This window comes from Erinaceus europaeus, chromosome 7 (genome assembly GCF_950295315.1).
Source record: "Erinaceus europaeus chromosome 7, mEriEur2.1, whole genome shotgun sequence".
NCBI classification, from domain to species: domain Eukaryota; kingdom Metazoa; phylum Chordata; class Mammalia; order Eulipotyphla; family Erinaceidae; genus Erinaceus; species Erinaceus europaeus.
Window position 1 is genome coordinate 46,495,386 of NC_080168.1, and position 144,179 is coordinate 46,639,564.

The 144,179-nt window shown below is 41.3% G+C and overlaps 4 protein-coding genes across 7 annotated transcripts in view; 1 reads left to right on the top strand and 3 right to left on the bottom strand.

Annotated features, from left to right (window-relative positions):
* The window catches only part of RTCB (RNA 2',3'-cyclic phosphate and 5'-OH ligase), a 21,252-nt gene extending 16,026 nt beyond the window's left edge, over positions 1 to 5,226 (bottom strand). The window contains exons 1-2 of the mRNA XM_060194350.1: positions 5,057 to 5,226; positions 1,102 to 1,180 (exon numbers count right to left, since the gene is read on the bottom strand). Coding sequence (XP_060050333.1) covers positions 1,102 to 1,180; positions 5,057 to 5,149 — 172 coding nt within the window. The 5' untranslated portion in view covers positions 5,150 to 5,226. The remainder of the gene's footprint in view (positions 1 to 1,101; positions 1,181 to 5,056) is intronic.
* A 3,886-nt stretch (positions 5,227 to 9,112) lies between these two features.
* On the bottom strand, positions 9,113 to 93,546 carry BPIFC (BPI fold containing family C). Of its 3 annotated transcripts, XM_060194364.1 has the most exons (19): positions 93,283 to 93,546; positions 70,236 to 70,455; positions 67,470 to 67,781; positions 66,909 to 67,003; positions 54,221 to 54,344; positions 53,390 to 53,510; positions 44,957 to 45,085; positions 42,647 to 42,802; positions 42,450 to 42,513; positions 38,044 to 38,104; positions 35,388 to 35,479; positions 33,400 to 33,576; positions 31,183 to 31,236; positions 28,005 to 28,175; positions 26,795 to 26,862; positions 14,113 to 14,155; positions 12,815 to 12,878; positions 11,746 to 11,822; positions 9,113 to 9,700 (listed from the first exon to the last, which is right to left on the bottom strand). In XM_060194364.1, exons 5-19 carry the CDS (start codon positions 54,342 to 54,344, stop codon positions 9,587 to 9,589), a joined length of 1,515 nt encoding a protein of 504 aa, XP_060050347.1. In that variant the 5' UTR covers positions 66,909 to 67,003; positions 67,470 to 67,781; positions 70,236 to 70,455; positions 93,283 to 93,546; the 3' UTR covers positions 9,113 to 9,586. The 3 variants fall into 3 exon arrangements, with proteins under 3 accessions (XP_060050347.1, XP_060050349.1, XP_060050348.1); XM_060194366.1 differs by lacking the exons at positions 67,470 to 67,781; positions 70,236 to 70,455; positions 93,283 to 93,546 and having other exon boundaries at positions 66,821 to 66,913; XM_060194365.1 differs by lacking the exons at positions 66,909 to 67,003; positions 67,470 to 67,781; positions 70,236 to 70,455; positions 93,283 to 93,546 and adding an exon at positions 66,788 to 66,899.
* A 79-nt stretch (positions 93,547 to 93,625) lies between these two features.
* FBXO7 (F-box protein 7) lies at positions 93,626 to 119,696 on the top strand. Of its 2 annotated transcripts, none has more exons than XM_016185063.2 (9): positions 93,626 to 93,958; positions 95,745 to 96,039; positions 102,586 to 102,813; positions 105,399 to 105,540; positions 109,199 to 109,282; positions 111,353 to 111,457; positions 114,570 to 114,746; positions 117,583 to 117,620; positions 119,040 to 119,696. In XM_016185063.2, the coding sequence occupies exons 1-9, from the start codon at positions 93,837 to 93,839 to the stop codon at positions 119,403 to 119,405; spliced, it is 1,557 nt and encodes a 518-aa protein (XP_016040549.1). In that variant the 5' UTR covers positions 93,626 to 93,836; the 3' UTR covers positions 119,406 to 119,696. The 2 variants fall into 2 exon arrangements, with proteins under 2 accessions (XP_016040549.1, XP_060050345.1); XM_060194362.1 differs by lacking the exon at positions 93,626 to 93,958 and adding an exon at positions 93,975 to 94,151 and having other exon boundaries at positions 95,897 to 96,039.
* An 8,057-nt stretch (positions 119,697 to 127,753) lies between these two features.
* SYN3 (synapsin III) overlaps positions 127,754 to 144,179 on the bottom strand; it is a 505,196-nt gene continuing 488,770 nt past the window's right edge. Inside the window, exons 8-12 of the mRNA XM_060194367.1 lie at positions 143,472 to 143,574; positions 137,871 to 138,005; positions 136,494 to 136,566; positions 131,931 to 132,222; positions 127,754 to 128,925 (exon numbers count right to left, since the gene is read on the bottom strand). Of these exons, the coding sequence (XP_060050350.1) occupies positions 128,793 to 128,925; positions 131,931 to 132,222; positions 136,494 to 136,566; positions 137,871 to 138,005; positions 143,472 to 143,574 (736 nt within the window). The 3' untranslated portion in view covers positions 127,754 to 128,792. The remainder of the gene's footprint in view (positions 128,926 to 131,930; positions 132,223 to 136,493; positions 136,567 to 137,870; positions 138,006 to 143,471; positions 143,575 to 144,179) is intronic.

Consider the following 144,179-nt stretch of genomic DNA (forward strand, 5'->3'; position numbering starts at 1 on the left):
ACCAAATCACCCCAGCTAAATATGGTTTCTATAAGATCAGGTGACTAACAATGTGACCAAAAATAAGTAACAGACTTTTGGTCTAATTTCAAGTAAACACACTCATATACACACAGAACTTTTGAGTCTCAGGTACAAAAATGTTGCATAACCATTATGTTATTTCACCCATCCTTGAATTTTTGCTTTTTTCAATTACTATGGGGTTCTGAGTGGTGGCTCACCCAGAAGAATACATGCTACCTCGTGTAATGATCTAAGTTTAAGACCCTGGTGCACGGGGTGGCTACACAGGGTAGAACATGGAACATGCTACAAGTATCTTTCATTTATCAAAAAAAAAAAAGGAAAGAAAGAAAAAAAGGGGCTGAGTGGACCACCCAATTGAGCACAAACGTTACCATATCCAAGGACTTAAGTTTGAGCTCTCCACTTCCTACCTTCAGGGAGAAACTTCATGAGTGGTAAAACAGAATGGCAGGTGTCTTTTTTTTTTTTTTTCCTCCCCTCTCTACCTCCTCCTTCCCTCTCCCTACTTAATTTCTTTCTGTTCTATCAAATAAAATAGAAAGAAAAAAATAGGGGGAGAATGGCCATAGGAAGTGGTGGATTTGTGGATTCATAGTACTGGCACTAAGCCTTAGTGATAGCCCTAAGCACCAAGTAATAAAACAAAATAAATAGAAAAAGGAAAGAGAAAAAAGATGGTTGGAGAGCGGGAGATGGCTCACCCGTAGAGCACACACTTTGCCATGCATGAGACCCTGAGTTTAAGGAGAAGAGTTTGAGCCCGTAGCCACATGGGAGCACCATATGGCACAAACTATGAGCAGTGAAGCAGTTCTGTAATGTCTCTCCCCTTTCTGTCTCTTTCTCCCTATATTTGGTCTTTCAACCTATATCTGGAAAAGAAAAAAGAAAAAGGAAATGCAAAGTATAAAAATGTATCTAACAAGGGAAGTTAAATCACTGCAGACATGAAGTCCCATAGAAGCCCTGACAGCCAATAATAAACATATATAAAATCATGAGTTACCATCTTTTTATGCCACAGAGAAGATACTAATTGTACCATCACATATAAAATCCTAATATACTTACCACCACCTCGACAGGCATTTCTTAACTCCTCAAACATTAATTTTTCCAGAGCATCATTCACATAGAAAACTCCTTCAACCTAGTAACAAAGAAAAGGAAAAACTGTCTAAGCACATGTACAAGTACTGGATAGAATATTAAGTATAATATTCATTTTGTTTCTTTAGAAGTCCTCTCAGTCTACCTTAAACAAGCAGAAAAGTTCCTATCCTGAACTACAATGTGTTTCAATCTTTAAATATATCTTTAAAATACAGTCTTTGGGAGCCGGGTGGTAGTACAGCGGGTTAAGTGCAGGTGGTGTAAAGCCTAAGGATCCTGGTTTGAGCCTCTGGATCCCCACCTGCAGGGGAGTTGTTTCACAGGCGGTGAAGCAGGTCTACAGGTGTCTATCTTTCTCTCCCCCTCCTCTCTCTATTTTTGTCTTATCCAACAACATCAACTACGATAAACAACAGAGCAACAAAAAGGGAAAAAGGAAATAAATATTTTTAAAAGATAGTCTTCAATGTTCATTAGTTTTCTGTTTATTTTACTACTCTCAAAACTACATGTAAAAGTTTGGAGGTAAAATGTTTTCATTTTTGTGCATGATGAAGTATTCCAACTATGTTCTCACTGACACCAAAGGTCTTGGTACTCTTTATGTATCTTTTTTTTTTTAATATTTATTTTCTTTTTTGTTGCCCTTTTTTAAAATCATTGTTGTGGTTATTATTATTGTGGTTATTGATGTAGTTGTTGCTGGATAGGACAGAGAGAAATGGAGAGAGGAGGGGAAGACAGAGAGGGGGAGAGAAAGATAGATACCTGCAGATAGACCTCTTCACTGCTTGTGAAGCAACCCCCCTGCAGGTGGGGATCCAGGGGCTCGAACTGGGATCCTTGCACTTTGTGCCATGTGCACTTAACCCGCTGTGCTACTGCCTGACCCCTGGGACTCTTATATTTCTAAATATCATTGAGTTGGGAGTGGGAGATAGCTCACATGGCAAAGTGTCCACTTTACCATGCCTGAGAACTTTGGTTTGATCTGCCATCATCTCATGAGAGCACTAAGCACAGCATAGGAAGAACCTTCATGAATAATGGATTGTGGTGTCTCTCCTTTATCTAAAGGTGTGCAGGGAGTAATGGAATCACCCAGATGTAAGGTCCTACAAGCAAAAAAGGAAAACAAACAAACAGACAAACAAAAAACCCAGAGCAGGCCACTGAGATATCTTACCTGAGAAGGTAACTGCTTTGTTGTATATGCAACTTGGGTTAGAACTCCTTTCCTAGAGAGAGGCAGACTGGGAGTATGGACCGACCAGTCAATGCCCATGTTCATTGGGGAAGCAATTACAGAAGCCAGACTTTCCACCTTCTGCAACCCACAAGGACCCTGGGTTCATACTCCCAGAGGGATAGAGAGTGGGAAAGCTATCAGGGAAGGGGATGGGATATAGAGATCTGATGGTGGGAACCGTGTGGAGTTGTACCCCTCCTATCCTACGGTTTTGTCAGTGTTTCCCTTAAAAAAAAAAACACTCCTTTCCCCCAATGTCTTGGGGGAAACCAGAGTTGTGTAGTCTCCCTATCAAAAAGTCAGGCCAGAGTGCCTAAGTCCCAGCAATCACAAGACCAGACCAAATCAAACACAGTCAAAATTCAAATTCTAAAGATAAAATTGCATTCACCCAACCATTGTATACTTCTTTCTGTGCTGACAACAACAGCATACTACACCTTACTGTACACTGTGCAGATTTAAAAATCTTAGGTAGTAAGTTTTCTCAGTAGGTAGCTATATAGCTGTGTATTTGTCCTATACCCTATAACCTTAAAAGGATAAAAAAGATTGACAATAATGGCACACAAAACACAAAAGAAAGAGGAGAGAGGCACCTGCAGCCCTGCTTCACCACTCACAAAGCTTTCCCCCTGCAGGTGGGGACCAGGAGCTTGAATCTGGGTCCTTGTGCATTGTTAACATGTGTGCTGCCACCCGGACCCAGGAGAATAATGTTTTTAAGAAACTAAGGGAAATTTAGTGAATCTAATGCTTTCTCCACTGCACCACCTCCCAGGATGCTGATACTGTGTTGTTTTTTAAAAATATTTACTTATTTCCTTTTGTTGCCTTTGTTGTTTTATTATTGTTGTTATTGTTGGATATGGTGGAGAGGGGGAGAGAAAGATAGATACCGGTAGACCTGCTTCACTGCCTGTGAAGTAACTCCCCCGCAGGTGGGGAGCCGGGGGCTTGAACCCGGATTCTTACACCAGTCCTGGCACTTTGCACCACCTGCGCTTAACATGCTGCACTACCACCCGACTCCCAATAAGTTTATTTTATTTTTAAATATTTATTTATTCCCTTTTGTTGGCCTTGTTTTTTTTTTTATTGTTGTAGTTATTATTGTTACTGTTGATGTTGTTGTTAAGACAAGGCAGAGAGAAATGGAGAGAGGAGGGGAAGACAGAGAGGGGGAGAGAAAGACACCTGCAGACCTGCTTCACTGCTTGTGAAGCGATTCTCCTGCAGGTGGGGAGCCGGAGGCTCGAACCCGGATTCTTAACGCTGGTCCTTGCGCTTTGTGCCACGTGCGCTTATCCCGCTGCCCAACCCCCCCCCAATTTTTTTTTTTTTTTTTTAAAAAGACAATCAAAAACACCATATGCGACATAGTCCTTCTAAGGGAATGGTAAGATCTGGGAGAGGGAGCTCACTCAGGGTCTTATACACCAGATGTCTGGGTTCAAGGGCCCCGGCCACCATGGGGAGAGGCGCAGTGCTGCTATAGTGTCCTCACTCTTTCTCTCCCTAAAACAAAGGAAGGGAAAATTGCCCTGGGAGACTATTCAGCAGCGGCACTGCACGTGGGTGAGTGAAGACTTTTGGGTTCATTTCCTTGTGCTGCAAGAAAAAAAAAGAATGAAAAAGAGAATTGTAACACCTACCAGCCTATCAGATATTCTGGTTTAGTTTTGGGTGCAGCTACAGCTGCAAAGTCTTATCTAAAAGCCAGTCCTTTGTAGTAACAGTCTGTGTGACACCTGACTCCCACATCTCCCTTGGGAAGCAAGAGTCGAAATCTTACACTGGTTCTTAGAAAAATATTGGGGGCCAAGCGGGTTAAGCGCACACGTTACAATGCACAAGGGCCTCGGTTCAAGCCCCTAGTCCCCACCTGCAGGGGGAAAGCTTCACAAGTGCTTAAGTAGAGATGCAGGTGTCTCTCTGTCTCTTCCTTTCTATCTCCCCCACCCCTCTCAATTTCTCTGTCTTTATCCAGTAATAAAGAAAAGAAAATCATTGGACTTCATGCTGCTTCAGCTGTGTTTGTATCCTCTTAACTTAGTCTCCATTTCTCCCTAAGGCCCACTATACTGCACTATACTGCCAAAACACAGGATGGGGGGGTGCGGGGGGCTCAACGTCTGTGCCCAAACCTCACAAATACCCCGTGTCTCTACCGAGCGGGAGACAGACTGAGGCGATGATGCCCCGGGGCCCCCAAACCTCTCAGCCCTCAGAGGACCGACGAGACGGCTGGTCCCAGCTCAGCTTGAGGTCAGGGTGTCCCCCACAGGCGTGCGCGCCCCGCTCCCTTTTCCCGAGCGCCTTCCTTCCAGCCCCCGCGCGATCCCGGAGCCGTCGCCGTCCCGCCCCGTCACGGGGCGTCTTCTCCCCGCCACACATCCCCGCTCCGTGATAAGAGGAGGAAACGCCTTGCAAACACTCATTTCGAGCCGATTCGGCTTAGCTCGGGCTCGTGGCTTCAGCGGCTGCCGGGGAAAGGGGAGCGCAGAGGCCCGGCAGCCGGGGAGACCGAGGCCGGGGTGGGGGGAGCGCGGCTGAGGTGACCGGCTGGGAGCGCAGGCGGGCGGGCGGCTGGGGGGGTGGGGTGGCCAGGCGGGAGGCGGCGGTTCCGGCGCTGGAGCAAGCAGGCCCGGCCCTGCGCCTCACCTGCATGTTAGGCACGAAGCCCTTCTTGATTCGCCAGCAGTTTTTATTGATCTTATCCAAGTACTGCAGCTCATCATTGTAGTTGCGACTCATGATGGCGAGAACGTTCCACTCCGCTTTCTAGAGCCGCCGCCTCGCTGTCCCGCTGCTCCGGACACCGACTTCCGGGGCCAGTGCACATGCGCCGTTGATTATTCCACGGCTGAGTGGGCGACGGCGAGCTCAGAGGCTCAAGAAACCTCCGCAGCGATCGTTCCTCTCTCGTTAGGTTAGACTGCCCTCTAGTATTTTCGGATCTTTAGTGCGACTTGTATGCTTCTAGGCTCCAGCCGAGCTAAATGCAACTGTACTAGGATCTAATATCCTTCTTTCTGGAAGTGCTTTTCAGCACTGAATCTAGACCAGGTCCAGCTGCTCGCACGAATATAAAATGCTTGGATTTTACATTCTTAGCAGGAAGCTGGAGAAAAGAGATCTGCAGCTAAGAAAAGGGAACATGTTTAAACGTACCACAGTTGAAAAGGCATGTTTTAGGATGAGCATGTAGATACAAATTTAATAACTTTTCTGTCAGAAAAGAACAGCCTAAGGAGTGAATTATTCTAAACACACTGGGGGCATCTATTGTGGCCAGATAGGCGCAAATTTTGCCTCCTGGTTTCCGATCCAGCTTGCTTAGTAACTACTCTATGATCATGTTATTTATTTATTTATTTATTTTTAAAATACTGCTTATTTCAAATGAGATAAAATTTCACATGAGAGGAGAGAGTGAAGGAGACCAGAGTGTTATTCTGGTACAAGCCATGAACAGATCTAACCAGGAGCCTCATGCAAGTTCTTCTAGCGTTTGCCCTTCTTCCGTAGCCAGTCAACAGTGTCAGGTTGAGCCTGATGTAAAGTTTCAAGACCTCCTTTGAATCTGGAGAGGTGGCAGTCATTGACTATGTGGGTCATAGTCTGTCTGTAGCCGCAGGGGCAGTTCGGGTCGTCTCTGGCTCCCCAGCGGTGGAACATAGCGGCGCACCGGCCATGGCCTGTTCAATAGCGATTGAGGAGGGCCCAATCATAACGTGCTAGGTCAAAGCCAGGTTGACGCTTGCAGGGGTCTGTGATGAGGTGTTTGTTCTTTACCTCAGCTGACTGCCAACTCTGTTTCCAAGAGTCTGGAACAGAGAAGTTCAGTGTAGGTGTAGGAGACCAGATTGGATGATGAGACATCAAGCATTGGACAGGGTGGGCGAAGATATCCGAGTATATTGGCAGGTCCGGTCAAACGTAGATGTGGGAAATGAACTTAAGATGATGCCGCATCCCGACGAATATCTGGCGGGGCGATGTTGCTAAGAACTGGCAGCCATGGAACCGGGGTGGAACGGATGGTTCCAGAAATTATCCTCATGGAGGAATATAACTTGGAATCGACCAAGTGGACATGGGGGCTACGGAACCATACTGGGGCACAGTACTCTGCAGTGGAATAGCATAATGCCAGAGATGATGATGATAGTGTGGAAGCGCTCGCGCCCCATGAGGAGCTGGCCAGTCTTGCAATGATGTTATTCCTCGCGCCCACCTTTGCTGCAGTTTTTATGAGATGTTCGTGAAATGACAGAGTGCGATCGAGAGTAACGCCAAGATAGACTGGCTGGGCTTCATGCCGGATTCTCGTATCGCCAAGCTGCACATTAAGTTCACACGAGGCCGAGGCATGGTGTAGATGGAAAACAGATGATACCGTTTTTGCAGTGCTAGGGATTAGTCGCCATTTTTTACAGTAATCAGATATCAGAGACATGTCTTTCGTGAGTGTTTCCTCGAGGATGTCAGATTTTGATGCCTGAGTTGCACAGCAGATGTCATCGGCGTAGATGAACTTCCTTGAAGAAGTTTCTGGGAGGTCATTGATGTAAATATTAAATAGCGTAGGAGCCAGAACAGAGCCCTGGGGGAGGCCACTTGAGACAAGTCTCCATCTGCTAGACTTGTCACCCAGATGCACCCGGAATCTTCTGTTTTGGAGAAGAAACGATATAGTGTTGGCCACCCATGGAGGCAGGCATCTTGAGATCTTGACTAGGAGACCACGATGCCAGACCATGTCATAGGTTGCTGTGAGATCAACGAAGACAGCACCCGTCTTTAAATTCTTCTGGAATCCATTTTCAATGTAAGTTGAGAGGGCCAGGACTTGTTCGCAGGTAGATCTTTCTGGGCGGAAACCAGCTTGGGCAGGTGATAGGAATTTCTCTGTAAGAGGAGAAATTCGTGACAGAAGCAGCCTCTCAAGGAGTTTGTAACACACGGAAAGGAGAGAAATTGGTCTATAGCTGGCGGCCAGTGTTGGGTCTTTCTTTGGTTTCAAAACTGCTATTATCTTGGCACGACGCCAAATTTTGGACATAGATTCGGATTCCAAGATGTGGGACAGGAATGTAGTGAACCACTTCTTTGCCACGGGTTACACTGGATCGACCTTCTCGTGGTGCATCCCGTGAGTACCCATTCATTGGGGAAACTGACGATCCTTCCTAGCCGACTGAATCCACATGGATCCCAGTCACTTTCAAAGCCAGCAACAAGCAGCTCCTGACAGCTTTCAAGCTGTTGGTCCTGCTCTTCGAGTCCTCCAACTTAATGTTGAGGGGCTGTCCTTTGCCAAATGCGTTCTCATGCAAGTCAAATCCTGTCTCAATCAGGAGAGCTATTGATATTTCCCTGGCCTCTGTGCATGCTTTTAAATGTGGTATCTCCTGTTCATAGCAATAAAAGAGCTCAACCTGACTTCAGTTTGTAGTCTTACCTTGGGTAAAGAACAGCAACTTTGGAGTCAGAAAGACATGGATTCAATTTCTATCTCCATTGTTTACCAGCCTTGTGTGAGTAATCTCTTAACCTTTGTTTCCTCATCAATAAAGTGGCTCAATAAGCCTTTCTTTAGAGAGTCATTTAGAGGATTAAATGAAGTGACACTCGTGATGTAACCAGCACAATTCTTGGCACATAATAATCAGTCCAGTAAATGACTTGTTCCCATTCTCCCACTATATTGAAAGTGTCATAAAATGTATTTTGTGAGGGAGTTGGGCTGTAGCGCAGCGGGTTAAGCGCAGGTGGCGCAAAGCACAAGGACCGGCATAAGGATCCCGGTTCGAGCCCTGGCTCCCCACCTGCAGGGGAGTTGCTTCACAGGTGGTGAAGCAGGTCTGCAGGTGTCTATCTTTCTCTCCTCCTCTCTGTCTTCCCCTCCTCTCTCCATTTCTCTCTGTCCTATCCAACAACGACAACAACAATAATAACTACAACAATAAAAAACAACAAGGGCAACAAAAGGGAATAAATAAATAAAATAAATATTTAAAAAATAAAAAAAAAATATTAAAAAAAATGTATTTTGTGCGGAGGTTGGCGGTAGCGCAGCAGGTTAAGCGCACGTGGCCACTCAAAGCACACCAGCTGCCTTACCGACCGACTCCCCCTTTTTCCTTTTCTCTACCCCAATTTCACTCCACTGATTAGGTTCTCCAAAATATTAATATGAAGTATCTAGTTATTTCATTAAATTGAGAGGGGAAACATCCTTAAACTTAAAAAGAAAATGATACAATTTCTAGGATTTCCTATGATTACTGTTTCTCACTGGAATTAGCTAAAAGGCAAAGTATTCCTTTCTAAAATCAAAGCTTCAAAGCTGCAAGCCCCAGATTTTGTCAACATAAAAAAAAAAAAACTACATTCTCGGAGCCAGGTGGTAGTCCACCTGGTTAAGTGCTCACACTACAGTGCATCAGGACCCAGGTTCAAGCCCCTGTTCCTCACCTGCAGGGGGGAAGCTTCATGAGTGATGAAGCAGGGCTGCAGGTGTCTCTCTGTCTCTCCCTCTCTTTCCCCCTCCCCTCTCAATTTCTCTGCCTCTACCCAATAATAAGTAAATAAACATATTTAAAAAAAGACTACATTCTCTTCCTACTTCCCTGTTTCTTGTGTGCACGCATGTAAGTGCATATTCATTTTATAATCTGGGTCAGGAAAATTTTGCAAATAAATAGACAAGGATGGCACTAATAGAAAACAGTTTTAATTAAATACATGGGACATTAATAGTAAATATAAAACATAAAATTTCATACCAGGGACCCTACAAAGTTGAGAGGGCTGAAGGCATCTCCATAGATAACTGATGCACACCTGTACTTAAAAGAGATTCTCACACACTTCATCAGAAAGGCATGCCTTTCTCTTGGTCACAGAAACTTATAAACACAGAGACCCACGGCATACATTCAAACGCGAACACACTTTCAAATATCTACCCCCACTCCCTGAATAGGCTCCTCCCCCAACTTAACTCTTTAACCCAGCTCTCCTCTATATATCCCTGAGGGTTTAAGAAACAAAACTTTCAGTGGATATGATTCATGAGGGATTTAAAATTCCAGTGTACTTTTTGTTCCCCTTTGGACCTGCATTAGCTGTAGGACTATGGGTCATTTACTTCTAGAAGTGAATTCCAGATGTATCATCATGGGACTAGTTTTTCCTCCACAGGTCATTGATCAGATTCAGATTATCCCAACCATAGAAACTTGACTGCTGCTTTGAGGATGATTCATACTTCAGGTCCGTGGAAATCAACAGGAAGTCCTGAAAAGGATACAGTAAACAGAAGTCAAACTGGACACCAAAAGTTTTAGGAGGTCTGGGTTCACGTCAGGGTTGAGGAAGAGATGGTTTCATTATCAAGTTCTATGATGTCACACTTTCCCATCTCTCTGACTATTCTTGTGTACTTCTGATCTTGTAATGGGTCATTTGGAATACTGTAGCCCCCCCCCTTTTTTAAAAGATTTTATTTATTTATTAATGAGAAAGATAGGAGGAGAGAGAAAGAACCAGACATCACTCTGGCACATGTGCTGCCTGGGATTGAACTCAGGACTTCATGCTTGAGAGTCCAAAGCTTTATCACTGTGCCACCTCCCGGACCATGCCCCTTTCTTTTTTATTGTTGTTGTAGTTGTTGTTGATGATGTCGTCGTTGTTGGATAGGATAGAGAGAAATGGAGAGAGGAGGAGAAAACAGAGAGGGGGAGAGAAAGACACCTGCAGACATGCTTCACTACCTGTGAAGTGATGCCCCTGCAGGTGGGAACTGGGGGCTCAAACCGGGGTCCTTAAGCCGGTCACTGCGCTTTGAGCCAAGTGTGCTTAACCCGCTGTGCTACCGCCCGACCCCAGGAATACTGTCATCTAATATAACATAAGCAATTACAGAAGGGGAAGTTGGGAGGGAAGAGAGAAAACAAGATAGTGTATATGACTGGGGATTAGATTTTTATTTCCACCTCTCCAAACAAAATTCCACACAAAGAAAGAAGAAAAAGTGTTCTGAGGTTTGCTAATAATGATTAACAAGGAAACAGATCCCAATCTCCAGAGAAGGGTCATTAGTTTGTAGCTGAGAACCTGCTTAAAATTCAGTCATGGCTAACGATAAAGTCAAGAAATCTGCTTAATCAAAGTGAAGCTTTCCTTTCCCTCCTGAATCTCCTCCTCTTCATTCCTTAGTCCTCTAAAACACCTTGCCTTTGTCCCTCCATTCTTACTTTAGTGAGCTCTAAATAAATCTTGCCCCCACCTCCACCCCAAGTACTGGGTTTAAATTGACTCCTGTAAGGGCATATAGTTCATACAAAGTTCACTGACTGAGAGAATCAAAAAGGACCAATCTGGTTCCAATCATGACCATTTCCATCTTTATAATTCTTCCCATCTCAGTATTATTTTTTGCATCTATAAAATGGGATTAACATCTCCAGCTTTACAGATTGTCTGGTGGAATGAATAAAATAAACCTGTTGCATTGCATCTTCTTGTACTGTGAAATAATAAAAATTGATAGCAAAAGGAAATAGAACTTGGTTTGGCTTTTTTTTCTCTCTCTCTTTTTTTTAATATTTATTTTATTTATTCCCTTTTGTTGCCCTTGTTGTAGTTATTATTGTTGTTGTCGTTGTTGGATAGGACAGAGAGAAATGGAGAGAGGAGGGGAAGACAGAGAGGAGGAGAGAAAGATAGACACCTTTCAGACCTGCTTCACCGCCTGTGAAGCGACTCCCCTGCAGGTGGGGAGTCGGGTTCCAACCGGGATCCTTATGCCGGTCCTTGTGCTTTGCGCCACCTGCGCTTAACCCGCTGCGCTACAGCCCGACTCCCTTTCTCTCTCTTTTTTAAATATTTATTTTCCCTTTTGTTGCCCTTGTTTTTCATTGTTGTTATTGATGTCGTCGTTGTTGGACAGGAAAGAGAGAAATGGAGAGAGGGGGCGAAGACAGAGAGGGGGAGAGAAAGATAGACACCTGCAGACATGCTTCACCGCCTGTGAAGCGACTCCCCTGCAGGTGGGGATCAAGGGGCTCGAACTGGGATCCTTCCGTGGTCCTTGCACTTTGCGGCCACGTGTGCTTAACCGGCTGCGCTACCGCCTGACTCCCTTGGTTTGGCTTTTTAAACTCAAATTTAAATAAATGTTTCCCATTATCATTTGAATCCTTTAGGAGCTCAACATTTTGTTTACAGAATTTCTTGGATTCAGAAAAAAAAAAGTAAAGCAAAGTAAAAATCAGCAAGGAAAATAGGGAAACATATTCTATAATGAAGAGCAGTGAAGAGAATGTCCACATTCTTACCTTTAGAACTTCAATCTCTGAGTTGATGAATGAGATATTGTATGGGTTGGGCAGAGGAAGTCCTTGCTGTAATTTTGCTAAATACACAAGAGGAAAAATATTTGGGAAGAGTCATACTATTTTTTTTTTAAGAGAGTGAACAAGCAACCTTTAAATAATTTATCTTTGATTCATCTTGGTTCTCTGTTTTCATTAATATATGCTATGGAATTTTCCTGGTAGGATAGTTAATTTGTCTATGATTATGGAAATGCACCTGGGAGTCCGGTGGTAGCGCAGCGGGTTTAGTACACCTGGCGCAAAGTGCAAGGACTGGTTAGGATCCAGCTTCAAGTCCCCGGCTCCCCACCTGCAGGGGAGTCGCTTCACAGGCGGTGAAGCAGGTCTGCAGGCATCTCTCTCTCTTCCTCCCTATTTCTCCCTTCTCTCTCAATTTCTCTCTGTCTCTATCCAATAACAAATAAATAAAAAAGATAAAAAATAAAAATAATAAATATAAAAAAGAAATGCACCTGCAATTACGTGCTTTTGAATGGCAGAAAATTGGTGGTAACTTGTCCACTTCATATGTTGAAAATATCTTACTTAGTGGGTTGTTAAAGAATTTTTGATATTTAATTTTTAAATAAATATTTTACTGAGATAAAATCAAAATTTTGCAGATTGTGAACAATTACAACACAGGGAGGTCTGGATTATCATTCAATAAAGCTGTGTCTGTTCAGTTGTTGGAACATGCATAAGAACCACAGAGATGCTCTGGAGAGAATAATCTCTGTGGATAATCTCTGTGGAGACTCCTTAATGCCTAAGGCATATGATTTTATTCTCTTCAACTCAACTAGAATTAGTCATTCTCACTGCAAATAGAGTAGCTCACATGGTAAAGACTTGCAGTCACTCATTTCACAGGCATATAATTGATGGGACAAAGTTTGAAAATTTTTGTGCTAGTGGCTTGATAATATAGTAACAATCTAAAAGGACAAACCTCAGAGTGGAAAGTCCCAAACAATCCCTAACATTTAGCCAGTATCAAGAGTCACAGTGTTTTCCAAGAATTCCTTACCATTTGCCAGCGGGAGGACACCAAAATGGAGAATAGAGGACAGGACATTCTCAAATCTTAAGATCTAAAATGAAAGAAACCAAATCAATTGCACAAATCAGGGTATTTTAATTTTAAAAGTACCAGGTTTAGTTGGACATATAATTTCCCAGACCTAATCAGGATAGAGAGCAGTAACTAGATTTTCCCCACAAAGCTAATCTAGCTTGTCAGACACTGAAAGCAGCTTTTTTTTTTTTTTTTGCAAACTATTAGTTTCTCAACTTTTGTTTCTCCTTGAAGATGGTTATTTCTGCTCTCTTCTATGCTGGATCATGGTGACAACAAATACTGAGAGACTACATGTTGGAAGTAAAATGGTAGCTTAGATATTTGCCAAGTAAGACAATCTAGAATAATGCATAGATTTCCCACAGTAATATCTTAATTAGTTGGGAATACAGCCATAACAATTGCCTTACATTATATTAAGCTTGGTACTTAATGACAGAGACCACTGGCCTACAGTACAAGTAGTAAACCAACTGGGATGCCCATTCATGGTTTGGTTGGTTTTCCTAAAATGTGAGGGAAAGTGGTTTCCAAGTCCCATGGTGGGATGTCTGCATTCAGTCAGGAAGTCACCAGACTATGCCCCTCAAAGGCATCTACATATGAATCTTGAGCTAATTTGAGGGGTTGGACAGAAAGTTTTTTTTTTTTTTTTTTTTTGGAGGGGGGATAAAAAGTCTCTAAAGTTTGAACAAAATCACTAGTAATTTGTATGTGACTAATTCCTTAGGGAGTATAGATCTTAAATTTAATTCTAGAGGATTATTTTATTAAGAAAATTAAATGTCCTGAAAATACCCATTTTCAACATTTTAACAGTCTTCTGACTTCTTTTAAAAGTCTTACTGTACATAATAAAGTGAATTGGAAAGTTTTTCTTTTGTTAACTAGGAGGCATGGGAGATAGTAGCTACATAAATGATTTAATGTTAGAACTCACACTCATGTGGTCTGGGAGGTAGTAAAGTGGATAAAGCATTAGACTCTCAAGCATGAGGTCCCGAGTTCAATCCCCAGCAGCACATGTGCCAGAGTGATGTCTGGTTCTTTCTCTCTCTCCTCCTATCTTTCTTATTAATAAATAAGCAAAAAATTAGACAAAAAAACATACAAACAAAAAAAGAACTCACACTCAATGGGAAACCAAGCTCTCAGAGACCAAAATCCACTGTCTAGCAATCGACTATTATATAGGGGAATTCTCATTATCCCCTGGATAGGAAGGTCCGAAAATTCTGATTTCCTACCTCAATATTGTTATGATTGGATTCTGGCAAAGAGAGATGGAACCTGAAAAAAAAAAAGGTTAGTGCAAGGTAGATTTAAAAACAATTCAGTAGAAGAGCACAAGAAAGGAAGGGATATTTGAACTTAATAACCCCCTACTTAAAACAGACCCACAAACTTGTAAGGGCATCATGTTCTACTGCCTCTTTACCATTATCTTTGCTGCTAAAGAAGAATAGAAGGCTTGGATATGTAAGTAGGCCAGGCTCCCCAAGTACATAGGTTGTACAGGACTTACTGTTGACAACTTGGAATGTAGCTCCGTTTAAAGAAATAACCTTCAAGTCTTTTTGCTCTGAACTCAACCATATAAATTTCTGGAACCACAGTTATTAATAACTGTAACAATAGTGATGATGGGGGTGATAGTGATGGACTTTTTTTTTTTGAAGAATTTATTTACTCATGAGAGAGATAGGAGGAGAGAAAGAAAGAACCAGGAATCACTCAAGTATTATGCTGCCAGGGATTGAACTCAGGACCTTATGCTTGAGAATTCAATGCTTTCTCCACTGGGCCACCTCTCAGACCACGACTTTTTTTTTTTTCCTTTTTGCCTCCAAGGTTATTGCTAGGGCTCGGTGCCTGCACTACGAATCCACTGCTCCTGGAGGCCATTTCCCCCCCCACCCCCCCAGTTTTGTTGCCCTTCTTGTTGTTATTGTTGTCATTGCTGCTGTTGTTGTTGGATAGGACAGAGATAAATCAAGAGAGGAGTGGAAGACTGGGGGAGGGGGGAAGACACCTGCAGACCTGCTTCACCGCCCCTGGAAAGACGCCCCTATAGAACCGGAATCCTTACACCAGTCCTTGTGCTTTGCATCATGTGCTCTTAACGGACTGCGATAACGCCCGGCCCCAGTGACAGCCTGCTATGAAACACTTTCTAGGAGTTTTACAAACATTTAAAAAACTAATTTTCATGATGAGTCTGTGATAGATGCTTTCTGTTTCTTCCCTACTTTTCTGGCCATACTTATTTGGTTGACTAACGGTCACACCTCATTAACTTCAGAGAAACAGATGGAGCCAAGAGCAAAGTCCAAGTCCTGGTTCTGAAAAACATGCAAGCTCAACTATGACCACTAGGTGGTGACTGAGCTTACAGTTCTTCAACCACACATCCTCTGTCAGAACCCTAACAAATTGAAGCTCTGTGAACAGGAACTTTTAAAACTATATATCTATTTTCAATATTTATTTCCCCTTATGTTGCCCTTGTTTGTTTTTTATTGTTGTTGTAGTTATTGTTGTTGTTATTCATGTCGTTGTTGTTGGATAGGACAGAGAGAAATGGAGAGAGGAGGCGAAGATGGAGGTGAGAGAAAGACACCTGCAGACCTGCTTCACCGCCTGTGAAGCGACTCCCCTGCAGATGGGGAGCCAAGGGCTCCAACCGAGATCTGCTGGTCCTTGCACTTTGCGGCACGTGCGCTTAACCCGCTGCGCTACCGCCCGACTCCTTTTTTTTTTTTTTAATTAATTACAGAACCATAGAATTGTTGGGGATAAAGGAAGCTCAAATAGTTCTAAGACATATTATCAGTATTGTATTTTCCTTTCTTTCTTCCTTTTTTTTTTCTCTTTTTTTTTCTCAAAGGCATTGCAGGAGCTTTATGCCTGCATGATTCCACAGAATCTGGTAGACTTAAAAATTTTTTATTAGTGATTTAATAATGATTAACATTATATAAGATAACAGGGGTATAAAAATAGCTTTGGGGCCAGGTGGTGGCGCACCTGGTTGAGCGCACATGTTACAATGCATAAGGACCTGGGTTCAAGGCCCTGGTCTCCACCTACAGGGGGAAAGATTTGTGAGTGGTGAAGCAGGGCTGCCGGTGTCTCTGTCTCTCTCCTTCTCTGTCTCCCCCTTCCCTCTCAATTTCTGGCTGTCTCGATCCAATAAATAAATAAATAAATAAATGAAATAAAAAATCTTCAAAAAAAGTGATATAACTAACAAAACTTAAAAAAAAAAACCCCACCAGAGTTCCATGTTTCATCCTTTCTATTGAAAGCTTCCTTACTTGTTATCCATCTGGGAGTATGGACCAAAATTGTTTATGGGGTGCAGAAAGTGGAGGATCTGGCACCTGTAATTGCTTCTCTGGCGGACAGTTATCCTTTTAATCTCAGATAAAGAGAAACAGAAAGGGACAGGGACATACACACACATACACACACACACCCACACACACACCCCATAACATGGCTCCACCTCTGGTGAAGCTTCCCTATACTGACATTCTTATCTGGTACTAGAGGTTCAAACTTGGGTCCTCATATTTAGTAAGGTATGTGTGTGCTTTACTGTGTGAGCTATCTTCTGGCCCCAGTATAATCTAATTTTAAAGTTATGAAGGAAAGTTATTGTCCTGATGGAAAACTAGAGACAAAGTACACATTCTGAAGTATGGCAAAAGGCCTTCCGCCACCTGGGTCAACACCGCAGTGTGACATAATAAGGTCAAGTAGACCAAGCATAGGTACTCTCCCTACACTGTGGTTATGGTAGACTTTGAAAATTCATCCCACACTCAATTCTTGATAATCATTGTTAATCTCATTGCTTTCTGCTTGTAAATTACATGAGGGTAGTTATCTTTGTTTTTATTTTTTAAAAGAATTTATTTTCGTATTCATGAGAAAGATAGGAGAGAGAGAAAGAACCAGACATCACACTGGTTTATGTGCTGCTGGGGATTGAGAGTCCAATTCTTTATTCACTGTGCCACCTCCTGGACCAGTTATCTTTATATTTCCAGGTTTGAGTACAAAATAAGGCACATTCAGGAATTTAGCATTCATTCATCCAGCATCTATGTATATGTATTTTTAGATAGAGACAGAGACAGAGGAAGAGAGAGAGAGAGATCACAGCATTAAGTTTCCTTCAGTGAAGTGGGGCTGGGCTCAAACCTGGATTAAGCACATGGCAAAGCAGCATACCATCCAACTGAGCTATTTTTTTGACCTCTTGCAACAGATTTTATTGAATATTTCATATATGTTAGCCGTGGGGCAGGTGCTGAAGCTATGACTATGAATGAAACACAATCATGCCCTCTACAACCCAGCTGCAAAACACATTCATAAAAGATTAAATGACACACTGAGATTGATGCACTGAGGGAATGAAATAAATGCAGTGAGGAAAATGAAAAGGAAATCTGGGTCTGGCAAAATATCTCACTTGAATTGTACACTGTTTAAGGCTGGCCCACACTGCACTTAAGAAAAATTTAGTGCTATAGTGCATATCTCTCTCTCTCTCCTTTTACCTCTCCCTCTCCATCTCTCTATTTGAAAAAGTCAGCTCAAAGGGGTTAAGCCCCAGAGATAACAACAACACTAACAAAATCTGATTTAACTGGTTGGTTCGAACATATGAAAGATAATCAGGATTAAAAATGCAAAATGGGAGACCTCCCCCCCAACTATTCACCTACATTATTTCAGCCTTTAGGTTCATGATTGGTGAACAATTTGTTTGGCTTTATATGTTAATTCTTTTTTCAGTTACCAGGTTCCAGATGCTACCATGATGCCAACCAGACTTCCCTGGACAAACAACCCTACCAATGTGTCCTGGAGCCCTGATTCCCCAGAGCCCCGCCCCACTAGGGAAAGAGAGAGGCAGGCTGGGATTATGGATCGACCTGTCAACACCCATGTTCAGTGGGGAAGCAATTATAGAAGCCAGACCTTCCACCTTCTGCTTCCCACAATGACCTTGGGTCCATACTCCCAGAGGGTTAAAGAATAGGAAAGTTATCAGGGGAGGGGAGGAGATATGGAGTTCTGGTGGTGGGAATTGTGTGGAGTTGTACTCCTCTTATCCTGTGGTTTTGTCAGTGTTTCCTTTTTATAAATAAAAAAAAAACTAAAATAAAAAATGCAAAATGGGGCACCAGAAGATAGTTCACCCAATAAAGTGCACAATTTACCCTTTTTAAAGACTCAGATTCTATATACCTAAGACTTCCTAGTTCTTTCCAACATGAAGACCCCAAACCTTATCTGCTATATGAATGTTTTAACTTCACTGCCTCTGATAATATGTAATCTGGGAATTCCCCTAAGAGTTCTGCCAGAAGGGAAGAGGTTGTTTGGGTTTTTGCCTCTGATGGAGGCCAGAACACTATAGCATTTCTATGCCCTGGCTTCCACAATAGCTCAGAAAGGGGTGGAGATGGAGGTCAGCCAAGCCTGAGTTCTGGTGACCTGTGCAAAGAACTGTTCCAACAGAAACTGAAACCTCCCCCTTACCACACCTGCTGCCCTAGACCTGCTTTACTTTTTAGTTTTCTTTCTGGATGGCTCACATTGGAAAATGTTTTGTTTTGATTGTAGTCAGTTATCTCTATATTCTTTGACACTGTCGTATGGATGAGATTGTTGGTGTGTGTGTGTGTGTGTATGTTTTGCTGGTAGTGGGGTGGAGTGCAGTTTCAGAGTATACAACCATTGACAATGTTATTTTATTTTCCAAAGTTGTAAGTGGTTTGATAATAATGTACATGTGATTGCCTTGAACTTTGCATGTGATTAAGAAAAGAAGGCTAGGGTTAAGTTATCTAGTTGAGCACCCAAAAAAAGGGAAAGTGTTGTTTATAAACTTCATCGGCTGAATAGAGCTGTGTTTGTAACATTTCCATTGTAAACAGAGCAGTATGAAGTGGGAGTTTTTATGTTGAGGGTTTATTTCAGAGTTTTTCTTTTATTTATTTATTTATTTATTTATTTTTGCTTCCAGGGTTATCTCTGGGGCTCGGTGCCTGCTTCACCATTAATCCATTGTTCCTGGAGGCCATTTCCCCCATTTTGTTGCCCTTCTTGTTTTCATTGCTGTTGGCTAGGACAGAAAGAAATAAAGAGAGGAGGGGAAGACAGAGAGAGGGAAAAAAAGATAGACACCTGCAGACCTGCTTCACTATTTGTGAAGTGACCCCTCTGCAGGTGGGGAGCCAGAAGCTCGAACTGGGATCCTTATGCTGGTCTTTGTGCTTTGCGGCATGTGTGCTTAATCCTCTTGGCTACTGCCTGGCCCCTTACTTTAGAGCTTTTAAGACCACCCTGATTTGTCATGACTTTAGAACTGATTTCTCCCTTTTATTGGTTATATTTTTGATCCTTGAGTAGGGAAAGAGAATGAAATATGACTCTGAGTTCTAGTATCTCTTGAACACTGATTACGAGCTAGGTATTTTTTGTTTGTTTGCTTTTTAATTATTGCTGCTAGTGTTATTGTTGCTGCTTGGTGCCAGCACTAAGAATCAACCATTCCTGGTGGTCAATTTTTCCTCTTTCCTCTTTCTTTCTGTTTTTTTATTTTCTTTATTTCTTGGGTAGAGACAGCCAGAACTTGAGAGGGAAGGGAGAAATAGAGAAGGAGAGAGAAAGCAACACAGTTTCACCACTCACAAAATTTGCCCCCTGCAGCTGGGACCAAGGGCTCAAACCCAGGTCCTTGGTAACACATGTGCTCAACCAGGTGCCCCACAACCCTGTTTCGACATTGTATTTTCTCACACATTATCTCATTCACCCATACAGCAGCTCTGGGGAAGCATGTCTGTTTTGCTGCTGAGGAAACTGATACTAAGGGAGTTTAATTAACTTGTTCCAGATGCCACAGCTAGTAAATGAGTGTAGCCAAATTCACACTCAGAATGCCTGACTCTAGTGTCTGAGTTTTTTTTTTTTAAACTATGTCTGCTTTTAACTAGATATACTCTCGAAACTTTACATCAGGCTCAACCTGACGCTGTTGACTGGCTACGGAAGAAGGGCAAACGCTAGAAGAAGATGAAGAACTAGATATACTCAATTAAATAAAATTTAATTCTTTCACATCTAGATTTTGCATTTAAAAAACCCTTTCTGGGGAGTTGGCTCAGCGGTGGCACAAAGCCCAAGGACCGATGTAAGGATCCTGGTTCAAGCCCCTGGCTCCCCACTTGCAGGGGAATCACTTCACAAGTGGTGAAGCTGGTTTGCAGGTATCTGTCTGTCTCTCCCCCTCTCTATCTTCTCCTCCTCTCTCCATTTCTCTCTGTCCTATCCAATAACAACAACATCAACAACAATAACTACAGCAATAAAATGACAAGGGCAACAAAAGGGAATAAATAAATAAATATTTAAAAAAATTAAAAACCCTTTTATTCACTTTTGAGAAAAGGGCTGTGTGTTTTTCCTATTTCACAACACAATGCAGTGTCTTCTCTTTCTCTATCAGTAGTTAAGGTCAGGAAAGGGCATGTAGGGGGATGCAGTATAATGGTTATGCAAACAGACTCTCAAGCTCGAGTCTCCAAAGTCTCAGGTTAAATCTGCCATACCACCACAAGCCAGGTCTGAGTGCTGCTCTGATGAAATAAAAAAAATATTAAAAATAAGAGGGCATATTGCCTGTTTCAATATAGTATACTCTATGCTATGCTCTTCTTCTAAGAAGAGCTTTAATTTTCTTAGGTCTCAGCCTTCCTCCTCCTCCTCCTCCTTCTTCTTCCTTCTTCTTCTCCTCCTCCTCCTCCTCCCCCCCCCTCCTCCTCCTTCTTTTTTGTCTTTTGCCTCCAGGGTTATTGCTGGGGCCCAGTGCCTGTACTACAAATCCACTGTTCCTGGAGGCTATTTTTTCCCTTTTGTTGCCCTCATTGTTGTTAATCATTGTTATCACTGTCATTGTTGTTTGGTAGGACAGAGAGAAATAGAAAGAGGAGGGGAATACAGAGGGGGAGAGAAAGACACCTGCAGACCTGCTTCACCAGCCCTGAAGCGACCCCCTTGCAGGTGGGAAGCCGGGAGCTCGAACCGGGATCCTTTTGTGGGTCCTTGCACTTTGTGTCACGTGCGCTTAACCCGCTGCGCTACAGCCCGACTTCTGTAATGTATTAATAGTAAGTAAATGACTTTGAAAACAGAGTCACTTCCAAGGTTGTAGTCTGGCTTCATCATTCAACAGCTGTGACTTGAGTAAGTTATTTGACCTCTATAAACCAAAAAATGAAAATAATCATACCCTCTGCAGGACTAGTCTTCAATCTATAGGCACTTACTGAGCACTGTGCCAGGTTCTGGAAATATATAGATGGATGGCTTAAATTAAATAATACAAGTGCAGTGCTTGATACAGGACCAGTGGACAGGAAAAGCTCAATAATAAAGAGCAGTCGTAAATGGTAGAACAAAAGACTATTTCTCTAGTAGCTATCACTGGGCAGGGTATGGGAAGAAGTGCTGTCTTCAGAAAGGGGATTCTTGAAATAATAAAAAATTAGGAAAGTGCTGACACTTGGACAGACATATTTTATTACTTTTATTTTTTTAATGTTGATATAGGGTCTTGTGGACATATGATATGGCTGAACTGCATCTTGACGCAATTTTATTCTATATTTTGAGAGAGAGACAGAGAAGGATAGAGGTCAAAGCACAACTCCATCATCCCTAGATTTCCCTTTATGTTATCCATAGGCTCTTATGTTGTGCCAGGGATCAAACACAGGGTTTTGAACTCAAAGTAAGGCATGAACTCTACCTAACCTACTGAGTCACCACCAGATTAAAAATAATAATCATGGTTAGCGTTTCTTAAACACTTAACACATCTTTTACACATATGTATTCCTCATAACAATCCTTTGAAATAGTTTTAATTATAGCCTTTTTTTTTTTTTTTTGAAGAGGGAATGGAAGCCCGGGGAGGTTAAAAATAACTTGCCTAGGGAGTTGGGCAGTAGTGCAGCAGGTTAAGTGCAGGTGGCACAAAGCACAAGGACCTGTGTAAGGATCCTGGTTCAAGCCCCGGCTCCCCACTTGCAGGGGAGTCACTTCACAGGCGGTGAAGCAGTTTCTGCAGATGTCGTCTGTCCTTCTCTCCCTCTCTCTGTCTTCCCCTCCTCTCTTCATTTCTCTCTGTCCTATCCAACAATGACGACATCAATAACAATAATAACTACAACAACAATAAAAACAAGGGCAACAAAAAGGAAATAAACATTAAAAAATCTTTTAAAAAATCATTATCAAAAAATAACTTGCCTAAAACTAATGAAGTCATAGGCCCCTTGGAATATACCTAAAATAGAGCTACTAGCTATTTCCAAAATGGAGACCCCAAATCTTCATCTGCAATATTCCAGCCTTTAGGTTCATGATTAATCAGCAATTTGTATGACTTTATATGTTAACTGTTTTTCAGCCACCAGGTTCCAGATGCTACCATGATGCCAACTAGACTTCCCTAGACAGATGATCCCACTAATGTGTCCTGGAGTTCTGCTTCCCTAGAGCCCCACCCCACTAGGGAAAGAGAAAGTCAGGCTGGGAGTATGGATCTACCTGTCAACGCCCATGGTCAGTGGGGAAGCAAGTACAGAAGCTAGATTTTCCACTCTGCCCCCTATAATGACCCTGGGTCCACAGTCCCAAGTGGTTAAAGAATAGGAAAGTTATCAGGGGAGGGGATAGGATACAGAGCTCTAGTGGTAGAAATTGTACCCCTCTTTTGAAAAAATTTTAATATTTATTTATTTTCCCTTTTATTACCTTTGTTGTTTTTTACTGTTGTAGTTATTGTTGTTATTGATGTCATTGTTGTTAGGACAGAGAAAGAAATGGAAAAAGGAGGGGAAGATAGAGAGGGGGAAAGAAAGATAGACACCTACAGACATACTTTACCGCCTGTGAAGGGACTCCCCTGTAGGTGGGGAGCCGGGGGCTCAAACCGGGATCCTTATGCCGTCTCCTTGCGCTTCATGCCACATGCGCTACACCCAACTCCCAACTGTACTCCTCTTATCCTATGATCTTATCAGTGTTTCTGTTTTATAAATAAATTAAAAAAAAATAACAAAGGGCCAGGAAGTAGCGCAGCAGGTTAAGCACATGTGGAGCAAAGTGCAAGGACCAGAGTGAGGACCCTGGTTAGAGCTCCCGGCTCCCCACCTGCAGGGGAGTCACTTCACGGGCGGTGAAGCAGGTCTGCAGGTGTCTCTCTTTCTCTCCTCTTCTATGTCTTTTCCTCCTCTCTCGATTTCTCTCTGTCCTATCCAACAGCAACGACAACAATAATATTAACAACAATAACGATAGACAACAAGGGCAACAAAAGGGAGAACATGGCCTCCAGGAGCAGTAGATTCGAGTGTAGGCACCGAGCCCCAGCAATGACCCTGGAGGCAAAAAAAAAAAAAGCAACTTGCCTGAGACTCTGTGAAGGGAGTGCTGTGATCTCATTGCCTCTCTTAAGTCAACAAACTAGAGCCACTCTCTGATTCTGCATTTCTTACCTATTCAATCAGCCCTGGGCAGCTCCAGAAGGAATCACATTAAGGCAGTAACAGGAGGTAGTGCACCTGGTTAAGTGCACATCGTACTATGTGCAAGTACCCGGGTTCTAGCCCCACACCCTGCCTGCAGGATGGATGCTTCAAAAGGTCTACAGGTCTATCTTTCTCTCTTCCTCTATTTCCCCCTTCTCTCTCAATTACTGTTTGTCCTATCCAATAAAATGGAAAAAATGGCTGCCAGGAACAGTGGATTTGTAGTGCCAGTAATGAAGCCTGGTAAAAACCCTAGAGGCAGATAAAAAAAAAAAAAGAGCAGGGGATGATTAAAAAGTTCAAGGGACTTTCTGGGAAGCTGTACATAGGAGACTTGATGTATTCCATTCCTTCCCCCCGCCTGACCTCCTCCCCCAGCACACTACACTTTCCCTTGCTATGAATCTCTGACATCACCTAAGAACAAACCAGCTCATCCTGAAAAGCAATGCTTGTAGATCCCAGAAGTGGAGTTGCTGACTGAGATGGCCTGCGTGGGAGGCAGGGATCTTGCTCTTGCTGCCAAAGTCTGATGCCCTCGTTCCAGGCCAGCCTCTTTCTTTTGCAAGGCCTCTGGGATTGGTCCCTCTAGGCCTGAGTGATGCCAATCCATCTGGCCTTGCCCCCAGTCCACTCATCTGTGAAGTTTGCCATAGGTCCCCACTATAAGACTCATCACACAAGATCTGTGAGAAGAACAAGGTCTCTTGCTCAGGGGCCTCAGGCCTGGCTTAATGTGTTGCTGTCTCCATCTATAAATCCCTTATCATTTTCAAAGTATATCCCCATATTTTAATTTTTTTACTGGTCTCCACAAATTATGTAGTAGTTTCTCCTCAGTTTTCTACAAAAACCTTAAGATGTAGAAAGATTCCACAGCAGGTGACTAAAAAGGAATAAGCAGGGGAGTATGGAAGTGACTCCAGGAAGGCAGCAATCCCAGTACAGCAGGCTTAAGTTCAGTTCAAAGTATGCTATGGGCGACAGGGCAAGCTACAAAGGGGATTCATACATTTCTCTGGACTTTACTTGGTTGTATTCCATTTTTTCTGTTACACCCATTAATAAACACAATACTCACTAAATGTGCTGTTTCTTATCAGGAGGAACACTGGAGATGAGGGTCAGCCTGATTTAAGCACAGAGGTGAAACTGCTTTCTTAGCTTTTAAGGTTTTTCCTACCTTCCTGCCACAAGGTCTGCAGTTTCAGCCTTATTAATCCCTCCTTTGCATCCTACCAGGAAGCAGACTCCTGCTGATACAACTGGCACCCCTGTCCTACTTCTTTGTCACTCCAGACTGGCCAGTCTCTAGTCTCTACGTCTCTACTTTCCTATTATCCCTTTCCTCTCAGTTTTTTTTTTTTTTTTAACCAGAGTAGTGCTCAATTCTGACTTAAGGTGGTGCTGGGGATTGAACCTGGGGTCTTTGGTGCCTCAGGCATTAAAGTCTTTTTGCATAACCCTTAAACTTGTCTCCCTCAACCCTCCTCTCAGTCTTTTTTTGTTTGTTTTGTTTCCAGGGTTGGTGCTTGGTGCCAGCACAAATCCACTGCTGCTGGTAGCCTTTTTTTTTTTTTTTTTTTTTTTCCATTTTCACTGGATAGGACAGAGAGAAATTGAGAGGGGATGGGGAGACCTCCATCTGATTGAAGACTGGGGGGGGGGGGGATCCACTGGTGGCACGCTTGGTTAAGTGCACATAGTACTAAGCACAAAGACCTGAACAAGAATCCATTCAAGTCCCCTGTTCCCCACCTGCAGGGGGGTTGCCTCATAAGCAGTGAAGCAGGTCTGTAGGTATCTCTCTGTCTCTCTATCTCCCCAACCCCTCTCAATTCCTTCATCTCACAGTTTGATGTTCTTGCCTTAAAAGTATGCTTTTTGAATTTGCTGAAGATGAATTTTAGGTCTTTTTAACTTTTCTTTTTCTTTTAAATTTATTTTCCCACTTTTGTTGTCCTAGTTGTATATCGTCATCGTTGTTGTTATTATTGTTGTTGTTGGATAGGACAGAGAAATCGAGAGAGGAGGGGGAGAGAAAGATAGACACCTGAAGACCTGTGAAGTGAACCCCCTGCAGGTGGGGAGTCAGGGGCTCAAACCTGATGCTGGTCTGTGCACTTTCCACCATGTGCACTTAACCTGCTGCACCACCATCTGGATCCCAATGAATTTTAGTTTATATTACTATGCCACTGGGATGTGCAATTATATTAAGGTAATTTACAATTATTTTTGTTGCTCATTATACCTAAGTGCTATCTGATGAGAAGAAGAAAGAAAAGTTATATTTTTTAGTTGAGTTTACACTTAGAAATGCTCTGGTCTGTTATAGAAATGCTCAAGTAATTCACGTTATATCTAGTGGTAATCTCTCTCTCTCTCTGTATTTCCATCAGAATTATCACTGGAGCCTGTTGCCTGCCCAACAAATCCATGACTACTGGCAGCCATTATCCCCATTTTTTGATAGAGACAGAGAGAAACTGAGAGGGGAGGGGGAACTAGAGAGGGTGACTGAGAGACACTTTCAGTCCTTCTTAACTGCTCATGAATCTTTTCCCCTGATAGTGGGGACCAGCAGCTTGAACCAGTGTCCTTATGCATTATGATGTGTGCACTTAACCAGGTGCACCACTGCCTGGCCTCCTATGACATATTTTTCTTTTTAAAACCTTTTTGTAAATATTTATTTATTTATTCCCTTTTGTTGCCCTCGTTTAATTGTTGTAGTCATTATTGCTGTTGTTGTTGGGTAGGACAGAGAGAAATGGAGAGAGGAGGGGAAGACAGAGAGGGGGAGAGAAAGACAGACACCTGAAGACCTGCTTCACCGCCTATGAAGCGACTCCCCTGCAGGTGGGGAGCTGGGGGCTTGAACCGGGATCCTTACTCTGGTCCTTGTGCTTTGCGCTACGTGCACTTAACCCACTGTGCTACTGCCCAACTCCCCTTTTAAAACAATTTTAATTTTATTTGATAGGACAGAGAGAAATTGAGAGGGAATAGGGAGAGGGGGAGAGAGAGAGAGAGACATAGAGATACACCTGTAGCATTTTTCACTGTTCGTGAATCTTTCCCCTGCAGGTGGGGAGCAAGGACTTGAACCCAGGTCCTTGTGCATGATAATGTGTGCACTTAACCAGGTGCACCACTGCCCAGTCCCTTTTTCCTTATTTTTCTACCCAACAAACCAGTATCTTCTGGTCTCACTTTATCTGTTCTGTTAAGTTTTATTTGGTCTTTATGGCCTGTTGACTTAGTAACTAGCTACTAAAATTCCAACAGTCAGATCAACTGATCTTACCTGTTTAGAGACAAGGAGCAGATCAATCTTTGTCCCAAAATAACCAGGCCAACACTGGTACTGGCAACCTGCAGACAACAAAAGCATTCATTACAAAGATCATTTACTATAGTGGAAACATCAAAAACTCTGTTTTCCCTCCCATTCTGAGAAATACTGGAATGATATGGCTGTGAACATATAACTATATGAACTTCATCTCAGGATCTCTTTTAAATTCTTTTTTTCTATTTTATCCTAATCTATTTTCACTATGTATCATGTATGTGACATTTTGATTAAGTTCATAGAATCAGTCCCTTTATGTTGGGTTGCATTTATTCTTCATCTGCTCAGGTACACTTGAATTCTGCCTTCACTGACTTACTTCAATGACAAAGAATCTCAATGAAAGCTTTCAATATAACTGAAGCAGCAGGAAGGGCACACTGAATTCAAGTTGGGAAGGTGGAGTTATTTTTACTATATAAGGGGGCTATGAATTCTGGTCTACTATACCTCCTGTGGCCCCAGCCTCACTCCTAATTATTCACTCTCATAAAGCCCCAGCCCTATAAACATTCAAGGTCTACTGTAGGCTGCCTTCTTGGGTTTTGTTTTGTTTTTGCCTCTAGAATTATTGCTGGGGTTTGGTGCCTGCACTATGAATCTACTGCTCCTGTGGCCATTAAAAAAATTTTTTTTAATATTATTTATTCACTTTCCCCTTTTGTTGCCCTTATTGTTGTTTTTTATTGTTGTTGTAGTTATTATTGTTGTTATTGATGTCTCGTTGTTAGATAGGACAGAGAGAAATGGAGAGAGGAGGGGAAGACGGAGGGGGAGAGAAAGATAGACCTGTTTCACCCATGTGAAGCGACTCCCCTTCAAGTGGGGAGAGGGGGGCTTGAACCAGGATTCTTACGCAGGTCCTTGCGCTTTGCACCACATGTGCTTAAGCCGCTGTGCTACTGCCCGACCCCCCATTTTTTTTTTGCTAGGACAATGAGAAATTGAGGGATGTGGGAAAGATAGGGAGAGACACAGAGAGACACCTGCAGATCTGCCTCACTGCTCATGAAGTGACCCCTCTGAGGGTACGGAGCTGGGGAATTGATCTGGGATCCCTGCACAAGTCCTGGTGCTGCGTACTATGCACTTAACCCGGTGCACCAACTCCCCCCCCCCCCCCCCCGCCCTCTTGGCTGCCCTCTTGTTCCTGTAGACTTACAAAATCCATGGAAACGATGGTTTCAACTGTCGAGTTCTCGGACTTGGTGAGGATCATGATGGAGGCAGGGATGTCAAGGGTGAAGTTACCCGGTAGTAAATTGATCCTTGGTGGTTCTGTTGCCATGATCTGTACCATGATGGGCTGAGACAAGATGTAGACCTCTGCAATCTGCCACATTCAGGGAAAGAAACAGATACTGGGTTTTGGGAGTTGATAAAGGGAAATCACAAGTTTTGAGGTGGCCTGTGGTGATCAAACCTTACATCATGAGGTGAGAATAGGGAAACTTTAGGGGTCGGGTGTTAGTGTACTTGGGTGAGTGCACACATTACAATGTGGAAGGACCTAGGTTCAAGCCTTTGCTTCCCACTTTCAGAGGGAAGCTTCACAAGCAGTGAACTAAGTCTACAAGTATCTCTACTTCTCTCTCCAACTCTTCCCTTCAATATCTCTCTGTCCTATAAATATACATACATACATAAATGAATACATAAAGGAGAAAAAAATGGCCCCCGGGAGCAATGGATTTGTTGTGGAGGTATTGAGCCCCAGTGATAAACCTGGTGACAATGAAAAATATAAAGGAATAGGTAGACTTTACTATTAACACAAAGAATATTAACACTGATATTTATTAAGCATGTACAATGTGCCTAGCACCAATATTTGTATTATCTCATTAATTTTCACAAAGCCCTGTGAAGAGGCTAGAGAGGTGACTTGGCAGTGGAATGTCCACCTCACACACATGAGCATCTGGATTTGATCCCCAGCACCATGGAAGCGATAGGGACAACTCCATGTATGGAGTGCTGCGATATGCTGTCTCTCTCCTCAATCTCTCCCCATCTCACTCTCTCTCAGTCTAAAGATAGGTGTTGTTCTAGGGAGACAGCTCATGGTAATATGAAAACATGAAACCCTGGATTCCATCTCTGTTACCAAATTAAAATGTCTTTTTTGCGGGGCTGGCTTCGCAGGTGGGAGACAGAGATGACCAGGGACTCATGGCTGAGCTGAGAACGCAGTTCAATCTTTATTCATGAGTGGGGATGCAGTCCAAAAAACTAATCTAATCTAATCACAACCCAATTCCATCTTCTATCTCTCCTCCAGTGGAAGAGTCTGGAACAAAGGAAATATGTACCATGGGGGCGGGGAGAAGGAAGAAGCGGGAACCAGCGATGACTAAACCAAATGTCTCAGAGGCAGGGGGGGAAGACCAAATCAATATCCCGGAGGCAGGGGGGTGCCCGGCCAACAGTGGACGTGCAAACAGAACACATAGCAAGCAACACAAGCGAACCCAATGTGATGATAAAATCAGAAGGCTTCACAAGCAGAATCCAGAAGCATACCAACATTAAAAAAAATTTTTTTTTTTTGCCTCCAGGGTTATCACTAGGGCTTGGTGCCAGCACTATGAATCCACTGCTTCTGGCAGCCATTTTTCACATTTTATTAGATAGGACCAAGAGAAATTGAGAGAGGAGGAAGAGATGGAGGGGGAGAGAGAAAGACAGACACCTATAGACTTGCTTCGCCACTTGTAATGCATTCCCCCCCCTTGCAAGTGGGGAGCTGGGTGTTCAAACCCTTGCGCAGGTCCTTGCACTTAGTACTATGTGTGCTTAACTGGGTGCACTACCACCCGTTCCCTCCAAATTAAATTTAAATTAGTCTCTGTGAAGCAGTTCCACCAGAATCCCTATTTCATGACAGTGAGCCTTAGAACAAATAATTTTCTTTTTAAAAAATTATTTATTTTGAATAGAGACCGAGAAGTTGACATGGAAGGGGTAGAATAGACACTTGCAGCACTCCTTCACCTGCCATGAACTCTCCCCCTGCGAGTGGGGACCAGAGCATGAACTGGGGTCCTTATACACTGTAATGTGTGTGCTCAACCAAGTGTGCCACCACCCAGTCCCCAAACCAAATAATTTTCCAAGTCTCCAAGTGACTACGCTGTCAAACTAAGATTCAGGTTTGTGTCTGTCTGACTCAGGATTCCTCTTCTAAAACCAGGATACTACATGAGCACCTCTCTGCCCCGAAGGGTAAACCTGAGCCTTTTAGTTCAATATGTCCAGGGATTAGGCGCTATGAAGGCATGATGAGAGTCAATTTACTAGTCACAAAAGTAAGTACTATTTCTTCATTTAAGCTAACTATTTCAAGTGTGGTGGAGGGCTTGGGAGACAGTATAATGGTTATGCAAAGAACCTTCATGCCTGAGACTCTGAACTCCCAAGTTCAATCACCAGCACCACCATAAGCCAGAGTTGAGAAGTGCTCTGGTAAGAACAATAACAACGGGGAGTCGGTGGTAGCCAGCGGGTTTTAAGCACACGTGGCGCAAAGCGCAAGGACCGGTGTAAAGATCCCCAGCTCCCCACCCACAGGGGAGTCTCTTCACAGGCGGTGAAGCAGGTCTGCAGGTGTCTGTCTTTCTCTCCCCCCTCTGTCTTCCCCTTCTCCCTCCATTTCTCTCTGTCCTATCCAACAACGACAACAATAAAACAACAAGGGCAACAAAAGGGAATAAATAAATAAATAAAATATTTATAAAAAAAAGAACAATAACAACAAACCTCAAGTGTGGTAGAACTTTATGAAAAGAGCAGATGATTTATCTTTTTAAATTTTTGCTGGGACTTTATGGTACTGTTCAATGCTGTTCAATTTCCTCGAATTATGTCATTGGGAATTCAATAGGAATTCTACTGATCTTATAGATTGCAGACTGCTGCTGAGAAGTGACAAGGATCAGAGACTTCAAGATCTAATGAGGTAGGGAGTTGGAAGAACTGGGCTTTTTTTTTTTTTTTTTTTTTCCATATAGGAAGAGATTGGAGAGAGAAATGGAAAGATAGCACAAGACTGAAACTTCCTTCAATTTAGTGGTGGCAAAACTCAAACCTGGGTCATACATATGGCAAAGAAGAGTAATTTTGCTCATCTTCCCACTGATTATTTATCTTGTAAAGCTACAATGTCTTTCATTGTAACTTATTCAGTAAATACTTGTGGATATTTTACTAAAAGAAAGGAAAAATGTCTCAGAATGTAAAGATGAATTAAAGTTTGGATCAAAAACAACCTACAAGCCTTTCAGTTATACTATGAAGGAGTCTACACTCCATCCCCTCCCCAGCTTCCTCCCAGTACTCACCTGGGAGAGCACATTGCCAAGTCCTTGAGAGTTATGAACCAAGTGATTAGAGATCTGGAAAATCAAGAGCATCACAATTCCATTATGATTTTTTTTAAATTTTTTAAAAATTTTAATTAATTAATTAATTAATTCCCTTTTGTTGCCCTTGTTTATTGTTGTTGTTGTTGATGTCATCGTTGTTGGATAGGACAGAGAGAAATGGAGAGAGGAGGGGAAGACAGAGAGGGGGAGAGAAAGACAGACACCTGCAGACCTGCTTCACTACCTGTGAAGCGACTCCCCTGCAGGTGGGGAGCCGGGGGCTCGAACCGGGATCCTTCTGACAGTCCTTATGCTTTGTGCCACCTGCGCTTAACCCGCTGCGCTACCACCCGACTCCCTCCATTATGATTTTTAAAGATTTATTTCATATGGTAGATAGAGAGTCAGGGCACCAATGTGGTACATAAAATGCTAGAGACTGATTGAAGAGCCTCAAGTGTAGGAGTCCTGGACTCTACCAATTGAGCTGTTTCTTTTTTTTTTTTTAGGGAAGGTGTAGCAGTCCCCCACCTTTTTTTTTTTTTTTTTTGCCTCCAGAGTTATCGCCTGCACTACAAATCCACTGCTCCTGGAGGCTATTTTTCCCATTTTGTTGCCCTTGCTGTTGCCCTTGTTGTTGTTGTTACAGCTATTGTTGTTGTTGGATAGGACAGAGAGAAATTGAAAGAGGAGGGGAAGACAGAGAGGAGGAGAGAAAGATAGACACCTGCAGACCTGTTTCACTGCCTGTGAAGCGACCCCCCTGCGGGTGGGGTGCTGGGGGCTCAAACCAGGATCCTTACACTGGTCCTTGTGCTTTGTACCATGTGTGCTTAACCTGCTTTGCTACCGCCCAGACCTCCTCCTTTTTTATGAGTAATGAATCTGTTGTAACAAGAATGTTTAGCATTTAAAGAGACCTATTATTTTTTACATTTATTTATTTATTTTCCCTTTCATTGCCCTTGGTTTGTATTGTTGTTATAGTTATTATTGTTGTTGTTATTGATGTCGTTGTTGTTGGATAGGACAGAGAGAAATGGAGAGTGGAGGGGAAGACAGAAAGGGGAAGAGAAAGATAGACACCTGCAGACCTGCTTCATCACTTGTGAAGCAACTCCCCTGCAAGTAGGGAGCCAGGGGCTTGAACCAGGATCCTTATGCTGGTCCTTGCGCTTTGGCCACGTGTGCTCAACCCGCTATGCTACTGCCCGACTCCCAGAGATCTATTATTTTTTAGCTATATCACAAGAAACCTGAGTCCTAAACAAGTAAAAAAACTTGCCCTAGGTCACACTACAAGTTGCATTATTTTGAGTTAGTGCCTTTGAGCCTTGAGGATACTCAGTAGATCATATATATAATTCAAATATAAATAATTCAAATATAAATAATAAATATAAAAAAATCAGTGAGACAAAAGATGCTTAAGTAATTTATCTTCGCAGGCATGTGGCTTTCAATTCTGAAGCTAGAAGTGTCTAAGTGCTGTGTGATAGTCGGTGCTGTTGTACTTAGCACATAAGACTTAGAACTACTTGCATATTTAAGACTCATAATGAAAAAGCTTATAAAGGAGTGCTCAATAAAAGTAGGTTGACTGGTTAAGGGGAGTGCTTTCATTACAAAAGGGACATGGCAAGGAGAACCAACGAGTATGTTTACTTTTTCTGGCCACTCTAGTTAGATGGGTTATGAGTACCAATAGGAGAAATCTTTATGATGGCAGTAATAACAAAGTAATAATGACCAACATTCATAGATTGCTGTGTGCTACACATTGGTCTGAATGCTTTACATTTATTTAAGCTTCTTTAATGTCCACATCAACCCTATGAATCTGAAATAGTTATTATATCCACTTTTCAAGTTATGAAATTCTTGCCCAGAAAAGTTAGATAAAAATTTCCCAAAATCACAGGTATTACATGGTAGAGGGGGATAACTTGACATATATATATATATATATTTAAATAAACCTAAAATAGTGACTGGTATCTTATGAAACTGAAATTAGCAGAACTAGAAGCCCAGTAAATCCTCAACTAGTAACAATTCTTTCATTCATCATCCTGTTAAAAGTGGTAATCTACAAAGACCCAGAAATAGAAACCACAAGTTTTCCCTGTCACCAGGGAAAACTTCTAAGATTAAAATTGATGTAGATTGTCATAATCCCTCACCTTTCCTCACCTCTTGTGTGGAGAGAGTGACATTGAAAGCTCCAGCTGTAAAATGAGCAAAGGAGGCAGATTTAAGGAAATACTCGGAGATCCCAATGTAGAGCATAGTGTCATTGCGCTCTGGGAGCACAAAAGGAACTGGCGAGAAAGGAGGGTCAGATAGATTTTCCAGCGGGTAGAATACGCCCTGTAGGAAAACAGAGAAAGACAAATGTATCAGGTGCAGTCTCGAATGGGCAGAGCTAAAGACGGCAGATCCACTCAAGTCAGAATAAGGAAAATTCTGAAAACACAGTAGGGATTAAAAAGGGGGGGGGTGCGAGCGGTAGCACAGCGGCTTAAACGCACGTGGTGCTAAGCACAAGGACCATTTTAAGGATCCGAGTTCCAGCCCCCGGCTTCCCACCTGCAGCGGGGTCACTTCACAAGTGGTGAAGCAGGGCTGCAGGTGTCTATCTTTCTCTCCCTCTCTCCGTCTTCCCTCCTCTCTCCATTTCTCTGTCCTATCCAGCAACAACAACAATGATAAATAACAAAGTCAACATAAAAAGGGGGGAAATGGCCACCAGGAGCAGTGGATTCGTAGTGCAGGCACAGAGCCTCAGTGATAACCCTGGAGGCAAAAAACAAACAAACAAAAACCACCTCTGACTCTTTTAATAATAACCATATTTTAAAGCTTTGATAACATCTTGAATTTATCTGGGTGTATCTGACAACCATGATGAAGTTTTTTAGTCTCTTTCTAAGAGAGGAAGTCAGGCAATCTAGCATCAGGGAACAGGCCTGAATAGTTCTTGAGGTGCCACGTAGAGATGCTAAACCCTTGCTGACATTTAAAATCTGTGTCTGCTGCATCTTTCTATGAGTATGCTTATGGGTCTTTCACAGGAAAATTCAGAAAGGCCCAGGACTTTAAATATTTAAAGTATTCGCCAATTTTGCCTTCATCATGTAAGGTATTATTACAAAATTACGTTAACATTTAATGAATCTGAGTGACTCTGAGCACCTAAAATATAAGCCAGTATACATTTAAAATGTGAAACTATATTAACTTTGAAACAACCTGAACTTAAATAAAATCAACCACTTTTCCAAAATCTGTAAATGCTATTTTCATTACTCAGATAGGTTCGTAAAACCTCAGTTAAATGGACTAAATTGAGAGTTAGGGATAGAAGTGTCAACATGTACAATCTACTGATATGTGTAAGTTAAAAAAATATGTAGATAACTTTACTGCCTTCTTTTCTCAGACTTGCTTCCAAAGGGAAGGCCATCATGATAAATTTCTTGAATAAGACTGACAATTCAAAAAAAATTATTTAGCTATTAAGAAAATGTTCAAGGGATCAGAAGGATCAGGTGGTGGCACATTTGGTAGAGAACACGTGTTTCTTTGCAGAAGAATAAAAACAACAACAACAACAACACTGCCAGAAGCTGATGTTCAGTGTAATTTCTTTGCTTGTCTGGTTACAGAAAGTGGTGCTCAGTTGAAGAATATGTTGAACTGTTTACCACCTGGTGTGGACATATAAGTGACAGGGCAACAATAAAGCAGCACTCTACAGAAAGAATATGAAAAAAAAACACAAAAACCCAGGTACAAGCCCCAAGTCCCCATCTATGTGGGAAAACTTCATGTGTAGTGGAGCAGTGCCACAGTTATCTCTGTTTCTCTCTAACTTTCTCTCCACCTCTCCTCCATGCCCTGTCCTATTTTTCTCTCATCTGTAATAAAAAGAAAAAATGATAAAAAGAAGAAAAACATGGACACTGGAACTGGTAAAATTGTTGTGCAGGCACTGAACTGCAGTAATAACCTTGGTATCAAATAAAAAAAAGTTTGAGTTTCTTGAAAGAGAATAAACATGAGGGAAAAAGAAAACTGAGTTACTTGAGGGACATATTTTTCCTCCTGTATATTGTATTTGTCCCCAGAATATTGATAGTTAATGGTTATGATAAGGACTTAAATGATGATAAAATTACCTTCAAATTCAGGTCAGCATAATTCTCAGTAATTTCTGGTGAACTGACGAGGGAAAAATCTAGCACAGTATAGTTGTCAATCTTGGTTAAAACTAAATAACAAAGAAAAAGGGAAACATATTGATTAGAGGGTACAGACTAACACATGATCAATGTATATCTAGAACAATATAATTTTTAATTCTATCACTTAAAATAAAAATTACTCTATATATTCCAAAAAATACATGCTCACTGTTCTCAACCAATGAAAAGCAGATAAATCAAAATAAAGTAAAATTCCTTCTTAATCACATTTTCCTGGGGAAAACATAAGTAAAACGTTGGTGTATACTCTTTCACATGTGTATACACACACAAACACACATATAGTGAGTAGAAAAAAATCTCTAAAAATAAAATTAGACACCTTATCTAATGAAAGTCACTTATCAACATTAAACTATGTATATTAGATTGATGTAATGGGAGACTTTCAAGTTCTGTGTTATATATAGCTTCCTGTGTACTTAAACCTCATTTTATTTTTGCAATGAACTGGAAATGTAATTAGAAATAATTTTTAAATATTTTAAAAATATTTATTTATTCCCTTTTGTTGCCCTTCTTTTATTGTTGTAGTTATTATTGATGCCATTGCTATTGGATAGGACAGGGAGAAATGGAGAGAGGAGGGGAAGACAGAGAGGAGGAGAGAAAGACACCTGCAGACCTGCTTCACCGCCTGTGAAGCGAGTCCCCTGCAGGTGGGGTAGAAATATTTTTTTTAAATTTATTTTTATTTTTTTTTCATTAATTTAAAAAAGGAGACATTAACAAAACCATAGGATACTAGGGGTACAACTCCACACAATTCCCACCATCAGATCTCTGTATCCCATCCCCTCCCCTGATAGCTTTCCTATTCTTTGTCCCTCTAGGAGTATGGACCCAAGGTCACTGTGGGATACAGAAGGTGGAAGGTCTGACTTCTGTAATTGCTTCCCCTAGAAATAACTTTTAAGAGAAGTTTGAGGACACACACACAGGGTATATACTTAGTTATGTAAACCAAAGGAATTCTCAAGCACAGTGCTACTAACTCAAGTCATTTATCTTATATTACTATTTCCAGGGAAAATTAGAATATCAGAGTACTAGAGGACAGTAGGTGGGATTTTCAGAAAGAATGGAATTCAGTACCTTAGACGGGTTATACTTGTAGGGGTATAGAACTGACCGGGAAGAGTTGCTTCCTGACTATGTATGCTGTGATATCAAGACTTCCTCCTTGTTCGAGAGAAAAGTCCCTGACTGCAGAACTGAACTCACCACAGGGGAAGTGAACAGGGGGCTGAAGGAATCAGGGGTTCTAATATAGGGTAAGGGAAATGTTGGATTTTGGTGGTGGAAGTCAGGTAACAAAATTAATATATACTTTTTAATGGGAAAGATATGAAGAGAGAGAGAAAGAACCAGGCATCACTCTGATTTATGTGCTGCCTGAGATTGAACTCGGGATGTCATGGTTAAGAATCCGATGCTTTATTCACTGTGCCACCTCCTGGACCACATATGTATAATTTTTATAGACTTTTTGTGTGGAATTGTGGCCTTGTGCATGTACTTCTTTTGCTCTGAGCTACTTTCTTTTGATTTTTTTTCTTTTTTACCTGGCCATTATTCAGCTTTTGCTTATGGTGGTGTGGAGGACTGAACTTGGTTTCAGGCATGAAAGTCTTTCTTCCATAACCACTATGGTATCTTCCCCTTCCAGCATATTTTGAAGGAGTATGAAAAAGTTTTATATAACCAACATAACTTTAATAAAAATAAATAAATAAAAATACTTTCAACATCACAACCTCAAGGAATCCTATCCCCTGGGCTATGCTATAAAGCAATATTTAACTGGTAAAAATAAGCAAATAAATATCAGTTGAATCAATGGGAAGTTCTTTTAGGCAGAGAGGACAGCATGAGCAAAAGCAAGGAATATGAGTGTATTTGAAACATTTCTGTTTCAGGAGCAAAAAAGGTGCAAGAAGAAGAGGAGCCAGAGTATGATATGCATTACTGTGTGTGCTAAGATCTCTGCACTTGAACTGGAAGGCAGTGAGAAGTAACCAAAGGGTTTGAAACGAGTAGGGATAACATGGTCAAGGTTAGCACAAGGCAATCCAGATTTGGTGCCAAAAACTGAGATTAAAGTTCTTTTTCTTACTTCTTCTTCTTCTTCTTCTTCTTTTTTTTTTTTTTTAAAAAAACAACAACAATATTTATTTATTATTGGATAGAGACAGAGAGGAATTGAGAGGGGAATGGAAGATAGAGAGGAAAAGAGACAGAGAGACATCTGCAGCCCTGGTTTGCCACTCTTAAAGCTTCACTGCATGTGTGCACTTAGCCAGGTGCACCACTGTCTGGTCCCTAGGGATTAAAGTTCTTGAGAGCTTAACTCTCTGACCCACATATAGTCCCCAGAACCACTCCTTCTACAGAGAAGGTAGTCAGCTACATAAAACAGTGTGTACACAAGCCATGTCCTCCCAACTAACTCCCTGAAGTTCTGGTTGGCAAAGCAGAAAGCAAACTGTATGTTCTTAAAAAGCCTGAAGAGTACCAGAGTGTGAAGGTAGAGAAAAAACCTTCCAGAAGAGACAGTTCTAGGACTTACCTTCTATCATGCTGAGATTGGTATTCAGTGCTTCCACCTCACTTGTGATGATGGGACAGAGCTGGACATAAAAGGAATTTTAAAAATGCGGGTTAGCAATTAGTTAGAAAGAACACAAAAATCACTTAATCAACAAGATACATGCACAGTCATGTTAACTGCAGTGCTATCTATATAAAACTCAAGTGCTCAGTGGAAGATGAATAGATTAAGACATATGGGCCAGTGGTGCACTGGACAGAGTGTGCACATTACCATGCACAAAGGCCCTGGTTCAAGCTCCAGTTCCCATCTGCAGGGGTGAAGCTTCATGTGCAGTGAAGCAGTGCTACAGGTGTTTCTGTTTCACTCTCCAATTCTACTTCTCCCTTCCCTCTTAACTTCTCTGTTGCTATAATAGAAAAATAAATGCATAAATAAGTAAAACTAGAAAGTAGCTGCTATACATATACACAATGGAACACCACTCAGCTAAAAGATGAAATCTTGCCCTTTGGTAGAAAATACATGAAATTGGATGGGACTGTGTTAGGAGAAATAACTCAAAGGAAAAAAGACAAACACAACCTGGTCTTTATAGTCATAATATATGGACTACAAAGAAACAATGCAAAGGAACACAGAGTCAAATAAGGCAAGTTCTTAGACTTTGACTGCAGAACTGCAGATCAACATGAGGAGCACTGTAAGGGAGAGGTCCAATAGGCTTTGGTAGAGGGAGATATTAGGAATTTGGGCAGGGTGGTGGTGGCACACCTGTTTGAGCATACATGTTACAATGTACTAGGACCAGGTTCAAGCCCCAGGTTCCCCACCTGCAGGAGTAGGGGGCTGCTTCACCTGTGAAGCAGTGCTGCAAGTGTTTCTTTCTCTCTCTCCTTCTCTACTAACACTTCCCTCTCAACTTTTCTCTGTCTCTACCCAATAAATAAATCAATACAATTTTTAAAAAGTTGAAAAAAGGGGGTCAGGCAGTAGCGCAGTGGGTTAAGCGCACATGGCCCAAAGGCTAGCTTCACTAGTGGTGAAGTAGAGCTGCAGGTGTCTCTCTGTCTCTCTATCTCTCCCTCCCTTCTCAATTTCTGTCTCTATTCAGTAATAAATAAATAAATTATATATATATATATATATATGTATTTTAAAAGTTAATTCTGTTATCCTATTATACTAGAAACACCTATTTATGGGCCCAAGACCTACAAACAAAGGCCTTCTGGTTAGAAGATGTTCTGTTTTGGTCCTCAACACTTTACTTTAAAGTAGTTAAAGCCTTTGAGACTCAAGTCACATAAATATGGGTGGCAGTCACTCACTAACTGCTGGGGAGACCTCACAGCAACTGGACTATACCCAGTGAGGCCCATAAAGATCTTGCTTGCTTCCCCCCACCCCCTGTGTCATGACAGGACATGCACCCAGTCCACATGAGGAATGAGGAACCTGCTGTGTTTTTTCTTACTGTAGGCACACTGCCATCTCCCATCTGTTTTACCACCAGTGCCAGGCTCAGCAGGGAGTGGTAAGAATTGGGACCTTTCTTTTCCCACTGGGCTGGTTTAAGAGTCCTTTGGATCCGAAATCTGGGTCAACTAGCCCTTTTGGAATTAGAACATCAGTCTTGAACCTGTGTTAAGCACATGTCTAGGAAGGAAGAAGAGTACCAATCTCCATAGGCCTACTATATGTGCTGAGTGTGCAGTATGGCAGTTACTAGCAGAGACTTGGGAGACTGGAATCCCTTGACCATTCACTTTGTCCTTGGTTACCTCATCTGCATCATGGGGAGGATAATGTTACCTCCTTCAATGGGTTGTTGTGAATACAAATTGGAATTGATGTGAAATTGCCCAGCATGTAACGAGCACTCAGTAAATACTAGCTATTGCTGTTTCAATACCATTTCATCTTCTCTAAAACCTGAGATGTCAGCACTACCATCCTTTGTTTGTATATGGGAAAACCAAAGCAGCGGTAGGTGCATTCTCATGTAAAATACAGAGGGACAGGGGGCTGGGTGGTAGTGCAGCAGATTAAGTACACATGGTTTCAAGCCCAAGGACCGGCATAAGGATCTCAGTTCTAGCCCCCGGCTCTCCACCTGCTGGGAGGTCGCCTCACAAGCAGTGAAGCAGGTCTGCAGGTGTCTGTCTGTCTCTCCCCCTCTCTGCCTCCTCTCCTCTCTCCATTTCTCTCTGTCTTGTCTAACAACACCACCACCAATGGCAACAATAACAATAACTACAACAACAAGGGCAACAAAATGGAAAAAAATGGCCTCCAGGAGCAGTGGATTTTTGGTGCAGGCACCGAGCCCCAGCGATAACCCTGGAGGCAAAAATATAGAGGGACTAAGTCAAGCAAAGCACATATGACCTATAAATCTATATATAAACCCCAGGCATACTTAACAATTGTGTTCCTGTAAAATGTCAAGAAACCATGCCTTAAATAGAGGAGGCCCCTGATGGTGACAATTACTGTCTAGTTACTCTTTAATACAAATATTCACTGGAACTCAGCACCTGTATGCTGGAGATCTAGAAGCTCCAGAGCACATAACCAGTTGAGCAACTTCCTAGGACAGGCTGCTTAATGTTTCTGAATGTTGATTTCTTCACTCAGAATTCATCAGGTTTCTACTGCTTGCCACCACTGACTGAAAATGAGAGGAATGGAGCCAGATACTATTCTCACTGTTTTTTAAAAATGAATTAATCTGAGAGTCAGGCAGTGGCACAGCGGGTTAAGCGCAGGTGGCGCAAAGCGCAAGGACCAGCATAAGGATCCCGGTTTGAGCCCCTGGCTCCCCACCTGCAGGGAAGTTGCTTCACAGGCAGTGAAGCAGGTCTGCAGGTGTCTATCTTTCTCTCCCTCTCTGTCTTCCCCTCCTCTCTCCATTTCTTTCTGTCCTATCCAACAACAATATCAATAACCACAACAATGTTAAACAATAAGGGCAACAAAAAAAGGAAAATAAATAAATAAATAAAAATTTTAAAAAATGAATTAATCTCTTTTTTCAGTCTTAATCCAAGTTCTTGTCTCCCCATCAAAAAATATGGTTAAAGCATTCAGAAAGACAGGGTCAGTACTGGAAAAAAAAAGGGGGCACACAGCAATTTTTTTTTCTGTAAACACAGATATTTTGGAATTGAGATATTTGTAGGTTTAAAAGTCATTGTAGCATTTGCTGTTTCTGTTGGCTAGCAATATTCTTTCTTCTTCCCCACCCCTTACCTATTCAAATCCTCTCTATATATTAAGATCCACTTCAATTTCTACAGCATCTAAAAATATCTTTTGATCATTGATGTTGTTTAGTAGCAAAGCACATGCTTTGCATGTATGAGGCTCTTGTGTTTGATCCCTGACACCAAAAAAAAAGTAAATAAAATGAAATAAAAAATATCTCCCAAGGGCCAGGTGGTGGCACCTGGTTGAGCACACATGGACCCAGGTTCAAGTCCCTGGTCCCCACTTGCTGGGAGAAAGCTTTGCAAGTGGTGAAGCAGGGCTTCAAGTCCATATCCATCTATCTATCTATCTATCTATCTATCTATCTATCTATCTATCTATCTATCCTATCTCCCCTGTCCTTTCAATTTCTGGCTGTCTCTATCAAATAAATAAAGATAACAAAAATAAAAAATAAAATCTCCCAGGATACTTTTAGACCAAATATATGTACTTTTACCATATCTTTGAACTTCTTCATTTTAGTTGAATGATTATCTAACTATACACTAAATTTAAATGATAATTTGGTTTTCCTAAAAAGGCTGTTATTTTTTCATATTCCCAGCAGATCCTAGCCTAGTGATGATCCTAGCAAGTAATAGGTGCATAATGAACAATTCTTGGCTGGAAAAACATTCTTGCTGATTATTTAACCATACTTGGGGGAGGAAATGCTGTTTTGTTCATCTCATAATCCCTAGCACCCATTACAAATTTATTAAGTTGCAGAGGGCAATGTATGTGAAAGTACCTTAGACAATACCCAACACAGAATAGGTACTCAATAAAACTTTATTGAGGGGGAGTCAAGTGGTAGCACTGTGGGTTAAGCACACGTGGCACAAAGCGCAAGGACCGGCATAAGGATCCCGGTTCGAGCCCCCAGCTCCCCACCTGCAGGGGAGTCGCTTCACAGGTGGTGAAGTAGGTCTGCAGGTGTCTATCTTTCTCTTCCTCTCTGTCTTCCCCTCCTCTCTCCATTTCTCTCTGTCCTATCCAACTACAATAATAACTACAACAATAATAACTACAACAATAAAACAACTAGGGCAACAAAAGGGAATAAATAAATATTTTTAAAAACATTTATTGAGTAGGAAGTAATTACAGTATGGTAGGACTAATACTGATGGCATTTTACTTTGGCTGTGTAATGGCTACAGACTTACCTTTTCATTTAAGTTCTTTAAAATGGGTTTCTCCATGGGCTCGGCAAAAGAGTTATACAGGACACTAGGCAAAAAACAAAAACAGTATCAAGGGCTTACACTGGGACCATAATCTTGTTGTAATAAACCTCCTGTAGGGTCTACCCTGAGAACCCAGCCCCAGACTAGCCCCACCCACCATGGTGCTCCTGGCTCACCTGAGTTCTCCAGAAAACGAGACATGGGCATGGCTCACTTGGGCATAGCAGTCTTGGAGCTTCAGAATTGGGTGACCAAAGTCATTTTGGGCCAGGATAATAATCCCAGTGAAGTAGACCCCAGAGAGAAACAGATTGGCTCCTCCTGTGTCTTGGCTGTTGAGAGAAAAAGTACAAGGTTACCCAAGCTTGGGTGTGGTAGAGATGTATCTCTTCTCTGATTACTCACAGAATTTGAGCTATCAGAGGACAGAATTTTGTCACCTTTACCTCCAGATTTCTGCCACTTACAACAAGTAGGAAGGAGTGAGCACTGAAGGAATATTTACTGAACAAATAATGAATATGGAAATGGCTACAGTTTTAGAAAACTTCCGGTTATTTCTTCTCACACCTGGTTATTTCTGGACCTGTGGCAGCTGAATTTGTATTGAGAAGCATTCATATGTGATGCTTGTTTGGAGAACAGAGAAGTAAAGTTGGCCACACCTTATTTAGGAGGGGCATGATATGGAAATGACACTTGGGTGTGGAATATCTTGAAGGAGTCGATTGTGTATTATTCATCTCTGTCTCCAGGACTAAGCTTGTGGTCTGACACAGAACAAGCACTCAAAATCTGGGTGATTAGTCAACAAGGAAATGAATAAAAACATGAAGTTGGTACTTGGGGTGGGGGATATCTTTTCTCTGAAGTTTACAAGACTGAATGAATGTGTTATTCTGGGGTACCAATCCAAGCAGACCTAAACATTATGCCAAGGACAGTGACTTACACAAAATAGGTGCCTCTAAGTATCCTTTGAACTTGCCCCCTTTTCTTTTCTTTTTACCTCCATAGTAATCACTGGAGCTTAGTGCTGGCACTACAAATCCACTGCTCCTGGTGGCCATTTTTTTTTCCATTTTATTGGGTATGACAGAGAGAAATTGAGAGAGGAGGGGGAGATAGAGTGAGAGAGAGAAAGACAGACTCCTGCAGACCTACTTCGTGATGATGAAGCGACCCCTCTGCAGGTGGGAAGCCGTGGGCTCCAACCCAGATCCTTGCGCAGGTCCTTGGGCTTCGTCCTATATACGTTTAACCAGGCACACCACTGCTCCTCCCTCACCCCTTTTGTATATGAGGTACAAAGGCCTTTAGGTAGGGTGAGAATTCGGCTCAAGTTGACTATCATCCTCCAACCTTCTGTGAAGCAGGAAGGCCCCATTTCTAGCCAGTTACCCCTGTATATGTAGAGGTGTTTTGAATGATGAGTTCAAGAACACAGGGTGAGGGAGGAGGTTGGGCGGTAGCATGGCAGGTTAAACGCACATGGCACAAAGCCCAAGGACAGGCATAAGGATCCTGGTTTAAGCCCCGGCTCCCCACCTTCAGGGGTCGCTTGGCAAGTGGTGAAGTAGGTCTGCAGGTGTCTTTGTCTTCCCCTCCTCTCTCCATTTCTCTCTGTCCTATCCAATAACAACGACATCAATAAGAAAAACAATAATAACCACAACAACAATAAGACAAGGGAAACAGGGGGTCAGGCAGTGGCGCAGTGGGTTAAGTGCACGTGGCGCAAAGCGCAGGGACTGGGGTAAGGATCCCGGTTCGAGCCCCCGGCCCCCCACCTGCAGGGGAGTCGCTTCACGGGCAGTGAAACAGGTCTGCAGGTGTCTATCTTTCTCTCCCCTCTCTCTGTCTTCCCCTCCTCTCTCCATTTCTCTCTGTCCTATCCAACAACAAAGCAACATCAACAATGGCAATAATAACCACAAGGAGACTGCAACAACTAGGGCAACAAAAAGGGGGGGAAAAATGGCCTCCAGGAGCGGTGGATTCATGGTGCAGGCACCGAGCCCAGCAATAATCCTGGAGGAAGAAAAAAAAAAAAAAAAAAACAAGGGAGACAAAAGAAAAAAAAAAAGCCTCCAGGAGTAGTGGATTCTGCAGGCACTGAGCCCCAGCAATAACCCTGGAGGCAAAAAAAAAAAAAAAAAAAGAACACATGGTGGATAGGGTGTCTAAAATATTGAGCAATATCCATCCCTCTAACAATCAGGGATTTCTAGCTCTTATTAGACCTTAGATGACATTATGATCAGTTGCTCTGTCTATGAAGGAAGAATACTTTTCAGCCCTCACCTTGCTGTTCCCACCCCTTCTAAAGATATCTGTAACTGGAAGAAAATGTTTTGGAGAAAGATTGTAAATAGCAGGAAGAAAGAAACTCAGCATCAGAAACAAAAGCCACAGGTGAATTGATAGACATTTTGATTTTTCTTCCTCCTCCAGAATAGCAGCAGGTTTCCCAGTGGAATACTCACAAAAGGGGAGACTTGATGCCCCAGTCTGTGCTGATGTTGGTAGTGCCGTGGTTGGTCAGTGCCTTGATTCCCACCCCAGGCACAAAGGTTAATGAAGTATTTGGAAATGAAAAGGAATTGATTTTTATGCTGTAAAACAAGAAACAGAGGATTTAGTGCAAAAATCCTAGCACATCTCTAAGTAAGACAAATCAGAAACACAGCTGCAGAACTCCCTACAGTGACTGACTGACAGGCAATGGTGAATTCCCACAGAGGAAACAAACAGGTCTGAATGCTATTCTCGGCACTGCCTTTTAAACTTTCTCAAACTCTTGCCAGGCAGTCCCTTGTGTCTAGTCTAGTCCCTTCAAAGGGAGAAATGAGAAAATTTAGAAACAAGTGTGCAATTAATTTGCTTTAGTTTCTTTCTTTCTTTCTTTCTCTCTTTCTTTTTTGACAAAATGAGGTACAACATAATCTGAGTTTTTTTTTTTCTTCCAGCTGACTCAGTGTTTCTTTTCTTTTTTTTAAAGTTCTTTTTAAAATTTTTATCTTTTTGGTATTATCTATTTACTTATTGGATAGGGAAAGCCAGAAATTGAGAGGGAAGGGGGTAGTAGAGAGGGAGAGAGACAGAGAGACACTTGCAGCACTGCTTCACCATTCAAGGTTTTCCTCTTGCAGGTAGGCGACAGGGGGCTTGAACCTGGGTCTTGTGCATTGTAACATGTATGTTCAACCAGATGTGCCACCAATTGGCCCCTCAGTGTTTCTCATGAGGTAGGAATATTTATATTTTGAAGAGGACAGCTATTTTTGTAGAGGATTATACTCATTGTAGGACACTTGTCATATAAACCAACTAGTAGTGACACCTCTCATCACTAGGACAATGAGTTAGTCTTCTTGTTTCCAAATGCCCGTGTGGACAGTATTTGGCAACTGAGAAACTTGTAGCCTATTAACTTCCCCTTGGGTCCTTTGATCTGTTAATGTGGCAACTAGTTGCAGGTAATTTATGTAGGTATATAGCCACATGTACCCGGATAAATTATTATTATGAACATTGATTGAGAATTATAATCTGCCAGGCACGATCTACATGCATCAATTCATTTTAACACTCATGATAATCCTATGAGTGCTGTTTTTGCAATTTGCAATTCAGAGATGAGAAGATAAGAAACTTAGCTGGAGTCAAATATAAGATAAGTGGAAGGACTAGACCAAGAACTCCCTTAATTTGTCTTCAGATTATCCTTTTAACCAGTAGGCATTGGTACTGGTTACTTCATGTATTGTGTAGAGAGCTCTGAACTTGGAGCTCAGTTTTGTGCTACTCGTACAACTTTGAGTATTGCACTTAAACTTTTTCACTTACTCAGAGGAAGTGTTCCTCACAGGTAATTTTTTTTTTAAGAATTTTTTTTGATAGGCAGGCATCTAGGTTGTTTCCAGTATTTCTGAGTTATAAAGAATATCACCTTCTTACTAATGTTTATCTCCAGAAAAGATGCTGAGAAGTAGAACTGTTGGATAAAAGAACATGTATGGAAAAAAAATTCTTGTAAATCACCTTCTAAAGTAGCATTATTTAGGGCCAGGAAGATAGTGTTGACATAGTCTACTAGACTTTTATGTCTGAGGCCCCAGAGATCTTAGGTTCAATCTCCAGCAACACCATATGACTGACACAACTTGGGCCTCTTTTATGAAAAATTTATAAATCTTAAAAATCAACATACATATTTGTCCAATAGATATGTAACATGGGCCACATGTATGATTAAGCATTTTTTAGTAGCCATATTGAAAACAAGGAAACAGAGTAATTTTATGAATATTTTTTATGTAACTTGATATTATAAAACTATCACTTCAACATATAATTGCTATAACATTTTCTTTTTTTTTTTGATATAACATTTTCAAAGAGATGTTTTGCATATTTTCTGGCAAGCAAGTCTCTAAAATACAAAATGCATTTTATGTTTATTATACACCCTAATATGGACATTGAGTTTTTATCAGAAATATTTGACCTGTATTTAGACTTAATAAAAGTTGCAGCTGATGTAAACCTATCTACTCAAATTGCTTCACACATACCTCATTTGCTTTCAATAACTAAATTACTGGTTCTTAAAAATAAAAATAAAATAAAAAATTGAGTCCCTAGACGCATTACAAGTGAGTCACTAGACGCATTACAAGTGCTCAACTGTGACAAGAGGTTAGTGGCTACAGTTTGGAAAATACTGGCCCACAGTTACTGTACCAGTCTATCTAGTCTAAGAGTAAAGTCTAAGAATACCTGTTTTTCCTTATCTTTATCTACATTTGATGTTATAGGTTCAATCCTGGATTTTCTTGCTATGGTATGATAAATATTGTAATTAAATAATTAATTTTGTGATCAATTAATTTATTTTTCTGTTTCTCTCTCTCTTTTTGCCATCAGGCTTACTGCTACACAGTGCCTACTCAATTCCACCATTCCTGGTGGCCCTTTTTTTCTTTTTGCTAGAAGGTGAGAGACAGAGAGCCAAGGTAACACACCACAGAACCACTCTACAAGCAATGGAGCTACCCCCTGCATCTGCTGGCATATATATATATATATATATATATATATATATATATATATATATATATATATTTACTATCCATTGTCATTATTTGACATGGTATATCTATGTTGTTGATAACAGTATCTCCTATGACCAGACAAAGGCTTAGTACAATAGTAGGTACTCAATAAATTATTGTTGAATGACTGACTCTATTATACAAAAGTAGCTGGCAAGAACTTTACATAGATCCCCATCCTTATCCTCTTATATATATAAAAAAAACTACTGACTTTACAGAATGCTATCTTTAAAAGTTGGAAATTTATTATCCTAAAGGTAGGAACAGCAGAGAATTATCATTGGTTTCATAAGGTATTGCCACAAATTATGAATCATAGGTAATTTTCCATAAAAGCTTGATTCTTCGCTAATCTTTAAGACTGAGCTCAAGGTTCAGCAAAATAGCTCACTTGGATAGTGTGCTCCTTTGACATATGTGTGACCCAAGTTTGTGCCCAGCCCCCACAACACTGAAGGAAGTATCAGAGCTACAGTCTCATTTATTCTGTCTGCCTATATATTAAACAAAAAAAGATTGAGCTCAAGATGGTCAGAGACATTCTCTCCCCATACTTGCTCTGAAGTTCCTATACACAACTATGGGTATTTTCAGAGGCTGTATATATATTTTTAATTTTTTCAAAAATATTTATTTTTCCTTTTTGTTGCCCTTGTTTTTTTATTGTTGTAGTTATTATTGTTGTTATTGATATTGTTGTTGTTAGATAGGACAGAGAGAAATGGAGAGATGAGGGGAAGACAGAGAGGGGGAAAGAAAGACACCTACAGACCTGTTTTACTGCTTGTGAAGTGACTCCCCTGTAGGTGGGAATCTGGGGGCTTGAACCGGGATCCTTACGCTGGTCTATGCTACTGCCTGACTCCCGAGGCTATATTTTTCTTTTTTTAAAGATTAATTAATTTATTAATGAGTAAGAAAGGGAAAGAGAATCAAGGTTATCCTTCTGGTACATACCATAGATGGGGCTTGAATTAGGAATCTCAAGCTTGAAAGTTCAATGTTTTATCTATTATGCTACTTCTTGGACCACTTCAGTGGTTGATATAACATTTCCTTTCCTAAATGTCTCAGAATTTGTTCAGGATGACAGAATTGTCTGGTTGAAAAACTAATTTATCAATTTTTCTTGCTAATAAGTGTGGCCACATGGCTACATTGTATCCATTATTGTGTCTGTACACATTAAAGAGGAGACTAACTCAGTCTATAATAGTTTAAGCACTTACCAAGTACCTTGCCACTTCCTCCTCAAAGGGTCAGAAACACTGATTTAATGTCTGAATTGTAGTGGTGAGAGTAGTGCAGGAAGCCCTCAAGGGCAGAAGTCAGTGCTAAGGATGATACAGCAGAAAATATAAGAATTCTAGGTCCTCAGGACAAGAGCTAGAGCTCCTGATTTTCATACCTAGTGTTCCTGCCACCCCACTTGGGTTTGGTGTAGGGAAGTGGAGGGTAGGTATGCTGAAATAGATGGAGCAGGGGTGGGGAGGACAGTAAAAACTCATTGAATAAAGATGCTTTAATAATTACATAGTGCTTTCCTACCATCTCTCTCTTGAGGTAGTTAAAATTTATATTTTGCATGTGGGGCATCTAATGGATAGAATCAGGAGTTATACCCAAATCTTCAGGTTCTTTGTTATGGTTCCATTATAGTCTGGGAAAGAGGAATAGGATGAGAGTAACAAAGTGGCTACTAGTGTTCATGGATATCCCTGGGGAGGCAGGTGTGAAGTCTGAGAAGTCAGGAAAAGGACTACCTGTCTAGAGCCAGGCTGGGCACTTGACAAACACTCTCCTTCAATCAGCACATCAATGTAGTAGCCTTTCCACTTTACAGATAAGGAACTGAGTGAGACTCACAGAGAGTAAGGGGCCATCCTATTGATTAGTAACTGAAGTTGGACTTAAGACCTCATGTGTCCAACTGGAGACCCTCAGCAGGTCTCCACTGCGGTTTTGGCGTTCAAAGTCTGCAAGATGAACAGGTCATGGGAGAGACATGGAGTGCATGAAAGGAAAAGGGACTGGGAAGTCTGACAGGTGTGAAAAATGATCCTGGAAGGGACCTGCACATCTTCCTCACTTTTCTCTACTCTGTGTGCAAGTATTGTCACACATACATGAGCCAAACTCCCTCTTCTCCTCACAAATTTTTGGGGGCTCCGCTGTGCTGCCAGTGGGTTCTGTTCTCAGAACTGCGCTGTTCTGCTCCTTTGTCTTCTCTGGCTACACCTCACAGAGATTTCTGTCTCCCAAGCCACCCCCACTTCCAAAGACCACCAAAGTACTAAGCAAGAAACAGCTGGATTTCCTTGTTTCATGTGAGAACTTGTCCCATCTTTTCCTAATTCCCTCCTATCACCCTCCAGTCTTCCAATTTTGTTTCCAAAATAATTGTGAGGTTTTTCCCCAAACTGAGGGACCCTGGTGAACTACCCATGGGGAAATGCCCTACCCACCCTCTTACCTTTTCTAGTCAGCTATCATGTTTCCATTGACAAAAGGATTGCCACTGGTCATCTTACCACTTGTCTGGATTCTGAATTCAGTTCTACTGCTCAGAAGGTTCACACTAAGTCTCTCTGCCCTGAGTTGACAGCACAAGGGAAGAAGGAAGTGGAACTATTCTGAACAACTGTCACTGCTAATGTTTCCCTTGTTTAAACATCTTTTGTAGCTAATCAATCTCCCCAGCGTGGTGCCTGGGACATTTCTCAGAAACCACTCCATCAGGTGAGCTACTGGATGACCCTCCTTGCCCTATAGGGGAATCCTGGGAGTCAACACATCTGCTCCAGAGGCTCAGGGCTTTCACATGCTCAGTGGAGCCAGCTGTTCCCCAGCCAGCTGTCAAATCACTACTTCCCTCTCAAATAGTCCATTATGCAGTCCCCCCCCCCCCACAATGGTCAGATAATATAACCCATATTTATGCCCAGCAGCTAAAAGCCCAACATTTGGGAGAATGTGCATGATTGGAGATTCTTCATTCTATTTTGGCAAAGTGTCTATTCCCCTGAAAATATCTCCAAATATAAGTTAGGTAGATAGAAGCAATACATAAATGAATGAGCAAAAGCAGCAGGGAGTAGAATGGTTATGATGAGGGTTAGGAGACTGAGAGAACTGTGTTGGTGCACTACTTTTGCACTTAAAAGAGAATTGTGTGGAGTTGTACCCCTATCTTACGATTTTGTTAATGTCTCCTTTCTTAAATAAATAAATAAATAAATAAAGCTGTGATACATTGGGCCGGTGTTTTTTTTGTTTGTTTTTGTTTTAATAAATGTCTTTAGTAAAAAAAAGAATGCTAGTTCCTGATAAAATTAGTTTCTCTTTTTAAAATTTTTTTATATTTATTTATTTATTCCCTTTTGTTGTCCTTGTTGTTTTATTGTTGTAGTTATTATTGATGTCGGTGTTGTTGGACACGACAGAGAGAAGTAGAGAGAGGAAGGGAAGACAGAGGGGGAGAGAAAGATAGCCACCTGCAGACCTGCTTCACCGCCTGTGAGGGGATTCCCTTGCAGGTGGGGAGCTGGGGCTCGAACCGGGATCCTTACGCCGGTCCTTGCACTTTGCGCCACGTACGCTTAACCCGATGCGCTACCACCCAACTCCCTCTCTTTTTTAAATTATATATTTATTTATTTATTATTGTATAGAGACAAAGAGAAATTGAGAGGGGAAGGGGAGATAAAGAGGGAAAGAGACAGAGAGACACCTGCAGCCCTGCTTCACCACTCGTGAAGGTTTCCCCCTGCAGGTGGGGACCAGGGGCTTGAACCTGGGTCCTTGTGCACTGTAATGTGTGGGCTTAACCAGATGTGCCACCACCTGGCCCCTGAAATTATAGGGAGACCCATAGAACTCCTCCATTGTCTCATTTGAATTCTTATTTGTGAGACAAAATGAACTCCTATAACATCTAAGTCATTGTAAATTTCTGTTATATTCAACTGAGCATAATTTTTGATTCATATAATCTCAGAAGTCTGGGCTGGGTAAAACAAGGCTCTGAGTCAATGTGGCAATTCCATTGTGCTTACAATGACATCTTTGTGCTGTCAGTCAGGATGTCAACTAACACTTGTACAGCAGTTTCAGTTTCACAATCATCTTTACATTTGTTTCATCATCTCACTTTTACTATTCACTGATTTTGACATTTGAATCTATGACTGTCCTGTGGTAGAAATGATTATAACTGCTCCTAGAAATCATAGGAAGAGAACATTTTTAAATTTGTATTTATTTATTTGATAGAGACAGAGAGAAATTGAGCAGGGAGGGGGAGGTTGAGAGGGAAAGAGACAGAGAGCCACCTGTCGACTTGCATTACCATTCACAAAGTTTTCCACTGCAGGTGGAAACCAGAGGCTTGAACCTTGTTTAGTCCTTGCACACTGTAATGTGTGCGTTCAACCAGGTGCACCACCACCTGGCCCCTGAGAAATTTGTCGATTGGAAACCTATTTTCAAATGCATTTAGAGTCTAAAGGAAAGTTCTTCAGGAGTAGGTGGAATTAATGTGCTTGAGATTGGTAGAACAAACTTGTTATTCAGAGAATGGGGGAAGCTGAGATAGCATGAAGGCAGGTCATGTGACCTGTGACCCATTCATGTGAACTCTAATGTTGGATAGTATGCCAGCTCCCCCTGGCTTCTGCTTAACCATATGCCTATATAGGGATAGATTTAATCCCATTCAAAGTTTTGGTCTATTTACATAAATCACTTTTACATTTACATAAAGCACTCCAGAGCATTGGTGGTTCAGTGATAGGATTCTCGCCTGCTCTGCCCCCTTGTCACACTCTGATTTTCACCAGTCACTTTTCTCTCCACCCTCTCAATGTCACATCCTGTTTCCACCCTACTTGGCAAGTATATATAAAGACAGCATTGTGAGTTTTAGGGTCCTTGAGTTTAGCTTAGCTCATCTTAGATTGTGCTGCATCCTACATGAATAAAGAGATACTGCCTACAGCTCAACCATGAGTCCCTGGTCGTCTGTTACCTGCCGGTGAAGCCAGCCCGGCGAAAACAACATAGCCCGGTGAAAACAACACTCTAAGTCTTAACTGAAACAAGACAAATCTTGATGAAAAGGAGTTTGATGAAAAGGAGTTTGCTTTTGAGATTACAATTCAATTTGCATCTAAGTTTATGGGAACAGAGGTGACAATGGAATGAACTAGGATGTCATTTAGAATCAAAGGGGTCATGTGGCCACAGCTGATATCTGCACTGAATTATTGGATTGCTGGAAATGTTGTGATGTATTTTTTCTATGAAAAATGCATTATGCCTTTTCTGTTAATCCAATAAAATTCTAATTACAGGAGTATGAAATTACAGGATAATGAAATTCTTAACACATAAGCCAAGTGCTCACAACCAGAAATAGAGAAATAACTTACACATTGATGAACTGAACTAAATTTCACACTGTCAGTCCCATGTCCAGCTTTCTTGGGTCATTTATTTGAGAAATTTCTCATCAAATAGCAGTGGAGGCATTCTTGGCTAAATGCAGTACTTAGTCTGACTGTTAGTTAAGGAGGAATGGGAGAGCTCTATCACCTACATTCAATTAATCAGGCAAATTTTTACAGGAGAAAAATAGACTCATAGATTTTGACTTTATGTTTTTTCTCTACACATTCAGCCTCCGTCCTAGTTTATCCCATAGAAAACCTCTGCAGGTCCAGAACAACACATGACATGTCCATAAGTTTTGAGATTTTAAATTAAGTTTAATGTTAAAAATGTTCTTCTCTTTTTACTTACTTTGAAAAATTATAATTCACATAGTCAATCTTCAGAAATTCAAGAGATTCAGAACCCTTTAAATCTGGGATATTCTTTTTCTTGACCATTTGCTCAATCATCTCCATTCCAGCTTGAACACCTGTAAAGAAACAAAAGAAAATAAATATTGATAGCAACAAATGTACAACAATGTAATATCATTAGCCACACGTGAAATTTATTGAGTAAGGTGTGTTTTTAGATACTTAGAGAAGAACTCTACAATATGGGTATCATTGTCCCTGCTTTCTCAGAGAGGCTGAGTGATTTGTCCAAGGTCCCAGGGCTAGTAACATGAGAGACTGTCTCTCAGGGCTAAATCATTTTCTCCCAGGACAGTGGTTTGGAAAAGCACCAAACATCATCACTACAGAATGACTTCAGATTTATTCTTTTGAATGTTTTTTTCTCTGTTTGTTTATTTTGGTTTTTGCCTCCAGAATTATTGCTGGGGATATGAATCCATTGCTCTTGGAGGCCATTTTTTTTCCAGTTGTTGTTGCTGCTAGTGTTGTTATTGTTGTTGTTGTTGGCTAGAACAGAGAGAAATTGGGAGAGTAGGGAAGACAGGGGTAGAAACATACCAGCAGACCTCCTTCACCACTTGCAAACAGACACTTTGTTTGGCTGAGCCTCCAGTCAAGGTGATTAGGCAACACATTCTACCCAATCATTTTCACAGCTTCTGTGTAAGAGACTGGATCATTTCACAGTAGAGCTTGTCTAGCTCATGAGACTGCTCTATGCCATCCTTGCTTTAAGTCATAGAATCCACCAGCTGTAGTCTAAGGGCTGAAGCATCTAACTCACCATAATCCAGAGCCCGCTGAGTTGCTCTTGCCTTGATTCCAGGGTAAATGGTCTGAGAGGTTGAGGTGTAGAAATTCCACAGGAGGATACATCCCCAGATCACTTGGACTGTCTTTGCATGCATCTGTAATCAACCAATATTTATGACTCTGTTAAGAATCTTCACTTCTGGAGGGGGATAGATAGCATAATGGCCATGCAAAGAGACAAGAAGAAAACCAGAGCATCACTGGCACATGTGATGCCAAGAATCAAATAGCTGGGGCCTCATGCTTGGGAGCTATCCATTGTGCTACTTCCAAACTGCCAGGTTAAGACTCTTGACATGGTAGGCCTGGAGATAGTTCATCTGGACTTGAGGTTCCATTACCGTGTTTCAAGACCCAGATCCAAGCCCTTGAAACACAGAAGTACCATGGGCAGCAGGAGAAGCTCTACAGATGGTGGAGTGATTGCACTGTTTCTCCCTTTCTCTCTACATATATGTGAAATAATAAAAAGAATGAAATAAGAAGTCTGGGAGAGGTAGAAATATGCTTATGTGAGGCCTCTGGCACCACAGAAAGGACCAAAAGCTCTTGACAAGGCAATCGTCATAATTTTTTTTTTTTTTTTTTGCCTTCAGGGTTATTGCCGGGGCTTGGTGCCTGCACCATGAATCCACTGCTCCTGGAGACCATTTTTTCCCCCTTTAGTTGCCCTTGTTGATCAATCATGGTCATTTATGAACTTCTTCCCAGGCCCTAACCCCAATTTCCTGTCCAGGCTTCATTGAGCTAGTTTTCTCCCAATTGAGTTTTCTCAACTTAACCTCCCAATGTAAGCACACAATGATTTATACTATATTGTCTCCCTCTCTTCCCTCTTGTCTCCTTCTGCTGTGGAGTCATATACTCACATTCTGTCTAGTAAAGCAGCTGTCCTCCACAACCAGCCCCAATGACTCTTCTGTGACAGCTTTCCTCACTTAGCCATTTCCCTCACCTTCTTCTCTGTGCTTTCACCACAATTCTGTAACATTTAAGCTTTAGCACATGATGAGCTTACAGGAAGCTTAGCTGTGCTCACTGCTATCCCTCTACTGTGACACCAATAGGTAGCATTTCCTGTGGCTGCTTCCATTTGCCTCCTGATTGGTTGGTCTCTCCAGGTCTCTTCACCCCTTCTGGCTATTTTCCACACAATCAGAGTGGACACTTTAAAATGAAAGTTAGATCATGTCATTCCTTAAAACCCTGCTCATTAGAGCCCAGCCCTGCTCCACATCTCTACTTCCTCATAGATGTCCCTCCCTAACACTCATGCCTTGTTCACAGGCAAAACCGGCCTCCCTTGAACACTGAGTAGACTGTCGTTGCACTTGCTCCTTACGCTTGGTACAAACATGCCAAGTATTTTACTTTTTTTCAGTATCACAAATGTTAACTCAGTGAAGCCTTTCATAATCCTTTTACATAAAACAAAAAAGATCCCTCCCGCCCTGGTAACCCCAATATTTCTTTTTTAAAAAATTATTTATTTATATATTCCCTTTTGTTGCCCTTGTTTTATTGTTGTAATTATTGTTGTTGTTATTGATGTCATTGTTGTTGGATAGGACAGAGAGAAATGGAGAGAGGAGGGGAAGGCAGAGAGGGGGAGAGAAAGACAGACACCTGCAGACCTGCCTCACCGCCTGTGATGCAACTCCCCTGCAGGTAGGGAGCCAGGGGCTCAAACTGGAATCCTTACACAGGTGTTTGTGCTTTATGCCACCTATGCTTAACCCGCTGTGCTACTGCCCGACTCCCACCCTAATATTTCTTACACCACTCTTTTTTTTCTCTCACTCTAAAATTCTTATCTCTCATCCAGCATTTGTTATCTATTATCTGTCTTTCCCACTAGAAATATGCAGGTTTCATGGCAAAGAGCTTCACCACTTCATCACCTTGAACTGTGACCAGCAATAGTGACTGAGGAGAATAAATCAGTGCTGTTTCTTCAAGACATGTATATCTCCTATGTTCTCTCAACATGCAGGTAATCCTTAATCTTCTTATATAGTACCTTGTATTGTTTTAATTAATAGTAACAATAATAATAATTATTATTATTTTTACTGCCACAAGGGTTGTCGCTGGTGGTTGGTGCCTGTACAAGGATGAACCCACTGGTCTTGATAGCCACATATGCTTTTTTTCTTTAAATTTTTCTTTTATTTGATATATAGGACAGGGAAGAATTAAAGTTGAAGATAGGGGTAGAGAATGAGAGACACCTGTAGCACTGATTCATCACTTTACCATGAAGCTTCCCTCTTGCAGGTGGGGACCAGGGGCTTAAGTCCAGATTCCTGGACATGATATTGTGTGTGCTCAACTAGGCACACCACTGCCCAGCACCCATGCTACCTTGTATTGTAACTATTTTTGTCTACTCTCCTTCCACAGGGATTCTGTCTTACTTCTCTAGCTCCCAAGTCTAGTAAAAGGCCTGGAACATAGTAAATATATAATAAAAATATTTTATTGTTTTCTATTTCCACCAGAACTTCACTGGGGCTTTATGTCTGCATGATTTAATCACTCCTGGTGGACAATTATTATTATTATTATTATTTTCAGTTAAAGGGTGAGAGAGAGAAAAAGAAACGGTACAGCAGTTTCACTGCTCATGAAGTTTACCCCTTGCATGGCACTCCCATGTGGTTGTTGGGGGCTCAAACCTGGGTCCTCTTACATGGTAAAGTGTTCACTCTACCAGGTGAGTCATCCCCTGGTCTCACAACAACAACAACAACAACAAATCTTCATAAACATCTTTAAGCATGGAAATCACACTCTTTCTTACTGTCCCATCACAAGAGTCTGGCATTTAGTAAATGTTCAGTGTATACCTGTTGAATCAGTGAGCTCAGTGAATTCATGTCAGCCCACTTCCTTAATAAATGCAGCATAGCCTACTTCCTTGATAAATGCAGCACAGGTATCCACAGCAACAGCGATGTGGCTTTTTTTTTTTTTTTCATGACAACCCAGTGAGTAATACATTCACTGGCCTTGTTTCTAGTTCTGGGAGTTGATAATCTGGGTGTGATATTGATGCTACACTCACACATGCCAGCAGCCCACAGGTTAACACACACAGACGGGGAAGCATTTGTGGGGGTGGTAAGGAAGAGGAAGCTGTGGGATCCATGCATTTAAAGAGAGGGAGGGACCCAGCCAAGAGGGACAGAGAAGGATATGTAGAAGGGCTAGGATTCAGGAGCACACTGGAGAAAGGAAAAAAAATTGTTAATAAGTATATGGGGGGGGTAGTCAGGCGCTAGCACAGCGGGTTAAGCACACACTGTGCAAAGTGCAAGGATCCAGCATAAGCATTCCAGTTCGAGCAGGTCTGCAAGTGTCTGTCTTTCTCTCCCCGTCTCCTCTCTTCTTTGGATTTCTCTCTGTCCTATCCAACAACAACAGCATTAATAGCAACAATAATAATGACAACAAGGGTAACAATAAGGACAACAAAATGGGAAAAAATGGCCTCCAGGAGCAGTAGATACAAAGTGCAGGCACCAAGCCCTAGCAATCCTGGAGGCAGAAAAAAAAAAGTATATGGGGGGAGGTAGCACAGTGGGTTAAATTCACATAGTGCAAAGTGCAAGGACCAGTATAAGGATCCTGGTTGGAATCTCCGGCTCTCCAGCAGCAGGGGGGTCGTTTCACAGGCGGTGAAGCAGGTCTGCAGGTGTCTATTCGTTCTCTCCCCCTCTCTGTCTTCCCCTCGTCTCTCAATTTCTCTGTCCTGCCCAATAACAAAAACAATAATAACAATAAGGGCAACAAAAATGGGAAAAATGACCTCCAGGAGCAGTGGATTTGTAGTGTAGGCACCGAGCCCCAGCGATAACCCTGGATGAAAAAAAGAAAAAGAATAAGTATATGGGGTGCTTTGTCTGGATAAGCAAGAGGTGTTTGGTAAAGGGGTTTTATGGGCTTACTGGTGAGACCACAGAGGCAGGAATGGGATGATGTAGACACAGGGTTGTTTCAGAGAGTTTAGTTAAAAGGAATAGAGCCATCTGGCCAGGATGGGGTGTCAGCAGGGCTGATGCCAGCCTATCTTGAACTTATGTGTGAAAATGGAAATATGGTACCCTTTGTGGCTTCATGCCTGTATGAGTCAATCACTCCTGGTGGACCTTTTTTTTTTTTTAATTGCCATCAGGGATATTGCTGGGACTACTGCAAGCACTATGAATCCACAGCTCCCAGTGGCCATTTTTTTCCTCTCCCCCTTTTTTTCCCCCTTTTCTGTTTTATTTGACAGGTCAGAAAGAAACTTAGAGGGAAGGAGAGACGCAGAAAGAGAGAGAGGGGCCAGGCAGTGGTGCACCCAGTTAAGCACACATAGTACTAAGTGCAAGGACCAACACATAGGCATGGGATTCCAGCCCCCACTCTCCACCTGCATGGGGGATGCTTCATAAGTGGTAAAGTAGGTCTGCAGGTGTCTCTCTCTCTCTCCCTCCTCTGTTAACTTCTCTCTGTCCTATACAATAAAATGGGGAAAATGGCCATGAGGAGCCATAGATTTGTAGTACCAGCACGGAGCCCCAGTGATAACCCTAGTGGCAAAAAAAAAAAAAAAAAAAGATAAAACACCTGCAGACCTACTCCACCACTCATGAAGCGTCTCCCTTGCAGGTAGGGAGCAGGGGCTTAAACCTGGGTCCTTGCGCATAGTGATATATGTGTATAACCAAGTGCACCACTGCCTGGCCCTCCTTTTTTTTTCTTTCAGAAAAAGAGTGAGAGAGAGGCAGACTGGGAGTATGGACCGACCAGTCAACGCCCATGTTCAGCGGGGAAGCAATTACAGAAGCCAGACCTTCTACCTTCTGCAACCCTCAATGACCCTGGGTCCATGCTCCCAGAGGGATAGAGAATGGGAAAGCTACTGGGGAGGGGGTGGGATATGGAGATTGGGCGGTGGGAATTGTGTGGAGTTGTACCCCTCCTACCCTATGGTTTTGTTAATTAATCCTTTCTTAAATAAAAAAAAAATTAAAAAAAAAAAAGAAAAAGAGTGAAAGAAGGTGGGAGGGAAGCCAGGAGAGACACTACAACACTGCTTCACTGCTCATGACATTTCTCCTTTGCATGGTGCTCCCATGTGGTGGTGGAGGCTCAAACCTATGTCCTCACATATGGCAAAGTGTTTTCTTTTCAACTCTTTTTACCATACAGTTTCCTGGCATATAGGAGCTTTCTAGCCTAGAGAAGGGTCCGTGGAGAGCGTTCTAGACAAATCCAGGCCAGACTATCAATTAGAGAAAGAGCTGCTCTACTCATCTCTAAAAGGTGGCATTTCTAGTACACAAGCTACCAACTCATATGATGGGCTGGTCCTTACCCATTAGTGAGTGAACATGTGGGTTCTTAAAAAACTGATATTCTTGGGATCTGGGTGGTAGAGCACCTGGTTGAACACACATGTTACAATGAGTAAGGCCTGGGCTCAAGCCCCTGATCCCCATCTCCAGGAAGAAAACTTTCTAAGTGGTGGTTAAACAGTGTTGCAGATGTCTCTTTTTCTGTTCCTCTCTATCTCCCCTCCCCTTTCTATTTCTCTCTGCCCTAACTAATAAAAAAAAAGCAAGGGGAAAAAAATTACCACTGGGAGTCATATCCCCAGTGATAATCCTGGTGGCAATTAAAAAAAAAAGAAAGAAAAGAAAAAAGAGATATGTTATTTTATGAGAGGGTAAGAGGGAGGAGTGGAGGGAGGGAAAGACCATGTAGTACTTGGGCCTTATACATGCAAATTTTGTGTTCTACCTGTTGCGTCCTAGCAGCTCATGTGAATACTTTAATAAAGGGTATTAAGGCTGAGAATTAGGATCTTGACATGTTTGCTCTGTAGTACAGATGTCTACGTTCATAGATGCTGGTTTAGCCAACTTGCTGACATTTCTCACCTGGTTTTTCAAGAGCCTCTGAGTTCCTTGTAGTCCAGAACAAACTGAAGTCCCTAAACACCGGTCATGTTTCCTGCCTAATGCCTTTGCTTGTGTTCTCTGCCTCTACTGGGGCTTATAGAAACAGATGAAGATGGAACCTTGTATGATAAAAGTGTGTTTAAACATAGTTTTCTCTCTAATTATAAGCTAACCTCATCTCCTGCTGAATTCTCAGTCTCAAAATATATTTATTCATTTGTGCTTAATGTTAGTATCTCTTACCAGAATGTAGATACTAGGAGAGCCTGACTCAAGTTTATCACATCCATTGGATGATTAGTAAATGTTGGTAGGGTGAATGAATTGACAAATAGAGTTCTAACTCTCACCATACTGTGCATTATATCACAGTTCTTTATAGAGATGATTAAAGAGCATTTATACACTATAGAGTGCACCCACCCATAAGAGCAAATGTAGACCACAGTCCTGAAAAAGGCTTGGAGAAATTAGACGCTGGATCATGGTGGGGACAGGGGAAGTCCTAGAAGAGTGGCCAGTGTAGTCAGAGGACTAGGGAGCAGAAAGCAGCTGAGAGGAGGGGGGTGGTGCTCAGAGTATTGACTATTTTCTATACTGAGGTATTTCAATATTTTATAACTAAAATGGCCTAATGGATCCAGGATGATGTTCAGTGTTGACTGTTTTGGGTTATGCAGGACAATCCACAGAAAGAACCTAGGCAGCAGTGCTGGGAAAAGGGCTAGAAAGGGAATGACTAGAGTGGTCAGGGTGTAGGCAACACTAACAGAAGCATAAAAGGAGAAAGAGGGAGGGGGCTGGGTGGTAGCCCAGTAGGTTAAGCGCACATGGTACAAAGTGCAAGGACCAGCATAAGGATCCTGGTTTGAACCCCTGGCTCTCCACCTGCAGGGGAGTCGCTTCACAAGTGGTGAAGCAGGTCTGCAGGCGTCTTTCTCCCCATCTTCCCCTCCTCTGTGGATTTCTCTCAGTCCTATTCAACAACAACAACAATAATGGCAACAAAAATGGCCTCCAGGCCTCCAGGAGCAGTGGATTCATAGTGCAGGCACTAAGCCCAGTAATAACCCTGGAGGCAAAAAAAAAAAAAGGAGAGAAAGTTAAGAGAAGGATTCAGGTGGGGAGACAAGGGTCCCTGACCAAGCAACAAGTGAGAGATGGAGGAAATTGAAGAATGAGATAGGCTCGTGAGAAGTCTTCTACTTTCTGGGAGATGGAGTGATGCTATTAGCACTTTATTCTCAGTTAGAATACATACAGGGGCTAGGTCCAGTTGTTGTATGAAGTAGGCGTTCCTTGATCTTTTAGTTGTCCTAGAGGGTGATCAAAGAATCCTTTGAAAATTTACAAACACACTATTTTTTAAACACACACACACACACACACACACACACACACACACACACACACACACACACAAAGAGAGAGAAGCAGAGACAGAGAGACACACAGAGATAAGACCAGATTATAACTCCACTATTTTGTGCAGTGTTAGAGATCAGTTGAACTCAGGGTATTACACATGTATGTCATATATTCTAGCACTGAGTCACCACCCTAGACTCTATTCCTTCACAAATGTATAGAGACAAGAATTTGAATAAAATACAATAAAATTAGAGGAAACAAAGCCATATTATGATAAAAATCAAGGAGAAACTGGTAACACCCAGAAAATCAGAAGTGGCCTTACAGTCATGAGTATAATTTTCCTCCAGTCTTCATTCAGTGTCTTTGTTCTATGAGTTAAAAGCTATCTTAGAAATTCCAGTCTATGGGGGCCAGGTGGTGGGCATACCTGGCTAAGTGCATACATTACAGTGTACAAGAACCTGGGTTCAAGCCCCTGATCCCAACCTACAGGGGAAAAGCTTCAGAAGTGGTGAAGCACGGCTGCAGCTGTCTCTCTGTCTCTTTCCCTCTCTATCTCCCCCCTCAATTTATCTCTGTCTATACCCAATAGTAAATAAGAAATTGCAATCTATGGAATTATGGTCTTACTTACACCTATCTCACATAGTGGTGAAATAATTTACATAATATCTACAATAACAGAGGAAGGGGCTCTCTGGGATGGCTCCTGAAGTTTCCATCTCCAAGAGATGCAAAGAGGGACAGGTAAAGGTGGGTGGGTCTCTGGGAGAGAGGGCAATACTCCTAGGGCTCAGGTTAGTCAATGTTGACCAACTGATACAGAAATGTTTCCACATTTTAACGAACAGTGAGCTCATACTGATGTAGGCAAAGAATTATAAAAGGACCTGTCATGTTGAGGCAGGCTTAAGAAGGAGTTTTTTTTTTTTTTAAGAGGAAAACATTTTCTCCTCTCCTGTCCTTTCTTCCTTTTTTCTGTTTTATTTGATAGGACAGGAGACATTGAGAGGGGAGGGAGTGATGAGAGGGCTAGAGAAAGCTACACACATGCAGATCTGCTTCAACACTTGTGACACATGCCCTCTGCAAGTCAGGAGTGGGGGCTTGAACTCAGGTCCTTGCACATGGTAATGTGTGCACTGAACCCAGTGTGCCATTGCCTCAACTAACTCCTTTCTTTCTTCCTTCCTCCCTTCCTTCCTTCCTTCTCTCCCTCCCTCCCTCTCTTCCTTTCTTCTTCTTTTTATTTCTGTTGTCACTATGTCATCACAGCTCTAGGTTAAGTTTTTTGGATAGAGTGGGTCAGAAAGACATACTCATAGAGAAGGAGAGACACTGCAACATAGAGGCTTCTTTCATTATCATAATACCTCCCATGTGGTGTACTGGGGGGCTTAAACCTAGGTCAAGTGTTTGACAAAACAGGTGCTTTCCCAGGTGGCCCAAGAAAAACATTTAACAGCAGTGGAAATTAATACTAGACCATAGGAAAATACTGTTAGACCAAAAAATGTATCCATTAGACCGCATGCAAATTAAGGTAGAAGTTCACATCTCTGCTCAGCACATAGTAGGACCCCAGTATTGACTAAATAATCAACTAACTGGTTTACAGGATTATTGTTAACTAAAAAGGACCTAGAAAAGTTTGAATCTCCCCTCAAAAAATGAACCATTATATAGACAGCTTTCTATTTCTATCTAATAAATCAAAGTAGAGACATTACTCAGTAATGAAATTACTGACATAATAAATGCCTATTTTCTTTACCACTTAAAAATAACAACAATTATTTGTGGTAGATGTTGCTATTATCTTATTTCTCACCTTCCCCCCTCTACCACTTAGAAATAATGACATAAAGAGTCTGAAGGATCTGTGTAAGATCACACTGAAAGGGAGTCAGCCGGTAGTGCTGCGGGTTAAGCGCACGTGATGTGAAGCACAAGGACCAGATTAAGGATTCCAGTTAGAGCCTCTGGCTCCCCTCCTACAGAGGAGTCACTTCATAGGCGGTGAAGCAGGTCTGCAGGTGTCTATCTTTCTCTCCCCGTCTGTCCTCCCCATCTCTCTCCATTTCTCTCTGTCCTATCTAATAACGACGACATCAATAACAACAATAACTACAATGATGATATCAACAACAACAATAAAAAAACAAGGGCAAAAAAGGGCAAATAAATAAATATATATAAAAAAATCACATTGAAAGCCAAATACCTGGGAATCAAACCTTACTCTCCTGGATCCTAATTCCATTACAGTGTTAATATATGTATTTTTTTCTTTTAATGACTTAATGATTACTACATTATTGTTATTATTTTTTAAATATAATTTGTGAGACTATAAGTTAATAGGAGTGTATATTAACACCATTCCCACCACCAAAGGTTCTGTGCCCCTCCCCCCTGCTTCCTCCACAGTGAAGCTGAACATCTACCCTCATCCTCCCCCCAGCGATTTTTACTTTGGTGCAGTACTCTGATTATTATTATTATTTTTATCTGGGAATTGCAGATAGGAGTTTCTGGATGCCATCTTCTACATGAACGAGACAATTAAGGATCTAGACATTTTCAAGCATCAAAGCAAAAAAATCCCTTTGAATTTTCTTGGGCACAAATGCAATTTTAAATTACCTTTCATGACTAAAAATTTGTTTTCCCTTTTGTTTTTTTCATTTTTAATTAGTTATTGAATATTGATTTACAAAATCACAAGACAACAGGGGTGTATAGTTCCACACTTCTCCCACCACCAGAGTTCCGTGTTCTCATTTCCTCCATTGGAAACTGGAGTAGTTCTCCCAAGAGCATGGATATGGTTTCCTATTATTTCTATAACTATCTATCTATATTTATACGTATTTGCCCTTTTTTCTATGGTCCTGCCTTTTCTTTCTTCCTTTCTTTTTTTTAATATTTATTTTATTTATTTATTCCCTTTTGTTGCCCTTGTTGTTTTATTGTTGTAGTTATCATTGTTGTTGTTGTTGGATAGGACAGAGAGAAATGGAGAGAGGGAGGGGAAGACAGAGAGGAGGAGAGAAAGATAGACACCTGCAGACCTGCTTCACCGCCTGTGAAGCGACTCCCCTGCAGGTGGGGAGCCGGGGTTCGAACCGGGATCCTTATGCCGGTCCTGGTGCTTTGCGCCACCTGCACTTAGCCCGCTGCACTACAGCCCGACTCCCCTTTCTTTTTTTTTAAAAATATTTATTTACTTATTCCCTTGTGTTGCCCTTGTTATTTTATTATTGCTGTTATTGATGTCATTGTTACTGGATAGGACAGAGAGAAATGGAGAGAGGAGGGTAAGACCGAGAAGGGGAGAGAAAGATAGACACCTGCAGATCTGCTTCACCACTTGTGAAGTGACTCCCTTGCAGGTGGGGAGCCGGGGGCTTGAACTGGGATCCTTATGTCAGTCCTTGGGCTTTGCACCATATGCGCTTAACCCACTGTGCTACTGCTCGACTTCCCTTTTCTTCCTTTCTTAGTCACACCTACTATTTCTGAGTGTCCTTCCTTTATTTTTTTCCCCCTTTTCTCTCTTTGGGTTCTGATGGAATTGGGAGTCCACAGTCCTCTGGCCATCTTCCGTTATCATTTACCCCTCTGCTTTTTGGATTTAAGAAGGCTTCCTGAAATAGTATACTTTGATGGAGATGTAGGAACTCAAAAGTGCACATAGAAAAATATTTTTTCTCCTCTAGAAATTTTATGAATGGAATTACTAGGCTATGAACAAATGGGTTGCAAGTAAATTTTAGTAGAAGTGTCTGGCTAGGATGATAATTTATGGGCAAGCAAAGAAAGCAACCTTGTCAAGCAAGGAGATGACTCCTGAAAGCTTAAGTAATTTGGCTGACAAGTAAGGGCAAGAGGTGAGTTACCTGTTAAAAGAAGTGATTCAAGATTATTTGAAAATTCTGTCAGCAAGTTACTTATTATTATTAACTTTTGCTTCTGAGGAATTGCATATTTCCAAGATTTAAAGTCTTAAAGCTCATTTCATTTCTTTCCTTTCCCCTTCCTTCCTTCCTTCCTTCCTTCCTTCCTTCCTTCCTTCCTTCCTTCCTTCCTTCTTTCCTTCCTTTCTTTTCTTTCTGCTGCCAGGGTTATTGTTGGGGCTCAGTGCCTGCACTATGAATCCACTGCTCCTGGAGGCCATTTTTGTTGTTGTTGTAGTTGAATAGGACAGAGGGAGATTGAGAGAGGGGAGAGAAAGATAGATACATGCAGACCTGCTTCACCACTTGTGAAGCAACCCCCCTGCAGGTGGGGAGCCTGGGGCTTGAACTGGGATCCCTGCACTGGTTCTTGTGTTTTGCACTATGTGCACTTAACCCAGTGCACCACTGCCTGCCCCCCACCCCCGCTCATTTTATTTCTATACCAAAGTATGCTAGAACAGCACTTCTAAATTAATTGGTCACTGCCTGACCCATTTGATGCTGAGGAATGAAAGAAGTCTAGTACAACTTGAGACTCCTGTGTTAATTCACTATTACTACTTGTGGAGGATGGCTTTGACAGAGTAGGAGAAATTTATTAAAGAACTGAAAATGAAAGAAATTCAGCTTTTCTATACAGAGCAAAACAGAGATAAAGATTGAAGAATTAAGTTCAGTTGATTTAAAGAAGTCTGGGTAATAACATAATGCTCACCAAAATGTATATAAGAAGTCTAATGCAGTGTGGGCAGAATCAGAGGGTATTTCAAGACATTTAACCAACACATCTGATTTTATAGCAATATTTCTAATGATGAAGATCTTGAAAATCACACCAAGTCCATCCTTGTCTAACCTCGTGATTAACAGAGAAAAGTTAAATAGTTCAGGCAAATGGGAAGGTCATTTGCTCAGGCAGGATCTATCTAGGGCATGGAAATAGTTTAAATGCTGGTTCTAGTGCATAACGATCATAGCAGTTTCTCAATCCTGATTATACTGGTTGAGAGACAAGTTAGAGCTGAGTTCCCCACTGAAACAGAAGCAAAAAGAAGTCCAGACTACTGAGTGACCCTTTTAAGACAGATGAGTGATACAAAATTAAACATTTAGTTCAAACCAAGTCCCTGCTCTTTCTTAGAGCTGTCCTTGGTCTTTAAGAAACAAATTCTCTAGGAAGACCCTTGGTAGGCATGGCCAAAATCAAGGAAATAAAGAAGACACAGAAAACCAAAGGCACACAATAATAACTCACAGAGATGATGACGGTTTAAGGTGTCCTACCAGATCTGGGACAGCTCCAGTAAGCAGGTCATCCCTTTTGAGAGAGTATAGGCTGGAAGAAACCTGAAGTTAGTTCTCCATGTCTTACCTTAAGCAAAGGAAGTGTCCAAAGCTGGGGAGCACCTTCTGGTTTCTCTGCCTTTGAAGTTGATGTGTTCTCTACTAGAGCCTTGAACTCAGCTGCTGCAAAGGTAATTAAGTCTGAATCATCTGATGGTGGATTTTTTTAAAATGCCTCTTTCAAAATGTGATACATAGTTGCTTCACTTCAATTACCCAATGGCATGAATGAACACTACAGTCTTTAGCTAGATGAGCAGACAATGCCACTTATGCAATAATTACCTCCCTGAAACACACACACACACACACACACACACACACACACACACACACACACCTGTTGTGAAATTATTATGGCTACTTTACTGATATAATTAATTCAAGACTTCCAATGTACTGATAAATTGTGTTAAGAGGTTGAATTGGAAGAGGAAGAATCCTTTCTAGGATAAAACATTGTTTTCTCTGGTCAAAGAACCTGAAGTGAATGTCTCTGGTACTGACCAGGAAAATGTTTGGACTTTTGATGGATTTTTTTGATTCAGTCTGAGAGAACAAAGCTCAATAACTACTTTTATATACTTACCGCCTTTATCTTCCAGGATAGGACCACAGATGGCATCTTTAAGTGTCCATTCCTTCCTGAAGGTTATTAAATGACGTACATTCTCACGTTCCTGGGAAGTACTTTGTGTGGGCCCATCAACTATTGTGCAACTTGATAACTTTAGATTCTAAGCTCCAGCGCAAATGCCCTCCCCCATGTTTTAGTCATTGCATTTTAGATGGCCAGGGATCTGACTGCATGAAGTGTCTTGTGCTTTGTTTACAATTTTTTTGGTAAGATAACATGACTGACATGTTCTGGCTTTCCCAGGATGCAGAATTTTGGTTTACCCTAGTAAAAAAAAAAAAGGGCAGTTTGAGAAAAACATGGATCAAACTAGAAATATTATTCACCCTAGTAAGAAAAAAAAAGGCATGCTTATTTTATATTGACCATATGTCTGACAGCTTTCCATGTTTATCACCTAGTATAGCTCAAATTATAGTTACCTATTTAACCTCAGTATCTTTTTTTTTTTTTTTTATTGCTGGGGCTTGCTGCCAGCACTACAAATCCACCACTTCTGGCAGTCATTTTTTTTTTCTTTTCATTTGATAGAACAGAGAGAAATTGGGAGGAGAGGGAGAAGAGGTAGAGAGGGAGAAAGAAGATAGAGACCTGCAGACTTGCATCACCACTCATGAAGTTTTCCCCCTGCATGTGGGAAGCAGAGGCTCGAACCTGGTCCTTGTGCATGTCCTTGTGCATAGCATGACCTGTGCTTAACTGGGTGTGCTTAATTTCAGTATCTTTAGGCAATAAAATGGGGCTAGAGATAGTATTTACCTCAATAGGTTCTGGTAAAAATGTTAAGTTAGTCATTTGAGCCTGCTATGACACAGATATAATATAAGATGAGATAGTTTACAAACAGCAAGAATTTATTGTGCACAGTTCTGAAGACTGGGAAGTCCAAAATCAAGGTGGCAACATGGTCACTTTTAGTGAGGACCCTGGTTCATAGACTGTGACTTCTATTGTGTCTTCACTTGGTGGAAGAAGTGAGAAATTTCCTGGATTAAAGTATTAATCCTGGGGCCAGGTGGTGGCACACTTGGTTGAGTGCACATATTACAGTGTGCAAGGACCCAGGTTCAAGCCCCTGGTCCCCACCTGCAGGAGGAAAGCTTCATAAGTGGTGAAGCAGGGCTGTCGTTGTCTCTCTCCCTCTCTATCTCCCCCTTTCATCTCAATTTCCCTGTCTCTATCCAATAATAAATAGATAAGTAAAGATAAATAAAATAAAGTATTAATCCCATTCACAAAGGCTGACCCATGATTTAAGTAGACTCAAAAGTCCCACTTATAAACAAATACCTTCAACTCTGGGTGTTAGAATTTCTGTCTATAAGTTTTTTTTTTGGGGGGAAACAAATACTCAGATCATAGAAATAATCTATGAGACTGTAGCCTTAAAATTCTTACATCTTCAAGACTAGATTCATCAGTGTGTGGCCATATCAGTGGTGAAACTCTCCCCATACAATCACTTGCTGCTAGTCACCATAGATCAATTCATCTACTACATTGACACATATTTGTTGGGTGTCTTCCATGTAACTAAAAAGAGAGACTCCATTCTCAAGTAGAGTTTACATTTTAGCAGAGAAAAATACACAACAAGCAAATGAACAAAATAAAAATGCATAGACTGGCATGTGCTATAAAAGAAGAAAAAGTTTTTGATAGGATTGTCCTATAATTAATGGGGGTATAATTGCAAGAGGACTGTTTACTTTCAGTATAGTTCACAAAGGCTTTTTGGAGGAGGCAGCTATCGATTGGGCTGAGATTTTGAGCAACAGAAGCCCAAGATACAATGCATTAAAGGGAAAAAGAGAAGAGAACATTAAATAAATCAAAATTACCTTATGCTACTGCAGTACTACTCTTAGATTATTTACTGAGAGGATACTCAAATACTAATTAGAAGGAACATATGTACCCCTCTGTTCATAGCTACATTAGTCACAATAGCAAAAGAGTGGAAGTAGTCTAAATGTCTGTCAACAGGCTAACAAATTTATGGGATAGATATTCCATGGAATACTATTCTGCAATAAAACAATGAAAACGTGTCCTTTGGGACAAAGTGGCTGGAACTGGAGGTGATTGTGTTTAGTGAAATAAGTAGAGATGAAAGACAACTACAGGATGTTTTCTCTCATATGTGGAGTCTAGATATCTGAGACACATAACTTGAAAAAAACCACAGAAACAAGCACTTGTAAGAACTAATGTAGTTAAATTTGGGAGGTGGGAACATGGGGATATAGAACTTTGGTGGTGGGTGTGGTGTGGAACTATACACTGTAATCCCAGAATCTTGTAGCCTAGTACTAAACACAAATACAAAATAAAGAAAATTGATAGAAGGGTAGAGCCAAGGTGGGTCATTGTGTCTGGAATGTAAAGAGGGCAGAAATGATAGACGTTAAGCATACAAATGACAATATCAGGTGGGTAGTTGGGAGTTCTGATGAAAGGCTGAGTGGAAATATGAATTCCTAGGTTATCATTCTAGAAATGGAATTAAAACTACAGAAATGGATGACATCTCCAATGTTTCCCCAGGTACTTTCCCTACCAGAGGGATGTGGTGGTCATTTCAGGTGCTGCACAAATAAGCATGTGAACTTGTATTGTGGTAAATTTATAGAGAAAAAATAAAGAACCAGACATGGAGTACAATCAATGAGATCATACATCATATGGGGAAAAATCATGAATTATTTATGGAAATACCTGTGTCCTTTCTCCAGCATCATTCCTGAGTGGCAGCACCAGTTTCTCCTCTTTCACATTGTCCTCTTCCTTCTCATGTTCTCTCAATTTCTTGCCTCTACCTTTCCACTCTGCTCCCAGTCTTCACCCTACCCTATTCCTTTTCTTTCTCACAAAGATTTAGATCTTAGCTCCGTATTTGCATGTCATATCCATTAGCCCATCAGCACAGGATCTGCAGCTTAGAAGGAAGCCAAAGATTATAAAATGACAGTATTTTTTTCTGATATAAAGTTTTCTTTTTATTACAAAACACAGGGGAACGGGAAATTCTAACTATATCTTGGGCTTTCCACCCCTGAGTCACTGTTGTGTTCCCTGGAATTTGAGCATAGAATTTGAAGAGTTCTTAGGGTGGATGAACTGAATAACTAGGGCCTCTGTCCTGAAGTGCCTGAGATTCTGCCCTCACTTGGCCTGCCCTGCTCACTCCAGTCTGAACCATGGGTACTTTACCCCTCTGGACCTCAGAATCACCATCTATCTGTTAAAGGGGAATCACATTTACTTTGGAGAATTGTGGTGAGAATTAAAGAAATTACCACAAACTAAGTTTTCATAGTCCCGATAAATTAGGTGTATTACTTGTATTTTCTGTTTATAAGTTTAAAGTAGTAAATGAAAAGAGTTTGAACAACTGTTTAAAAATGACATTGGGGGTGGGGCCTGGAAATAGCTTCCCAGGTAGAGTGCACAGGTTGAACTTCCAGCCATTACAGGGGAGCAGCCCACACGGAGGAAGCTGTTTTGAGTGGTGGAGCTGTGTTGGTGTCCCTCTTTTTCTTTTGCCTAGACAACAAAAAGAGTCTGCTAGGAGCAGTGAGATTGTTCAGGGACAAAGTGCCAGTGAAAACCCTGGCAAGAAAAGAAAAAAAAAAAAAGAAAGAAACCCAACACATTGGTTCACATCACTGCATATATTTCATATCATTTCTGTAGTAAGTTATCACACTATGTCCATCATCACGCTGTATCACTTCCTCTACCACCATCACCAATGGGTCTCCTACTCCCTTAAAAAATTATTTTTTTAGGGGGCTGGCATTGGTGCAGCAGGTTAAGCGCACATGGCGCAAAGCACAAGAACCATCGTAAGGATCATGGTTCAAGCCCCCGGCTCTCCACCTACAGGGGGAGTTGCTCCTGTTATTATTTCCTTAGCTAATGTTTGGATGTTGAACTCATTATTTTATGCTTCACCCTCTGGAGGACTTTTAGCTGGACTCTTGTCCTGGTTCAATTCTCTAATATTTTTTCTTGTTGTTTTAACCATTTTATATATTATGTTATGAGTTCCCTTTATCAGTACTTTTCAAATTATTGATCACTGTTGCCTGGATTGACTTGTGTCTAAGTAAGTTAAGTAAAGGGTTTACAGTGGTGGAAGTTAACAGTTTTTTCAATCCCTGAGTTGGAGCTCAGTGGTGTAAAAGCCTCTTTTTTTTTCTTCCCTGTAGGCTATGGGAGCCTGAGGGCTTTTAAACTATCAGTAGGCTTCTTAGCTTAATCACTGACTCCTGAGCAAGAGATAAAGCAGGGTGTGGCAGAGATAATCCGGTGGCTATGCAAAGAGACTTTCACAGCCCCTCAGCTATGCCACGGAGGTAGAGGTATTCTCCTGAGTTTCCCCGGTTAGATCTCTGTCCCCTGTTGTCCCTCCCTGTTGCTGCTCCAGATTCTGAGGGTAGTAGCAATGGAGACTCAGAGTTGCACTTGGTGAGTCTCTGGGGAGTCCTCTCCTTCCTTCAGCTGTCCCCTTGTTGGTGGAGCAGACTGGAGGTGGTGTCTCAACTGATAAACTGCTGAATTATTAGCAGTCACTTAATCTCTTCTTAGGCCCCTCTCTCCTCTCTGTCACCAGCCACATGTGTTTGTACTCACGGGTGATTTACTGGGTTCCTGTGGTCATTCTAGTCCTGTCTTGTTTCTGTCCCGGGTGGTTTCCTTTGGTATTCCTAGTTGATCCAGGAGAGAGGAGAGGAGAGGAGGGGAGGGGAGGGGAGGGGAGGGGAGGGGAGGGGAGGGGAGGGGAGAAAGGATCTGCTGCTCGTAGCTCCGCCTCCGGAAGTAGAATCTGCTTAACCTAGACTTTCTTGTAACCAAGAGCTAAGATGTCCATTTCCTTAGCACTGTATCCTTTTAAATTAATTTCTAGATAATTAATTAGTTTTTTGCTACCGAGTTTTCACGGAGGCTTAAGGCTGCAGGATCCCACAACTTTTCGCAAATTCTTTTACAAGAATAAAAGAAAAAAAACAGGAAGAAAGAGGCAGAGAGGAGTATACCATAGCACTGCTCCACTCCTCCCAAAGCCTCCTCCCTGCATGGCAACCCCATTTGGTGACTGGAGGCTTGAACCTGGGTCCTGGGGCATGGCTACATGTGCACTAAACTGAGTGATCTATCTCCTTATCCCTTTAGTACTGTGTCTTGATATATTTCTTTAGTGAACTACTATCCCACCTAGTTAATTATTACCTTTTTTCAAGTTTTAATTAAAGCTATCCCTTGGTCTATAGAGATTAATCAACCAGTTGTAAGTAAAATATTTAATTTTGTATTCTAGATTGTCATCATAGGTAGGCTGGATGGGCAGGCATTATTCCCAGCAAACTTTCAGTTCAATCTATTAGCCAAAGCAAATAATGAAACTGATTCTGCTGTTTTACTCTAATGGTGAATTTGACAAATTTGCCCTAAAACTGCTCCTTGTCTAAAAAGGAATGAGCTCATTGCTAAGATCCTTTCCAAATGGAATAAAATAGACTAGCTATTCTTTCTTTTTTAGTCTGTTTCCCAAACTACAATATTTGAATCCCTTTTTATGAAGTGATTCCATGTCTCATATGAGCTGTACTGTTACTTACATTTTCCCAACAATTTGACCCTCTTCCTAAAAGTGGGAATTATCTAAAAGGGAAACTTCTATAATTTTCAAATAAAGTTTAAATATAAAAAATAAGTAACATGAAAACTGAATTTTGTGGACTAGGGAGATAGCACAATGGTTCTGCAAAAGACTTTTATGCCTGAGGCTCTGACTGTCTAGGTTCGATCCCCAGCACCATCGTAAGTCAGAGTTGAGCAGGGCTCTGGTCTGTTCGTCAGTCTATCTGTCTATCTATCTATCTATCTATCTTTATTTCTCTGTCATTAAAATAAATATGTAAATAAATGAAATAGAATAGAATATTAAAGAAAATTAAGCTTTGTAAATTTCTTCAAAAATAAATTTTGAGTCGGGCAGTAGAGCAGCGGGTTAAGCGTAGGTGACACAAAGCGCAAAGACTGGCATAAGGATCCCAGTTCAATCCCTCAGCTCCCCACCTGCAGGGAAGTTGCTTCAGGTCTGCATGTGTCTACCTTTCTCTCCCCCCTCTGTGTTCCCCTTCTCTTTCCATTTATCTCTGTCCTAGCCAACAACAATGACATCAATAACTACAACAATAAAACTACAAGGGCAACAAAAGGTAATAAATAAATATTTTTTAATTTAAAAATAAATATATAAATAAATAAATCTTAAAAGTAGATTGTTGGTCTGGCTGTAAAGATTCTGCCCATTTGGAAATCAGTATCAAGTTTTCTCATGATTCTAAAAATAGACATACCCTAGGAGGCAGTAGTTCCACTCCTAATTATTAATATGAATAATGTGAAAACACTAATTCAAAAAGATACATGTTCATTGCAGTCCTATTTACAGCATTAAAAATATGAAAACAACTCAAATTCCCAGATAAAAGTGAATATATTTATTTACTTATATGAGTGGACAAAACAGTATATATTTAATTTTTATAATAATACATACTATGCATATGGATATATATGTAATAAAGTAAATGTGTGTTTATAAAATTATTTCTTCCCTTCATATATACAGTAAGAATAATAAAGAATACTATTCAGCTATAAGAAAAGATTAAATCCTATCTTTTCTTACAAAATGGAAACAACAATATGGATTAGGACCATGATACATGAAATATCAGAATGAAAAAGACAAATATATGATCTCAAATGTCTCATTAAAGAAACAAAGCAAGGGGTAATATAAAAATATAAAAAAGAAAAAAGGGAAGGGAAAATATAAAACCAATCCAAAACAATAGAACTGGGCTGGTGGGGCCAGGTGGTAGTGTACCAGGTAGAATGCTCAAGAACCAGGGTTCAAATCTGTAGTCCTCACAAGATAGTCCCCACCTGCTCTTCCTCTCTATCTCCTCCTTCCCTCTGAATTTCTTTCTGTCTCTATCACATGAAAGGGGGGGGGGAACAATTTGCTGCCAGGAACAGTGGATTCATTGTATAGGCACTGAGACCCAGCAGTAACTCTGAAGACAAAAAAAAAAAAAAAAGGAAGAAAGGAAGGAAGGGAAGGAAAAAGAATAAGAAAATGAACTGGAGTGGAATGCTTAGAATAAAAAGGGGTAGGGAGAGGGGCCAAGTGGGGAAGTGGCACACCTGGTAGAGTGGACATATCATGTGCAAGGACCCAGGTTCAACCCCCCCCATCCTCATGGGGGGGGTTGAACCTGGAGTGAGTAAAGAATTTGAAAAAATTGTAATCAGAAATGCAGGAACAACAAATGAGAATATGGAAGAAAATTCTAATTACCTCATGGTTATTAGAGAGCTGAAAGCTGAAATCGCTGAGCTAAGAATGCAACTAGCTGAACAAGCTAAAACAGTATCAGAGCAGGGCAACAAAATAGATGAACTCCAGAAAGCAGTAGAGGGCAGAGAGAATAGAATCTATGAGGCTGAAGACAGAATTAGCAAGATTGAGGATAAATTAGAGACAACTAAAAAAGAAGTAAGAGATCTCAAAAAGAGATTAAGAGATGCTGAAAACAACAACAGAGTCCTATGGGATGACTTCAAAAGAAACAATATACGCATTATTGGCTTACCAGAGGAAGAAAGAGAAGGAGAGGAAGAAAGCATTCTTCAGGCCACAATAGCTGAAAATTTCTCTAGTCTAGACAACATCAAAGACATAAAGATTCAAGAAGCCCAGAGGGTCCCAAACAGAATTAACCCAGACCTAAAGACACCAAGACATGTCATACTTAGAATGGAAAGGTATAAGGATAAAGAAAGGATCCTCAAGGCTGCAAGAGAAAAACAAAGAGTCACCTACAGAGGAAAACCCATAAGATTAGCAGCAGACTTCTCCATACAAACACTACAGGCCAGAAGAGAATGGCAAGATATCTATCGAGTGCTCAATGAGAAAGGCTTTCAGCCAAGAATACTATATGCTGCTAGACTGTCATTCAGACTAGATGGAGGCATCAAAACCTTCTCAGACAAGCAACAGTTGAAGGAAGCAACCATCACCAAGCCTACCCTGAAAGAAGTTCTGAAAGGTCTCCTATAAACAACCAGACCACCACAAATAGGACATATATCAAAACACTCTAAAACTCTACAAGAATGGCGTTAAAATACCTTCAATCTTTGATATCAATAAATGTCAATGGTCTGAATTCACCTATTAAAAGACACAGAGTAGGAAGATGGATCAGCAAACACAACCCAACAATATGTTGTCTACAGGAAACCCACCTAACTCAACAAGACAAACACAGACTTAAAGTGAAAGGATGGAAAACTATCATACAAGCCAATGGCCCACAAAAAAGGGCAGGAACAGCTATTCTCATATCTGACATGATAGACTAAAATAGATAAGATTAAAAAAGATAGGAATGGACACTACTTAATGCTCAGAGGATCAGTCAATCAAGAGGACTTAACAGTTATTAACATCTATGCACCCAATGAGAAGCCATCTAAATACATCAAACGTCTACTGAAAGAGCTACAGCAATATATTAACAGTAACACAGTCATAGTAGGGGACTTCAACACCCCACTCTCTCAACTTGACAGATCATCCAGGAAGAAAATCAGTAAAGACATAAGGGAGCTATATGAAGAGATAGATAAACTAGAACTATTGGACATGTTCAGAGTCATTCATCCCAAGAAACTGGAATACACATTTTACTCAAATCCACATGGGTCATTCTCAAGGATAGACCATATGTTTGGCCACAAAGACAGCATCAGCCAATCCAAGAGTACTGAAATCATCCCAAGCGTCTTCTCAGACCACAGTGGAATTAAACTAACACTTAACAATCAACAAAAGATTAGTAACAGTCCCAAAATGTGGAAGCTCAACAGTGCACTTCTTAACAACTTCTGCGTCAAAGAGGAAATCAAGGAAGAAATCAAAATGTTTCGAGAGTTCAATGAAAATGAAGACACAAGCTATCAAAATATTTGGGACACAGCTAAAGCAGTCCTAAGAGGGAAGTTCATAGCTATACAAGCACACATTAGGAAACAAGAAAAAGCACAAATAAACAGCCTGATTGCACATCTTAAAGACCTAGAAGAAGAACAACAAAGGAACCCTAAAGCAACCAGAAGGACAGAAATCACTAAAGTTAGGGCAGAAATAAATAACATTGAGAATAGGAAAATGATACAAAAGATCAACGAAAGTAAATGTTGATTCTTCGAAAGAGTAAACAAAATTGACAAACCTTTAGCCAGACTCACAAAACAAAAAAGAGAGAAGACCCAAATAAATTGGATAGTAAATGAAAGAGGAGATATCACAACAGACACTGCAGAAATTCAACATATCATGCGAGGCTTTTATGAACAACTATATGCCACCAAACTAGAGAACCTGGAAGAAATGGATGATTTCCTAGATACCTACCAACTTCCAAAACTAAGTAAAGAGGAAGTGGATAACATGAACAGGCCCATCACAGCTAATGAAATTGAAACAGTTATCAAAAATCTTCCCCAAAATAAAAGTCCTGGACCAGATGGTTTTACAAATGAATTCTACAAAACCTTCAAAGAAGAACTAATACCTCTACTTTTAAAAATCTTCCAGAAGATTGAAGACACTGGAATACTCCCTGACAGCTTCTATGAAGCCAGCATCACCCTGATACCAAAAGCAGACAGGGACACAACCAAAAAAGATAACTACAGACCAATATCTCTGATGAACATAGATGCAAAAATATTGAACAAAATTTTAGCCAACCGGATACAGCAATATATCAAAAAGATTGTTCATCATGACCAAGTGGGGTTTATCCCAAGCATGCAAGGTTGGTTTAATATACGTAAATCAATCAGTGTGATCCACCACATTAACAAAAGCAAGACCAAAAACCACATGGTCATATCAATAGATGCAGAGAAAGCCTTTGACAAAATACAACATCCCTTTAGGATCAAAACACTACAAAAAGTGGGAATAGAAGGGAAATTCCTGAAGATAGTGGAGTCTATATATAGCAAACCTACAGCCAACATCATACTCAATGGTGAAAAACTGGAAGCATTTCCCCTCAGATCAGGTACTAGTCAGGGCTGCCCACTATCACCATTACTATTCAACATAGTGTTGGAAGTTCTTGCCATAGCAATCAGGCAGGAGCAAGGAATTAAAGGGATACAGATTGGAAGAGAAGAAGTCAAACTGCCCTTATTTGCAGATGACATGATAGTATACATGGAAAAACCTAAGGAATCCAGCAAGAGGCTTTTGGAAATAATCAGGCAATACAGTAAGGTGTCAGACTATAAAATTAACATTCAAAAGTCAGTGGCATTCCTCTAGGCAAACACTAAGTTAGAAGAAATTGAAATCCAGAAATCAGTTCCTTTTACTATAGCAACAAAAACAATAAAATATCTAGGAGTAAACCTAGCCAAAGAAGTGAAAGACTTGTATACTGAAAATTATGAGTCACTACTCAAAGAAATTGAAAAAGACACAAAGAAGTGGAAAGATATTCCATGTTCATGGGTTGGAAGAATTAACATCATCAAAATGAATATATTACCCAGAGCCATCTACAAATTTAATGCTATCCCCATCAAGATCCCAAGCACATTTTTTAGGAGAATAGAAAAAATGCTACAGATGTTTATCTGGAACCAGAAAAGACCTAGAATTGCCAAAACAATCTTGAGAAAAAAGAACAGAACCGGAGGCATCACACTCCCAGATCTCTAACTGTATTATAGGGCCATTGTCATCAAAACTGCTTGGTACTGGAACATGAACAGACACACTGACCAGTGGAATAGAATTGAGAGCCCAGAAATGAGGCCCCACACCTATGGACATCTAATCTTTGACAAAGGGGCCCAGACTATTACATGGGGAAAGCAGAGTCTCTTCAACAAATGGTGTTGGAAACAATGTGTTGAAACATGCAGAAGAATGAAACTGAACCACTGTATTTCACCAAATACAAAAGTAAATTCCAAGTGGATCAAGGACTTGGATGTTAGACCACAAACTATCAGATACTTAGAGGAAAATATTGGCAGAACTCTTTTCTGCATACATTTTAAAGACATTTTCAATGAAACGAATCCAATTACAAAGAAGACTAAGGCAAGTATAAACCTGTGGGACTACATCAAATTAAAAAGCTTCTTCACAGCAAAAGAAACCACTACCCAAACCAAGAGACCCCTCACAGAATGGGAGAAGATCTTTACATGCCATACATCAGATAAGAGTTTAATAACCAACATATATAAAGAGCTTGCCAGACTCAACAACAAGACAACAAATAACCCCATCCAAAAATGGGGGGAGGACTTGGACAGAATATTCACCACAGAAGAGATAAAAAAGGCTGAGAAACACATGAAAAAATGCTCCAAGTCTCTGATTGTCAGAGAAATGCAAATAAAGACAACAATGAGATATCACTTCACTCCTGTGAGAATGTCATACATCAGAAAAGGTAACAGCAGCAAATGCTGAAGAGGGTGTGGGGTCAAAGGAACCCTCCTGCACTGCTGGTGGGAATGTCAATTGGTCCAACCTCTGTGGAGAACAGTCTGGAGAACTCTCAGAAGGCTAGAAATGGACCTACCCTATGACCCTGCAATAACTCTCCTGGGGATATATCCTAAGGAACCCAACACATCCATTCAAAAAGAACTGTGTACACATATGTTCTTGGCAGCACAATTTGTAATAGCCAAACCTGGAAGCAACCCAGGTGTCCAACAACAGATGAGTGGCTGAGCAAGTTGTGGTATATATACACAATGGAATACTACTCAGCTGTAAAAAATGGTGACTTCACTGTTTTCAGCCGATCTTGGATGGACCTTGAAAAAATCATGTTGAGTGAAATAAGTCAGAGACAGAAGGATGAATATGGGATGATCTCACTCTCAGGCAGAAGTTGAGAAACAAGATTAGAAAAGAAAACACAAGTAGAACCTGAAATGGAATTGGCATATTGCACCAAAGTAAGACTCTGCAGTGGGTGGGTGGGTGGGGAGAATACAGGTCCATGAAAGATGATGAATGACATAGTGGGGGTTGTATTGTTAAATGGGAATCTGGGGAATGTTATGCATGTACAAACTATTGTATTTACTGTTGAATGTAAAACATTAATTCCCTAATAAAGAAATAAATTATATATAAAAAAGTCTAGATTATTACCTCATGCATAGAAGCCATTCAAACAGTATACTTTTTTTTGGAAGACAAAAAAATGTTATTCTTTGTAGGAGAGAAGAACAGGAAGGGACAGGGATTATGTACATATGTTTGTGGGGGGTGAGGGAGTAGACAGGGTAATTTAAGGGCAAAAGTCATTTGAGTTCCAACTTTTTCTCTCCCCTTCCCAACACTTTGCATTGGTAAAATCTGGTTAAAGGAACTCCATGATCAGAGCCTATCAGTGGCAAAAACAAAACAAAACAAAAAAAAAAACCTTTGTAGGTGGCTAGGCAATGGCACACCAGCTTAAGTGCACATAGTGCAAAACTCAAGGACCTGCACAAGGATCCCAGTTTAAGCCCCAGGCTCCCCATCTGCAGGGGGGTCACCTCACAAACAGGAAGGCAGGTCTGCAGGTGTCTATCTTTACCTTCCCCGCCCCTCTCAATTTCTCTCTGTCCTAGCCAATCAAGTGGAAAAAAAAAGTCTGCTAAGAGCAGTGGATTTTTAGTGCTGGCACCAAGCCCTAGCAATAATACTGGAGACTCATTTGTAATGGTTTTGTAATATATGCTATGTATATATTTATATAACTTTAAAACTATTTATTTTTCATTGGACAGAGACAGAGAGAAATTGAGAGGGAAGGGAGACATAGAGGAGGTGTGTGGGGGGGTAAAACTTGCAGCACAGCTTCACTGTACATAAAGCTTTCCTCCTGCAGGTGGGGATCAGGGGCTTGAACCTGGATCCTTCCACGTTATAACATGTGTGCTCACCCAGGCATGTCACCACCTGGCCCACTTAAAATTTTTTTTATTTCATTAAATTTCTATGAAGGCTATATGAGGTATAAATACTGTTTCAATTTTATAGGGTTGGGAACCAAGAAGTTATGCATCTTGTCTAAGTTTAGGCACCACAGCTCAGAAGTTGTGGACCTGTCTTGATGGTCCATTGTCCAGTAGTCTCAGCCACCGTTAGTATTAGCTGCCTTTGTAGGGAGGTCACTAAAATGTAGCTGCAGTTCAGGGGATGGAGAAGGATGATGTTGCTAGGCAACTCACCTGAGTTGTGAACTGAATACGTTTAACACAGATATGTGTTTGAATCTGCTAAATATACCTTGTCAGAGGAAGTTGCCTAGACTTTGTGTGGTTCTTGGGAGAGAAGAGTGACTCTTGGAAGTGACTGAGGAGAAGGATCTGGTAGAATCATTCTATCACCTGGAAGTATGCCCCCTCTAGTCCCTGCTTTTTCCCAGGCTATACCCTCTTTATGTCTGTGTAATGACATTTCTGGGTACACAACAATGACAGACTCACACTAATCACACACTGGCATGGCTTGTGGAAGTGACTGCCTCTTAGTTTTGAAAAAATAAACACCCACTGACCCACTTAACTCAACTTATCAACTACCTAAAAGGAAGTTACATTTTATTTTTCACATTTAAAGTAGATTTAAATTCATGCTAAATTCTAAATGTGCATACATAGGACTTTTTTTCCCTTTTGTATCCAGGGCTATTGCTGGGGCTTGGTGCCTGCACTACGAATCCACTGCTCCTCATGGCCATTTTTTTCCATTTTATTATATAGGACAGAGAGAAATTGAGAGGGGGAGGGGGAAATAAAGAGGAAAGGGGGAAGATAGACATCTGCAGCCCTACTTCACTGCTTGTGAAGTGACGCGCCTGCAGGTAGGGGACTAGTGCCTCGAAGCAGGATCCTTGCATAGGTCCTTGTGCTTCATACTATGTGCACTTAACCTGGTGCTCTACTGCCCACCCCCCATACATAGGACTTTTATGAGGCACGAGTGATACTGTGGAATCAAGCAAAGAAGGTAGAAAACATCTGGGAATCACTGATGTGAGCCTAATTCAGAGACAAGAATTTCTTCACCTTCATTTTTGGTGCACAGAATTCTTTGCAGTAGGGGATTGCTTTGTGCACTGCAGGGTATTTAGCAATGTTCCTGACCTTTACCCACTGGTTAGTATTGTCATTATCTCCTGCCAAGTTGTGAAATAAATATTCCAGATTATGCCAAGTGATCTTTACTTAGCAGGACTTATTTGAGAAGCAAGGAAATTGAGTCTTTTGAGGGCTGGCAAGATAGCTTACTTGAGAAGACATCTGCCTTGCCATGTATATGACCCACGTTTGTGCCCAGTATTCACCACACTAGAAGAAGCATCAGTGTTGTGGTGTCTTTCCCTCTCTCATTCTGTTTCTCTTTGGAAAACTGGCCCAGAGAATTGATGTCTGGCAATGACCAAAAAAAAAGAAAAAGAAAAAAAATTGTGTTGTCTCTGCAGAGAAAATTTTCTGTCTCTAAAAAAAAAGAGAGGAAGAAAGGACTAAAAGAAAAAAGAAAGGATAAAAAAAGAAAAGAAAGGAAAAGGCCAGGTGACAGATCTAGTTAGTTGCACAAGGTACCATGCACAAGGATCTGGGTTCGAGCCCCTCTCTCCAACTGCAGGATGTTAAAGAGCGAAATCAAACCACCATCCACTGCAAGGAAGCAAAAGATGTTTATTCACGAATTGCAATCTGGGCCGAGATGGTGACTGGTGTTAGTCTACCAAGCTCGACCCTGAACAAAGCTCAAACCATACAATTTATAGGAATTCAGACTACACTCAGGGAGGAGGAACACATCACCTTACCAGCCTATATCCAATCATTTCAAACTTAGCAAAAGCCTGATCTATTCAGAGCAAAGCATGGGCTAGTTTTAGACATTACACCAGACCAATAGGTCCCAGCCAAAGTGGGGGTCACCACATTTTTTTGTTCTTTATTGGGACCACCAACCATCTGTTTGCAATCTATCAGGTCATCATTTGTCAGGCCATTTTTAACTGTCTGGTAACAGTATTCTGTTGCAGAGGTCATGATGAGTCCTGCTCGCTGCAGGGTCTGTCAAAATAATTGATGGCCTCTTAGGTTCTGTCGTGGGGAAAAGGGCAAGGAATTTTCCACCTCACTGGGCAGGAGGGCAAAAAGCAACTATATTTAAACTATTCTTAAAACTCAAACTCAAAAAGCAACTATACTTATAACTATTCTAGAGTTACTGCCTCTCACATTCCCCACTCGTCTTAGCTGGGAATCAAATCCTTGATTCATCTTCATCTTCTCTTTCTGTTGAAGCCTCAGCATACCCGGTTCTAAGAACCATTATCTTAAGAGTCTTCTGTTTCAGTGGGCTCCGCAACTGTCCTCTTTAAATGAGTGTGATGAATCTAGTGGCACTTTCCGGCAACCTTTGCAGCAGTTGGTGTACTCAGGATCACGATATAAGGTCTTTCCCAAAGGCTCGTAGCACAACATTCTACTTTGTCCTGCAATATAGGCTGGAGATCTGTAAGAACTTGATAACAGTTGTGGAATGGATCAGAGACAAGAGAATTACAGATCATGACAGCAGCAGTCTGCAAAAAGCCATTTCAAAGGGAGACAGTTTGTTTACAAATGGGAAATAGTGCACTCTCAGAAGGGCCTGAGCCAGGAGCGATACCCATCCCCTGCCAGTTTCAAGGGTTAATTTAGTTAAAATCTCCTTTAGGATCTAATTTACCTCTTTACCTGCCCAGAAATATGGGGCTCATTAGCACAATGAAATTTCCAATTTGTTCCCATTTCTCGGGCCACTAACTGACGCACAAAAACAGTGAAAGTCTGTTTACCAGAACCAATGGTGAGAGGGAACTCTCCACCTGGGCACTGTTTTTAATCTAAAATTTTCTTGCTCACCATCTATGCCTCCTCGGACTCTATTGGGTAAACCTCTACCCAACCTGAAAATGTGTCTATAAATATCAGCAAGTACTTATACCCAAAAGTCTCTGATTTTACTTCTGTAAAATCTATTTAGTCTCTAGTCCTAATCTCTCGCCTATCTTATCTTTCTCCTTACTGTATCCAGGGTCCTTTGGAAGCAGGAAGTCTAGTGGAATCAATGCCAAGGCTGGCCCTGCTTGCTGTGTAGCTGCACAAGCTGCTTCATCTGCCCTCTAGTTTCTTTTCTGATGTCCGGAACAATGGGTCACGGCTGCTTCTTGCAGGGTCCATGTGGCCTCCAGTAGGTTTTTTTTTTGTGCTGGGTCATCTTCCCGGCGGGAGTCAGGAATCTTCCCTCCCCACGTGCTCCATGCACACGCCATGTAGCAAAGGCATACCTCTTGGTAGTCATGTTTTTGCGGGGAGCCTCAGGATCCATCTCCAACATCAGGGTGGCAGGGTTCAGGCCGGTGGCAGCACTGAATTTCACTCACGGCTGGTCTAGGAACAGAACTTGGTAGCAGGTTAGGTGGGCATTGGACTTGCCCCAGTGATGGCTTGTCTGCTTTCCTTACCAGCTGTGCCACAGGTGCTATTGTCCTCAGGCATTTTGTCCATCCAGCAGCTACTGGGCCCAATATTTGACAAATAAGCAATGTTGTGCCATGGCCCAAGTTTTTTTTTTTTTTTTTTGGTCAGCACTCCCCAGCTTATGCCTTTAGTTCATCCATAAGCAGTCTAAATGGCTTGTTGGTAAAACAGCCTTTCTTTCTAGTGTCTTTTTTCTTTTCAGTAGCATCACTGGTCTTTCTCTACCCCTAGACCCATCTTTTTGACTTTCTTTTTTTTTTTTTTTAAGTCTAATGTCAAAACATTTGCCAACTTTTTTAAAAAACCTTCTGAGCAATCTCTCAGCTTTTTTAAAAAAAATCTTTCTGTCTTCTGTAACTTTCTTTTAACACCTGGGGCAGATTTGAGCAACAGAAGGCCAAATTTAGTGCCATTTTATTTACCTTAGAGAGATTTGTGGGCCATTTTACTGCCCCTTGGAGACCCCCTAAGAGAGTCTGGCAGTATGATTGAAAGGGTATCACTGCTGTACTTGTACATTTGTAACCAGTAAGACATACACAAACCAGATTAAGAGCTTATCAAAATTGACAATCTAATGACCAGAATTGGCCTATACATCTCTATATAATTTTAGAAGGCCTTTTTAACAAACAGATATACCAGTACAGTACATAAAGTCAATACCCAATGTGTTGACATGATAAAATGATTACCATTTCTTTAGCATTATTTAAAACTGCTTAAACAATTTAAGCACAATATTAAAACAGTTTTTGTTAAGATCTTTACTCATCACAAAGCTATCATGAGTAGGCATAGATATAAAACTCTTAATAGATTTTACCCCTTAGAGCTCTAATATGACAACTTAAAAGGCTAAAATAAACCTCATAACTTAAATATTCAAAACAATAATTTTGTTAAATCAGGACTTGCCAAAACAAGTCTTCTATCAGACCAAAAACACCATTTGCCAAGAATAAATCTCTGACAGTGTCTTAAAACAAACCAGATAATTTTTAAAAGCAGAAAGATAATAAAGAGGAAAACCAGAGCAAAAGCCTTAGGCTAGAAAATCATTAGTATAATCATTAGTGTTATTTTTCACTCACCTAAGCCAGTTCTACTTCTTTAGTTGAGAAGGTATTTTAAAACTCTTACATGTCAATAACCTTTTCTGCCATTTTTTACACAGGAGATAGAGACACATCTTCAGTGTGTGATACCTAACTTGAGAAGCTCTGTTTGAATTTTAAAGAGCATACATTTAAAAGTTATCTTTTTAACCTCCTGTAGCAATTCCCATAACCAGGATCTCTAAACCAAATTCAGTTTAACTAATTTTTTTTAAACTTTAAACGAACTTTAATTACTTAGAGAGTTAACACATACTAGTGACTTCTCAAAACATCTCCAGTGTCAGACAAATGCAAATTTGCTGTGGACCAATATCAGTTAAATACATAGATAATTTGCATATCAATTTGGAGAAGAAGAATTGTCACATCAAATACTTAAGACTTTAAATCTTTAGCTGCCTTAGCAAATTAATTTTTACCCTTATATTACCACATAAGAACTGTATTGAAAACTCTTTTTTAAAGAACTTTGATAAGAATATAGCTTTAAAGTCACTTACACTTTTAACCTTAAGATTAACGTTTTTCAGGTGACAAAAACAAACCTAACACACACATATAAACATGTAAGACATATCATAGTCACCTTTTTATCATTTATATATCTGGGCTGATTGTTTAAGGGAAAAGAGCAGCTTTTAACCAGTACAGACACATCTTAGCAACATACCTGGTCAAACACAAATTTAGACCTGCACTCACACAGTTTTTCAAGATGAAACATCTCACATTTATACACTAAGATTTTCTTTTTTAAACTAACAGCTCCTAGGACGACCTTAACTAGCCCTAGAAAAAACAAGGAGGAATAAACAAATTCTTTCTGCTTCTCTCCACGAGAAGCCCAAGAGGACCAAGGACAGTTTCCAGACTTCTCTATTCAGCTCATCTTCACAAAACTCTTGCTGTGCCCATCTTAAGAGTTACCCTGACCAAGTTTCTTCCAAAATGGGTCACACACCCAAGAAGTCAGTCATTTGAAACACTCACTCACAAAACATAGCTTGTCAGGCAGTGCTGAAGATCAGGTTAGGTCCAGACCAAAACAACAAAAGTCCAGGAATTAGGTACTCCAAAGAGAAAAACTAAAATTACCAGGAGCCTGTTCTCCCAGCTGGGGAGTATCAGAAACCAAACCCTAATGGAAGAGGAGAGCAATGAGAATATCTATTTCAACAATCATTAGGATAACAGACAACAGGGAAACTCAGCTACCATGAGTGGGCAGAAAGCTTTAAATGTTGGGGGGCTCACAAGCCGGCCAGGCATGCCCCTGCAGCTGAGACCTGAACAGCAGGCAGGGAGGGAGCACTCACGGGCCCGTCTGGGGTAACAGCCACACCTAGGCAGGGCAGGGGTGTGGTCCCTGCACTAGAGCTGCTGCCTGGCCCATTCCTGCAAAGTGAAAGTGAGTGAACACAAAACACAGACTGACAAACAGACAAGACACACACAGACAGACAAGCGCGCTTAATCAATCTGATATTAACAAATGTCTAGACAATATCTAACACCCTGGATTCCACATTGAGAGTGGGAGAGAACAGACACAAAGAGTGGCCACAAGAGACAGAACTAATATTCTGGGCTGTCGGACCCTATTCCAGATCCTTAGGGTGCGGACCCTGTTTCAGATCCAGTTATCACCCAACCCAAGCAGCCTGGAAGTCGTCACTTCCCAGTGCTGCAGTCTGGGATTTCAATGTGGCGTCCCGCAATCCACAGACCCCCAAGCCCTGCAGGGACACACAGACGGTACCGTACTCAAAAAGAAAAAAATCAGGCCTGACTTACCGGCGCCGGGCAAAGCTTCCAAGGCCTCCTGGGGTCCGGACCTGGGATGGGGTGTCCTCGGGAATCTCTTGTCCGAGGAGATCTCGCTGGGGCCTCCAAATGTTAAAGAGCGAAATCAAACCACCATCCACTGCAAGGAAGCAAAAGATGTTTATTCACGAATTGCAATCCGGGCCGAGATGGTGACTGGTGTTAGTCTACCAAGCTCGACCCTGAACAAAGCTCAAACCATACAATTTATAGGAATTCAGACTACACTCAGGGAGGGGGAACACATCACCTTACCAGCCTATATCCAATCATTTCAAACTTAGCAAAAGCCTGATCTATTCAGAGCAAAGCATGGGCTAGTTTTAGACATTACACCAGACCAATAGGTCCCAGCCAAAGTGGGGGTCACCACATTTTTTTGTTCTTTATTGGGACCACCAACCATCTGTTTGCAATCTATCAGGTCATCATTTGTCAGGCCATTTTTAACTGTCTGGTAACAGTATTCTGTTGCAGAGGTCATGATGAGTCCTGCTCGCTGCAGGGTCTGTCAAAATAATTGATGGCCTCTTAGGTTCTGTCGTGGGGAAAAGGGCAAGGAATTTTCCACCTCACTGGGCAGGAGGGCAAAAAGCAACTATATTTAAACTATTCTTAAAACTCAAACTCAAAAAGCAACTATACTTATAACTATTCTAGAGTTACTGCCTCTCACACAGGAAGGATGCTTCATGAGTGAAGCAAGTACTGTAGGTGTCTGTCTCTCTCCTTCTCTGACTCCCCTTCTCCTCTCAATTTCTCCTTGTCCTATCAAATAAAGTAAAAGGAAAATATGGCCACCAGAAGTAGTGAATTTGTTGTGCAGGTTTTGAGCACCATCGATAACCCTAGTGGTAATGAAAGAAGGAAAAAAAAAAGAGAGAGAAAGAAAGGAAAGGAGTGGTGGATTCATTGTGCAGGCACCAAGCCTCAGCAAAAATAACCCAGGCGCCAATCAAAATTAAAAAAGAAAAATACTGGTGGCTGGGTGGTAGCACAGCGGGTTAAGCACACATGGCACAAAGCAGAAGGGCCTGCATAAGGATCCTGGTTCGAGCCCCCAGCTCTCCACCTGCAGGGGGTCACTTTGAAAGCGGTGAAGCAGGTCTGCAGGTGTCTATCTTTCTCTCTCCCTTTCTGTATTCCCCTCCTCTCTTGATTTCTCTCTGTCCTATCCAACAACAACTACAGCTATAATAACAACAAGCGCAACAACAAAGGCAAGAAAATGGGAAAAATGGCCTCCAAGAGCAGTGGATTCGTAGTGCAGGTACCGAGCCCTAGTGATAACCCTGGAGGCAGAATAAATAAATAAATAAATAAATACAAATTAAAAAGAAAAAAAACATTTAAAAAAGAAAAATATTGAGTACTGTAACAATGGGTAATGATGGATGTTGGCTTGATTTATTGTGATGATCATTTTGCAACATACACAAATATGAAATTATTACGGTAAGTCAATTATATATCGACTAAAAAATGTGAGGTCAGCAAGATAGCTCATCTGGGAATGCATCTGCTTTGCCATATGTCTGATCCTCACCACACTGGGGTAAGTTTCTGTGCTGTGATTTCTTCCCCTCTGCCTCTTGTGTTATATTTCAACCTGGAAAAAGTTAGCCTTGTAGGATTAAGCCCTGGTGATGACAAACAAGACAACAAAAGACAGTGTGGCACAATTACATGCTTATTGGCATGGCTAAAATAAAATCTTGATGACACAAACTGGTGGATATGATTCTAAGTTTTTGCTGGTGGGAATGTGAAATAGTAGTTATGTTGGGAAAAGTTTGACTTTTCTTATAAAAGTAAGCCTAATCTTACCCAACAGTAGTTTCTTAGGACTTTATCTAGCTAATATGATTTTTTTTTTCTGTTGGGTTTTGTATCTACAGAATTTGAAAACTTAAGTCTTCACAATAAAATGGCATAGCCACAAACACGCAGTGACTTTATTCATAATTGCCCTAAACTTGGATGAACGGATAAACTGGCATATGCACACATTTCCCACATCCATCCTATAGAACGTTATTCAGTAATGAAAATAAATGAGCTAAGAAGCCACAAAAGACCTGTATTGATTTTAAATACAGATTACTGAAAGAAGCCAGAAAATGCTACGCTGATTCCAATTATATAACATTTTAAAAAGGGCAAAAACAAAGGAATCAGTGATTGTCAGGGGCTGGGAGGTAGTAGTGGTAGTGGAGGAGGAAGATGAAGCACAGAGGATTTTATAGATAGCTGGTGGAAGTCTCCTGGACTAGGCTATATAGCAAATAGAAGACTTTAAGCATTTGTTGAAACTCATAGAACTTTAGAGTTCAAAGAATAAACCTTGTAATGTATATACATTAAAAAAATCACTTAGGAGGTTGAAATGATGAAATGCAGAATGTGACAAGAGAATTTAAACATATAACAAATGTATTAAGACATTTAACTTGCTGGAGTTTTAGGAAAAAGGTGCTAGTAATAAGGTGATCGGTATAATACTGGGGAGCCAACGAAGGAGTTTAGACTGCAAATCCCAGTCTCCTTTGCAGTCAGTCAGGCATGGGACAAAGATTACCTCAACTAGATGCCTTCTTCTGAGACTTTGACTTAGAAGTGAACAAGATGAGGAATTAGACTCTTCTTGAAGGTTGGCATTTCACTGGTTCATGAGACTGCAAAAGTGTGTGACATTTAAGGTGGCAGCCATTTTCCAGTCAATCTTAGCAGTGACCGATGGTATTTCTTCCTGTGCAGGATGGGGTGGCAGTTTTCTTATCCGGCCAGTTTTTCAGCATGGTTCTGAGTTTCCTTCTTGGAAACTCAGCCTGCAGCCAGCTTTAGAGGTCTCCTCAGAATTCCTTTAACTATTTAGTATCCTTTCAATGCTCCTTTTTTGCTTAGTCAGTCAGCTTCTATAGTCTGTGCAGCATTAAGAATCCATATCAGGGGGCTAGGCGGTGACGCACCTGGCTAGGAGCAGTTACAATGCGCAGGGAGCCGGGTTCGAGCCCCTGTCCCCACCTGCAGAGGGAAAGGTTCAGGAGTGGTGAAGCAGGTCTGCAGGTGTCTCTCTGACTCTCCTATCACCCCCTTCTTTCTTGGTTTCTGGCTGTCTCTATCCAATAAATAAATAAAGGTAATTTAAAAAAAAAAAAGAATCCAGATCAGCCACCAGGTTCCAGATAGCATGATGCCAGCCCGACTTCCCTGGACAGACGACCCCCACCAATGTGTCCTGGAGCTCTGCTTTCCTAGAGCCCCACCCTACTAGGGAAAGAGAGAGGCAGGCTGGGAGCATGGATCCACCAGAAAACGCCCATGTTCAGCGGGGAAGCTATTATAGAAGCCAGACCTTCAACCCTCTGCATCCCACAATTGTTGGTATGCTTCTAGTTCTGTTTCTGGGATCCCTTTTGTTACATTGCTTGACGTGGTCTATTTACACGGTCATTCTGTTACACTGGTTTGGTCTCACTCCCCCTGCCTCCGGGAGATTTTGGTTTAGTCCTCGCTAGTTCTTGCTTCTTCCTTCTCCCCGCCCCCTACCTAGTACTTCCTTGGTTCCTGACTCACGCTGGAGAGAGGGAGGACAGAATTGGGTTGTGATTAGATTAGATTAGTTTTTTGAATCGTTTGCTCATGAATAAAGAAATATTGCTCCTCCGCTCAGCCATGTGTCCCTGGTCATCTGTCTCTCTCCTGCGAAGCTAGCCTGGCATACTGGCACCCTGAACTTTGAGTGACACACAATGACCTTGGGTTCATACTCCCAAAGGGATAAAGAACAGGAAAGCTATCAGGGGAGGGGATGGGATACGGAGTTCTGGTGGTGGGAATTGTGTGGAGTTGTACCCCTCTTATCCTATGGTTTTGTCAATGTTTCCTTTTTATTAAAAAAAAAAAAAAGGAAAAAAGAATCCAGTTGAGTAGACTTCCCTGCTTAAAACCTGACACACTAGAATGTGTCCCAAATTCTTTGCTTAGCACTAGATTCTTCTTTATCTGGGGTGTATCCCTTTAAGTTTGACTACACTGAGCCACCCTTCCTGGATCCTTGTGCATGGTACCTTGTGTGTTCAACCAGGTGTGCCACTGCCAGGTCCAAGACACTTTTCAGACTCTACTACAAGAGTTGTTTCATTCAATTGTAAGAATTATAACAGTAAAAACAATATATTTTAAGTCTCTGAATCAATCATGTTTAGTAGTAAATGAAGGTGAGGGTGTGGATAAGCATTGCCACTTACTGGGACAAACTTTTCTGGCCGTGTACTCACACATAAGGATGGAACTTGACTATCATCGCTCCTTTATGTAAATTACCCCATCTTCAATCACCATCATTATGATTGGATCCTCTATGGTAATTGGTATCATAGATGTCCTTCATTGATCTCTGTCTCTTGGTTTTCAAGGCTTTGGATTAACCCTTTAACACTGTGACTGATAGCACATGACAGAGTGATGGGATGTAACTTCTCTCATTCCTGTGTGTTTGGGGGGGGAGGGTTTGCTTGTGCATGTACGAGTCTATCACTCCTGTAAATTTTCTTTCTTCTGTATTTATTTTTCCACTAGGGTTATCACAAGCTCCATGCCTGCATGAGTCCTCCAATTCCGGGGGACTCTTGTTTCTGTATCATTAAAATTTTTTTTTACTATCTTTATTTACTGGATAGAGACAGCCAGAAATAAAGAGCAGAGGGGGAGATAGAAAGGAATAGACAGACACACCTACAACACTTGCTTTATCACTTGCAAAACTTTCCCCCTGCAGGTGGGGACCGAGTGGCTCCAACTGGGTCCTTAAGCACTGTAACATTTGCACTCAACCAGGAGCGCCACCACCCGGCCCTCCTGTACTGCTTATTATTATTACTTTTTCTTCCTCTAGGATTATTGCTGGGGCTCGGTGCCGGCACTGCAAATCCACTGCTCCTGGAGGCTATTTCCCCCTTTTTTGCTGCCCTTGTTGTTTATCGTTGTTGTTATCATTATTTCTGTCGTTGTTGTTGGATAGGTGCTGGTCCCAGTTCGGGGCGCCAGTTGCCGAGCTAGCTTTGCGGGCGGGAGAGAGACGACCAGGGACTCATGGCTGAACTCGGACGCAGTTCAATCTTTATTGAGCGGGAATGCAGTTTGATCTAGCTATCTCTAATCACAATCCTGTCCTATATAAATCTCCTGAGGCGGAAGTGTCAGGAAGAGGAAGTAGGTAGGATAGGGGGTGGGGAGAAGGAAAAAATGGAATCAGTGGGGATTAAACCAATGAAAACAATGACTATGTAAATAGACCACAAAGTTAAGCAATACAAGCTAATGTGATGATCAAAACAGAAGGTCTTATAAGCAGAATTTAGAAGCACACCAACAGATAGGACAGAGAGAAATGGAGAGAGGAGGGGAAGACTGAGAAGGGGAGAGAAAGATAGACACCTGCAGACCTGCTTTACCGCCCATGAAGTGACTCCCTTGTAGGTGTGGAGCCCAGGGCTCAAACCAGGATTCCTAAGCTGGTCAGTGCACCATGTGCGCTTAACCTGCTGCGCAACCACCTGACCCCTCGCTTATTTATTTTTTATTTTATTTTAGATATAGGGTGAGAGACAGAGAAGCAGCGACATTATAGCACCACCCCACCTTTGGTGAGGTTTCCCTGTGCAGGTCCTCTCACGTGGTGTCCAGGCCTGAACCCGAGTCCTAGTTCCTGATAAAGTATATGCTCCACTGTATGAGCCAAACTCATGGTTCCCTCACAAATATTTTTCATTTATTCATTCACTTTCTTAAAATTCAGACACAGAAAGGGAGAGGTGAGACACCACAGTATTGCTCAACCATTCTTAGAGCCTGGTGCCTCAGTTTGTGAGACTTTGTGGTTTTTCCCTCAGGTCACCTGCTCTGAGGGCAGCTATTATCATGAGGACATTCAGTATAGTGACCTCCTGCAATACTGAGACTCAGAGGAGACACTTGGTGACTGCAGCCCAGGGCCTATGTCTCCCCCGATTCAGAATCACCTCGCTGCAGAGCCTGCGGGGCAAATGCCAGTAGCTTTAAAAATGGTGCGTTTCGGGGTGAACTTTATGCAGCCACAGGACTAACACACTTTCTGACCTCGTTCACTGGGCGCTGGCACAGCAAGACACTACCTGAGGGTGGGCTAAACCCCGGGCTTCTCCGAGCAGGAGCAGCTCTGTCTGGGCGCTGAGAAGGGAGTGGGGTAATAGCCTGGCAGCAGAGCCCGAGTGGTCACAGGACGGGGTCGACATTCCTACGGGCATGCGCGTTCACGAGGAACACCGGGAAAGAGCTTGCGCAGTCCGCAAAGCCGACTAACCCTCGACGCCTGCGCAGTCAGTCCGCGCCTTTCACCGTTGCGCGCCGAATCATCGATTGCAAATTCCCGCGCGACCTGCCTCGCTGCAGGCCGCTCAGCCGCCCAGCCGCCCAGCCGCCCGCCCACTGGGGCGGACTCCAGGGGGCGCTCTCAGGAGAAGGGCGGAGCGCTCCTGCCACCGGAGAACGGCCGGCTGGGTGGCCCGCGGCTGGGCGGCCTTCACCCCTATAAATCTCAGCATATATCCCCTTCTCCAGCTGCCGTAGGTGCAGCTTCGGTATCGCTGCCGCTGGAGACGGGAGTTCCTCGGCTGCCCTGTCGTCTCCATCTCGGGCTTCCAGGTCCGGGGCTCCTCCTGCCGCCGCCATGAAGTTGCGGGTCCGGCTTCAGAAGCGGACGTGGCCGCTGGAGGTTCCGGGATCCGAGCCGACGCTGGGGCAGCTGCGCGCGCAACTGAGCCAGGTCCTGCTGCGGGGCTGCGGCTACAGGTAGGCGGCGGTGCGGGTGGCCGCGGGGCGTCGGAGCGGCGGGTGGAGCGGGCCAGCCCCGCCCGGGGCTGTCACGTGAGGCGGGGCTGCGCGCGAGTCCCCAGGACTGTGACGCGCTGGGGCCGCAACTCGCCCGGGTCCTGGCCGGCGGCGGACATGGCCTGGCGGCCTGGGGGTTCCGCACCCCCCCAGGGTGAGCCGTCGCCTGTGTTTCCGCACCCAAGGGTGGGCGGGCTCGCACATTCGTCCCTCGGCCTTTAAACGTCAGGCTGGAAATTGCGATTTTGGCCGGACGTAGACTATTGCAGGATTTTAGGGGTTTGAGATCTCCAGCTCCGCACTGTGAAGCTGTTGGGGGGAGTGCTCGGTGGAGTTAGCAATAGCCCCCCCCCACCTGTCAGGGCGCCGCTGCTGCCAGGCTGCCAGAGCTGCTTTGGGGGTTTTCCTGCCGGTTGCCGCTCCGAGCACTTGTCTTCCCCGCTGCTGCACAAGTTTTACAGAGTGCAAGGTGTCGGCGTGTGTTTCCGTTCATTTAGTTTTCGCGGGTTAGATATTGCATTTTTGCACAGATGGAGGTAAACTTTGATCTTAGGATGACCCTGGGGAGCTTGCAGTTAGCGGGTAATGATAGCTGAGAAATACAGGATCAGATTGTTAGTTTAAGGGACTTCAGATGAAACCGCTTTATTTTCAGGGAGGTTTATTTTACGTTTTAATCTGGTTAATCTGGTTAATTGGATGAATGTAAGTTTCGGTTTATGAAAGTATGATATAATAAATAGGCAGTTAAGTGCATCTACATGACATTGTTTTTGAAAAGTTGCTGAGAAAATTGATCTGGGGAGTCATGAATGGTTTTTGTAAGGGCATGGAGTTTCTAAGATTCTATTTCTTAATGAATTTAGGTTTCATTTTCAGTTTCAGAAAGCAAGGCCATTTGTTAACATCTCTTATAGAAAGCCACATGTGACTTTAGAATAGCTCTTCCCTTTTTCTAAAGGGTTAGGGAATGCTGATAGTTTTTTAAACAAGTGGTCCTTTCCCTTTCCTATGAACAGATATTTGAATGACTGTTAATACTAGGTACCAAATATGTATGACATCCATAAATACATAACTCACTTGAGCTGTTCTTTTTTTGGGCTCAAGTTGGGATTAAGTTTTTCTGGGCACATAGCCAATTTTCAACATTTTGTTTGTCAAGGTATTAGAAAACAAAGCTTGAGTAGTAATTGAATGATTTGTCTACCAAAGATATCTTAATTGGCAAGAAATAATTACTTACATGTGAAATGAAACCTTAAGTGGATTATTCTCCTCCCTTTGGAAAATGCAACTTTATAGGAAATGATAAACATAATTTTCAAAGAATCACATTTCTTTCTTAAATTTTAAAAAAGTTAAATCAGCATTGCTGAGTGTAAAGTGTCTTATAAAATATTCTACAATGGCTTAATTATTCCTCACCAAAATTTGATGAAATGATGGCTATTTTCCCAAGGCCAGATAGTCTGTGAACTAGAAAGGATGAAAATTTATTGCTTCAGGCTCTATCCTATGCAGTAGGCTAGACTTTTTGCCTCTAGAAATCAATAGTGTAAGCATTTGGTCCTAACAAGTAATTTTGGATAGGTATTCAGAATTCTTGACATTCTTATTTTTGTTTTGTCTTCTTCATTTTAGTTCTTCTAGGATCATACCATGTGCTTTATCTGTGTTCCAAATATACTATTGAGGGGAATGGTAATGGATAGCTCTTACGATCCCTATCCGTTTTTCTTGGCAGTTCTGATACCCGGTTTGCAATTACATTGAACAACAAAGATGCCCTCACTGGAGATGAAGAAACCTTGGCTTCATATGGGATTGTTTCTGGGGACTTAATATGTTTGGTTCTTGAAGATGCCATTCCAGAACCTAACTTACCTTCATCCACAGATTCAGAGCATTCCTCACACCAGAATAATGGCCAACCTTCTTTGGCCACCAGCTCCAGTCAGTCCAGCATACAGAATGAACAGCCAACTGATTCAGTTCAAGGACAGGCAGCCCAATCCAATGTCTGGAATGATGACACTGTGGTGAGTATTAAAGATCAAGATTGGAAATAATTTAGTTATTAAATCATACTGAATACCTGGATTGGATTTTGTACCAGACATAATAGTCAGTAGATTGCAGATGATGCTGGTTTAGGATTTATTATTTTTTTAACTGCTAAATGCCTGAACCTATATTGAACTGTCATTAGGAGTACCCAGTTTTGAGCTCCAGTGGCGCAATCGGTTAGCACACGGTACTTATACAGAACCCAGTTTTTCTTCAGATACTCCTTGAGATAAACTATCCGGGGCACACATGGTGAGATAAACTGTCTGTTGGCTTCTGTTGTTGCCGTCAAGTTCCTGATTCTTATCTTTGTTTTTCTGTCTAGTTATTAAAGCTTTATATATTCCAGTTATTTCCATGGATTTATAGGACATTTGTATCTGGGTTTACAAAAAATTGTTGCCTTAGATTCTGTAGATCAACATAAATATGAAAATGTATGCAGTGAGGTTCTCCTTTCTTCAAACATGTATCCTTTGACTTCCAGTGGTACTACTGCTTTCCTCAGCTTAAAACTTAGAATGACTTTTGATTGCTCATATCCAGTTCCTTAACAAGGCCTGACTAGTTTTCCCTTCCATTGTTGATTTCCCACGTCTTTTCTTTGATCTAATTTCCTAAGACATTTTATATACTTAACACCCCAACTAAATTTTTTTAAAGATTTATTTATTTTTTAAATTTTCATTTATTTTTCCCTTCTGTTGCCCTTTTTTCATTGTTGTTGTAGTTATTATTGTTGTTGTTATTGATGTCATTGTTGCTGGATAGGACAGAGAGAAATGAAGAGAGGAGGGGAAGACGGTGGTGGGGGGAGAGAAAGACAGACACCTGCAGACCTGCTTCATCTTCTGTGAAGTGACTCCTCTACAGGTGGGGAGCCAGGGGCTCGAACCAGTTGAGCCTTACGCCGGTCCTTGCGCTTTGTGCCACGTGCGCTTAACCCGCTGCACTACTGCCTGACTCCCCTAAATTTTTAAATGGACTATAAACATTTATAAGCATTCATTGTACCTCTAACACAGCATTAACAGTTATAAAAGTATTTTTTTCAACAAATTGTTATATTATGTAAATCATCTATGTTCAGATCCTTTGAGAATCCAGAATGATTAAACAAATACAATTTTATTATAACGTTTAGAGTGTTCTTACAATTTTTTGTTGTTGAAATTATTACATATGCATGTGTTTTTGTCATGTAGAAGTTATTTGGAGAATGAGTAAAAATATTTAACTATATCTTTAAGTTATGTTTCTGAATCTTTTTTGCTGATTAATTTAGGGATGCTGGTAGAAGGGCTATTTCCTTTACTTCTGTGTGCTGTTCTGATTGTCCAGTAATTGAACTTTCAATAGTATATGTTGTTGATAATTTGTTTATTAATCTCATTTTAGACCATTCTGAAAAGTTAATACTTGTAATTTTAGTATACTAGGCCTTCCTTGATCCATGACTCTGTATCACGTTCACTTTACTAGGCCTTCTTTGATCCATGACTCTGTATCACGTTCATTTTTGGCCTGGCTCCTCCTCTTTACTCCATTAATCCCACCCTTTCAACTGCGGTAATACAGATCAACACACTGTTCTGCAAAGGGTTTGATTACTGCACTTCATCACACTGAAATACAGTTTTCTCACTACACAGCTACATCCTACCAAGACCACAACCTTAGAAAAGAACAATGCATCACCGTTTTTTGGTAGTCCCAGGGCAGTACCTGGTACATAGTAAGTTCTCAATAAATGCTTGCTGATCAAATGTTAAAGTGTAGTATCTTACACATTCTTTTTGTTCTTTTGATGTTTTCTCATTTGCACCATGTAACAATTCTATAAAGTAGGCAAGACAAAAGATGCATTTTCACACATGCTATGGATTTTGACTCAGTTTTTCTCCCCACTAGGATTATCACTGGGGCTTGTTGCCTGCACAGCTCCACCATTCCTGGTGTCCTTTCCCCATTCCACTCCCATGCCCTTTTGATGATGAGAGATAGATAGGTAGATAGATAGATAGATAGATAGACCTATAGTATTGCTTTACCACTTGTGACCCTTCCTGTCAGGCTGCGCCACAGAGAAGAGAGAGAGGAGATCCGGAGCGAAGAGGGAACACAAATCTTTATTCGCACGGGCACCTCAGAGTTGGGTGAGTGTGCAGTGGTTGGGGCCACGAGGAGGTAGCAAAAATGGCCACCTCCTGCTAAGGGCAGCACCGTACCTTGCACCTTACATCCTTTTGCCGAAGTGAAAAGCGGGCAAGAGAGATGAGGGGCAGAAGAAGAAGTGCTTTATAGGGCAACAACCAGGAGTGATGTGTCGGGACAGGATTGGTTGAAAAAAGCACTGCGAATATCAAATATCTATCAAATATCGAAGTGGCAAAGCCTGAGGGGACATCTTGGCAGATGTGACTGCATCTGCATAATTCCCCAGCACTTCCTCCCTGCAGATGGGGATTGACTTAGATTAAATAACAATCAAGGCAACCAGCTAACATTTTGAAATGAACAAAGATCTCCAGACTCATAGTACAGGAGGGATTTCAGACATACTACACTGCTTCAGTAAGACTAATGTTACTGTACTAACTCTGCTCAGAAAGTTTGTTTGCTGGCCATGTGCTCAATTCTTAATTGCAAAGTATATGCTGTTTCATTTTAAGTTTGCATTTCTAGTACAGGGATGGAAGAAATTAAAAACACATAGTACAAGTAAAAGAGTGGAAGAATGTAATGGTTGTTAGACCCTGAAAATCCATCCCTAATAGTTTATAGGAAAGATACAAATTCACTTGTTAGGGTCTAGAGGCCAGTGACAGTTTATACTTTCTAAAAAGGAGGCTTCATTGTATTTCTGAACAAACCACTGTTATTAAAAAAAAAAAAAAACCTCTGAATACGTAGTTAGTTATAAAGTACACAGGACGTCTAACTTTTGGCTACTTACTACTGATAACAGAGAGGGGGGAAAGAAAGGGAGATATAAGAAAGAATATCTGTAGAAAAGTACTTCAAATGTTACCCTAACTTGATAATGACTTGGGAGAGGAAATATCAGAGTCTTCTGGTAAGCTAGTCAGGCCTTACTCCACCCCCATGAAGACCACTGACATTCTCTGAGCAATTCTGATAAGATATGAATATTTATCATATCATGCACATGAAAATGAAAAAAAAATGTTTGGCATCATCTCTCTGGACAAGTGACTCAAAAGCAGATTAGAGTTTATATTACAGTCTGATACCGTTTTATCCCTGGTATGTCATTAAAGACTCAACAGCTCCTACAGGGGGGTCACTTCACAAGTGGTGAAGCAGGTCTGTATGTATCTCTTTCCCTCTCTCTATCTTCCCCTCCTCTCTCCATTTCTCTCTGTCCTATCCCATAAAATGGAAAAAATGGTACCCAGGAGCAGTGAGATTCATAGTGTCATTACTGAGCCCCAGCGATAATCCTGGACACAAAATAAATAAAGACTCAACAGGTACTATATGAATTTCCTTACACAATGACAAAATTAATTTATCCTTAGTTACAGGGATAAATTTCCTATTGTTTCAAGTTCCACCCATATATTTTTCTTTACTATTATTCATTTTACATTCATCTAAATGTCAAGATGTTTCCACACTAAATTTTTAGTCACCCTGTACAAATCTTACAATACAAAAAAACAACCTGTTTCATGAGAGAGTAAGTACCCAGGGTATGCTGAACAGTGAAGAAAGAAGATAGTGTTTCTGACTGTTATGTCTACTTAATACAATTACTGGGCTTCTCATAGCTTTTAGCACTAATAATGTATTTTGTGAATATGGAGAGTGAGGTTAGATGATTGTTAGCATGTAGCATTTTCCAAAGTCTCTTGATTTTGGGTCTCCTGAAAACAGCTAAAGTCACACTGCAAGGCACTGCTTTAGGAAATACTTTTGTCTGAGTTGGGGAAACACTGGCAAGTTTTGTTTCTTTTTAATAATTTTTTAAAAATTGAAGTAGTGATTTACAAGTCTGTACGTCTTTTTATATTTATTTATTTATTTATTTCCCTTTTGTTGCCCTTGTTTTTTTATTGTTGTTGTAGTTGTTATTGTTATTGATGTCATCGTTGTTAGGACAGAGAGAAATGGAGAGAGGAGGGGAAGACAGAAATTGGGAGAGAAAGATAGACACCTGTAGACCTGCTTCACTGCCTGTGAAGCAACCCCCCTGCAGGTGGGGAGCTGGGGGCTGGAATTGGGATCCTTATGCTGGTCCTTGTGCTTTGCGTCACATGCGCTTTACCCGCTGCGCTACCGCCCTACTCCCAATTCTGTAGGTCTTTTAAGGATACAGTTTTGCATTTCAAATTATGTGTTATCACTTCACACCTGCTGCCAAGTGTTTGTTCCCCATAGTCCACTGGGTCGTCTCCTCCCTTGCCAGCCTGCCCCATCCCCTCTTCAGTAACCTTAGTTCAGTATCGGAATCTCAGGTTTTTTTTTTTTTTTTTTTTTTTCTATTTTATTTGATAGAACAGTGAGAATTTGAGAGGGGAAGGATGGGGAGATAGGAGGGAGAGAGAAAGATAGACACCTTTAGACCTGCAGGTGGGGAGCGGGGGCTCAATTTGTGTATTTCTTGAGAGATAGAGGGAGGAAGAGAAAAATTAGAATACTGCTTCACCATTTCATGTGGTACTAAGCCTTGAACCCAGGGCTTCATTATGTAAGGCATGTTCTCTACTGCTGCATCATCTCCCTGTCCAAGTGTTTTAAATACATACATATATATATATATATATATATATATATATATATGTATTGACAGCAGAGAGGGTGGATGGGAAGAGAAAACTAGAGCATCACAATGACATATATTCTTCTTCTTCTTCTAGCATTTGCCCTTCTTCCGTGGCCAGTTAACAGCGTCAGGTTGAGCCTGATGTAAAGTTTTGAGACCTCCTTTGAATCTGGAGAGGTGGCAGTCGTTGACTATGTGGGTCATATATGATGCGAGAGATCAAACTGGGGACCTCATGCTTATAAGCTAGGCATCCTAATCAATGCTTTTCCCTAGACCATCCTGTCTCAAGTTTTAAGCTGGAACATAAGATGTGGATTCTTAATTGTGCAAAAACAAAACAAAACACCCAAAACAACAACAAAAAACCACCCCCCCAAACAATAACATAAAACAACACCTGGAAGGATGCCTGCTTTACTATGTACTTGACCCAAGTTCAGGCCCTCCAGTATGCCACATGGAAGAACTAAAGGAATGAAGAAAGCTTTGGCGCTGTGATACTTCTCCCTCACTTTTTATCTAAAAAAGTCAGCCCAGAGCAGTAGAGCCGCAGCAACAACAAAATCAATAAGTGAAAATAAGTAAAACAAAGACTGGCATCAGTAGGTAGACTATGTTGAGAGGTTAAGAAAGTGGAGTGGGATTACTTGGGGAGGCTATTGTTGGAAGTCAGGAGATAAGAAAGAGTGAAGTACCAATGGAGTAGGGAAGAGTGCCTTTGAGAGAGAGATTCAATGGAGATTTGATCATTGATAAGATTGGGAATAAAGTTAGTAAACTAGACAGAGAAGTTCAGGATAATTTCCAGGTTTTTGGTATACTAGCTAGCATTAACATGAGAAAACCAGGAGGCCGGCCGGTGGAGCAATGGGTTAAACTCACATAGTACAAAGTCCAAGGGCCTATGAAGGATCCTGGTTCAAGACCCTGGCTCCCCACCTACAGGGGCATCGCTTCAGAAGTGGTGAAGCAGGGCTGCAGTTGTCTATCTTTCTTTCGCCCTCTCTTATCTACCCCTCCTCTCTCAATTTCTCTCTGTCCTATCCAACAAAATGGAAAAAAAAAAAAAAAAGGTTGCCAGAAGCAGTGGATTGGTAGTACCAGCACTGAGCCTCAGCACTAATGTTGGAGGCAACAAACAAACAAATAAACAACAACAAAACCAGATAAAAGCTCCAAGTTGGGAAAGTAAATTGCAGGTTCATTTATTTAGGGGGGCACACTTAACTGTGCCTATTTCTTTCTTTTTTTTTTTTTTTTTCCCTCTAGGGTTATTGCTGGGGCTCAGTGCCTGCACTACAAATCCGCTGCTCTTGGAGGCTATTTTGTCCCTTTTGTTGCATTGCCCTTGTTGCCACTGATGTTGTTGTTGGATAGGACAGAGAAATGGAGAGAGGAGGGGAGAGGGAGAGGAGGAGAGAAAGATAGACACCAGCAGATCTGCTTCACCGCCTGTGAAGCGACCCACCTGCAGTGGGGGAGAGCCAGGGCCTCGAACCGGGATCCTTACACGAGCCCGGGATCCTGACACTGGTCCTTGTGCTTTACGCCATGTGCACTTAACCCGCTGTGCTGCTGCCCGACCCCCCCAACTGTGCCCATTTCTGAACCCACTGATGTACTTCGAAATTGAACACTAGTCTCAGTTCACTTTAGGTTACAATGTAGAGTGTATGAAAGTAAAACCCCATTTAATGAGTATATTGTTTTTGTTACCTTTTTCCAGGCAAGCACTAGTCAAAATTTTGAATCTGAATCAATTCAAGATGTTATGGATATGGAAGAGGGAGCAGGTTTTTGCCCCTCAGAACCAATGCTCTGCAGCGAGTCGATGGATGGGCAAGTGCCACATTCTCTAGAGGTCTTGTATCTATCAGCTGACTCTCCTAACTCCAATGATGCCTTAATCATATTGATACATCTTCTCATGTTGGAATCTGGATACATACCTCAGGTAAGTACTTCAGGCAGAAAACAAATTCCTTGTGAGGATTCAAGTTTTCCCTTGGGAAAGGGAGTAAATCTGTAAATAACAGGAAGGTATTGGACTGTTCTACATTTCTTTCTTTCTTTTTTTTTTTTAATTACCTTTACTTATTTATTGGACAGAGATAGCCAGAAATTGAGAGGGGAGGAGGTGATAGAGAGAGAGAGAGAGAGAGAGAGAGAGAGACCTGCATCATTGCTTCTTCAATCGCAAAACTTTCTACCTGCAGGTGGGGACCAGGAGCACGAACCTGGGTCCTTGGCACTGTAACATGTGCGCTCAACTGGGTGTGCTATCACCTGGTCCCTTCTACATTTCTTTACTTACTTACTTATTTAATTTTTATTTTATTTTATGAGAGCACTGACCAGCTATGGTTTATGGTGGTGTGGAGAATTGAACTTGGGTCTTCATAGTCTCAGGCATGAGAGTCTCTGCATAATCTTTATGCTATCTCTCCACCACCCCCAAGATTATTTTACTAAATGTAGTTGGGTAGTAATGATAAATTGCTACATAAAGTGATGATCTTATAAAAGGCAATCAGTGCCTATTCTCTTTTCCCCTCTCCATTATTCCTATTGTCAGTTTTTAGCTTAGTATTGGAGAAGCAGTGACAGTGATGATTAAATTTTAAGAAAAGGAAAATGATCACATTCAGATATGTGGACAGTATGTGGTTTGTGGACATGCGTTGGACATGACTAAATGGCTCATTGGGTTATTATTATTTCTGTGTTACCTAGATTATTTTTTATGTTAATGGTCCTGTGAATTGTCAGTAACTTAAGCTTCATTTAGGAAGAGGGATATTGTTTGCTATAATTTCCTAACTTCATTCATTCACCTTCCATTTGATAAGCATCTGCACATGTTAGTTGTAGTACTTGCTCTCCGCTCTTGGATTAATTGTAGTCTTAAGAATGAGGAAAAGCAAGTGTACAAATCATACTTTGTTGGTTAAATTCTAGGAGTGACATACACATATTATAGGATGCCAGAGAACATTTAGAGTTTCTGGAACTTTAGTATGCATAAGAATACCTGGGGCTCTTATTACAGTGCAGGTTTTCATTTGATAATTCTAGGGTGGATCCTGAGTTCTTGTTGACTCCCACACAGTAGCATGCTGCTGACTTCCAGACCAGGTTTTGGGTAACTGATGTAGAGTAATCGGTGATCATCAAACATTGGCAGCATGCCATGTACTGAGCCAGGACTCAGGATATAATGTTATTGGGACTGTCCTTGTCCTCAAGGAATCTATATACATGAGAAAGAAACAAAATTGTAATGGGTTACTGGAAGTAAGTAACAGTAGAAATATAAGCAGAATATTGAGGGAATAGAGAGAGAAATAGTTCACTTGGTAGAATATCAAAACATGCCATGCTCCAGGCTCTAGATTTGATCCCTGTCTCCACATGGGAGTTCCATTGATGGTGGAGTCATGCTGTGGTCTCTCTCCCTCTCCCCACCCCAAATAAAAAAACAGAAGGAATGATAAACAGGATTTCTTAAAACTTCATAAAGGAAGTGATATTTACAGCTAGGTCTTATGATATATAAAGATATGGTTTTACTAGGTATAGAAGTTTTTATTTAGAGAAATCAGTCCCTATTTAATACTATTTTTTTTCAACCCAAATTCTGATGAAATATAACCTTCTTCTGTCTCTCCTCTTATCCCTTCCCTTTTCTTCCTCTTTCCTTTCCCTTTTCCCTCTCCTAGTTATTGCTAGGGCTTAGTGCCTGCATAACTCCACTGTTTCCTGGTGGCCATTTTTTTCCTTTTTTTTTTTTTAATGTATTTTATACGGGGGGTTAATGACAGTACAGTCATTGACTCCTGGTGGCCATTTTTTTAAATGTATTTTATTGGGGGTTAATGGTTTACAGTACAGTCATTGACACATAGGGACAACTCCTCATCTCCCCAAGATTGGTGTCTGGGTATCTGACAGACACTTGTTCCCCCAGCCCAGATCCCCCTCCCCCATCATATACCAAGATCCCAGTGTCCCTTCATTCCATCACTTTCCCTGCTTCCCCAGAGTCTTTTGCTTTGGTGCAGTATACCATACCCAGTCCACATTTCACCTTAAGCTTTCCTTAACTGTTCTTGTTTCTTAAGTTCCACCTATGAGTGAGATCATTTGGTACCTTTCTTTCTTTCTTTCTTTCTTTCTTTCTTTCTTTCTTTCTTTCTTTCTTTCTTAATAGAGGGAATGTGAGAGAGAGGGAGAATGAGACTGAGAGACAGAGAAATATCTGTAGCACAGTTCCACCACTGTGAAGTTTCTCCCCTGATATAAGGACTAGGAGGTTTGAACTCTAGTCCTCTCATATAGTAATGTGTGCATTCTATGGGGTGAGCCACCACCTGATCCCATGCAATATTTGTTTATTGAGTTAACAGTATTAATTATTTCACAAACTAGCAAGGTGATTATATGAAATGCTAATTTATAGACAAAATCAGGCACTATTTGTAGTTTCTGAAGAGTAATACCTTTCCTCATGATTTGATTCCCTTTCATTTCATTCCCCAGGGAACTGAAGCCAAAACTGTCTGCATGCCAGAGAACTGGAAGTCTGGTGGTGTGTACAAGCTGCTGTACACACATCCTCTCTGTGAGGGGGGCTCTGCTGCTCTCACCTGTGTGCCTTTGGGAAACCTAATTGTCATAAATGGTAATTAAATGGCATGGTCATAATTGTCAGTTAAAGAATACATAAAAAAGGGTTTGGATGGTGGTGCATCTGGACAAGTGCAGGTTAGGTACATACCAAACACAGGGACCAGGGTGCAAGGGAGGCTTCATGAGTGGTGAAGCAGGTCTGCAGGTGTCTGTCTTTCTTTGTCTCTTCTTTCCTCTCCCCTCTCAATTTCTCTCTGTCCAATCCATTAAAATAGAAGAAAAAAAGAAAAAAAAAAGACAACTAGGAACAATGGATTCACAGTGCTGGCACTGAACCCCATGGATAATCTTGGTGACAAAAAAAAAAAAAAGAATACTTAAATATATCTTTCTACATGTTTATAATCAGTGTTTGGCTATCATGATAAAGTTATTCGTTTTTCTTAATTTTGTTTAATCTCTAAAATATTGATAGCAGGAGTCTGAAAGATTATAAAATAGGGTTGATGTTTAGGCTAGCAGTTTTTATTCTGGGGCAGTCAGACTCTTAGTTTCTTAACCTTGCAATTTTTGTTTTTTTAATCCAAGGGCAGTTGCGATAATAGTGAGACAATACTATTATTTATGAACTTCTCCCCTCCCCATCTTTATTCCTGTGGATATCTCCTCCTCTTTCTCTCCCCCACTTCTCACTACCAAGGTCTTGAACTGACAGATGGTAAGAGGTGAAATTGAACTGGGGTACTATTTGTCCAGTGCCATTTGAGAACAGTAGAGCATAGAAACATTGCTGAGGGTTGTAAGGCCTAACTGTGCTTTTTTTTTGTTTGTTTTCCCTGCCTCTGGGTTTATTGCTGGGCTTCAAACTAGAATCCTTTCTCTGGTCCTTGTGCTTCGTACTATGTGTGCTTAAGCCCATGTGGCACTACCTGGCCCCGTGTGCGGTTTTTATCCCTACCCTCTACCCTGAAGAAAGTCAATCTGAATAGTTTCTTTGATTTTCGATGTTTTTAGTCCTCTTTCATATTAAGAAATACCACTGGGATAGCAATACTTCCATCTTGCAGCATTTCATTTTAACTCAGATGCCACCAAGACATTCATGCCACTTGGAAGTTTCATGAAGACACAGTCTGGAGATCCATTTGAGTGGCTTGGATCTTCTATTTTGTTCTGTTTTGATTTTTGAGATCTGTCCTCTTACCTAGATAAAACAGTATGGAAAGATTTGCAATGACTGGAGGGCCAGGTGGTAGCGCACCTGGTTAAATGCACACATTACAGTGTATAAGGACCCAGGTTCAAGTCCCTGGTCCCCATCTGCATGGTGAAGCAGGGCTGCTTTTCTCTCTATCTCCCCTCCCCTCTTGATTTCTCTGTCTCTTATCCATTGATAAAAAATAAAAAAAAAGATAGAAATGACTACATTTGTGATGTTTCAGTACAGACTTTGATATGTCTTAATCACTTTCAACATGTTTTAGAGTTACTAACTTCTGCTGAAATAGAGGCTAGGGGGAAACTTTAGTAGAGCCCCTTACACTAATATCACTTAAAACACTATGCAGCAACATGGTGATGTTTCGTTTATTGATGTCCCTAACAAGATTTTGTTTGAAAAGAGGAGTTTTATCCTGCTAAAATTAATTTTTGAAAGCCACTGAATTGTACCATTTGAAATCAGAGATAGTTTAGATCCCCTTTTGTGTAATTTCTGCTCTTTTAACCACTAAATTCTTTCAGATATTATTTAAAAGTTTCAAAATTGCAGCTTCAGCAACTTTGGTGGTTGGTATTCTACCTTTGTCAGAATGTGACTATCTAATGATATTAGAACCTAGCAATGTCTCTCTCCATCACAAACAGCAAATGTAACTTAACAAAATATTAGTTTATTTTAATATATATTTTTAATATCAGAACACTGCTCAGTTCTGGCTTATGGTGGTGATAGGGTTTGAACCTGGGATTTTGTAGCCTCAGGTGTGAAAGTTATTTACTTATTAATAATAATGAGTGAGGAGGTAGGCGGTGGTTCACCTGGTTAAGCACACATATCACCATGCACAAGGACTGGGATTTGAGCTCCTGCTCCCCACCTGTAGGGAGGATGCTTCACAAGTAGTGAAGCAGGTTAGCAGGAGTCTTTTTCTCTCCCTCTCTGCCTCCCTTTCCCCTCTCCTGTCAAATAACAGAAATTAAAAAAAAAAAAAAAAAGAAAAAATGGCCACCAGGAGCAGTGGATTTTGGGAGTCAAGCGGTAGCACAGCAGCAGGTTAAGCGCACATGATGCAAAGCACAACAACCAGCCTAAGGGAGCAGTGGATTTGTAGTGTTGTTACCAAGCCCCAGTGATAACCCTGATGGGAAAAAAAAAAAAAAAAAAAAAAAAGGAAGAGAGAACCAGAACACTGCTTTGACACATATGGTGGGGATTGAATTCAAGATCTCATGATTAAAAGTCCACTGTAGCATCTGCAGACCACAGGAAATGTAAAGTTTATTTGGACATTTTTATATGAAGAAGTTCAGCAGTTCTCTTATATCTAATCATTTTGCTACATCACTTGCAAGGTTAGAGCTACCATGTGAGGTTGTAACTTTCTCAGTATCTTGTAATTAGTTAAGTGGACAGAAAGAAGTTGAAAGGGATAGGGGAAACAGGAAGGGAGAAAGACACCTATAATACTACTTTTCCACTTATGAAGCTTCCCCCTTGCAGGTAGGAACTGGGGGCTTGAACCTGGTCCTTGCGCATGGTAATGTATGTGCTAAACTGTGTGTGCCACTGCACACCTGGTTTTATATTACCTTTATATAGTTAGTATAAAGAGAATAGCTGTTATGGTATCTTGACAGTTTCTTAGTTTCTAATATTTTGTCCCTTGGCAAGTCAGCAACTTGGTAACTTACTGGCAGCCAGCCATTCTAGACTTGATGCTTTGAAAAGCAGCAGTGCCTCCTTAAGCCTCCTTTACCTAAGGCGTCCTCAGTGCACGAGTGCATAAGCATATCACTGGCTCTTTCATAGAATAAGATGAAGTATGTCTTTGTGTATATGATTAGAATTGAACCCTCTGGTGATGTCAAGGATATTGGTCCTTTGGGTACAGAGGGAGATGATGCTGTGAAAACCAGCAGGACTCTTAATAAACAAGGGTAGACTCCTTGCTAAGTGTTAAATAAAAAATAAATGGAGTTTTTACTTGACCTTGTTAGAAATAATGTTTCTGGTATGTTTAACTGTCTCCTGTTAACCTTGTTTATCTTTTAACCATCAGTGAGCCACTGTTGATAGTGGGTTTTATATCAGATTTTTTTTTTTTTTTAAGGTAGTGGTTGAGAGTGATTTCACTTCATGTGATGGGGGGTTTACACTTTGGACTTTTCTCTGAGGGAAGAAAATAGGCACCAAACAGTTTGTTTTGTATAATGTGTCCTTTGTATATTGGGGTAAGGAAGTGCAGACCCATAAAAAAATGCAATTGAGGGGCTGAGTTGCACATGCCATAATGTGCAAGCTGGGTTTAAGCCCCCAGTCTTCACCTACAGATGTGAACCTCACAAGTGGTGACGTAGTGCTGGAGGTCGCTCTCTCTCTGTATGTCTTTCCCTTCTCTCTTTATTTCTGCCTCTATACAATAAATATTTAAAAAATGCAATGATGAAGTGGTAAAAATTTCCCATTATTTATCTTTTATTATTTACAGCTACACTAAAAATCAGTAATGAGATTAGAAGTGTGAAAAAATTGCAGCTGCTGCCAGAATCTTTTATTTGCAAAGAAGAATCAGGTAATATAACCATGATATAACTTTTTCTTTTTTTATGATTTAACTTTTGGATTAAAGCTTTGAGAGGTACACTTAAATGGGCTGGGCTGTAGTACAGCGGGTTAAGCCCACATGGTACCAATCATACCGACAGGTGTAAGGATTCTGGTTCAAGCTCCCCAGCTCCCCACCTGCAGGGGGGTCACTTTACAAGCAGTGAAGCATGTCTGCAGGTGTCTATCTTTCTCCCTCTTTGTCTTCCCCATCACTCCCCATTTCTCTCTGTCCTATCTAGCAACAATGACAGCAGTAGCAACAATAGTAACAACAATAATGATAAACAAGGGCAACAAAAGGGAAAGAATAGCTTCCAGGAGCAGTGGATTCATAGTGCAGGCACCAAGCCCCAGCAATAACTCAGGAAACAAAACAAAACAAACCAAATAAATAAAAATAAAAACACCTGAAAGATACTTCAAAGGACTGAAATTTTTATTATTTTTATCTTTATTTATTTATTGGATACAGACAGCCAGAAAGTACATGCTTAAACTGTATAACTTTGGCTGTTATTTTGCTGGAACTTGATCAAAAGTTTGCAAAAATTATTAATAGATAAAAAGAAGATAAGTTTTCTCCTTAATTTTTTTTTGTTAAACTGAAGCTGAGAGGCAGTTTGGTTAGAGGAAAAGACAAGGGGTGGAGAGAAATTAACATCCTTTCTGTGCCTGTTTTGTGTAGGATATATTGCTTTACAGATGTCACTCCCATTTCATGGCCATTTTAAACTTAGGACTTTAAAATCCATATGGGGAGTCATGTGGCACAGTGGGAAGATGGCATTTACAGCAGTGTCTTCAAGGGAAGGCTGCTTAGTTTTAGCTTTTTATTTTGTTTTTGAAGTCCTGAAGGCATAAGAAACTGACTTACCCTAACTAGAACTGCTCAGAAAAGGAGATTATCAGAACACATAATGATCAGTCAACATTAATGACAGACTAGTTTAGTGTTGTGCCACCACCTAGCCCCACCACAGTTTTTCTTACTAGAATGTAGCCTGTTAGTTATATAGATTGGGTTTTTCTTTGTAAATTTGGTATAAATGTTTTTGTTTGTTTGTTTGTTTGCATTCTTCTTATAACAGAGCACTGCTTAGTTCTGGCTTATGGTGGTGTGGGGACTGAGCTTGGGACCTGAGAGCCTCAGGCATGAGATTCTTTTTGCATAACCATTATACTATCTCCCCCACCCAGGTATGAGTTTTTTTTTAACTATATACCCTAGATTCAGTTTTTTTTTTTTAACCATTTTCTTTCTTTCTTTCTTTCTTTCTTTCTTTCTTTCTTTCTTCCTTCCTTCCTTCCTTCCTTCCTTCCTTCCTTCTTTTTTTTTTTTGCCTCCAGGATTATTGCTGTGTGTGGGTGCCTGCACTATGAATCCACTGCTCCTGGAGGCTATTTTTTTCCCTTTTGTTGTCCTTGCTGTTTATCTTTGTTGTTATTATTACTGTTGTCATGCTGTTATTGTTGGATAGGACAGAGAGAAACTGAGATAGGAGTGGAGGACAGAGAGGGGGGAGAGAAAGATAGACACCTGCAGATCTGCTTCACCACTTGTGAAGTGATCCCCCTGCAGATGGGGAGCCAGGGGCTCTATCCAGGATCCTTGTGCTTAGTACCATGTGCGCTTAACCCGCTGTGCTACCTCCCGGTCCCCACCCTAGATATAGTTTTTAGTTACTATATTTCCTCTCCTAGTAGGGATTTTGGTTTTTTCTTTCTTTTTTTAAATTTAAAGGCATTATTTTAAAAAATATTTTATTTATTGACAAGAGAGATACAGAAATATATATATATATATAGTGAGGGAGAAAGAGACCAGAGCACGGTTCAGCTGTCTTATAGTGGTGCTGAGGATTGAACCTGGGATTTCAGATCCTCAGGTATGAAAATCTTTTGCAGAACCATTAATGCTTATCTATGTAGAAGTCATTTGTGAAAAATTCTTAACCTTTCTGATTTTTTTTGGCAGAACAGGATACCATTGCATGTTATTCCACTTGATTTTGTTTTGATTTTTTTATTCAAACAGCTATTCTAGGGGAAAATGTAGCAAAGATCTACAAAGATCTCCCGAAGCTTTCTCGTCTCTTCAAAGACCAATTGGTGTATCCTCTTCTGGCTTTTACTCGACAAGGTGAGTCTATGAATTATCACAGATCAATTGAGTAGAGATAATATTTTACTTACTGTGTTCTGACTATATGACATATGACTCCTTTATTCTTTTCCTAGGGAAATTTTGCTCTTTAAGGCAAAGCATAAATGTTTATTAAATGCTATACACTTTCTGTGTCTCCACAGCATTTTGTACTTATCCTTAATGTCTATAACAGGTGTTCAAAAAATACATAATTAACATTTAGCCTATAAAGTGGTTCTAAATTTTTATTTATTCATTTATTATTTTGTTTTAGGGTTATTGCTGGGGCTTGGTGCCAGCACTACAAATCCAACTGCTCCTAGAAGCTAATTTTTTTTTTATTGGGTAGGACAGAGAAATTGAGAGAGGTTGAAATTGAGATAGGGAGAAAAATAGACACCTGCAGACCTGCTCTAAACAATTTTTGGGTGCTGTACTAGATACATTTGATATTTCACATGTATTTTTATTTAATGTTAACTTTAAAGTAGATTTTATATTTCACAGATGCTGAAAATGCAATTAAGTTTTAAAAGTTCACTTACGGTACTTATATTGGTCAGCTTTCTTTTATTTGTAGTGCATTAAAATGTTTTTTTAAGTCTAAAATATTTGTTTCTCTTATACATGCTGTGTTGTGGGTTAGGTTGAGCTGAAGGACTAATCCTTTTCTAGAACACGCTTTTCTTGTGGCAGAAGACAAAGTAGGCTGTTTGTTTGTTCTGTAGTTGGGGCTTCACTGCTCTGAATTGATTTCTTCAGATAGAAGGGGGAATAGAATGGGGAGAAGGAGAAACATCACAGTACTGAGCTTCCTCCAGTGTGGTGGGGGCTGTGCTCGAACCTGGGTCATGAACATGACAACAATTGTTCTTAAAACGCTGGCTCAGAAATTATATGCCACTTCCACTCACATTTCATTGAGTAAAACAAGTACAAAATGACTAAGTCTCATGATAATGGGTAAAAAAGTCTTAAGTAGAGAGTAGAAAATGACTGAGAAATCATAATGTCCAATAATCCTTTGTCTGTTAGTAATTAAAGCTATAAAAATAGGTATGACTTTTATTTGCTTTCTACTTAAAGAAATATATTTTAGGTCTTAGGTTGCCTGATGCCATCATTATTGTTATTAGTTTTACTTTTTTTTTTTTTGTTACCCTGGTTGTTTTACCATTGTTGTGGTTATTATTATAGTTGCTATTGATGTTGCTGTTGTTGGACAGGACAGAGAGAAATGGAGAGAGGAGGGGGAGAGAAAGATAAACACCTGCAGACCTGCTTCACTGCCTGTGAAGCGACTCCCCTGCAGGTGGAGAGCCCGGGGCTTGAACCAGCATCCTTATTCTGGTCCTTGTGCTTTGCACCACATGCCTTAACCCACTGCGTTACTGACCGAACTCCTGGTTTTACTCCTTATTTGGTATTGAGAGAAAAGAAACGTGAATTTTCAATGTTTTTTTTTTTTTTTTTAATTTTGATTATCTTTGCTACTGGAGAATAGCATAGATATTGAAAAGTAGCATAATTTTCATTTGACTTGGACATACATTGCTCCTCTTTTCTTCCTTTGTTTTGCTTTTGAATTTATCTGCTTTCCTTCTTCCTCCAGCTTTTTAAGAGCTATATATTGATAATAGTAATTGTCTATGCTTGAGTTGTTTGTGATGAACACTGTCATAAGCACTCTATGAATATTTATCAACAACTCAAGTGAAGTAGGTAAGAGTACAAGCTCATTTTAAAATGAAGGAATTGAGTGTAAGTATCATATCCAAAGTCACAGTCAGTAAGTGGCAAAATTGGGAACCAATTATACTGATAAAAGCTAGTGAATTACCCACTTTCTGTAGTTCACTAGAAAATTTTTCTTGCTGCATTGACTTATTGCTTGAAACAAAAGTCATTATTGGCTATTATTTAGAAATTGTCATTTGATGTATATTAAAAGTATGTATTTTCACTCAAACATACATGGAACTAGGGGCTTGAACTTAGTAGTACTACTGTAGTTGACTCTGGGTTAAACATTTTTTTGCAGAACTGGGTAGATAGCTCTCCTGGTAGTGTGTATGCAAGATTCTACTTGAGCCCTGGTACTGCATTGCAGCACCATGGAAAGAGGGGAAGCTCCACAGATGAGAGAGCTTTGCTGCGGTCTCTCCCTTCCTCTATCTGAAATAAAAAGAATGGAAAGGAAAGTTGATCTGGGAATAGTAGACTGTAGTGGTGAAAAGAATTTTTTTTGTTGTTGTTGTAGATGATTATATTTGGGTCTTCGAGACCATTATCTACTTTGTCACCTCTTTAGAAAAGAACAAACTATAAAGACAACAATGAGATACCACTTCACCCCTGTGAGAATGTCATACTTCAGGAATGATAGCAACAACAAATGCTGGAGAGGTTGTTGGGGCAAAGGAACCCTCCTGCACTGCTGGTGGGAATGTAAACTGATCCAACCCTTGTGGAGAGCAGTCTGGAGAACCCTCACAAGGCTAGAAATGGACCTTCCTTTTGACCCAGCAATTCCTCTCCTAGGGATATATCCTAAGGAGTCAAACACACTCATCCAAAAAGATATGTGTATACCTATGTTCATAGCAGCACAATTTGTAATAGCCAAAACTTGGAAGCAACCCAGGGGTTCAGGTCCTACAACAGAGGATTGGTTGAGAAAATTATGATCTGTATACACAATGGAATACTACTCAGCTATTAAAAATGGTGAAGTCACCTTCTTCACCTCATCTTGGAGCTTGAAGAAATCATGTTAAATGAGATAAGCCAGAAAGAGAAAGATGAGTATGGGATGATTCCACTCATAGAAATTGAGAAAGAACAGAAAGGGAAACAGAGCAGAACTTGGACTAGATTTGGAGTATTGCACCAAAGTAAAAGACTTTTTACTTTGGGTGGGGAGGGCAGATTTTTAAGCTCACTCGAAGGAGGGGATGCTGGGAACTATGATAATGTATACTCCTATTAACTTACTAAAAAGTAAACAAATATAAATAAAAAAGAACATACTGGTAACCTGAATATATGAAGAAAGCTGGATGTTCTTTACTCAGCAATACCTGTCTTTTTTCCCCCCTCCTTTTAGCACTGAACCTTCCAGATATATTTGGGCTACTTGTCCTTCCATTGGAGTTGAAACTACGAATCTTCCGACTTTTGGATATCCGCTCTGTCCTGTCTTTGTCTGCAGTTTGTCATGACCTCTTTATTGCTTCAAATGACCAACTCCTGTGGAGATGTTTATATCTGCGAGATTTTCGAGGTGATTTCCACGATAATATGTTAAGAAGGGATCTTCATTGCCCAGGTCTTAGCTTGCCAAGCATTTTGAGTTCTAGACTTAAGAGTTGCAAAAATCATAGTGTATAGCTTTACTATAAGGAAACTCTTAAGCAGGTGGGGGTAGATAGCATAATAGTTATGCAGAAGAGACTCTTATGCCTAAGGCTCCAAAGGTTTAGGTTCAATCCCCAGAACCACCATAAACCAGAGCTGAGGTGTGTTCTGGTTTTTAAAAAAAAAGAAAAGAAAAGAAACTCTAAGCTTCATATGTCTTAGGCTCTATCTTGAATTTTTTTTTTTTTTTAATTTTGGGGGCCTTAAAAACACAAATAGCCCACTAAACTAAATAGATGATTTCAGAATAGACAAATGGAAGTATGATGGTTTGTTTTCTCTATTGACCATCCTCAGTATTTTACCTAGAGCTACACTGCATTTCTAAACAGCTTCAGGGGATGTGTTTAGTGTACAAATTAAGTGGACCTTTGCTCCCTTGTAGGGAAGTACAGTCCTATTTTGATGACCTGCTGATTACTGTAGCTGTGATGAGGGTGGGAACTTAGAGGTGAAGAGATGTTCTCCCAAATATAAAAGCCTAATCCAGGAACTTCTTTTCTGCTACCACTATTTTATTACATATCAGTGTTTTCTTAAGCAGTAAAGTCTTTCTCAAGCAGTAAAGGGTCTCCTGTTGTAAATCAATTATGTATGTATCATTTTACAAAAGCAAAACCAAAATGGGATGGGTGGGGAGTATCTGTGCATTTTATAAAACAGGAGTAAGTATAGATGTATTCTGTAAAGTATTTGAGGGGACTGGGCGGTGATGCAACCAGTTAAGTGCACATAGTACTGTGCACAGGGAACTGAGCAAGGACCTGGGTTCATGCCTCTTTCCCCACCTGCAGCAGGATGTTTCACGAGTGGTGAAACAGGTCTCCATATCTCTCCACTCAATTTCTCTCTCTCTCCCTTTCTCCTCTCAGTTTCTCTCAGCGCTATCCAGTAAAACAGATATTTTAAAAAAGGAAAAAGATGGGAGTCGGGCTGTAGCGCAGCGGGTTAAGCGCAGGTGGCACAAAGCACAAGGACCGGCATAAGGATCCCAGTTCGAACCCTGGCTCCCCACCTGCAGGGGAGTCGCTTCACAGGCGGTGAAGCAGGTCTGCAGGTGTCTATCTTTCTCTCCTCCTCTCTGTCTTCCCCTCCTGTCTCCATTTCTCTCTGTCCTATCCAACAACGACAACAACAATAATAACTACAACAGTAAAACAACAAGGGCAACAAAAGGGAATAAATAAATAAAATAAATATTAAAAAAAAAAGGTAAAAGATGGCTGCAGGGAGCAGTGGATTCATAATGTCAGCACCACACCCCATTGATAACCCTGTAGGCAAAAAATAAATATTCAAAATGTGGTTCACATAAAAAAAAGTTTAAATGATACTGTACTAGATATTATAATATACCACCGTGGCAACTAAAGATCTAATTGGTAGCCCCCCCTTTTTTGAAAAAAATAGAGTAGAATATTACGTAGAGTTATTTAGGTTTTTTTTTAAAAAACACTTTTTTTAACTTTAAATGTTAAAAGGGTGAATGACAATATTTATTCCCTTTTCTTCCATGGTTCTTCTTTTTTTAAAATTTGAATTGATAGAACAGAAAGAAATTGTAAGGGGAAGGGGAGGTAAGGGAGTGAAAAAGAGATACCTGCAGCATTTCTTTATCACCCGTGAAGCTTCCTACCTGTAGGTGGAGAGTCTGGGTTTAAACCTGGATCCTTACACATGGTAATGTGTGCGCTCAGCTAGGTGCACCAACACTCGGACCCCCCCCCCCCATCCCTTAAGGCCCTCATTCCACTTTGATTATAGCTCTGAATCCAGAGTTTATAATGTTATTTTGTTCCTAATGTAATCTTAAGATATTTTCTAAAGTAATAGTCAAAGTGAAAGGACAAAAATCATCAATATATTGGAAAATCCACCATCACCAACACAAAAAATCAATCAGGCTATGATAAAAAAATACCATCTTGGTTGTATATTCAGTCTCTTATTTCATTTTCAAATTGTGGTCAACAAGATCATTTGTAAAATTGATGTTCAGACTTGATAATTTTCCTTTAATCTTAATGGGACTAAGGTGATTGTAAATATTCTTCCAAACCAATGTATTGATAATGACTTTTAGGAAGGGCATCACTGTCCTTTGTCCAAACTTCTCATTAGATTGAATGCTGGTGGGGTTGTTTTCCTCATTTCATTTATTTGAAATATATAAATAAATTAAAAAGTACTTAGTCATGGACATACTTCTGAGAGTTTCATCATTCAGAACATGGTTGAGAGAAAATAATCTGACCTAAATGTGGAAGAAAAACCTCAAATCACTTTTACCTATATAGTGATGACCATGGGCTGTAATGGAGATTGTCAGCCAGTTTAGTGTAACAGGAGAGCTAAGGCTAGAAGCAGTTAACGCACCTCTGTATGATTAGGGGCAGTAGAAGTATGGGACCAGTAAATGCAGGGAGAGAATGGCCACTTGTTCTGTTGTAGTCCCGAGGCAGTCACTGCTATTGAATTAACCATGTGGCACAGAACAGTGATTTTGCCCTTAAACTGTCAAGAGAGGTTTTGAGTTAGTGTCATAAAAGTACAAATGACATAGGATGTGTTAAATAAATGATTCATTTTCCATTTTCTGTCTAGTGAGTAAGCTTCAATTTATTTAAGACAAAAGCAAACCTGACGTGGAATGCTATGAATGCAATGAAGTGTTTTTAAATTCTTCCTTCTTTTCTTTGTAGATGGCACTGTCAGAAGTCGAGACACAGACTGGAAAGAGGTAGGTATTTTTACACATACCAAGGCACAATTTGCCTAGCACAAAGATAACAAATGTATTGATAATTAAGAACATATTTTCGCTTTTTAAATGATATGGTGAAATCTTATTTTTTAAAAAAGTTATTTATAAAATGGCAATACTGACAAGACCATAGCATAAGAGGGGTACAACTCCACATAATTCCTACAATCAGAGCTCCGTATCCCATCCCCTCCCTTGAAAGTTTTCTTAATCTTTATCCCTCTGGGAGCATGGACCCAGGATCACTGAAATCTAATTTTTTAAAAAATATATTGCTTGTTTTCAATAAATAAAAATGACTTCACCTTTTACCTTATATGTAGTCCTCATTTTCTGTTATACCAGAAAAAAATTATACCAGAAAAAAAACTTGCAACAATTATATACATATAGCATTTACTTGGCATAAAAATATTTATTTATTGAATAGAGACCAAAAAATTGAGAGGGAGTTAGAGAAGATACCTGTAGCACTGGTTAACTGCTCGTGAAGCTTTCCTTATGTAGGTGGGGACTGGGACTTGAATCCACATCCATACTGCCTAGCCCAGTTTATTTTTTTTTTGTAGAAAATAATTTTTTTTTTTTTTTAGTAAGTTGGCTTTATACTGAGGTAGTTTTTAACTAGTTAGAATAGTACATTGGACAAATAATAAATAGACTTTATTTATTTTGGATAGAGACAGAAATTTAGAGGGAAGGGGGAGATAGAGAACATCTGTAGCACTGTTCCACTACTTGTGAAGCTTCTCCCCTATAGGAGGGGACTAGGGGCTTGAATCTGGATCCTTGAGCATTGCAATATATACACTCAACCTCTTGCACCATCATTTGGCTCCTAAATTGACTATTCTAAAAGACTTTATAGGACCAAGAAAAGCTTGGGGTGAAGGATTGGAGAAGAGTAACATTCAATTAAAGTCTCCAAAATATGCACAAAATACACAACACTAGTCTTTAGAATATGTCCCCTCCTTGAAACTAAGCATCTGATTTTTGCAGTTTAAATTATGGTATAAGGCAACTGAAAAAGTGATTTTAGGTGCTTCTCTCTGCCCAACTTAACTTTTTATGTGAGGGATGATCTTTACGACAAATACTTAAAATTTTCACTTTGAAAATAAGCTGATTTAATATTGCATATTAACTGAGAGCTGTAGACTGCAGTGTCCACACTGAGTATATATCACTCAGTTAATTCTTCCTTTGGAATTTTTACTTAAAATTAGCACAGGTGCTCACCTGCAGTTCAGAAACTGGTAAAAGTTCTGTTTTGTGTACTAGTTTGTCCTTTGTTTAGATAGTATGGGAAAAGAAAAATACAGGTCTATACAATGAAAGCAAATTAGAACTTTTAGAAAATAGTCAATTCACCTTATTCTTATTTTTCTACAGCTGTATAAGAAGAGGCACAAACAGAAAAAAGAAGCTCAGAGAGGACGATTTGTGATGCTACCCCACCCCATTCCTTTTTACCCCAACCCCTTGAGCCCTAGGCCATTTCCCCCTAGCAGTCTTCTTCCTCCAGGAATTATTGGTGGTGAATATGATGAAAGACTAACACTTCCTTTTGTTGGGGATCCACTCAATTCACTCATACCTGGCCGTGGGGAGACGCCTCTACTCAGACCACGTTTTTACCCAACTGGCCCACTTCCAGAACCTAACCCCTTCCTGCCAGGGCGAGGTGGACCCAGTGACAGATTTCCTTTAAGACCCGGTAGGGGTCGGTCAACTGACAGCAGGCAACCATTCATATGATTGATTTGTGATCTCACTTTTGGAGCTTGTTTTGCTATTTTTTTTTTCTTCCATTCTGAAACTACAGATGTCATCTCAGTAGGGCACTGACCTCTAAAGTTCTTTGATTATGATGGTGAGAAACATAATCACAGAAACCTCTCAGTAAAGCTCCAGGGATGGTTTGACCCCTGAGTTCACTGCATGACAAGGTTGCTACTGACTCCCTCACCCCCTCTGAATTCCCATTTAGAATGAAGGTTATTCACTGATAATGTTATAACCAGATTAAAAGCAGAAAAGTTTAAATTACATGGCAGTCTTTTATTACAGAAGGATATGTAATATTCAAAACAGCTTACATTACTTGAACATTTCAAAATGATCAAAGAGCCTATTCAGTGTTGTCAGATTGTTGCAGGGGATTATTTTAAATTCCTTCCAAGGAAATTATTTGTAGAAGCCTGACTTACAAAATGAATAAAAGCGGGCAGGGGTAGATAGCATAGTGGTTATGCAAAGAGACTCATGCCTGAGGCTTCGAAGTCCCAAGTTCAATCCCCTATACCAGCATAAGCCACATCTGATCCGTGCTCTGGAAAAAAATATATAATAAAATGAATAAAAGCAAGCTAGTATGGTTGAATTGTACTTTGTGGTAGAAACTTTGGACACTCACCAGCTCAATTTATCTCTCCCCTCTGCAGCTCTTTCTCAGGTCCCATGGTGTGAAACTAGACTCTGAAGCAGCACTGCTTAAAGACTGTTGGGTCTTAGGGACTCTTGTTTCTGGCTTCTGGAATGAAGTTATGATGGTTTCTCCTTTTGTTTTGAATACTTGGTGCCTAGTTTGTAATCTAAGTAGATCTCATATTTGAACAAAGTTCCACTTTGAATGCTGGTCACCTTGATTTTCAAAGATAGCCTCTTATTTGAAGAACATTTGCTTTTAAGACTTAAAATACATAAAATGTAAGGTTTATTTTTCCTACAACAAGGTCAAACACAAATATCTTATACAAACAGCTATAGATACATGCTATAATGACAAATTAAAATTCAAATCACAACACAGGAATAAAACACTATTAGTGTCTGCAGAAAATATTTAGGAAGATTGCCAGTGTCTTCCTACTTGTTAAAAATCCATTTTGTATATAAGGAAATGGCTTGGAATGTTATGTGCTGCAAGAATATTTTGAGTCCTACATACATGTGAAAATATTACTATTTTGCTGCACACACAGTTATTTATTTTTTTCCATCACAGTGAAGAAAAATTAGTCACTATTGTGATTTTTAGAGGCCATGTCACCTTTAGTTGCTTAGTATACAAGTAAAGGATTGGGGCTGTTGACATTTCTTTCCATAGTATTTTCTAATAGCTGATGTGTAAGACAGTTTTTTTAAAAAATGTGTCTACTAGATGCCATATGGCTTTAGCTGGGTCTGGCTTTAGCTGAGTCACCATAAAGCTTTGATGGGTCCAGACAATCCTCAATCCTAGTATACCTCTTTTGTGACCTTGACAAAATTAGGTTGCAATACATGTATGCTAATGTACATATTTGTGTGCTTATGCCTGTGTGTGTGTGTGTGTGTGTGTGTGTGTGTGTGTGTGTATAGCGGAAATGGGAAGACACAGTGAAGACAGGAAGCACCAAATACTATATGTAAGTTTTCAAAATGAAGTCATTTTTTAATGGTTTCTGAGTGGTCCATGAATAGTATTGCATTCTGTTAAACACTTTCCCATCTCACTTTGAACTTAATGCCATACATTACAAACCTCTCAGTTTAGGATCTTGACTCAGGGTATCATGTGCCCAAACTTAAAATACCTTATTCTTAATTTTAAAACCAATCCTCACAGATTTTCTTCTTGAATAGTTTTTTTTTTTTTTTTTTTTTTTTAAGATTCATTTATTTATGGTAGAGAGTGAGAGAACCAGATCTTTCACTGGCACATGTGATTCCAGAGATCAAACTTGGGACTTCATACTTGAAAGTCCTATGCCTTATCCACTGTGCCACCTCCCAGGTCACCCTCTCTGAACTCTTGTCTGGCTTACTTCAATCCAAGTCCTAAGACCACACTTGCATTAATAACTCTGTAGTCCTTATTCTGATGGGACTGGGCACTATTTACATACTTAGTGCCAATGCCCTTTTTAAAAAAAATATTCCCTTTTGTTACCCTTGTTTTATTGTTGTAGTTATTACTGTTGTTATTGATATTGTCGTTGTTGGATAGGACAGAGAAATGGAGAGAGTAGGGGAAGACAGATGGAGAGAGAAAGATAGACACCTGCAGACCTGCTTCACCACTTGTGAAGCGATTCCCCTGTAGGTGGGGAGTCAGGGGCTCGCCTATCTTTCTTATACCCTGGTAGTGGATAAGATTGGGAACTACTAACTCAGATAAAGCTATCGGTGTAACTAAAATTTATCTCTTGGGATTCCCCAGTATATTATGTATGGCATTTAAATTTGTCATTTATAGCAAAAGACGTAAGGTGTTAGTCGAAAGACAAATGTTAACTTCTGCTCTAGGCTTAAACATTGTATGGGGTGGTTGAGTGGTGGCATACCCAGTTGAGTGCACATGCTATGATGGACAAGGACCTGGGTTTAAAGAGACCTGGATTCAAACCTCCAGTCTACACCTGCAAGATGGAAACTTCACAAGTGCTGAGTCAGGTCTGCAGGTGTCTCTTTCCCTATATTCTCTTTGACCTATCAAAAATAAAAGGAAAATGGCTTGGTGGATTACCAAATCATAGTGGTAATTCTTATGGAAATAAAAACTAAGGCGTAGATGCTTAAAACATGGAGACTACATGTTGAAATTAAAAATGGAAGGTCCAGGGGACTGGGCGGTAGTGCACCTGGTTAGGCACACATAGTGCAAAGCACAAGAACCTGTGCAAGGATCCCAGTTCAAGAACCTGCCTCCCCACCTGCAGGAGTCACAAGTGGTAAAGCAGGTCTGCATGTTTCTGTCGTTCTCTCCCCTTCTCTGTCTTCCCCATCTCAATTTCTCTCTGTCCTATCCAACAACAGCAGCAACAACAGTAATAGCAACAACAACAATGGAAAAGTTGCTTCCAAGAGCAGTGGATTCATAGTGCAGGCACTGAACCCCAGAGATAACCCTGGAGGCAAAAAAAAGAAGGTAGGTCCAATCAATAAAAATATAATTAGGATTTTAAATAATTAACATACATTATGCAAGGAATATTTAGATTTATATAAACTTGAAATTAATGCTGTTTTCCATGTCTTTTAAAATTTTTTTATTATTTTCCCTTTTGTTGCCCTTGTTTTTTATTGTTGTAGTTATTGTTGTTCCCATATGTATTAATGTGAGAAAGTCACTGGCCCAGGAACAAAGTCAAACCAGTAGAAATTTGTAAAACATTTTTTAAAGAAATGCCTCACCAATTTTAAATATTAAAAAATATTTCCCAGACATTTTCATTTTTTCCTCTTGCCTGCCAGTTGAGAGAGCTCTGACTACATAGTTGATATGTCTCGTCTCGACTCATCTCATCTGTTTGAGCTGCATGTTTTGCCTGGGAACACAAGGGCGCCTCTGTGCCCTTTATGCATTGTGTGTGGACAGTGGGCTGGTTTGATTTACTTGTTGCCCAGCCTTTCACTGCCTCCAACCAAGTCCAAAGTGTTGCCTTCTGTTTGTCTATAAATATCAGTGTGAGACTTTAAAATTAATCGATGGCTGCTTAGGAGTTGGGGACAGCTTTGACACTGTCCCATGTTGGCAAAGGCAACTCACCCCTTTCAAGATCTGAAGGGACCCTATTATTGCCTTGCCAATGTGGGCCAAGCTCACCACTGGGCATGTTTCACACCTCCCCATTCTGTTTATTCATATTTCTTTTTAGATTCAGTTTAGAATCTAAAACATCAAGTTTTGTTTTTTTCATTTTTTTTAAACTACCATAGATTTTTTTTTTTTTGCTTTTTAATAAAGTCATTTATAAATTGCTATTGGTTTGATTTTGCTCCTGGGCCAGCCAGCGACTTCTCACACTGATAATATGGGAAAACAGCCTTTACTTCTTCAATCTTAACACTTTATGTTTTTACCGATTCCTTACATATTAGGGGGGCCAACTGCAACCATGTGCTGAACACCTGTGTGCCAAACAGAGTGCAGTGTGCACTGTGCACAGATATCTGCACTGGCTTGCTTTCTCATGGAACTCAGTTGGGAGGAAGTCAGGAGGGAATGCGCAGTTATTAAGAGAACACAAGAGGGCCTGGGAGTAGCTCACCTAGTGGATGATTCACCTTACCAAATGTGAGCTCCTGGCTTCGATCCCTGGCACCACATAGGAGTACTGTAGACAAGAAACTCCATGGGTGGTGGAATGCTGCTGTAGTGTCTCTCCTCTTTCCCTGTCTTTCTCTTCTTTTTTCTTTTCCTCTCAAAAGAAAAATGGGCTGCTCAGCAGATACATGCTCTTAAAACTCACTAACAAAAGGGGAGGGAACACAAAAGAGTTAAAGAATGCCTATGTATAGTTAGTAGCAGGGGACTGTCCTTGGAAAGATGATTTTTGCATTTAATTAATCTGAAGTACCATATTACCATTCTGAATAGAGACCTGGAAGAAGACACATTAATAGATGCGTGCACTGAGACTGTTCTTGAATCTCTGTTCATTGTGCTACACATTAGTGCAAGCCAAATAAGTCTGTCAGGTTTCAATTTCACCAAGTCAACTAAGAAGAAAAATGCTACCCTTTTCATGGGGTCAAAGTGTAAAATGAAACAAAAACCAACAAACCTTTCAAACTCAGAGTAACTCCCTCCCTCTTGTTTGTGTCCTTTCTCATTTCAAAATGTCACAATTATTAAAAGTTATACGTATGGAAGCAATGGGAGCTAGCCTATGTGAGAAAACAGTCCATTTTGGGGATCTGTGGTTTCCATCAGCTCAGACTTGGTCCACTGTCATACAGACCAACAGGAAAAATTATCTAAATGTATTGCTTACAAACATGTTCTGTTGTGAAACATCTTGCATGTTTTTAAAAGCCAAGATAGCTGGTTTGATAAAGGAGTTTGTGCAACTGTAGCTGGAGTATTTGTGAAGTATGGTTTGAAGATTGAGATGTTTTTTAGGGGCCAGGGACAATGTGGGCAAATGTGAAAATACGAGCTGTGTGGTCACACTGTTCATGGAGCCACTAATTTTGTTCTCCAAAGACTGGCTACTTGGGTGCGAATCATTCATGCCAACCATCGCTCATGTGTTAGTTTTTCAATACAGTTTGGTTCAGCACTGCTGAACTGATCTCAACATGCATTCAAGACTCTTAGGAAAGCTGATATATACATATGTTTTGGGCCTTGTGACCAGATTTTTCTAGATCCTTTGGTTTGAAATGAAGCTAGCTCTGCACATGACCAGGGCCACAATTCAAGGAAATTTGTTCATCATGTCACCTTTTTGTGGTATGTTTTGAGCTGGGCTTTATTAATGAGTGAAATTGATTTGTACCAGTTCTAATCTCTAGTGCATAAGGGTGACAGCTGCCTCAGATATTTCTTATATTTAAAAATCTAAAACAAGGTCTTCATATTTCCTTTCTTTCATTGATTCAGAATGTAAAACATCATTCTTTAAAAGATCTTCCCCTGAGTAATATGTAGAATATTTTTCCACTTCACTAGAGCTTCACTACTGCACTTTCCACTTTTTCTAGTTAGACTCTCTTTTTGTTATATAGAGTGTGAGAGACAGGGTAAGAGAAGTAGAGGAGGAGAGACATGGCAGCACCGCTCCACAGCTTATGAAGCACTCTCTTTGCATGGTGTTCCCATGGGGGCCCAAACCCAGGTCCTTTTGTTTGATAAAGTGTATGTACTACCAGGCTAGCTAGATTCCAGCCCTAGGAATATATGTTCTTAAAGTGAAAGAAATCAGATTTTAACACTTCTTGTAACTTGTTACTTCTTGTTACTTCTTGTAACACTTCTATGCATGAGTCATATAATAGACTTCTAAGACAACTGCAAAATGCTGTTGTCAATAGAGAAGGGAAATATTTACCTCAGAGTCTGGTATTTGGCTTTCTCATGGTGTGACTTACATGGAGTTTTAACCCTAAGTTCTCAGCCAAATGGGGAAGCAAATCTGTTCTGAAAACAGACACAATAAGGACTATGACCTTTGGGCAAAAATGGATAGAAATGGAGGTGATTCACAACCTAACCAAAGCAACGATTGCCACCTCAACATGCTTCACCTCCGACTGTATCCAGAGACTACACGTGTGGAATGACGACCCTTCAGCTTCATTACTCGGGTGAGACCTTTCCTTTAATAGTACACTCTAATTTCATCTCAGGTAGTTCACTTTCTAACAAAGTCCCATAACCTAGATATACACCAGTTTCTGTGAGAGAGAGCTTATGTGCACATGTATCCATAAACTACTGCAAAATATATACCTGAAAGCAGGATTACACTAGAGTTTGCAGTGAGTACCTCCCTAACACTTCCTCTCCACTATTCCAAGCTTGGGATCCATGATTGCTCAACAAATTGTTTGGCTTCGTATGTTAACTCTCTTTTCAATCACCAGGTTCCAGATGCCACCAGGATGCTGGCCAGGCTTCCCTGGATTGAAGACCCCACCAATGTGTCCTGGAGCTCAGCTTCCCCAGAGACACACCTTACTAGGGAAAGAGAGAGGCAGACTGGGAGTATGGACCGACCAGTCAACGCCCATGTTCAGCGGGGAAGCAATTACAGAAGCCAGACCTTCTACCTTCTGCAACCCTCAGCGACCCTGGGTCCATGCTCCCAGGGGGATAGAGAATGGGAAAGCTACCATGGGAGGGAGTGGGTTATGGGGATTGGGTGGTGGGAATTGTGTGGAGTTGTACCCCTCCTACCTTATGCTTTTGTTCACTAATCCTTTCTTAAATAAAAAATTAAAAAAAAAAAAAAAGAAATGGAGGTGATTATGCTTAGTGAAATAAGAGGTGAAAGACAGTACTGGATGGTTTTACTCGTGGAATCTAGAGAACTGATACTCATGAATTTGCAAACAACACAAAAGCAAGCAAACTTTAAGACTTGTCAGAACTATGGTAGTTGTCTTTGGGATATAAGAGGGTGGGACACAGCTTTGGTGGTAGTTGTGTGGAACTATACATTGTAATTTAAAATACTGTAACCCACTATTAGTCACAAAAATAATGACTATGAGCTAAAAATTTGGTGATAGGATTATGGGAAATTTTGTCAGTTCCCAGTGATTACCCAGGAGTGTGTGTGTGTGTGTGTGTGTGTGTGTGTGTGTGCGCGCGCGCGTGCATGTGCACGCACGTTCATGTTTTCCAACAACTTTCTGTTAATTTTTCTTAACAGAGTAACTTAAGATCTCTATGTTTAGCACTTCAAATTTCATTTCATTGTCTCCCTTCTTTCTGACTCACCTAGTTTACTCCAGAAATTGCTACAGAGTGGTGAAACAATTGGATTAAGCAATGGGAAGAGAAATAGGGAGATGCTAAAGTTCTGTGAAATTATAAACCATGGCTTTCTCTCTTCAACTATCCTCCCTAAACCAATGGATATGGGGGTGTTGACCCCACATACATTAAGGTTTTAGTAGACTATACAGGGAGTGAAGCTTCAAAGCAGCTGCTCCATGTGTCTAGCTTTTCAGAGGACTATCTCCGTGGCCCCTTTGAAGCATTTCTAGAACTCCTGGCCAACCCAATTGCATTGCTTTGTAGAGACTGAACAAAAAGAGGAGCAGTGTGTTGCTGGGTAGAGTCATATCGAGATATACCAGCAAAGACTGTAGACACTGAATTAAAATAACTTACATCACAAAGTAGGCTGGGGAGAGGGATAACATGGCTATTTTCTAGTATCTTGCACTCTTTTGAGTGCCGGGTGGCTTGTTCTGTCACCTACACTGTTTCTAGCACCAGGTATATGGTGACTGGGGACACTCCTGCACCCCCATTTGATCAGGGGAGATTGATGTAGGGGAAGGAGCACTGGAAACAGAGCTGAGTGTACTTTTTCTACCTTTACAGTTAACTTGCTTAGTCAAGTTTGGGTAAAGCACAGTTAAGAGCTAATTTCTTTAAGAATTCCATGAGTCGGGGCTAGGTGGTGGTGCACCAGATTAAATGCTCACATTATAGTGCACAAGGATCCAGGTTCAAGCCTCTGGCCCCCACCTGTAGAGGGAAAGCTTCATGAGTGGTGAAGCAGAGCTGCAGGTGTCTCTCTGTCTCAATCTCCTAGTCCCCTCAATTTCTGTCTATCCAATAACAAACAAATAAAATATTTTTAAAAAGAATTCCAAGAGTCTTTAACATGTAGGATTTACTATTGAGAGGAGGGGGAAGAGAGAAGAAGAGGGAGAGAGAGGAGAGAGAGAAGAAATATATGGGTTCCTAAACCTATCTGAACATTGAGTAAACTGCCCTGCTCTATACAGTCTGTGGAAAGCAAGTGACTATCATTGTGACATCTGATCCTGTGTCATATTGATCAGTTGGTTCTTTCTCTCTGGTGGTTCCTTATATATGCTTGAAGAAGAGATATTCTTGGTGGGCAGTCAAGGGACTTACACAGAATGGGTGGAGGAACCCTAACTTTAGCCACTGAATTTGAGGGCCTCTTCCTTCTCTGAGGACTAGTAATGAATCCTGAAAGGAAGTGTGGCCTGCTTTTGGCTGTTCAAGTTCAGGTAGCAATCTGGGCATGAGCGGCACTGCAAGGTTCTCTCCCATTTCTCTTGTTCGGATGGCCTCACTTGCCACACAGGATCTTGTCCCCTCTCCATGTCCCTCACCATCCCAGGTGGCCAGGCCTGATGGGACCTCTGTCTATATGGCTAGGGGCAACTCTGGAGCCTGAATGGAACCAGTGTTTGTAGGTGCGAGGTTCTGTTGCTGGACTCTTCTCCTTTTATTTGCAAAACACTGTCAAAAGATTATTGCCTCCTATATTGCTGATGTTCCACTGCAGTGTCTGCATTTGATGGCTGTGGGGCAAAGTGGAGAAGAGTCCTTTGCGTAGAGGCAAGCAAGATACTAACAAGAAATGTGAAAACTAGACATACAGACATTTCACTTGGTTATCCGAGGTGGGGAAGCAAGCATCTAGGGGAGAGGGAAGCACTGTGATGCAACACCTATCACTCAGACCCCACTGGAATGTTCTGTTCACAGAAAGTGGGGGCACATATATAATAGATACTTAGTTCTTGCATCAAAGGAATTTAGAAAATGTATTCTCAGGCTGTCCATTCTGTTCCCTTCAGGAACCAAGGCTGAGAAGGAAGATGAGGCAGGAGAAAGGAGAGCATAAGAGGCTTCTCCCTGGCTTCCAGCCTGGATGAGAGCTAGTCAGAGAACAAGCTGGCGAAAGACTTCCTCAGGTTGCGGATGGTTTCAGCCTTGGCCTCATCTTCACTGGGAGTCCCGCGCTGAGTAGTGTCAGATGTGCTGAGGCTGTTAGTCAGGGACTGAGATTTGCTGAAACAGAAAGGCAAGGAAGGATTGGGAACAATGAGGCCTGGACTCCTGAGGAAATGGGGCCTGCCTGGAAGCCAGTTGGGTGACCCACACCTCACTAGGAGATTAAGCCCAGAGACTAGGTATTCTAACACATGCTATGGGATAGCACACATATTATTTAACCTAGGAGGTGGTGTAGAGAAGCAAAGCTCTGTCACTCTCCAAATAGGTCTTTGACAACAGGATTAACTTCATAGGTGGGGCCCCTGAAGGTAAGATGTTGACTCATTTTGAAATAAAGGTCTAGAGGCATCTGTTCTACAGAGAAGGTGGAGCAGGGTTGCCCTCTGGAGTTGGCTGTTGGTCTCAGGAGACAACCTGGAAAGGAATCATGACCTGGCACTGCCTTGGGTTTTACTAATCCTCCCTCTCTTCCTGGAGAAGGTGAAAGTTATGTCACCTGAACTGGCCCTGTACTGGAAGCCTTTTTAAATGGTCTGGGACCATGTAGGTGAGCTTTCTCAGAATCCTTAGGACTCTCCCATGTGCACTGGTTGAACACATGTTGTGAACAAGTTTCTCTGCTTCATGCTTGTTTGGTTTTTGGCCAGCCTTGAAGAATCTACATGGGTACAGGTTGATTTCTTAGGTGGGGGAGTTAGCATAATGGTTATGTAGGTAGACTCTCATGCCTGAGGTTCCAGGATCCCAGGTTTAATTCCCCACACTGCCATAAACCAGAGCTGAGCAGTGAGTGCTCTGGTAAAAAAAAATAAATAAATTGATAGGATGATTTCTTTCTTTCTTTCTTTTTTTATTTTTTTTGCCTCCAGGAAAGAATACACTGCTCCTGGAGGCCATTTTTTCCTATTTGTGTTGCTCTTGTTGCTGTTGGATAGTACAGAGAGAAATCAAGAGAGGAGAGGAAGACAGAGAGAGGGAGAGAAATTCAGACACCTGCAGACCAACTTCACTGCTTGTGAAGCAACCCCCTGCAGGTAGGGAACCGGCGACTCAAACCAGGTCCTTACACAGGTCCTGTGCTTTGCACCGCGTGTGCTTAACTTGCTGTGCTATTGCCTGGACCCCATAGCATGATTTCTTTTTGCCCCTTGAGTCTGGTGCCTTAGACTACTTGGCCATCTGACAACTCTCTTTGCCTGTTTATAGTGGTTATTGGTATCTACCTCCCCCACTTTTTTTTTGTTATCTTTCCTGAATTATAGTATGTACACTTCTCCATATTTGAACATCTCTTTTTTTTCTTACTATTGTCATCTCTGAAGTGTGTATAAAAGTTATTTTTATAAAATATATTAAGGGTATATGTGAAGCTTATTAGATATATGTAAAGGAACTGTATCTATACATAGAAAGGAATAGTAATTGAGTGCACATGTAAGTACATGTATGAGCCTGCTACTAGGTTTGACTACTGCATTACCATTACCTACATACCTCTTCTGATGGAAGTAAGGTTTTTCAATGTATACCTTTGATATCTCTTAGATTTTTGAATCATGCAAATGTATTACATATTAAAATTACACTTAGTATTATTATTCATGGACTATATGCAAGCCTAGCTGTTTCTTGTCCTCTGTTGTTTCATCTTTCACCTGTAAAATAGGGATACTAATTGTTATTAGCTTCTAGACTTGTGAGAGTTAAAAAAAGAAAAGCCCAACTAGGTAAAATACTTGGCATACACTAAGTAGATAATAGGCACTAGCTGTAAAACTATGAGTGTCAGTTTTACTGCTTAGAATTGAAGGGATGAAGAAGCTTTCCAAAGAAAGTACATTTGGGACACTCTAACCTCAAACCAATAGATGGGCTTGAGAGGAAAGTGTGTGTGTGTGTTCTGATGGGCTGTTTACAAAGATGACTGTAACAATTCTGACTATCCCAGTAGTCTATTCTTTTGTAATGTGACTTTGCATTTTCTCCAACCCAGAGTCTATTTCTCTACTCTTTGAATCTGAACTTGGCTATGTGACTTTCTTTGATCAAAAGCATGTGATAGAGTGAAATGACAATGTGTGACTTTTATGGCTGGGCCTTAAGAAGCCTTGAAGCTTCTATTTTTGCTCTTTGGAAATGCAGTTCTACCATATGAGGAAGCTGAGTCTAGAATTTGGAGGATAAGACCTAGCTGACAGCCAACACCAACAACCAGATGCATATGAGGACCTCTTGGATATTCAGCACAACAAAGCTGCCAGAGGACTGCAATGAGTGATCCCAGGAGAGTAAGATTGACAGATTTTATAAATAAAAATACAGAACACTTTATTACATTTGAATTTTAGATAGAAAACAAATACTTCTTTTAGTGTAAGTGTATCCCATGTGAAGTTTAAGGGTGTACTTATACTCAGAATTCTTCACTGTTTATCTGAAATTGAGATCATACTAGGCATCCTATGTTTTATCTGATAGTATATAGGAGAGTTTAGCAGAAGAACTTTCTTGCAGAGCTAATTCAGATCAAATTGCTGAACTCAAAAATTACCAACAAAGAAAATGATGTGGGGGCCAGGTGGTGGCAGACCAGGTTAAGTGCACATAGTACTAAGTGCAAGGACCCCCGGTTCAAGCCCTGGGCTCCCCACTTGTAAGGGGGTATCACTTCACAAGTGGTGAAGCAGGTCTGCAGGTGTCTGTCTTTCTCTCTTCCTCTATATCTCCCACCCCCTCTAAATTTCTCTGTCCTATTGGAAAAAAAAAAAAAGAGGTCACAGAAGTAGTGGATTTGTAGTGTAGGCACCGAGTCAGCAGTAACTCTGGAAGTGGAAAAAAAAAAGAAGAAAGGAAATGGAGGATTGTGGTGGTGAAGTCTAATCTATTCTCTCACTTGCTGAGTCCCTGATGCTACTCAAATCCCATCTTTCAGACCTGCATCTCCCTCCTTAAAGTCTGAGTGAAGTCTCAATGGTTCTTACTTTTTCTCTGAATCCCTGGCCCTGAACCAGCCCAGCATTGACATAACCCCAAGCCCACCCTATCTCCAAAGCACTCACTTGAGATGGGGGTGAGGTGGTGCTGGATTCTTGGACTCTTCACTCTGTTGGGAGATGCTGCGACCTTGCACTGGTGGCCGGGGTTGTGAGGTAAGGGTGCTGCTCGTCTTAGAGGCCTGGTTTGGCGAACTGCCACTGGATGCCCGGGCCAGCTGTGGAGAACCTGGAGATCTTTGTTGCTGTGGAGATCCAGATAGGGGGCTCATGGGCTGCTGGCCTTGTGGGGAGAGTCTCTGTTGTGAGGGGCTTCCAGATCGTGGGGGCTGAGGAGACTGAGCTTGGCGAGGGCCCCCTACAATGAGAAAATACCATATTCAAACTTTTCTTAGGATAAATATGGCACACAATGTTAACACAAGGGTGTCCATAATAGGGTGTGTGCATCTGTGTGTGTGTGTGCGCATGTGTGTGCATATCTTTTTAACGGTGAAAAGAAGACAACAATACATATGCATGGGCAGGGGGGGAAATCCAGGTAGCAGAGCACAAGACTTGCATACATGAGGTTCAGGTTCTATTCTTGGCACTGTATATGCCAGTGTCAGTGCATATGTGGTGCTCTGGTCTCTCTCTTTAATATAAATAAATGATTTTAAATATACCTAAATGCCTAACACTAAGAAAACTAATTAGGGAATTAAGGTATATCCTTATAATGGATTATGCTATACTCATCAGGTATGATGTGTCAGAATAATATTAAGTAACATGTTGACAAAAGCCAAAAAAAAGTAGCTTATAAAACAGTACACATGGTTTTATTCCATTTTGATATATCTGTGTGAAGTTAAATAAAAGAAACACTGGAAGGTTACATACTAAAAACTGGTGTGTCTCAAACTTTAATGTACATAAGAATCACTGGGGAATCTTGTAAAAATAATATTTCTGATACAGTAGGTCTGGGATGGTGATATGTAACAAAGTCAATCCCCCTTCTCCCACTTTGTTTGTTGAAATCCTAATGCTCAATGTGACTGTGCTTGAGACTAGGTGTTAATGGAGCAACTAATCCTTGTAAATGTGGACAAAAGGTGAGACCTTAATCCACTAGGACTGGTGTCTTTATAAGAGGAGAGAGAATCATGGGAAGTGATTCAGTAAGAAAAGCCCAAGCCTTACCATGTGTGAAGTCCTAGGTTTGATTCCTAGCACTGTATAAACAAGAACCCCTTTCTCTTGTACCTTATGGTTTAGAGGGTCATTTTTTCTCCCCCCCCCCATCAGAACACTGAACAGTTCTGGTTTATGTTTGTATGGGGGGCGGAATTCAACCTGGGACTTCAGAGCCTCAGGCATGAGAGTCTCTTTGCATAACCATTATGCTATCTACCTCCCACCCGAGGAGGGCCATTTCTCTAAAAAGACTTAAGTGTTGGGTGTGGCCCACCTGGTTAAGCACACACAGTACAGTGTGCAAGGATCTGTGTTCAAGCCCCTGGTCCCCACCTGCAGGGGGAAAGCTTCACAAGTGGTGAAATAGGGCTGCAGGTGTCTCTCTGTCTCTCTTCCTCACTATTTCCCCCTCCCCTCACAATTTCTCTCTGTCTCTATTCAAAATAAATAAATAAAGATTTAAAAAAATAAATAAAAAGACTTAAGTGTAATAAAAAAAGTAGTAATTGACACTGTATTGCTGGAGGAGGGACAATAGGAAGGAATAGGGTCTGAAGATAATGGAGAAGGCCTTGCCCTGTCCAAGGAGCACCTGTAACTAAAGCCAGTGAAAGCAGCTACCCAGGAAGGAATCCAGCCTCATCATTTCTACACCTTCAGCTTCAAGAGAAGCTCAAAATCCAGATATTTTTAGAAAAGCTCCTGGTTTTTAAATGTTGATTTGTTACAATTATTTTGTTTTTAGATTCATTACAGGTCCAAGAAAACATCTGCTTCTACTTTTGTCTTTACTGTTCCCTGCCATACCTCCCCCCCAACCCCCAACACACATCAGTTCCACTTTCAGGGCTGATAATAGCCTGGAAAGCTAGATGCTTGCTTTTGAATTCTTTTTATACACCTGGGATTTGTCAAGAGACACTATTTTGTTTTTTCCTGTTTCTTGGCAAAATAAGCAATTTAGTATTTTTTTTCTATGAGCACATAAAAAACCATATATAAATGTAAATATAAGTTTAAATATAGCATTTGCCTAAGTTCAGGATTGGTGCTAAAATGATGAGGTTTATTAAAAGAAAAATGAAAATGAACAGTGAGTTAAAAAACTAGTTAGTGATTTTTGTCACTTTGGAAACTCAATGAAAGCATTGTTTTTTTTTTTTTAATTGGCCTTGTTATTTTTCATCTGGATGCTAACTCAATGGAAATTTTCTTTAATTATCTTAATTGGTCTTAAGTTGATTGTTTCAAAACTCCCTACCAGTGTGTTTAGCCTCATGTCCTTCAAAATAATATCTCTTTATCAAGCATTTCTACTCTGGGCTGGAGAGGAAAACAGAATACAGTAGCTCTGTGTTTTAAAAATGCTCTGTTCAAATGTGTTTTTATAAAAAAGTAAGTCCTGGGGCAAAATCGGAAAGGAAGAGGGGAAGGTAGAGGTATAACCAGGAGGCTGGCAAGGTGCTGAACAAGTCATTTCTGAACACTCATAATTACAGAAATACTGCCCGACAGGAAGGGCAGAGGGACCATATTAGTTGTATGACTTGGTGAAAACAACATGTATATAATTGTCAGTATACTACATATTATTTATTGTGTCTTTGTGGTGCTGGGATCTTGGACATGTGTGATTCCTCTGCTCCCAGGCTGAGTTTTTGCATGCTTTTTAATTCCACATACACATAGGGCTGTAGAGAGGCAGAGACAGAGAGGGACAGAGTGAGGAGAGATGCCCAGCACTGCCCCACCATCCATGGAGCTTCCTTTAGTCCAAATCCACTTAGGAGCTCTCACACAATTCTGGGACTCAAATGTAGGTCCTTGAGCATTCTACTGGGTAAGCGATAATAAATTATTAATAGTGAGAGTTATATAAAGGGTCAGGGAGTTACTCAGTGGATAGGCCCTAGGTTCTATCTATCTACAGCTCCACACAAGAACACCAAGGACAGGGAAAGAAGAACTCCATGGATGGTAGAGTAGTGCTTATGCGTTGTCTCTCTCTTCTTTCCCTCTCTCCCTTTATCTCCTTGGTCCATCTCTCCTCTCTCTCTCCCCCAAAGATTTACATATAGTTACCACAGTTGTTTATTATTAGTAAAGCTAACATCTTAGCAGCACTATCTCCATGCTGGTCACCTTGCTGAATCACCTGGATGATCCAATGAACAATTTCTTTTAACTAAATGGGGTAGCTGTTACTTCCTCCTGTACCACTGAGGAAAAAGGTTCCGTGAAGTGATATAACTTGCCCATGACTACAAGTGTACTGAGACACAAAACTGGGTTCAAATACACTTTTATCTGTGAGAAGAAGAGTCCCAGTGTTCATTCAGACACAGTTGTAAAAGTAATGTCATTTCCCTTTTCAAATGCTTTCTGCTTTTCTGAGAAGAGAAGCATAGACCAAAAAAGATGAATGGAGCATTTTATCTAAGATCTGTGGAAGAGGAAGCCATTTAGTACCCAAGGCTGATTTTCTTCAAGAAGCAATGAATCTTCTACTGGAATAAAAGTGGTGAGAAGGTCTCAGCATGATAGTAATGCTTCCTTTTAGACAGGGCCTAAGAGATTGCTGTGAAATCGCCTGGTCTAACTTCTGGAAGCAAAGCCGCTATGAGCCTCCATGCTGGCACGGAACTGCCAATGTGCCCAGGGGGTTGTGTCAGCAGAGGATGAAGGGTGGATTTTCTCTCAGGCCTATACGTGACTGCAGCCACTGACATTCCGTGAGAAAGTTTGTTACTGCCATGATCTCCCTGTCTTATTGTCAGAAGATCACCCATACTCTAACAAGTGATGGCATTTACATAATAGTACTGAAGTATTTTTGAGGGAAGACTTTCATCAACAATGTTATATATAATTTCCATTTCCATTTTATTTTTAAAACATTCATTTGGGGGGAGGGCACTAGAACACAGCTCAATTCTGGAATATGTGCTATTTGTTCTTTCTCCCTTTCCCTCTCCTTTTCCTTCCCATTTCCCCTTTTTCCCCCCTTCCTTCATACCTTCATTATTCCAGCTGGTTGGCCCATAAATCCATAATTAGGTACTAGTAGTGACTACGAGACAGACCGATCTAGAGGAAAAGACTTATAACCCCACTATTCTCTTGTGGTGCTTTTCCCTTGGGCAATGCCTCAACAGCCACCTCTGTAAAAAGCAAAGACTGATGTTTTCAGTGTAGCGTGTGGTTGGGAGGCTAAACATGAGGCAGGTCTCTCACTCAGAACCTGGCATATATTAAAGTACTTAGTACATTTACTGTCTATCTTCCCTCCCTCCTTTCCTGACTTTAAGGGATGTCATTTTGCACTTGGGACAAGTATAAATATTCCTTGGGTAAAGTATTCAGATAGATTTTTCATGAGGGCTCTAGAGATATCATGTATGGATCCCACAATACCTTTCAGTAGGTTTCAGTTCTGGTGAGTCCTACCTTGTGTGAGTGGACGGGGCTGGGGCTGTCCAAGCAGAGGCCCAGGAGATTTTGCTGCTTTACTCTGGGGAGCCTAGAATGAGAGAAAAGAGAAAAGAAGCTTGCTATAAAGTCACAAGTCATTTATTTCCTGGTTTGCAGTGGTGGTACTAGACTTGTAAAAACCTCAGTTGGGGATTGTGTGGTAGCGCACTGGGTTAAGTGTACAAAGTACAAAACTCTAGGACCAAAGCAAGGATCCCTGTTTGAGCCTGCAGCTCCCTACCTGCAGGGGTGTTGCTTCATAAGTGGTGAAGCAGGTCGGCAGGTGTCCATCCTTTCCCGTCTTCCCCTCCTCTCTCACTTTCTCTATCTTATCCAATAACAGCAACAACAACAATAACAGCAACACCAATAATAACAACAGCAGCAACAACAGAAAAAAATGGCCTCCAGGAGCAGTGGATTAGTAGTGTAGGCACCGAGCCCCAGTGATAACCCTGGAGGCAAAACAAAACACACATACACACACACACACACACACACACACACACACACACTCACACATACACCCAGAAACTCTTAGTGAGGTAAAACTTATATAACTAATGCACTGTCACATGTGTCAACATCTGTGTAGCAGCCAGACCAGACCAGGACACAGAACTTTTCCAGTGAAGAAAGCTGTCCCTGCCTGTTCTGGGCCAGCAATCCCTTCAAGCAGAACCAGCTTTCTGATGTCTGTTATCACATATTTTGCATGTGGGAGTGGGGTGGAGCTGGGGATGGGGGTGGGTTTTGAGATGGGCATTTCCAGAAAGTTGAGAAACTAGCAAATTCTTTGGAGAATGGTCTGGTAATCAATCCATGGTGAGGATTGTGGGAAGAATGAGCTATGTGGGAGCTTGTTGAGGTTGGGGGTGGAGTAGGGAAATGGAAGACACAATAGTCTCTATTGACTGGTGTCCTGGGAACACACAAAGGGCATGTGTGTACATGTGCATGTGAGCATCACACACACACACACACACACACACACACACACACACACACACACACACCTACTCAGGCCTGGGATGGGGGCACAGAAGGGACAGCTGACCTCTTGTGTTAATAATCTCTGGCCATAGATGCTCAAAGCACAGTTAAGGTTTTTTCTCCCCAGAATGGTGGTGGGAGCAAGGGGTCCTGTAAAATCCTCCAACAGCACCCAGCCCCAACCTTCAAGAGCAGGGGTAGAACAGTTCTCCCAGTGCCCAGCCTTGGTCCACACCCCATCCTTTTCTTCCCAGGGCAGATTCTTTTCTAGAAGTGTATCCTTCAGCTCAAAGGGCATAAATTCTTAGTCATCCCAGCATTTGTCTTGGCTCCAAAGTGTCTTACTCTTGAGGACTTTACCCAAGGCCTTAGGGGTGAGGGCACCATGCCCCCTGGTATCAGGAGTTGGCTCATTTTGGAGACCACAAGGTCAGCCATCAGCTGTCTGTCCTCTTCCACATGCTCACCAATCAGGGGCATCGAACTGTCCATCACCTGCAGGAAAGAAAGGAGGCCTGAGAGACACCAATTTCACTGTAGTTAGGCGGTACCCCCAAGGAAGGTTGGCTCAGTACTCAGCACAGAGGTGGCCACTAGATGGCAATGTTCTCCATCTAAACAGCTAGGGGAGCATCTCCAGCTGGGAATGACTCCTGTGGAGACACCCACTTCCCTGTGGTTCAAGTCTAAATCAACTGCCTGGATTCAATTCAATGCAGCCCACAGTCTCTGCTGTATTAAAGAAATGTGACTAAGGCCTGGGGAGCTTTTGTTGACCTTTTCTGCTCTTTTCTTTAGGGAGCTGGTCTCCACCCCCTCCTTTCCCACTTTGGCCCCCACCCAGGGTAAGGTTGGCCTCCTCAACTTTGGCCCAGGGTCAAAGCTTTCCACAAAGCCGGAAACACTGAACATGGGGGCTTATTTATGATCTCTAAAAAAAAAAAGAAAAAAAAGACCAGGGGGTGAGCTTGGGTTCAAAGAGAAGAGGGGAGAGGAAAGGCCTGTTCTCTGGTAGAAGCAACACTTAGAGCAAACTCTTTCCACAGTCCGAGAGGTGAAACATTAATTTTAGGAAGGAGCCTGTGAGATTGTTTTAATCCATACTGTTATGTTTGTAGAAGACGCAGATATTAAAATTTGAAATTGAAAATTGCCCAAAGTCTCTGAGGCCAAATGGTCAGGTAATTCTCCACACAGGGGATAGCTGTAGATGGTTTCGAGGGGAGGCAGGCCTCTGCAGCTCCCCCCTTCTTCCTGTTCATTCACCCACACCTATCAAATCATTGCCTTTTTTCCTCAAGCTCTGGGCTCACCAGGTTCTATCTGGGTCCTTATGAACATTGTTCTCTGGGTCCACTTTTTATTTGGAGAACTCCTTGTTCATCCTTGTTCAACTAGTTAGGTAACTAGTTCTTCCTCCAGGAAGCTTTCCATGACTAAGCTGGCTCCAATGGCTTCTCAACTGTACTCTGACGTCTCCATAGGTGGTCTCATCGGAGAGCTTCTCCTGCAACACTGCTATCTGTTTGCTGGTGTCTCCCCATCGGACTGTGAGCTCTTGAGTCAGGGCTGGGCCTTGTGAGCTTTTAAACAGGTTATATCCTCACTAACTACCTGCTCCTTGGAGGAATAAAAAGTCCCTACAAGGATTCATGTTCATACTGAATAAGGAGACAAATAAGTGCTTAATTTTTCTAAGCATTTACTATGTGCCAGGTGTGGCTCTAAGCATTGGATATAGAAGGGCTTACACAAATCTCAGAATAACATTTTGAGGCAAGTACTATTATTATTTTTTATTTCATATATTTGGAGAGAGAGGGAGGGAGAGAGGGAAGGAGAGAGAGAGAGAGAGAGAAAGAGAGAGAGAGAGACACCGAGAGAGACCACAGGAATTATCTGCTATTTGTGGAGTATCCCCAGGGTGCTGTAGTGGTCTCATGTGGTATCAGGGCTTGAACCCGGAACTTTGCACATGGCAAGGTATTTGTCCTACTGAGTGAGCTATCTCCTAGTCCTGTTATTATTAATTTTAAGATTTTTTCTTTCTTCTTCTTCTTCTTTTTAACAATATGGGAGAATGAGAGAAAGAGAAGATAAAGAATGAGGGAGAACAGGCATAGCTCAGTTATTGTGTAAAGGAGTGCTATTTCCAAGGCTCACAGGTAGGTACTATTTTTTTTAACTTAAAATTTTTTATTTGTTATTGATAGTATGTTACAAGATTATCAACTTACAATGTGTAGTTTCACACAACACCCACCACCAAAGCTCTGTATCCCCAGCCTCCCACATCCCAAAAATAACCACCATAGTTCTCACAAGTTTTAGAAGCAATTTGAATGCTTCCGGTGGGTTTTTTTTTTCCAAGTTCATGTGAATCAGATCTTTAGATTCTATATGAGTGAAACCATCTGGTAGTTGTCTTTCATCTCTACTTATTTAACTAAATATAATCACCTCTAGTTCCATCCATTTTGTCCCAAAGGACATAAAATAATCTTTTTTGATTGCAGAGTAGTATTCCATGGAATATATATCCCATAATTTCTTTAGCCAGTCGTCTGTTGACAGGGATTTAGGCTGCATCTACTCTGGCTGGCTATTGTAATAACACAGCTATGAACATAGGGGTGCATATGCCCACTGGATGAAACAGGCCTCTTATTAGCCTCATCATAAGGAGGAGGAAACTGAAGGTCAAACTAGCAGGTTCAAGGACACCTTGTAGACAAATCCTCTCACTCATCAGCTGATTCACAGCAGTCTGGAAACAGTGCTCTGTGGCAGGAACTGCAGACAGGGCACCTGGGTTGTGGACCTCAGTTCTGCCTAGAGGTGGAGTGTGATCTTGGGCAGGACATTTATCCTCTTTGTGTCTATTGGTTTCCTCAACTATAAACTGGGGGGTTTGGGCTGCTATAAACAGCCTTCCATCTGGGATTTCTAGGGGGCTCTGAGTTAAAGCTCCTACTGTGGTAAGGAAGCTGAAAAGGCAACTCAAAGATGCAAGAATGCAAAATCTAACATGGTCCTGAAAATTCTCCTTAAATAGGGTTCCTGGTGAATAGGGCCAGGGACTCTGGCATCTAGGATCACAGTGCCTAATCCATAGACAATCCCTTGGCCAGTGTGGCCTGAGTTGAGTTATAACTGTGGAGCTTGTGTATATGTCCACAGATTGTTCTTTTTCCCCTGGACCCTGCCCAGTCTGTTGTGTTCTGGTTTCTGTTTCCTACATTCTATACAGTGGAAAACAGTTACCACATGGAACCCAAGGTCAGAGCATTTTGGAATCCCCATGGTGGACACAACTAAAGGAAGTGGACATTCTGATCTCTCCAGGGAAAGATTTTTTCCAATGAACAATGTCATTCCCTGGACAGGTCATGGAGGACAAGTTCAAGGGTCTTTCCCTTGAGTATTTCACTGTGAGGATCTTCACAAAATATGTCACATAAATTTTATGTTCTCAACACAGAGGTGGCTGATGAAACTGAGTATTTTTGGATCTCTTCAGTATTTTATTTTTTCCAGACTGATGGAAAAAATACCTTTTGTATTCCTGGTAACAAGCTATCTCCATTGACCTTAATCCAAACCTCAAAGCAAGAGAAACAACTGCAGTGTTTCTGAGAGAAAAAAAAAAATCTGAATAAACATATTTTTTCTTAGAACTTTTTTGAAAAGTAGTTTTCTTGTTTTTAAAATCTATATCTATCTATCTATATTAATGTGAAAAGGTTTTCATCTCTGTCCTCTGAAAGTCTGAAAGTCTCTCTGCTCTTTCAGAGCAGAGAGACTAGGTCTGTGGGTGATAATGGAAGTAGAAAAAACACTGCCAGGGCAAAGGAGTAGGAGGTATCCTGTTAGGTGGAGGGGTAGGAGGTCTGGAGTTCTGTTGGTCACTTTACAGGAGCCAGCAGGACAGGGTCCTGGTCACTGTGCTTGTAGCCCCAACACCTGACTCTGGATCTGGCCCATATAGTAAGGGCTCAAGAATGAATGAATGAATGAATGAATGAATGAATGAATGAATGTGTATGAGCCAAAACACAGTTTATGTCTAGTAGTTCTTATGCGAAGATGCAGACGGAGCAGTGTGTGTGTGAGTGTGTGTGTGTGTTTGTGTGTGTGTGTGTGTCAGAGTGTGTGTGTGTATTTTCTCAGAAGGTGCAATGCCCCAGGCAGGCAGCCTCTTGATGCACTGTTGGCCTGAAGCTCAAACCATTCTCAGGAACGGGGACAGGGAACATCCTTGTTCTGGCTCAGAAGCAAGCATGCAGTCAGTAGTTCTGTTTCTAATCCCTTCTGTACCTTTTCTGGGAAGGGGTGGCCTAGGGCAGGAGGGGTGGTGGTGGTAATAATTTCAGGTATGGCAGCAGCCAGGGAAAATGATTCCTGGATTGGAGGACAGAGCTATTTTCCAAGGCAGTCTGAATCTGCAAGAAGACATAGGATTCATTCCTGGTCTTGCTGGGGAGGGTAGAGGGACAGTGTTCATTCTGGTCTCCCTCTGTCTCACCTCCCAGGGCAAGCTTGGGAATGTCTTCCCTCTGTGGCTGTTAGAGCACAGTGGGGCTCCCAGTCACTGAGTCACCTGGGCCTGTCTGAGTTGCAGGTTCTGGGGAGTGGCACAGATTTGTGGGACTGGAAGGCCTGCAACCACTTTAGCCATGTGCTTCCCATTAGTGGCCCACAGCCCGGGAGGGGCCTGTGACAGGCTCTTCTGCACATGTCTTGGCATTGTGTCAGTGATGCCTACCCCTCTGCTGTGCTCTGTGGAGGTAACCAATTGTGGGGGGTGCATCAAGGGGCTCTGTAGGATGTGAGTGCAAAGATAATGGAGTTGGTGAGAAGGGAGAACTGAGGCCAGAGGGGCATTTTTTAGGGGACAGTAGTGGTGAGCCAGGGAGTGGGGCAGGAGAGGGGAGTTGAGGTGGAGAGGGGAGGAGGCTGGGACTAGGAGGGACAGGGAAAGTCATGAAAAAGAAGGGGTTGTAGAGTTGGGGAGAGAGAATTGTGGGAGTCAAGAGGCAGTTCTGGAGTTGTGGGAGGCATGGGCTGCAAGGAGTTTTTTTGGGGAGATTATAGCCCCCATAATCCCTCCTGAGACTCTTACAATGATATTTTTCCTAACCTTCAATGCCCTGTCATTACTTATTCTTCTTCTCTGCCAGCCTGCAAACCCCATGTTGGTTTTTTACATAAGTGTCTGTCCAAAGTTGCAGGTCTAGTTCACTGGAGCTCCTAAGAATATTTATTGAATGAACAGGCACAGAAATGGAACTTGGACACTAAGGAAATGGAAGAAACTCAATGGGACAGACTCTTGCTAAGGCTTGATCTGATGCTACTGCTCTACCCTTAGGCCCAGTATTGGAGAACCTGGTCAAATCTCATCCCAGGAGGTACTGAGTCCAGTTTTAGTACCTGGGCATGAAGGCTTTAAATGCAACTGAGGGGGCAGGGGGTAATATAATGGTTATGCAAAAAGACTCTCATGCCTAAGAGTCCAAGATCCCAGTTTCAACCTCCTGCACCACCATAAACCAGAGCCGAGTAGTGCTCTAGTTAAAAAAAGAGGGAAAAGAGAAAGAGACAGAGAGAAGAAGGAGGAGGAGGAGGAGGAGGAGAAGGAGAAGGGAGAAGGGAGAAGGGAGAAGGGAGAAGGGAGAAGGGAGAAAGAGAGGGAGAGGGAGAGGGAGAGGGAGAGGGAGAGGGAGAGAGAGAGAAATATAGCCTAGGGTGTGAGGGTGAGGGTGAGGGTGAGAATGAGGTTGGGGATGGGAAGGTGCTTAGGATGGGAGAGGCATTCCAGAAGGTTCTGAAAGCTTCTGGCTAAAGCTTAGGCTGCACATGCCAGGCTACCAGCCAGGCCATGGGTGACCATGCTGGAGACCACACGTGGTTCTTCCCCTCTGGCTCTCGGCCAGAAGGGCTCCGTGCCCTATTCCTCACCTCAATGATGTAGTCTCTGCCATCTTTACTGTGGACAGCCTTGACAGCGCAGATGTCCAGGCCACCAAACATCTCTGAGCAGCTGTCCACCCATAGCCTGTACCTGCAGGGGTGGACAGACAGACAGTGAGCACGGATGGGAAGCAAGGAAGAGGCAGAGAGATGAGATGAAGACACACACACACACACACACACACACACACACACACACACACACACACACACACACACACACACGAAAAGCCCATCAATTGCATGTATACACCGCTTCACAGATGGAGAGAACAGTAAGGAGAGGCAGAGATCCAGTCAGAGACACAGAAAAAGAGGCAGAGGGAGAAATGGGATGGGTAAAAAGGGAGGCAGAGACATTGATGGACAATGAAAGGGAACTGGGAAAGCAAGAGGAAGGATGGATGATGAGGAGACAGAGGAAAGTTGGGAGCAATATGAGACCCAGTGCCTATGCCACCCCAAGCCCAGAACCCTGCTTGCTCCTCAGCCCCTGCCCTGTCCCATCCGGAGTCATCTCAGCCATGCAACCACCCCTATGGTCCTTTTCCCTTGGGAAAGCTGATTAAAGGGCTCCAGAAATCCCGCCCAAGCCACCCTCCAGGCCCCTGTGTTCAGCCAGAGAAGAGCTGGTGGGGGACAAAGCGTGCATTCTCCTGAGCCAGGGGCGGGGAAGCAGGGGAGCCTGGCAGGCTG

Excerpts from the sequence above, each read along its gene's own strand:
- FBXO7 (XM_016185063.2), top strand. The coding sequence starts at position 93,837 with ATGAAGTTGCGGGTCCGGCTTCAGAAGCGGACGTGGCCGCTGGAGGTT. Across the intron at positions 93,959-95,744 it reads CTGCGGGGCTGCGGCTACAG|TTCTGATACCCGGTTTGCAA; the intron begins GTAGGCGGCGGT and ends TTTTCTTGGCAG. Across the intron at positions 105,541-109,198 it reads AAACCTAATTGTCATAAATG|CTACACTAAAAATCAGTAAT; the intron begins GTAATTAAATGG and ends TATTATTTACAG.
- BPIFC (XM_060194364.1), bottom strand. The coding sequence starts at position 54,344 with ATGCATGCAAAGACAGTCCAAGTGATCTGGGGATGTATCCTCCTGTGG. Across the intron at positions 53,511-54,220 it reads TCAGCGGGCTCTGGATTATG|GTGTTCAAGCTGGAATGGAG; the intron begins GTGAGTTAGATG and ends GTTTCTTTACAG. Across the intron at positions 11,823-12,814 it reads TGTCCTCCCGCTGGCAAATG|CAAAATTACAGCAAGGACTT; the intron begins GTAAGGAATTCT and ends TTGTGTATTTAG.